The following is a 132459-nucleotide window of genomic DNA, read 5'->3' on the forward strand; positions in this document are numbered from 1 at the left end:
CACACATGTTCTCTCTCACGGCTGTGAAGCCTGGAGGTGCCATGCCCTTGCTTCCCCCGGGGTGAGTGTGTCCAGCTATCAAGGACATTGCCTCAGCCCCTAACCGACTGCTGCTGACCAGCAGGCTTGGGTACGCACCACAGCCTCGGGTGCGTTAGCAATGGGCTTCCTTCTGATTGACAACTCACCTCAGAGACGACCCCTTCTGGATTCTCAAAGTTCATTAGCAGAAGGCCCATGAGGCAGGACCCCAGGCCGGGTGTGGTGGCATGGGCTTGTCCTCCCAGCACTGAGGGGCTAGAGCAGGGGCTGCTCTACTCAAGTCTGAGGTCAGCCTGGTTTGCATAGGGAGTCCTGGGATGTGAGGGTTACACAGTGAGCCTCTCAAGAGAACAAAAGACAAAATTAAACCAGGACCAAACAAAAGCAGAGCAAAGCAAAACAAGGCAAGCTTTGGTGTGAGCAGACACACTCAGACACGCACACGTCAGGATGCAGACCTGCAGAGTAAACAGTGACATGCCCATGGCTGGCACTGTTAGTACACACACACACACACACACACACACACACACACACACACCTGAGAGGCTCGCGTCACATTCCGATGTGATGAAACAACCTGGGACAGAGATGGAGACAGGGCCCTGCTATCTGCCCCCCTCTGCCCCACTCCTGCTCCAGCCTGAGACTGCTCTTGGCCTGAGTTTACCCTGGCTGCTAAGCAATGGATGCTGGGATGAACAACTTCATTTCCACCAAGACAGCCTCTAACCAGAAGGACCAGACCCGTGGACAGGACAGACAAACAGACCCATGCCTGGCCCTCCCCTGAGCATTGTCTAACATTGGCTGGTTCCAGAGAAAAAGTGAGTAAACGTTTTGCATTCACCTTCTACTGGGCCCAGAGAACCTGGGACACAGCCATGCTCTGGGTCACATTCTCAGTGGGGTGAGGCTCCAAGCTGGGCATCTTGTCGATCAGGACGTGTCTGGTACCAGGTGCATTCCACCTTTGACCTCGACACTGCCTATCTGCCATGGTGGAGATCCGGGCACTGATCAGGTCGCCAAGCACGGAGCTAACCAGGTTGTCGGCCCTCCCCGGATCCGGATGTGACCCAAATAGCTGGGACCAAAAAGGAAAGAATTCATCTGCTGGCAGCTTCAGAGGGCCCAGCCCACGGTCCTTGGATCTGGTGACCCTGGGATCGTGACAGCAGGACCGTGTGGTGGGGGCTGCTTACCTCATGGCACACAGGAGGCAGAGAGAGAACAAGACGCAGTCTCCAAAAATACCCCCCCCCCGTGACCTACTTCCTTGGAGCAAGTTTACAAGGTAAAAACAAACAAAAAAACCAATTGGAATAATAATAATAATAATAATATTTTCAAGACGCTCTGTCAATAACTTTCAGTGATTTCTTTGTATTTTGACAAATCTTTCTTTTCTTTTTTCTAAACAAATACAAAATAATTTAAAAGGTGGAAAACTATGGATTATTTACACATCTGAGCCAGGTGCTGTGAGAACTGGTGTGTGGGAAGGGGCTCTGGCCCTGGCCTGCCCCTGCCCCCCAGGCTTGGGATGCAGTTCAGTTGACAGAGCATTTACCTCACACACAGGAAGCTTTGGGGCAATCCCCAGCATTTCACAAACTGGACAAGGTACATACCTGTAATCTCAGCACTAGAGAGAGAGGTGGATGCAGGAAGATCAGAAACTCAGGGTCACCCTCAGCTGCACAAGGAATTTAAGGCCAGCCTGAGCTACATGAAATGCTATCTTAAAGAAAGAGGGGGGGAGGGAGGGAGGGACGGAGGAAATAAGCAAGCAAAGAGAGGCCCACCTCTGACGCCCTGATCACATACATGCAGCCTTTTGTTTCCTGGTGACAAGGACGTGCGATGCCATGCTGCAGGTGGCTAATGTGGACACTTACGCTCCGCCTTGAAGTTCAGTTCCTTTCCCCAAAAGAAGGGGCAAAGGTTAAGCTCTCCTCCCCTTGTTATGCCGTCCCTTGAGAAACACAGCCCCCTGCCCAGCTTCTGCTTTTAATCAAAACTACACTCAGGACCGAGCCACACCCATCCTACAGGCGCACACCAGTCCCCCACCCCAGGCTTGACAAGAGGTGACACCCACAGCCAAGCAGACACCGAAAGTGGTTTGGGCAGATTTGGAGTTTATTTGCTGCAGTTCCTTGGAGCTAGTTTACAAGGCAAAAACAAACAAAAAAACAATTGGAATAATAATAACAATGGTATTTTTAAAAAACCCTGTCAACTTTCAGTCATTTCTTTGTATTTTGACAAATCTTTTTTTTTAAACAAATACAAAATAATCTAAAAGGAGAAAACTGTGTGTGGATTATTTACACCTCTGATAAATAGACCGATTCTGAGCCAGACGCTGCTCTGCCCAGGACACACCTGTGAGACCTGGTGTTGGGGGACGCCGACGACCTGGGCCAGCACTGCCTGGCTCTCTACCAGGAGGCTCAGGGTTCCAGCCTGGACCCTGTTTGTCACTGTCACCTCCGCACACTCCAGCATCAAGCACCTGAAGCCACTTGAGGCCGGATCCACAGGACGGGGCCAGAGTGCTGCCCCCGCACTCACCCTTCTCTGCAAAGCTATTTCCAGAGGTGCTGAGCTCCTTCTGAGATCGGAGGGGCCCAGCCCATGCAGCCCTGCCCAGCCCAGCCCAGCCCAGCGGGCTCACGCAGCCCAGCGGGAGCCCATGGCTCCTCCACCTGCCTGGAGGCAGCACTCTGCCACCCAGGCCTTGGCCGCATGGAGGAGTGTGCCAAGACAGCACCTGCCACCTGCTCTGCGGCCCTGGCCAAGGAGCAGGAGCTGCCCTTGAGAGTCCCTGAGAGAACGGCAGGGGATGCTGCGCTTCATGGCTCCCTTCACGCCGAGTTAGGAGACCAGGGCCAACTCACCTGTGCCGTGGCGTGCCGTGCCAGAGGGCAAGGGGACATAGAGGCCGCCTCACCCTGGCTTGACCGCACTGCACCCTGCTGAGCGAGGCCCCTGCCCCTGGAGGCTACCACAGAGTGCACCAGGAGAGTCCAGTTGGGGATACTTTTGAGGCAGAAAAGGCTGAAGTCCCAAGGGGATCAGGTAAAACCTACTCCTTCCTCTAGAACGAGGAGTGGCGGTCTTGGGGAGGAGAAAGACAATCCAGCTATGAAACAGTCAGCCACCCTGCACCATGGGGTGACCTCCTCACAGTTTTGGTTATTGGGAAAATGCAGACTTCCCACTTTAAAGCGCAGTAGGCCTGGGTCCTGAGGGTCAGGCGAGGAGCTGGCCAACCTCACCCCATCCCACAGGCACTGGGCGGGACCTGCCCACACGGCCCCTGCTTGCTGCCCTGCTGGGCCCTGGAGGCCCCCCTGTGTGTGCTGGGCTCTGCCAGCAGCCCTGCTTTTGCCCCTCACCCCACACAGGTCAGGAGGCACAGCTCCTGGGATGCCCGCAGCCCCAGAGCCCCTTCCCAGGGGAAGCTTCCCGAGCAGGGCACAGCAGGGTAGGGTACAGTGCTACGTTTACTTTTGCTTTACAAAAACAAAAATAAATCTTTATAGTGCGTGGCTTCTTTCCTTCCCTCCCTTCTCCTTAGTACATAAGAGTACATCCTCACAGGCATCTGTGGGGCAGAGCTGAAGGCCCTGGGCCAGGAGTACTGTGAGGTAAAGAGAGCTCTCTGCGAGCCGTGGGCCCGGCCCTGCCGAGCTGAGGCATCTCAAAGCAGCACCGCTCTGCCACCAGCAGCGGCTCCAGAGCAGCCCCCAGCCCCGGCCCTCACGTCCACCCTTCTCCCACTCAGAAATTGCAAAAGCTGAAGCTAGTCTCTAGGAGCGGGCGGGAACTGGCAGAAGAGCCGTCTGCTCTCCTCTGCTTGGCTCCTCGGCGGGCGCCCCTCAAGGGGAGGCGGGAGAAAGGGCCCCAGCTTCAAGGGCTGCCGTGCCCGGGTGCGCCCTCAGTGCCGCTTTGTGGAGGACACCTTCTTCTTCCGTGCTGCAAGCATCTCGTAGAAAGGGTCTCTGCTGATGGCCGCTCTGGGGGGGGACAGAAAGGGAGGGAGAGGCATGAGGGCAGACCCAGGTGGTAGCTTAAGGTGACACCCTACAGAGACATGTAACACAGTTACCCTGGAGGTTTCTGCATATTTTAAACCAACATCAGTTACTGTTTGAGAGTAGACTCCTTATACATTCCTTAGCTGAGCTCCAAGCCTGGGGATGGTTTTCTCAACCAAGTGAGTGTCCTCTGTAGCCCCGAGTGCTGTGTTGTAATAAGTGGCGTGCTGTAAGTTACTCTACTCACGGCACCCAAGAGGCTGGCATGGACCGCAGGGGACTTTCGGTGGGGGTGGGGGGTCTCTGCGCATCAGCTGCGCGTCCATGAGAGCTGCTGGGGGTGGCAGGGCAAAGGGGACCAGCCATGCTGCCTGTCCAGCGCAGTGAGGGAAGGTGCTAGGAGCAGAGTCTGTGTGATGCTGACTCCTAGCGGCCACCAGTGCCCTGTGCCCATGGCACACACATCCCAGGGATCTCCCTGCCACAGCACTGGTGAGCTAGCTAGGCCTCACCATCACAAGGACTCAGCACCCAAAGGGCTATGGATAACCAGGGGGCCTATCATTTTCAGGGTGTAGGTGATTCGGCTTTGGCTTTTGGGGGTGACTAACCCTTCTGGCAGGCTGCTCGCCCTTGTAAGGCAGTGCCCGTGACTCCCAGATCAAAGTATGCTGGGAAACGATGCCGAGAACTGGGCTGGCATCAGATGCGCCTCAGTTATGGGCTATGTTTAACTCCCTCTTCGTCCCTGGAACCGACAGTGCTCGGCGCTGGAAATCACACCTTTCCGCATCTGTTAGGCACATGGCGGACGGTGGGCATCTCTGGACTACTGAGTGTCTGCTTACAGCCTGGACTCTGTTGAACCCAGTATTGAGATGCACACATGCAATGCACCAGGAGTGTGTTTAGGCTGCTGGGAACCCTAGGGAAGGCAGTGTCGTGACCTTTTACAACCCCGTGAAGCATACCCACCCCCGCCCCGTGCTCTCTCATCCAACCCTTCATACAGGTTCTGAGCTGTGGCGTGGCTTAGTTCCTCATCTGTGGAATGGTGCTGACCATCTGCTGGCCTTCCCCATGGGGATGGGGTGCACAGACCACGTCACCTGGCCCCTATCTGTGGGCCATAGTTGACACAATGGCTGCTACTTGAGTACAATGCCTGCGTAAGGCAGCATGTCCTCAGCCCCAGCCCTGTACATCAGTCACAGAGAAGACACAGGTAACGCTCCCCAAAAGACATCCAGGACTGTACAGGTGACCTGCATCCAAGCCCCAGCCGTCGGCTTCCTTTCTCAGGGAATTTTGAGTGCCACCTTTCCAGAGTGAAGTACCCCTTAGCGCCAGCACACTGCCACAGTCTCCTGTCACTTGTTTACCAAACACTGCTCGGGCTGGAGTAAAGTCCCCCACACTAACTTAGGCCAGGCAGCAATCGGGTCCCAAGGAAGGGCTGTACCTGGGGAGAAGGCATGCTGTGTCTGAGGACAGAGGCAGCCTGTGGCCTGATAGCACACTCCCCAGGTCATCAGGGCCCACATAAGAGGGAAGCACCCACAGAACCCTAATGGCCAGAGTCCCCAGGACTGTGAGTAAGGAAGAGACTGGAGGAAAAGCTTGTCGAGAGCGTAGGGAAGCAGGCTCTCAATGGCTATCTTCCTGGGTGAGGAGAAAGACGCCATGTGAGTTCCAGGGAGCAGCGCTGACCAAGGGCCATCTTCGGTCACGTACTTATTCCCCTCACCAGCACACTGTCCAGAGGGCTTTGCACAGCCTGTCCCCAGTCACACGCCACGCTAGAAGTCCTGTGCCTACAGTAACTCTCACACTGTGGGGCTGTAATAGTGGAGGGACTTGGAGAAGCTCCCTCCACTCAAGGCGCGGGGTGAAGAAGGGCTGGGCTCCGCTTCATGAGCTTGCATCACAACACTCAGAAGCTACTGTGGGCCCTGTTTCCCATGTCTCTAACTGGGAGGACGGTCTCCCTGGACGAAAAAGTATAATAAAGTCAAGTGCTGTCCACTGAGGACACACACACACACTCACACACACACTCATACACACTCACACACACACTCATACATACTCACACACACACATACGCACGCACACACTCACACACACACGCACACACACTCACACACACACAAACACACCATGGAGGTAGGTGGCCCTTGTCCCCCCTCTGGGTCTGAATTCTCTTGGTGCCTAGGCTGGAGACACGGCCTTCCTAACACTCTAACAGGCAGGGGTCCCACGGGCTGCTGGGCAGCCTCCCTGGACACTTTGGGCCTTGTGACCACATCCGCCATGCCTGCGAGCCACCTACTTGATGCACTTGATCCATTCCTCCTTCTCCTCGGGGGTGGGGGCGGAGATGCGGTACACGGTGTGGTTGCCTTCCACCACTCGCCCGTCGGCCTCGGTCTTACAGGCCTTAATCACCTGGTCTTTGTTGTCGGGGATGTAAAGCTCGAAGCAGTTCTGGAAGACCATGAGAAAGCAACGGCTGACTTTAGGACAGAGCTGACCAAGGAAAATGTTACTTATAACCCAAAGGTTCTTTATCGGTTCTCTTAAGAAACACCCCCAGAACACGCGGCCAGGGGACATATGTCAGTTGACAGAGTGCTTGCCACAGAAGCATGAGGACCTAAGTTTGATCCTGCATTTGAAAAGCCAATCGTGGGCCAGTGTGGTGGTCACACCTTAAATCCTTGCACTTGGGAGGCAGAGGCAGGTGGATTTCTGAGTTCAAGGCAGCCTGGTCTACAAAGCAAGCTGTAGGACAGGTAGGGCTATGTGCAGTCTTGAAAAACCAAAATTAAATAAGTAGTAAATAAATAGATAAATTTGTGGGGGGGGTGAGGAGAGGTTGTGCGTATGCATGGGGGGAGGGGAGGAGAGGTTGTGGGTATGTGGGGGGGGAGAGGTTGTGGGTAAGTGTGTGTGGGGGGGGGAGGAGAGGTTGTGGGTATGTGGGGGGGAGGGGGAGGAGAGGTTGTGTGCGTGTGTGTGGGAGGGAGAGGTTGTGGGTAAGTGTGTGTGTGTGTGTGTGTGTGTGTGTGTGTGTGTGTAGGAGTGCGCATGTGCACTTGTAAGCGTGAACGCAGGCGCCTGTGTGGGTGTGGGACTCCGAGAAACCCTCGAGTGTCAATCCTCGTCTCTACCTTGTCTGAGACAGGTCTCAGTGTTGCTCTCCCACTGCATACAAAGGTTAGCAAGCCCAGGAGCGTCTGGAAATTCTCCTTTCTCCACCCCGCCCTCACTGTGGGAACGCTGCCACACGCTGCCACACCCCGGTTCCGAGGCACTAACTCAGGCTCTTGGGCTTGCCAGCACTGGCTCACGCTTTCCCCAACAGCCCATCCCCAGCCTGAGAAAACAAGGTGGACAGTCCCTGAGGAGTGACCCTTGAGATTGACCTCATTCCACACACATGTGCACCTACATAAGCACACAAATGTTTTTCCTATGAAAAAAGAGGCTCAGACAAGGGCATGGCAGGGTGTCAGCTGTGTCAGGCTGAGATGCTGGTCTGACACCTGCTGGCTCCACTGCGGACTGACACGAAGGAGCATGCGCAGAGCTGCGGGTGAGCTGTCCCCACACCACACAGAGCATCACTTATAATTATAAAGTCAGCACCGAGCTATGGGGGCGTTAGCAGCTGACCTGTCAGGAGGGATGGTTCAGTCAGGAGGTGACATTGAGGCAGACAGACAGACAGAGGAAGATAAGTGTTCACTTGAACACTAAGGATAATCAAAGCAGGTGGCGGTAAAGGCATGGCTAGGTTTTTCAGGTTCTCGGGTTTGTCTTAAAACGCCTTTACACGCCACTTTTTCAGAGCAAGGTGATGACTTGCGGCCCTGGGCACCATCGCAGGGATACGCACCGGCTTTTTGGAGTCTTCCACCTCTCGGATACTCAGATTTTCTAAGGGGATGATCCCACGGGGCTCTTTATCCTGGAACAGGAGCAGAAAGACTTCACTGGCAGCTGGGATACCTGGTTCTCTGCCCTCAGCCTGTCCTGACTCCTCCCTCTCGGGTTTGACGCTCCCAGTTGGCTTCGGCCACCCTTGGGTTCTACAACAGGACCAGCGTCAGGAGTGTGTGGCATGATGGGAAAAACCCAAAGCCTCTGCAGATAACAAGGCCAGGGATGCCATCAACGTGTACCTGGCAATGACCCATGGGGCCCTCAAGCGGGGACCATGCCAGCTACTTTCCCCGAGGAAGGGCTTTTCCCGGCTCCATTGTTTATCTGGGTTCCTTTTCCTAGCTGTGGTGCTGTGCCGATAACTCCTGGAAGCCATTTCAGGGTTAGGTCTAGGTACTCCTGCCCATGTCTGATGCAGGGCTCCAGCTGAGTTTCAAATTGTCTCTTGTTCATTGCCCATCACCTGAATTTGTGACCCTTAGGTAGCGCTGTCTTGAACAGCTGCTCCAAGATCCATAGAGGTACTGAGTTCACGTCCACACAGACCCTCACCCCCTCCTTCCCCACAACTGGCCCTCTGAGGTCCTGCCCATTGCATCAGCCAAGGCCCCCACCATGGACATCCTTCCAACCCCACTAGCCAGTTAGACTTGGCCAAGGCCTACTGCTGATCAGAGTTACACATGCACAATATGTCAACAACAAACAAGCCAACCCACCAATTAACCAACCAACCAAATCTAGTTCTATGACTGTATAAAAACAAACAAGCAAACAAACATGCCTTTCCGCCATTCCCCCGGGCCCTGTAGAAAGTTACCCTCTCCCCGACAATCCTGAGGACACTCGATCGGAGCTGCTTCTATGAATTCCCAGGACCACCCACTGAGAAAGACGCAGCTCTTCCTGTCTCATCCCTCAGTGACCAAACTAGAGCATGCTGGGTGTGCTCGCTGGCTATGCCGTGCAGGAGCTGACCTGTGCCAGGTGCCCTACTCTGACTTTGCTCATCACCTTCTACCTGGGTGGACGTGCACTCATCCATTACTCACTTTCCTAACCAGCAGCACCCAAATCAATTGCATGAGCTTTGTCTTGTTATCTCCTTCCCGAGCGTAATCCATACTAAGCATCCTCTTAATCTTAACGTGGTGGCCAGGTCCCTCCCAGGGCCAGCTGGCCTCAAGCCTGGGGACCTATCACCCCCAAGTTTGCAGCTGTCCACTATGTCACTGCCTCAGGCCCGGTTCTCACATTAACCTTTCCCCCGTTTTACTGGGCACCGTCATTTTGGCGGGGTACTTCTTCCACCAGCAGTGAGGGAGGGTCCGGAGGGCAGGGAACCTGTTCCAGGCTCCCGTGGTTGGAAAGGGTTCCACGTCACTGAGCTCGGCTGCATCTAACGGTGTGGGTGTGGGTGGAGAGTGCATCCTCCAGACTGACAGGCGCGTGGCACGCTTCAGCTCTCAGGCTGGTTTGTGTAGGTTTTTCTGTGACTGGGACTGTTTGTGCTCTGGTACTGAGACTCTAGGAATGCGGACTTGGAAGGGTTTGTTTCCAGCCATGATACAGAGTGAGCCTGGAGGCACACTTTCCATTTGGGGACGGTCTAAAATGGCTGTTAGTCTCTCTCTGACGTCAGGAAGCCATCTTCTGAGGGCCACATGGGATGTCCTGGGCTAGCTCCCATCCATCTCCTGTCTCCTTTTCTCTGTGTCCTTGTGCTCCTTCTGGAAACCATGGTTCCTTCCAGCCCCTCTACTGCCTTTATGACTGCCGTGTTTTATTTCCAAGAGCACGTCTGTCTGTCTGTCTGCTCCTGGGCTCGCTGCATCCTGTCTCCGGCTCCCCGCTGCAACAGGCCGTCTCTCTGAGATAGTATCAGGCTCTTCACAGTCCTCTCCTCCCTCCTCAACTACACACCTGGACTTGCCGGTGTGTCATCTGGAGAGTGGTGGTCTAGGCTGAGTAGCTCGTGGGCTCGGTCTCTGCTCACCAGGCCCCTCTCAGAGGCCTGGGCATTGGTCACGTACACGGTAGTTACAGGAGGAGAGATAATGCATGCTCCTGAGCTCCCTGCCCCTATGTGCTACAATGCCCACCCTTAGCAGTGCTTCGAGGGTTCCTTGGTGCAGACACCCACGGCTTTCCCCTCTGCGGAGGAGCCCGGGAAGGGTGCTGCAGGAAGGGTGGCCACTGGCTTCTTCAATTCCAATTCCCTTCCTTTTTCTTCCCCTCCACTGTCATTTCCAGGCCACCTGGTGCCCGGACACCCTGAGGGTCTGGGTGCTGAAGTGGGTTGTCAAGTCATCCTAACGCTGGCCCTTGTGAGGCCACGGCTCCTTTACTCTCCTTGATGGCAGCGGACCGAGGCAACGAGCTACACGTGCACAGTACACGGTCTGTGTTCTGATGTGCAGCCGTAGACCAAAAGGAGTGAGGGCCAGCTCTGGCGTCCACTCGGGCTCTCGGCACAGGTCGGGTGGACCCTGCATCTCCACACTGCTTCCGTGATTGGGATGCTGTAGCAGCTATAGCTAAGTGTCCCCGGGTCCCACCTGAGTGCCACCCAGGCCCAGCTCTGTGTAAGCATCGGTTTACACTGGAGCATCTTCTGTAATGGTTACATTTAAGGAGAGGTCAGCACTGGTTCTGCTTTTCAGTGTGGCTGGCAGCAACCCCCAGCTGGAGGTTCCCATGTCGGCAGTCTGGTTTTGGCTGCACAGCTCGGTGCATGGGGCTGTCAATTCTGCCCACTGAGGATTCAGCACTGGCCCCTTATGTCTGTATACTTGGCCCGCTGAGCTCAGCATGTCTGTTGCAGACCTAAGTGAAAGAGGTGAGCATCCATCCCCACCCACGCTAACCCTGCCCCACTGCACTCCTGCATCCCGGGAACAACCCCACCAGTGGGGAACTGATTTTGCTGGCATCAACTTCCTGGCACTGAAATGCTGACCTGCCCGGCACCTGTCAGCTCACTGCTGATTTGTCGCCTTCCCTACAGGAAGTGAGGGCATCATTAGTTAGTGTGTCCCACTTCTTAAAGTTTACTCAGTCTCCACAACCCTACAGTGATTCAGAGATGAACAGCTTTGGCTCTCAAGAGCTGAAGTCCTGTTCTGCCTTCTACATCATTCTGGTCACTATTGAAGTGACTCTAGATGATTCTCCTGGAATGTCTGGGGGCCAGCTGTTTGCCATTCTACACGTTCTACAGTGTCCTAAGAACTGGAGGAGGCTGCTGGTGTGGAGTGAGTCCAGGGAAGAGCTGGCTCCATCTGTTGACTTACAGAAGCCCAAAGGCAGCTTCCCGGGTGAACACACCCTCCCATCAAAGGAGAAGTCCGCTGGCCACACTTCCCCAGCCCCCTCTACCCACAGCGGCACCCCTCCCCCACCCTGCTCACTCCTTCCAGCCCTGTCTGCTCCAGGCCCGCGGGTGGAGCGGATCGGGGCTGACGGCACACCCAGGCCTCAGCAGAGCCACTGGCACAGAGCAGGATGACCCAGCAGCTGTGCCCTCCCTTCCTGGACTGGCACTCAGCTTCTCTAGGCCACTCTGTCAGTGTTTTGTAGGCCTTGCTGGGAAACTTTCCTTGCTGCCTAGGCCCCTATAAAGTCAAAGGAAGGAAGTGTTTGGGAGGGTGGGGGACCCAGAAGCAGCCAGGGGGCTATGAGTCTTTGTCCAAAGCACCCTAGGGTGGAACAAGGAGACTCTTTCTTACCATTTTTATACACTTAACACATTGTTCTAATGTTTGAAAAGACTTTAAGTTGCAGAACTTGGGTGGCTCGAATGGGACCCTGGTGAGAAGGACCTGGAAACAATGTCCTGTCGGGCCCACAGCTCATCCCCACCATGACTGAACTGAACCTGTTAACTCTATGCAGCTAGCCTGGAACTCACTACGTAGCCCAGGCTAGCCTCAAGCTTGCAGTGATCTTAAACACCATTTTGCTCCATCTTCACCACAAACAAGGCTTCAGGCCTGTTTCCTCAGTGGAGTCAATGACTTTTACTCAGTGAAGCTCCAGCCCAGTTAGCTCCGGCCCAGTTAGCTCCGGCCCAGTTAGCTACCCTGACCTCGTTCAAGACCCAAGTCCAATATGCATGCAAGAAAAGCCACCTCTGTGCCTACAGGTGCCCAGGAGGAGGGCAGGGACACAGGTGCCACATCACCAGTGTGGGGAGGCACGGTCTGAGCACCGGCAACCTATGGCTTTCTGGGTGCTCTGCCCACAGGACGCCCGGAGGAGTTTACTGGATACTGTTTATCTGTAGGCTACAAGAGGCACCTGGGGTGACACACTCCTGCAGTGACGTCTTATCCCACTGGACACAGCAGCAGAACCTCCATGGTGACAGCAAACGGCAGCTCCCCAAAGCTGCGGCCTCCCATCCCATCTTTCCCCTTCCCGCTACTGTGCCTCTTTCCACTGAGACTGCTGCTTCTACTGGAACGCTTCAGCGTCCCGACACTACAAAAGTCGGAATTCTCCAGGTCACGGCCACTGCCCCTTTCACTACCTTCACAAGGCTTCCTTCTTTCCAGCCTCACTGCAAACGGTCCCCAACACGTGTCCACCGAGCCTCCTCCTCACTCACTGCAAACGGTCCCCAACACGTGTCCACCGAGCCTCCTCCTCACGCACTGCAAACGGTCCCCAACACGTGTCCACCGAGCCTCCTCAGTGCGAGCTGGGCCGCAGCCTCCTAGCCGGCCCCTCCACACCCTTGTTAAGGTTCTATTCTGAGATTTACCTTACTCCTTCCCTGGCCCACGGCAAGCAGAGGGACAGCTCTGACCGGCTCCCAGGCCCTCCTCTAGCTGTGTTTGGTTGGAGTGGTTTGGAAGCAGAGGACGGGCCCACCCTGTCACAGGTGCACCAAGACACTCACCGTGGTGTACTCAAAGTAGTAAAGGCAGTTGTCAGTCAGGATGAACCATCGTCGTTTCCACGTCTTCACCCTGCCACCTGAGAGCAAACATCGGTGCTCTTGACAAGGGACACCAGGGCACGCGCGCTGCACACACACACACACAAGGCTCTCTTCCCAAGGAGGGTATGGGGTTGGGCAGGGTGTCAGGAGAACATTTAGATCATGGCAAAGTCTACATCAGTGACGAAACACAGCCAAGACAGAAGCATCTTTCACAGAGTGAAAGTCTACGGTACGAGCAGAGCAAGCATGTCTGGTGACGCCCTGAGATGTCCCGGACAGCAGGATGAGAGCCTAGGCTAGGAAGGGAAGCCCAGGGCGGTGACGGTGCTATGCAAGTGTACCTCAGGCTGGAGGAGCCAGCCATACCCTGTGTGATAGAGACAGGCAAGAAAGGGAGGGGGCAGGGGGCCAGCACCCTGGGGCGGGGGCGGGGGCGGGGGCGGGGGTTCCACAGGAGGACAGATGCAGACAGCGAGGTTCTGTGAGCCCTTACACCCAAGCCGTGGCCTCCCTCGTGCACCCGCTGCAGTGACATCCTACACTGGCCTCAGCCGCCCTGGTTAGTGTCCCGCGGGTCATGTCCTCAGAGTTCTGGGTGTGAACTGAAGCCTGGCTCCTTCACCAGGAAAGGACTAACTTACCCAAGAGGTGGGCTCAGGAGCCTCCTCCCACTGTGGACCCCTGTGACTCTTTAAAACTATGTAACCACAAGAGGCAGCCCCAACAGCTAGGAGGTGGCGGCTAGCAGCTACTCAGGCCTTCCTGGGTCCTCTTCAACGCTAGCTAGTGACATTTACGTAGCTCTGCGAAATTATTCTGCCTTGGGTGTGGGGGAGGGTGTGCTGAACTGTGGCCACTTGGAAGGAAGCTACATCCCCCCTGCACCGTGCTCAGGACCCCCTCCCCCCGCCCACTTGCCTCTGGTCAAGGGAAGACTGTCCTGACTCCAAGCATTGAGAATTACCCAGGGCCTTCCCTTGCTGATACACACACGGTACTGCATAAACACACTTCGTCCCTGACCCTTAGCGGTTGCCCTTTGCTAGGGCCCAATTGTGGAGCACATCACTTTATAGTCTCCATGGAGGGCAGGGGAGTAGGACACCTGCCATGCCCATTTCCTCTGACCTGTTGCTAACACCCATGCAGAGAAGGGCAAGTTTACAAAGACTATTTCCAAATGCCAGCATCTACCTGCAGGCTCATCCCTGAATCTTAGAGAAGAGGTCCAGCAGAACAGATGAGGACCTAGACCTTTCTGGGCTATTTCACGGCTCGACCTGGGTGCCTGAGCTGGAGGGGTGGGGAAGGAGATGTAAGCAGGCGCAATGTAAATGGTCGAGACCTAGGTTTCCAGATGGAGTATGCCACACGCAATCCTGTGTGGTGTACAGTGAGGCACTCCCTTCATGGTGATCTGGAAGCTTCATGGAAGCACCCCACGGTTAAGTGCATGAATGAGAAAAGACGTAAGAGCAACGTGACATGCATGATGGCAACAGGGAGGGCTGGGCAGGATTAGAACAGATGAGAAGGAAGACAAAGAATGTGCTCGAAACTGAACGCAGTTGGTCTTAAAGCAGATCCCTTCCCATTGCTGAGTCTGAGAGTTTCTGTCTTCCAGCCTCTTGGGGAGACCATTTCCTGTACAAGGTTTGGTACACAAGGATGGTCAAGCCATGCTGACCTCCCATGCTCTCTGTCACAGGACACTACCCCAGGTGACAATGGGACTGGAGAAATGATAGGGAAAATGAGTTAGATACCAAAGGACGACAGACGGCAGGAGCCCACGGAGGAAGAGCAAAGCTGGGAAGCCTGCTGGGTGTACAAGCTTCCTTACGTCCCCCGGACAGTTTGTGGCACCACAGAGCCAGCCCTCGACCACAAAGCATCGCTGCGGGCCCTCGGGGGACGCTTCCACGTGGGAAGAAAAGCAGGCATGGGACAAGCAGACAGATGGACGTGCGCCTAGGACAGTCCCTGTGGAACTCACAGGGCCCTTCCCACACAGGGCAGGCGTAGCAGGCCCTTCCCTTACACAGACAGACGGCTGATCCCATCCTCACTGCCATGCATGCCTGGCCCAGCGCTGCAAGGAATGCCTGTGATTGTTCTCTTAGGGAGGCCCCGCTCTAGGCATGCTTAGGCACAGACCCAAGGAGCATTCGGGTTCCTCCAAATGTTTCCCCATGTTGGCAACCAGAGAACTGGGAGGCCAGTCTGGGTTTTGGGGATGACCCTTTGAAGCAGAGGAAAATCCGGGCTGTGCGGACCCCCTGATACTCAAGAAACGGAATCAGGGACTACAGGTGGGGTCGCTGGCTTGCGGGTTTGAAAATTTCCACTTGTGGGCTTGGAAGACACCATTTCTCTTTTTCATGGAAATGCAGATGCCCCAAGTGCCATCTTGTCTAATCTCTCCTTAACTTCTTTGTCCACCACGTGCCAGAAGTCCACGGCTTTGGGGAGTTGTGAGGCAGCCCCTTTTCTTTGGTCCCCGGGTCAGAAATTACTTTTGGTCAGGTTGACGCACCGGTGTCAATTCGAACTCAGAGAGCCCAGGCGCAGGAAGCCAGTGTTTCTCTGCCCTGCTCAGCTCGCCCTGGGCTAGGACTGCACGGCTGCCTGCAGCTGGGGGCCTGTGGCCTGGTGGCTGTTGTGTACCACTCTGTCCTCTACCAAGAGGACATGTGAGCACTGCCCCAATCCCCGGATCCTGGCCAGTTCCCTAGGGACTGTGCAGTAAGTTAGAAGCAGCATTAACACTACTACCAGCGATTAAAAAACAGAAAAACCAAAAAGAAAAAAAAAAAATAACGAAATAAAAGGCTGCAGCAAAGACAGTGGCCTGGGCAGAGTGAGCGAGCGAGCAGGGTTACATACCTCCTGGAGTTTGGGGCAAGGAAAAGGAGAGCCAAAATCATGGAAACATATAAATGAGGGAGAAAAGAAAATTAAAACAAAGAAATCAAACCCGATTCCTCAATCTTAAAGTGCAGTGCACCAGTGACATTTATGTATGCCTGGAGAGGGAGGGACACTTGAAGACACTGATGGGCGGGCCACCACCACGCTGTGCAGCAAGGCTGGAGGCCTTACCCACACCTGGCCTCACAGTGCCACAAATCCATTGTTGTAAGGCCAGCTTTTGCCAAACCCCTCGTGATCTAGAGTATGAGGGGGGATATGCACTTCCAAGAAAGTCAGTATCTTCCTAAATGCGTGTACGATGCACACATGTACACTCATGGATATACATGTACATATGTGTGTACATGAGAACATGATGCTTATGGCTCTCTGCATACAGGGACATAAACAGACAACCACAGTTGGCACAAAGTCAGACACACAGGACTGAGTCTCAGTGTGCCGCAGTGAGACACCCTATCGGGAGTCTCGGAGGCCAGAACACATGAAGCGATGGCCCCACGAATGAGTCCCATATCGGTAGGTTTTTATTTCTTGGGATGAGGCTCTATCACCAAGCTGGCTTGATCTCATGGCTCCAGGGACTCTCCTGCTCTGACTCTAAGGTTCTGGGACCACAGGTGTGCACCACTGCACTCAGCTTAAGGTTTTGATTTTTTTAAAAATATGCAATGCCTCATGAATTTGCATGTCATCCTGGCACAAGAGCCAAGGTAATCTCTGTCCTAATTTTAGTGTCTCAGCTGTCAAAGCCAACACTTAGCATTCGCACGGAAACAAATTTCCTTGGAGGGGGAAGTAAATCTAAACTTGGACACACTTTTGAAATTCCCAGCACATTTCCTCTTCACTCCATGGATCGGGCAAGAGGAATGTGGAGAAGTCACCTGTGGGCTGAACGTTTCGTTCGGAGCCTTCTCTTCAGACCCTCTGCTTAGAGATCCCTGACCGCTCCACGTGCAGACACTGCACGGCTCTAATTGGTGAAGCAGCACAGAAAGGATTTCATGGATCATCATGTGTACACACAGACTTTGGGCCCTGGGCTATCTGGATGCATCTGCAGCAGAGGGCATGTGTCTGTCATTAATGGCCAAGAGTGAGTGCTGCTTATGGGGCAAGTAACCGAGGTTGACGAGGAGCGAGACTAATGAATATGCCCTGCTGATATGGGATTCAGCTCATCAAAGGCCAAGGCAGGAGGAAACTGGAATGTGCTCTCTAGTGGGAAAAAAACAAAAACAAAACCTTCAACAGTATCATGTCCAGATTGTTCAGAGACCTCTCTCGTGTCTGATAATTAATAAAGCTATCAGAGGTGGACACGAATGTGCACGAGAACCCAGTAACTTTCTTCCGTCTGGTTACTGTCACCTTCCTGGCAAGGCATGACCATAAATCTTAACAACACAGGTGCACGTGTGGCAGAGGGAGGAGAGATGCACCTGCAGCTTTGGGGATGACACAATCATTAACGTGGCTGACTGGGGCTGGGAGGGGCCGCGGCCGGAGCATGAGGAAGAGCGCAGTGGTTTGTGTCGCAGCCAAGGGCTGTAGGTTTGCCATGCACACTGCCTGTGGGAGCCGGATGCAGAGGGAAGTGGTGATGTACTGGGTGAGGCAGGGTTGCCAGGGATCAATCTGGGATGGGAAATGGAGAGATGGATATGGCTGGTCACCCTCCCAGGGTGAGGGGCAGGAAGTGGGGACAGATCAGGTTCCTAGAAAGTGCCTGAAGAACATGGCCATCTATTGAGGAGTGAACACACAGGGCCCAGATACCCCGGGGCAATGTCTGTGAGGGCAGAGTCTGTGTCCAGGGGTCACCGCTGTGTGGTGGGTGGCTGTCAGCAGCCTCCTCTCCGGAGGTGGGCTCTGGTAAGAACACACCTCAGGGCAGTCTCTGTGGGATGCCCGCCCCTCCCCCACACCCCAAGCCTCTGTGCGTGTAGCCTTTCTTCCTGAGCTCTGTACATACAGGAGCCCCAAGCTGGGGGAGGTGACCTACCGAGTTTCAGCAGCCAGCCTTCTCGGTCGGGATTGAAGAAAGTGTGCGTGAGGTCGTTCCCATCATCCTCTGGGATTTTAAAGGGCTCGTTTTTTATGCTCTCATAGAGATTCTGGGATAGAAGACACGCATGTCTCATTCTACACGTATTGGGCTCTCCCTCCCTGCTCTCTACCCCTTCCACAGGCAACCACTGTGAGCCTGTAGTAAGGACTAGAGAGGGACACAACCATTCTTTGGCTCTACAGCAGCTCAGGGGAACAAAAATAAGATGCCTGCCTGGCGGGTAATTAAGGAAGAAAAAAAATAGCAGCTTGGAATCTACTCAAGGCTTTAGTTTCAGATTTAGAAGCCTCTTCCCCTTCCTGTTTCTCAGCTGGCCTTTGTGAAATCCACATGTTTAAATGAATTACCCTTGTCTCCTCTGCTACAAAGACAACCCTTTGCTAGCTGAAACAAGGCCTCTCTGGCCCTGCTCACCCGGAGCAGCTCCTCGGGCAGGTCTCCTCCGTCGTTGATGCCTCGGTTCATGGCGATGAACCTCTCCACCGTAGGCTTGTCCTTGACATTGGGGTTGTGCAGGCTGGTGTTCAGCATTATGATGGCAAAGGAGAGGACGTAGCAAGTGTCTAGGGAAGAGGAGAACACGATGTGAGAGGAAAGGAAATGCCCACCCAGAACGGGAGACACCAAGCCAAGGTCAGGGTTACAAAACCAAGGGCAGGAAGGGTGGGTGAACCAAGCGCACACATGTCCCCAGGTTTACGCCCCCGAAAGAGGCCAGGCACACGAGTACACTAAACACACATTCTTTTCAGACAGAAAAGAACAGGAGTACAATAAAACGGCCGTCTGGGCATGGTGGAGTATGCCATTACTACCGGCACTCAGGAGGCAGAGCTCTTGTGAGTTCCAGTACAGCCTGGTCTCTAAAGGGAGCTCTAGGCCATCTAGGGACACACAACAAAACCCCAAACCAACACAATGTAAAAAAAATAAAAACTACCTACAATGGTCTGCTTTATTTCTTCTATATAAGTGTGACTATGTAATAAAATCACTTTAGAGACACTATAACACACCATCCCTCCAACACATACAAATGGAATAGATATTACATAGGGGATAGGTACATATACATACATACATACACAGGTGATAGATATACACACACATACAAATACATACACACACATATAAGCACACCACGTCTATATACACATATACATACATACACACACATAAACACACATATACATATACACATGCATTCACACATATACATACATACATATATCCATGCATATACACATATATGCACATATACATACACACACACACATATATATATATATACACATATATGCTTTTTAGTCAATCTTATTTTCCCATGTGAATATCTTTATAAAAACATGATTTTCCTTTCGTTTTTTTTCTTTTTAAGACAAGGTTGTGCTCAAGTAGCCTAGCTAACTTGATTCTGCTTCTGCCTCCTGAGTAGCTAAGATGACACACAAAGGCTGCAGCTTCTAAAGACTTCTGTGACGGTTATGTTTGGTCATTCTGAATCCAGGGCCCATGCTCACGAGGCAAGTACTCTGTCTACCACTACGCCACACACAGGACTTTACTACATCTCAGGCTGGGCTTCTGGATGCTTCCAATCTTTTACTGTTATACATCCCATTAAGAAACTAACAGCCCTTGCAAAGGGGTCAGGGCCACGATGGGGAAACCCACAGAAACAGCTGACTTGAGCAAGTGGGAGCTCACTGACTCCAGACTGGCAGCTGGGGAGCCTGCATAAGAATGAACTAGGCCTCCTGAATGTGGGTGACAGCTGGGTGGCTTGGGCAGCTTGTGAAGCCACTAGCAGCGGAACCAGTATTTATCCCTAGTACATGAACTGGCTTTTTGGAACCCATACCCTACGGAGACATGCCTTGCTCAGCCTAGATACAGTAGGGAGGGCTTTGGTCCGGCCTCAAGTGACATTGTTGACTCCCCATAGGAGGACTCACCCTCTGAGGAGTGAGGTGGGGTGGGGAGGAGGTAGGAGGACTAGAGGGACAGGGAACTGGGATTGTTTTTAGGAAGGAAGTGATCTTTGCATGGACTCAGGCTATGTCTTAGAAACCCTCCACTGCTGAGAAGAGAACCTTGTAGAAAAAGCTCCCCCCACACACACACACAGAGGGCTCCTCACTCACCTGTGGACTGGAACACCCCGTTATTGCACTGACAATACCGCTGGGCAAAGGCCTCCATCATCCGGTCAATCTTCTGGGCCTCTCCAGGCAGCCGGAAGCTCCATAGGAACTGCCTAACGGTGGAGACAGGAGCTTTGCTATGACCTGTCCTGCTGCTGCCAGTGGCTTTACCAGCAGAGGGCAAAGGACAGGAGGGGATTCAGTCACGTGATGAATCACGTGGGCACAGGGCCACAGGTTTATTTCTGTAGTTACTGCATGTATTAAAATCATAGCCCAAAAATAAGCTCAGGATTTATACCTACAGCAGGGAAAATTTTAAAGAGGCACAGAATAATCTTGGTTAAAAAAAATTAAAGTTGCTAGGCGGTGGTGATGCACGCCTTTAATCCCAGCACTCTGGAGGCAAAGGCAGGTGGATCTCTGTGAGTTCAAAGCCAGCCAGGGGTGCAGCCAGGGCCTTGAAAAACAATAACAACAACAAAGTTGATTTTTTTTTTCATTTCAAAATGAAATGAAATACACAGCCACCTAGTTTAGGGTAAGAAATTAAAGGTTTTCTATTCTGAAAAGTAGAAACAATTTCAAACACTCCTTCTACCTCAAGACCAAGACACGGTCCTAGCAAATGGTTTCCCTCTTATGGGCATGTACGCATACGGCCTGCCTTGGAATACTTCAAGGTAGTCACAACAACCCCAATGACAGGACTGTAGTCAGGCAGCATACAGAATGGACACTCCATCCACGGTGCCTGCTGACAACACCCACCTCAAGGCCTGGACGAGGTTCAGGTCGGTGAACTCATGCAGCTCTACAAATGCATGCAGGACCTGGATGCTGAACTCATCTCTGCGAGGAAACACATGACAGACGGGGATACAGCACAAGTAAGGGCCGGGACACTGAGGCCAGGACCCACCCTGATCCCAGGCAGGTGGCATCCCGAGTCACAGGCCAAGAGGCCTCTCAGGCCTGGCCATCCAGTCAGGAGGACGCTGGGCCGGCTCCATTTACTCACTCAACAAGCGAGTAAGTTAGTGTCCTCAGGACACCTCCACCCAACACCACATGGCCACTGCTGCGCTAGCAACACAGTCAACCCATGAGCGTGGGCACCCGGGCTTGCTTCTTCCCACGGTTCTGAGCACCGTCTCTGAAGGCCTCACCTCTCCCCCAGGTAGTCACCGATGGCTGTCTTGTTGAGCCCTTCCCCTTTGTATAAGAACTGGGCAATGTCCTCACGAGTGTCCTTCAGCAGGTCATTCTCTATTAAGAACTGGATCCCCTGCGGAAAGACCAGAAAGGGGCGGTGGCGAGGGAGGGCGAAGGCCGCCATGGGTGTGGAACCTGAAGCGGGTGTCCAGTAAACGTCCACCAGTGGACACAGGGATGGAGGCATCGCAGGTCAGGAACCAGAGCCCCAGATGCAAGGCAGTAGGGGTAGCCACCCAACAATGCCTCCAGAACAGCCGCTTAGAACAACTCCTCCGGTTTCCATCCTACCGCTAAGAAAGCTTAAGCTTCGGGCGAGGCTTTTGTCCCTTTCTTTTTCGCTTACCTTCTTAGGGTCCATGTTAAATTTCTTCCTGCCCATGGCTACCTGTTTGTTCCTCTGCATGTTTTTCCTGAAAGAGAAGTACAGCCATTAGTGCTCTGGCAGCAGGGCATTCTGGGGGCTGGAGCAGTCCTCACACGCAGACGCTGACAGAGTTCTGGAAGGTTGGTCCAGCTAAGCGTGGTCAGCTCCCACCCTGGCCCAGGCTCAGGCTCGTTTGCCTCTTTCCCTCTAGATTCATGGCTTCTCTTAGAATTTTTATCTCCTTAAACTTTGTTGTCTACATATTGTAGAATCTGCCCATTGTAGGTGTATGCCTGGATGGCTTTTAGTAAGCTAAGGTGTGAAACAATCACCATAACCAGTTTTAGAACATTTTCATCAGTCCGACAAAATCCGCCACAGCTGTTTCCAGCGCCCCACATTCCTACTTCAAGCCCGGGGCTCTCAGTCTACTTTTTCTGCATAGATCTGCCTGGTTCTGGAGTGTGCATGCACACCGAGTCATGGGGTGTCTGCATTTCTGTTCCCGGATTCTTTTGCTCAGCATGCTGTCTTCAAGGTTCGTCACAACACTCCTGCCTATTGCTGAGCAATGTTCCTCTACACGTCTACCTCCATCTGCTCGTCAGATGACAGAGAGTGGGGTCGTTACCCACAGGGCAGCTGTCAGCGCCTGCCCGCCCTTGTGTTGGACGTGTTCCCTTTCTTTTGGGCAGAAGAGTCAAGGCTGTATCTAGACGGGTCGTGTACTTTTAAATTTAGCTTTTTAAGATGCTGTGCAAACAAGCAGCGGTTTTTTTAGACTGTGCCTCAGACTAAACAAACGCAGGTTCACAGACCACGCTTCTCAGGGTGTGGCCCCCAAAGAGCTGAGGGAGTGGGTCAGGCATGCAGGATGTCACCGCTCACTCACACACATGCCCTGGGCCCTGCCACAGCAAACTCACCCAGTGGTCTGTGAAGGGTTCGGGGCTCCTGCCCATTTTATTCAGTCCCACAGACTGACTGAGTTACAGGTTCTGGGCCACTGAGGGACTCTGTTTTAGGGGTAGAGTCTAGGTGACAATTTAAAAGCCTCCTGTCTGGTGTGCCCTTGGGAACCAGGGTAATCTACAGTCTCTGAGCAAATGTGTCACTCTGAAATAAGCTCCTTATTGCCTTAAGTGGTGCATCAGCACTGGCCAAGTCCCCAAAGGCAGAAAGTCCCTCTCTTCGCTTTTTCCTGGAGTTCACTCTGTAGCTCAGGCGGGGCTGAAACTCACACACACCTCTTGCCTCTGCCTCCCGAATGCGGGGGGGTACAGGTGTGAGCCTCTGGCAAGCCCAGATTTCAGCAGTACACTCCCGGATCTACCAGCCACAACTGCTACTTCTGACCACCCTGGGTGCCACAAGGGACTTCACTGGTTCACCATGAGTCAGCTCCTACCGCTAGCCATTCGCCGTTTCAACTTATGGCTGCCTGGCACACTCACAGGATGCAGCTGGCTAAAGTTTCCAGCTCTCTGTGACTCAGCTCCTGTCCCTACCTGTCTAGCATTGCTGTTCACGACTATTGGGACAGTCACCATAGGTGGCTGGCTAATGCCACCAATGCATACAGGTCAGCTGTCCCAACTTCAGCAGTCTCCCTCGGACACCAGCTTTAACAATAGGTCAACTGTGAAAGCTTTCCATCTGTAGTATTTTACGTTGTCTCTACTTCTGACATAGCATCTGCTACAGAGTGCTGATCACTTTGATTACACGCATGACAACCCAGCGATGGAGAAGCCAGAAGGAATAACAACCCCTGGCTACACGGATGCTGGGAATCTGCAGGGCAGCTCCCCTTTCAGGGTCTGCAGTCCTGGAAAGGCAGCTTACACTCTAGTTAAACCATCCATCACTCAAGTGTGGCTCTGGGCTCACAGATGAAGACCAGTCCTTTTTCTTTATGTTATCCTTTTAAATTTTATATTTATTGTTTGCGTGCACCCACATGATGCGCACGCGTGGGTGTGGAGGTCAAAAGACAGCCCTGTGGGGTCAGTGCTCTCCTTCCCCCTTCCCACGGCTTCCGGGATGGAACTCGGGTCACGAGGCTTGTGAGGCGAGCATCGTTAGGTGCTGAGCCATCTTGTCAGCCCTATGTGTACTCTTGAGGGCATCTTTCATGTTTTAAGCTTCACCACATGGCAGTGTTGCTTGTTTCCTCAAAACCAAGGTACCCCATTGTCCACTCAGACGGAAGATCTCCAAACCAGTCATGACTGTCTAGCTCAGGACGGGCAGCTCAGGACTGCATGGAAAGAACTTAGCCCCAGTGAGCAGAGAGCTGGTTTCTTAAGTTCACCAGCTGAGTGTCCTCAGTGCCTGACTGCCGATTCGGATGGAGTCTGTGATAACCCCCAAAGCCCACGCATGCGCACTGACATCAAAAAGGCACGGAAAGGATGCATACTATGACATAGATTGTTCTCTCTGGGTTGCTGATGATGGGAAATCTGTTTTCTTCGTGCTTTTCCATCTTTTACCAGTTTACTGCAATAGACGAATATCCCTGGAGAGTGACATGACTCGGACTTGCAGCTGTGCTGATAGCCTAAATCAACCCCCTGGGCCCTCGCGGGAGGACAGAACCTAAGTGCCGCATTCACAGTTGTGACAGGTGTGCGTGCCCTGGCAACTGCCCCAGATAAGGCCTGCTCCCGTCTTCCCGAGAGATTCTGGTCAGGTCTCCCCTGACACCTGCCAGCATCCGCTGCCATTCCTGATGATGTCTCCTGGTTTTCTGTCCCACCTTTGACAGAAGTATGTACTATGTGCACGTGGTACCATGTGCACACGTATGGATGGCTTCTCTGTTCTGTGTTTGTGGGGCTTGCACATGCTACCACGCTGATTCAGTATGCACCCTACCGTATATTGGTCCATTGCCACAGCCGACTTGTGCATTCACCGATAGGTGGACAGTTGGGTAATTTCTAGCTTGGTCGATTTTAATCATAATGCTGTACGTATCCTTGGTAAAGGATTTGTGGACATACTTTCATTCTCTTGAGTAAACACCTGTATTGCTGGGTATCAGAGCTGGACATGCATTTAATATCTCCTGATTCTAGCCAGGGTACGTGAGGCTGAGCTTCATGGCAGTTTCCATTGCCCACCCTCGTGATACTTAGCTAATGAGAACAAGCATCTTCCACGCAGACATCTCCTGTTTGCTCACTCTTACATGGTGAACAGCTCAGGATTTGCATCCATCTCTAGAGCTGTCTGCATGTCACTGCACCGCGTGAGTGTCCTTCTGACAAGGCCTTTCTCAGAGACACATGCTGCAGTTTCTCTCTCTTACGTGGTGACTTGCCCACTTGTTTAGCAGTTACCTGCTTGCTGTGGTGGGAGATCTGCCAATGGTGACGCTGAATCTAGGGCCTCACACAGCCCGGCAAGTATTCTGCCACTGAACCACAACCCTAGCCTCTTGGTTGGTTTGGTTTGGTTTTGGGGTTTTGAGATGCGGGTCCTCCTATGTAGCTCTGGCTGTCCTGGAAATCACTATGTAGACCAGGATGACCTCAAACTCAATGAGATCTGTAGTAAGATAGTCCTTCTGTGGCACTGACCACGCCCATTGGGGGTGGAGCCATGGGCGGAAGTGACCTGTGGAAGGAAGTCGGAGGGAGAGCCGGGAGAAGCTCTCTTGCTGGCGTGACTCGGACAGGAGAGGATCGGGTTGAATTTCCTGGTGTTCATCTGTCTAGGTTGTAAGTTATTTCTCCCTGAATAAACATCTATTCGGCCTATTTGTTTATCCCGATCCTTATTTAACCGCGATAGAGATCCACCTGCCTCTGCCTTCTAAATTCTGGGGTTACAGGTGTGGGACACCAGTCCTGGCCCGTTATCTTTCCTAAGAGCAGAAACTTTAAATCTAGAAGAACTCTTGGGTAGCCCTGGCTGTCGTGGAACTCACTCTGTAGACCAGGATGGTCTTGCACTCACTGAGATCCACCTGCCTCTGCCTCCAGAGTTCTGGGATTAAACGTGTGCCGAAGCTGCCACCACCACCTGGCTCTCTAGATGGACTCTTAATCTACCCATTTCTAGGTTTTTGTTTTTGCTGTTGTTTTGTTTGATTTTAAACAGAGAGTAAGGGGCTGCAGAGAGGGCTCGGCAGTTAAGAGCACATGTTCCTCTTGCAGGGACCAGGGATCACTTCCCAGTTCCCACATGGTGGCTCACAACCATCCATAGCTTTACTCCCAGGGCTCTGAAGCTGTCTTTTGACTTCATGGGCTCCAGGCACACATGCAGTGCACAGACATACCTGCAGACAAAACACTCACATGCATACAGCTTTAACAGAAAGAAAGCAAGCTGTCACCCTAAAGACGACACAGAGGCTGGCAGTGTCTGGCTGGCTGCTGTCTGTGGAGGATGTAGCCCCTTCATCCCTAAGGGTACTGCCCCACACATTTAAAATAACAAATCAAAGGGCCTGATGAAGCCAGACAGGGAGGCTTAGACTTAGAAAAACAGAGACACAGAGGGAAAGGGTCATTTATCGAGCGAGGCAGTTGGAAGTGGCCTGGGAATTCCATTCAAAGGCACTGGCATCTTGTCGTTTTATACACTGATCGATTTACACTGTGACCATTCCCACATTTTCCCTTACGCACAGGAGCAAGTGAACTGGACATGACACCAGACACAGACAGGCACACCAGCCTGCAGAGATCATATTAGCAGCACTCTCCAAGCTTTTCCGTTAAACAAAAGCAAAGTAGAAAATTTAAGAACGTATAGTGTGGACAATAGAAGGGGAAATAATTTATGGGCACTCAGAGCAGTGTTCCTCAACCTTCCTAATCCTGTGACTCATGGTGTAGTGTCCCCACCCATAAAATTATTTTGTTGCTACTTCATAACTGTATTTTTGCTACTGTTATGAATTGTAATGTAAGTATCCGATATGTAGGATATCTGATATGTGATCCCCTGTGAAAGGACTTTTCTCCAAAGGGGTCACAACCCACAGGCCGAGACCAGTCGACTTACTTAAGGTTTTTGGGTGCCTTTGAATTTTCTAGCTCAGTTTTGTGCATGTAAAAGGTGTCCTGTGACCAGGTGTGGGGACGCACACCTCTGACCTAGCACTTGGGAGGCAGAGGCAGGTGGATATCAGCCTGGTCTACAGAGCAAGTTTCAGGACAGCCTGGGCTAAATAGGGAGATTGTGTCTCCAAAGAAATGTTTCCTATACTCAGATCCTTGCAGTGAGGACTCAGAGGAAGGTCGTGGAGGCTTCTGTGTGCCTGCTAGGCAGAAAACCTACTTTCTCCTTGACTGTGCCAGGACATGGGGGACGGATGGGGATGCTGGCAGCTAGACGCAGCAGCAAGGCAGACTCACCTTTCCTCTGTGGATCCCAGGCTTTCAATTTCATTAGCGACTTCTGCTATCTCGTCCTTCAGCCTCTGTAAACAGGAGTTTCCAGGGTAAGGGCTGCAGGCCAGGATACGGGACTGCCTCCATCCCAACACCTTAGCATCAGAGCAGCCGTAGCAGCAAGGGCACAGCAGGACGCTAAGAGGTCAGCCAGGAGGATGTATCTACTCAACAAATATCTACTGGGCTCCCACCAGGCAGTAAGCATGTCAGGACTGCAAAGGTGGGAAGGTAAGCTACTTGGCAGGTCCCTGGTCTAGGGAAGAGGATTTTCAGGCACATGCACTTTGCTGGAAGGGTACACTCTCTGAAGAGCAGCCACTTTGGCACCATCTTTCAGAACAGTCTGCAGCTCCCAGACACGGGTACGGTGGGGCGCACAGCTCACAGGCACCCACACACATGGTTGGCTGGCCCAGCCAAGGCTACTCTATACCTACATTGCTGCCTCATGCTGCTGCAGCTGGACTGGAATGTCCACTCAGTCTGCTGACCATTCACCCCAAACTCACTGGCAGAGGGTAGGGGGGAAGTCTCTCCATGTTCCTAGCAGTTACCAGAGAATCAGGAAAAACCATCCCAACAGTCCCAAATCACTATTCTCTTGCTGCCAGTGAGGTTCCAGGACCTGCTTTTCTGACCCTGGAAATGTTACAAAGGGTTTCAGAAGAGCAGCGTCCAGCTCCTCAGAGAGAAAATCACCCCCCACCTGGCTCTGGGACCTTCCTTCCAACACAGCCTTGAGTTATGAAAAGGAACTTGGAAAAACAATAACCCTTGTAGTGAGATAGTCCTTCTGTAACATTGACCACACCCATTGGGGGGTGGGGCCATGGGCGGAAGTGACCTGTCTATAATCACCAGCCATCTCCAGGGATTGTCCCCAGAGACACCAGTGCATTGTGCCCTCACAGGAAGCTAGAAAGGTGCTGTTGTTCTCATCCTGTGACCAGGAAAGAACAGAAGATAGCTCAGACCCTGAGCTGGTGAGCAGAAGTTGTCAGCAAACCTGAGGCCTGCGCTCTGTGATGTGTACGTGGGAAACCTTAGCACAGAGTCCCTCTAGCTCTGACGAATAGGGCAAGCCTTCTGAGACTCTGCCTTCTGGTAAATCAAAGGTGACCACTAATACCTATACTTTTGTCAGAGCTGTGGCAAGCACACAGCCCTCAAGGCCAACTTTTGACACATATAGCCACAAACCAAGTGTTTCCACACCGGCCAGCCCCCCAGCACCCTCCAACCTGAATGTCTGCCAGCAGCTCCTGCTTCCTCCGCCGGATGCTCTCAAGTTCTTGACGCTCTTCTGCAGTCAGGTCACTGGGAACTGCAGAGAGAGAGGTGTCACCAAAAAAAAAAAAAAAAAAGGCATCTTCCCATAAAAATATGACAAAAAACACCAAAGACTCGCAGGTAAAACATGGCCAAGAAAGTAGCCAGAAGCCAACTTCAGATATGACAGCCACTGGGAATCACTCTGGCAGGGCTATGAAACGAGGAGGAGCCTTCAGCTCTTGGTCCAGCTGAGCAAGGACATCCCAAAGGAAGAACAGGAAGATGCTTTGAGAAGTCTCAATCATCTGCCCAGATACGCTCCTGCCTTCCAGCTGGAGAGCACAGGCCTCAGTTCTCTGATGGTCAAAAGTGGAACTACATCTCCCAGGAACAGTCACTGCCACCTAAAGTGAACAGGGTGTGAGGGCTAAGAAAGCCACAGGAGACATGAGCGAGTGCTCCATGACATTCTGGAGGAATGGCTCTTTGCAAACAGAGACACAGCAAAATGGAAATAGCATTTACTCTGGGAGCTGGGATCATGAGAATCTCCAACCTGGCATGACTGTTCATTGTGTGCTCTAACCATCAAAGCACACTCATCATGAACACGCATCTCATCAAAACACACTCACCATGAACACTCATCAAAACACACTCACCGTGAACACTCATCAAAGCACACTCACCGTGAACACTCATCCAAGCACACTCACCGTGAACACACGTCTCATCAAAGCACACTCACCGTGAACACACGTCTCATCAAAGCACACTCACCGTGAACACTCATCAAAGCACACTCACCGTGAACACTCATCAAAGCACACTCACCGTGAACACTCATCAAAGCACACTCACCGTGAACACTCATCAAAGCACACTCACCGTGAACACTCATCAAAGCACACTCACCGTGAGCACTGCTCCGGGCACAAGGACTGCCTCCTCATCCCAGCACTCCTCTGTCAGAAGTGGTGGCCACATCAACGACAAGCATTAGAACCAGCAAAGTGTTCCCATATCTGCAGTCCCCACGCCCCCCCAGACAGACATGCTGTGCCACTTCATGGGTGATCTGAGGAAGAAGTGGGATAGTGATGCCCTCCTCACCCTCAGAGGACATCCAAGGACCCCAGCGGGCTTCTGGACCCACAGACAGACTGAGGTTGTCTACATGTACACCCACCATTGGATGCTTTTTCTGTCCGACCCAGGCACCACCCCACACTGTGGCCAAACCTTTGGCAGCCTGAGGTACAGCAGCAAAGTGAGTTAACAGTCTCCCGCTATTACAGAGGGTCACAGAGAGTGGTGGGCAGAGCAGGAGAGTGCAAAGCTCATCTTGCTGCTCACAATGCAAGTGCAGGCTTATGAGCTGTTTGTTTCTAGACTTTTCCATTTAATACTTCGGGCTGCAGAAGACAACGGGTAACAGTTTTAACTAAGGTTCCTCAAGCCCTGCCCGGTGTTATCGGGCCAAGTGTTGGCGCCTGTTCCTGCATAGTATGGTGCAAGGCACCCACACCCTCAGGATGGGCAGATAGATTCCTCTCTGCTTCAGCCAACGTGCACCTTGAGCTATGATGCAGACTGTAAAAGTACAGCGCAGCTCTTCAGTAGTAACACTCACACCTGTGACACACTGGTGTGATGGAGTGATAGCTCACACCCACCTGTGACACACTGGTGTGATGGAGTGACAGCTCACACCCACCTGTGACACACTGGTGTGATGGAGTGACAGTTCACACCCACCTGTGACACACTGGTGTGATGGAGTGACAGTTCACACCCACCTGTGACACACTGGTGTGATGGAGTGACAGCTCACACCTGTGACACACTGGTGTGATGGAGTGACAGTTCACACCCACCTGTGACACACTGGTGTGATGGAGTGACAGCTCACACCTGTGACACACTGGTGTGATGGAGTGACAGCTCACACCTGTGGCACACTGGTGTGATGGAGGAAGGTGTTTAGCTGACCCCTCAGAGGTGGAATGGCACCTCCGAGTACAGCACAGATGGACACACGTTCCTCCTGACATGGCATGGCTTTGGAGGCAGAAGTTCACTTTAAACATTCTATTCCATGAGGATGCCAATACCTGGGGTCTGATTGATGCTTACAGAGCTGGTTAATCAGATCATCAATGAGCCGCCATTTGAGCAGGAGCAGGACTGATAAATGCTGGATCTTACTGCAAAGCTGATGAAAAACAGTCCTTATCTCCAGAGTGCTGACCTATCATCACTTGAGTCAGGTACTCTGGCTGGAGAACCTTTGTTCACATGTGACTGTCAAGACCCATGATCTGCATTTCATTTTCAAGTTGTGCTTCTCACTGTCTGCCTTTCAAGATGCTACTTTAAAAATGAGGAAAACAGTCTAAAAAGGCAACAAGCCACAGCCCGTAGGGCGTCAGTAAATGGATTTCAGTGAGTCTCCCTGCCAGAGGGAGAGGGACTCACAGGGTAACAGCAGGGGACAGAGACCTTCTTGGGATGCTTGGATGCCATTGTGTCTCTGGGATCTAGCCACAGGGCTCCGTGTGCCAGAGAACTGGAATGTATGCTTGTCCCCAAGCAAACAACTAGGATGAACCAACTAGCTGCTGGGAGCAAGCTATGCAGTGTGTAGTTAACCCGGATGGGATGGGAACCCTTGGTGCAGATAACTGCAGACCCGACAGTGTCCTGTGGCAGAGCCTAGGTCCCAACCCCCCGCAGCCTTCGTCTGCCCCCAAACTCCCTTTTAGTGTTACAGCTACAGTGGGAAAGACCATAAGCAAGCAAGCAAACACAAACAAACCCTGTAGCAAACAGAAAACCCCACTCTTTAAAAATCCAGACCCTTGAAAAAGGGCAATTAAAGGAAAAGAAAAACACACTCTTATAAATTAACCCTTCTCCCCCCTTTCAATCCTCCTATCTAAAAAAAAAAAAAAAATGCCAAGAGAGTCTGAGTCTGCAAGAAAAGACCCTGAAAGTGAGCGGCCAATCATGTCCCCGCACAGTAAAAGCTAAAGTCCTACAGAGAAACAAACCCCAAGACCTCCACGGGGCAGGGAGTGGGGTTCATCAGCTGAGAGATCCACACAGTCACGTGAAGGCCGTGAAGGCCTCCAAAATTCTAAATGAAAATTGCTGGTCCCCAATCCTCAGCCAAGAGGAGGGCAAGTCAGAGTCATCAGATGCTCATGCAACAGAGCGCCACTCTCCTGACCAAGTTCTAAAGTGACTTCAAGATGAGCGCAATATAGGGCGAGGGACAGGGCCAACTCAGGAGCCCAGGAGGGCAGAGGAGTGGGGGTGGGGCCAAAAGCACGTAGACAGGTCGGCACGCGAGCCGTGGACTGTAGGAACGTTTCCACAAAGAGCAAACCAGACTGCAAATAAAAGAACGGTGTGTAACACGTGTCTATAAGCCCAGCACTCTGAGGCTGAGGCAGGGGCAGGGGCCCGAATTTGAAGCTAGCAAGGGCTGCATAGCAAGACTCTTGAGAACACTGGAAATACTTTTGTGAAGTGAGCAGGCCCCACTTCACCTTCTGCAAATAGGAAACAAACAAAGCCACATCTAAAAGGGACGCTGGGAGGAAGTGAGGGGGAAGCCTGCTTGAGCGGCTGGCTCAGCGGTAGAGCAGCCTGGCTCACTCAGCCTCCACTCAAGAACCATTCGCTGCCTGTCGGCTTTCAGGAGCAGTCTGTTTGCAAAGCTAGAAATGCTCACCAAGGAAGAACAGCTCTTATCATGGGAGGGAGGCGATGGTGCTGTGAAGGGTGAGACAGCATGGGGCCACCTGGGACAGCGGCAGGGTCCCCACCGCAGAGGAGGAGGACAAGGAAGCCAGAGGCAGAGGGAAGACCGGGGATGACGTGCACAGTACAGACACACGCATGGGCTCGCAAAGTAAAAGAGAAGATCTACTCAAAAGAGGGGAGGCCCGTGGTCCGCCACAGGGCAGCAGGGAGTTCACCCCTGGCTCGGACAGTACTGAGCCACCCAAGTCCCAGGCACACTAACAGCAAGGAAGCAAGGAGCTCGTGGCTGTGGCTGCCCTGGGGAGCGGGTCCTGGAATGGAGTGACGGGGCTACCCTGAATATTCACATGTCACACGTGTGACTCACTAACCCAGGGTCTCGGGGGGGGGGGGGGGAAGGCTCTGTGTCCTTGCAGCCAGACACAAATGGCTTCTAGCCAGTTTGCAGCTAAGGAAACTAAAAATTAAATGAAAAAGCCATGGCATGTGCTGTCATTCGCTTTGACCCAGTCTCTTGACACCAACCCTGTGGTCGCTAAGTTACTGCTGTGAAACTTAGCCACCTGAAGTCAATGCTGCTTCCATTTTGGTTCAAAGAAGAACTAAGAATTTAGGAGAAAAAATTAAAAAAACAAGTAACAATAACAAAAAACAACAATCTAGATCTCACTTTATCCTCCTGGAATTTTGCTCTAAGATGACAGAAATATAAGATTTTAAAAAGCAGTTCCGTCTGCAGAAACTCAACCAGCACAACACCAAACCTTACCAATGTAAACCAGACCTTAACAATGTAGACAGACCTTACCAATGCAACACCAAACCTTACCAATGCAGCACCAAACCACACACCAAACCTTACCAATGCAGCACCAAACCTTACCAAAGTAACACCAAACCTTACCAATGCAGCACCAAACCTTATCAATGCAACACCAAACCTTACCAATGAAGCACCAAACCTTACCAAAGTAACACCAAACCTTACCAATGCAGCACCAAACCTTACCAATGCAGCACCAAACCTTACCAAGGTAACACCAATCTTAACCAATGCTAACCTTTAGTTCAAGCCTGTGTTAGGTGATTGCTTCACCTAACACAAAGGATCTAAACAATTGCTGGGTGCCACCCAGGAACCTGGGCTGGTAGGACAGATGCTATCTATCAGCAGCGGAACCGGAACCGTGCTGGGAAGGAGGGAGACAAGGACAACGGGCACTGGGTGACCCGGGCTACTTGGCCTGGGGAAAGCTATCTAACCCCACGGACTGCCAGGGTTAAACTGCACAACAGCTTTCCACAGGCCAGATGGCAGAACAACAAACAACCTCCCCTCCCCCACTGCCGCGTGCTACAGCCAGGCTTCTGTGCCAGGAGGTGCTGAACCCTTTTCGCTAAGAGATCGGCCACTGGGCAGGGCAGCAGGCTGTCCTTGCCACGGTCTGAGCACACTGGAGACGGCAGAGGGGCCCCTGCTACACCATCACTCACCCTTGCTTGTGCCCGAGGGCAGGCCGGGAGCCCGTGCTGTCAGGCTAATGTGTCAGGCGCCCAGCGGGCAGGCAGAGGGGACAGCCCAGCACCGGCTCCTCACCAGGCCTTTCCCAGGTTCCAGTTTAACGAAGGGAATCAGAGAGGCCGAGCAACAAGGAGCCATTGTGCCCAGTTGTGAAGCTTTCCTTTACTTGTTTAAATGCTCCTTTGCGGAATTTCACTGTAGGCAGAGACCCAGAGCAGCAACATGGTCCAGCCAGTACACACAAAGGAAAGCTGTCTTAAAGGGACGCTGCCGTCTTTCCAAGCCAAGGACAGAAAATGTGCACAGGATGGCAGGCACCGGTCTGAAGCCCTGCAGTCCCTGCTCTGGCCCATGACGGCACAGCTGCCCAGTGTGGTGTGCCATGAGGTCCCATTGCAGATGTAAGTCCTGTGACATCAGGCTCTATTCAGGAGCCACTGCAGCCACCGCTGATCAATGCATGGCACTCACCCAGCCCTGTGTGGGCTGTGAAGTCAGAAGGGTCCAGGCGTGCTGTGGAATCAGATTTCCTTCTTCCTGCTTTTTGAGGTCATCTTGTTCCCCTCAGATCCCCCTGCCTGGCTTGAAAACACAGTATCTGCCTTGTTATTAATTATTATCAAAATTATTATTAACCATATGTATTAACCACCATAATTATCAACCACCATCCAGAGCTCTGGCCTCTCAGTGGATAAAGAGGGTCTACATTTACTATAGTACTGCAGGGAGACATTTACGTGTGAGCAAGAAATGGGTCTTCTTGGAGGGCTCACCTCCTTCCGGGAAAGAAGGTAAACACAGAAAGCATGGTTACCATGGTAACAGCCCCAAACCCAGGCCCCAGGGCTCCCCCATACAGCCCTCCTGTTAACCCACCTGTCCTCTTCTGGGCCCGGATTGAACATGCGGGGTGTTTCCCTTCTCCCCTTCTCCCGACCCCCTCACTCCCTCAGGCACACCTCAGGCACACACTGCAGAGGTGGTAAAATGAAGCCCAACTTTCCCCGCACCCACAGCCGCACCACTCTGAGAGGATGGTGACTCTCCTAGTTCCAAAAGCACAGACACATACGGGAAGCTGCTGTTGGAACTTCCCTTGAGACCCATAGGGCCCACAATGTGAGGGGCCCAGGAGGGCAGCGGTACCAGCCGCAGAAACGCACCAATCCATCAACTCTGCCCCTGAGTGGACCTGGCCAGTGTGACCTTGGCAACAAGGCCAGGGTCTGTCCCTTCCAGGGGCCTACATCATTTTGTCACCCAGGAAATCCCAGTATAAAGAACTCGGGTGCTGTGGCCACACCAATGTCGCGCCTCTCTGTGAGATGGAGCTACCTCATGCACTGCGGTAACCGTCCAGCGGGCTCAGTGGGCACCCTGACCTGAGCCGGGTCCCTTCACCTGCAGATCCAGCCCACTCTCTCCTCTCCTGCCTACACCATGGATGCTCTCCTCTGGGAGCAGCTCCCAGAGGACTACAGGCCATGGACAGTTCAGGAGAGCATGCTAATGAGGACCGTGCCCACTGGGCACTGTGCCCACCTGTGGCGCTAACCAGGGTTATAGCACCTGTGGTCTATCCTCACCAGCCGCGCGGCCGGGGACAAGCATCTCATCGGTGTGTGTCCCTCAGCAAACGCGAAGCTGACAGGCTGCATCCCGAGTGCAGCATGGCTCATACATCACAGGGGGAAGTGACAATCCTAACCCCTGCAGCTTGTGAAGAGTCAGAGACTGCAGGGAGCCAGGGCAAGGCAGAGGGGGCTGGCACAGAAGCCAGCAGCTGCACATTCAGTGGCGCCACCAAAGTTCCTTATTGGTCACTGCTCCACTGGCTTGGAGAGTCTGTTCTCCCTCACTTAGAACTCTCCATTCGCAAGGGATGAGGCTGAGCCATTCAGAAGGACTAAGAAAGCAACCTGCTTTTCAAGACAAAAAACCCAAAGCTTGGTACTCCCTCCAGGCCACACAGCGAGCCAGAGTTGTTTCTAGTCCTCCTCAGAACAGTGATCAGTGTCCAACAATGAAGGGACAGGGGCGCAGGAAAGGTGTGTGACCACAGTCAGAGACCTAGTAGCTGCCAGCAGTGTGCTAGCTCCCGCCACACTTCTAAAGTCTTGTCAACTTTAGAGACTTTCCTTCCTGCGGAGTCAAGACCTTTGCTACTTTCCTAAAATTTAATTCACTATTAGAGGTTTGAAAGGAAGGAAATTTTGATAGCACTATAGCCTAGATGAACCTGAAGACAGTAAAATGGCCAGTCACAAGATGGGTGGACTCTGTGAGACTTCCCTACGGAAGGGTCTGTGAGGCACACTCAGAGGGAGCAGTGATGGTTTGGGGAGGTGGTGGTGAGTTGAGAAGATCAATAGAGGCAGAGTGGCAGCCTTTTATGGTTGAACATTTCTGGGGATGGATATGCCACTACTGTTCAGTACCATTAACTGTACACCTCAAATGACTAAAATGGAAAGTTTTATGTTATATGGATTTTGCCATAATTAAAAATAAACAGAAATTTTAGTGGCAATATTCTCACCTCTTGATTCCAGTTCAGATCCTTTTCATTTACTTTCACTTGGCCCTTGAAAGACCACCTTGACTTGCTACCCTCCTACAGAATATGAGTTTTAAAGAAATGCGCAAATGCCAGGCAGTGGTGGCGCACACCTTTAATCCCAGCACTCGGGAGGCAGAGGCAGGAGGATCTCTGTGAGTTCAAGGCCAGCCTGGTCTACAGAGCGAGTTCCAGGAGAGAGAAACCCTGTCTCAAAAAAAAAATAAAAATAAAAATAAAAAAAGAAAGAAATGAAAGGAAGAAAGGAAGGGAGGGAGGGAGAGAGGGAGGGAGGGAGGGAGAGAGGGAGGGAGGGAGAGCAGACAGATGGATGGACCAAAGCTTGTTCAATTCGCATGCAGCAAGCAGGAAGGACCCTCGAGACAGATGTGACGGGCAAACTGCCAATATGGACATTTATACACTCTCGTTTACATTCTTTCCAGGCAAACCCACCCAGGCCTCCGCTTAGAAGTCAGAGCATTAAAGATTTCATTGCCACAGTTTGCATTTTGAGGGAAGACTTTGGCCCTGTTCCCAAGGCTCAGGGACAGCTCCTCTGATGACTCCATCAACAACAAACAGCCTCTGCCTAGCCTGTTGAATTGGGGTGGGGGGGCATGAGGGAGGGAGAAGGCCCAGGGCCTTCCAGGACTTCCCTGACTTCCCTGTGACCTTGGTTAAAGCATGACCTCTCCTCTCCCCAGTTTCCTCAAGTATAGACATGGAATAGGAATGTGTATTTTTAAAGCTCCAATATCATTCTTATAAAAGGAAGATATTTTGCTATCATTTAGAGAAGAGAATCAGCACAATTTATCCAGTAAATCCTAGAACTCAAGGCTGAGTTTGCATGCCTTAATTTAAGCAGCTCACAAAGGGAAATGAGGTCAAGTTTCAAGGCAATAACAAGAACTAAGTCACCAAATTTTATCCTAAAAATAGGGTTTTATTATAACAAACAAGTGACTGTGCTCACAGCCGAGACCCTTGTCCTTCCGCACCTGGCAGGCACTGACAGACTTGCACTCAGGGTGGCTTCCCTTCAGCACCAGGCTCCTAGCTTTCTCTGTGCAGGACAAAGCTGGGCCCGCCGTCAGGAAGAGCCTTCTGGGGGTGGGGTCAGGGGACACGGTGCCACCCTGGTGTCTGCCAGCTGCAGTCACCATCACTGCACAGCTGGGCCACCACACCTCCTGTGCACCCCAAACAGAAGCAGATGGGGGGTCAGAAGTCACTTTTCTGTCACTCTCTGTCCCTACAGATTGTTGGCATACCAGTCCTTTATACAACCTTGCGTTTTCCTGCATACTCTTGTAGCAGCTGGAAAGGACTCAGAATGCTCTGCTAGAATCCAGCTGCCCCAACCAGGAAGGTTCAAAGACCCCGAAGCAGCAGAAACCCAAGTGGTGGGCAGGTCAAGGCAGGAGAGTCTGGCTGGGAATTTGCCCCTTGGCTTTCTGCTACCCTATTTTTAACCTCATCAAAGCCAGGATTGGGAATTGGTTACTGGCTTGCTCTTAAGTCTCAGGCCAAGAAGAAACAACAACAAATGACGGGTACCTACCCAGAGGCACCGTGGAAAATCCCTGAGACAGCTGAGAATGGATCCAAGGACAGACAAGCAGAGTCGGCGGCGGCGTATGCACGCCAGCTCCTGCTGCCTGCTGCAGGGTATGGGGTGCAGGGTGGGGGAGGCTGCATCTAGGCAAAGCAGGGGGGAGTTGCAGACCTGCTCCATGCACCGTCCGCCAGGGTCTTACCGGCAGCGCGTCCCCTCTTCTGTGGCCCCAGTGTCCTGTCAAGCCCTGGGCAGCAATGTCAAAGCCTCAGCTGGTTGGCAGTTCTCCATGTCAGAGGCCATGGTGGGTCTGTACAGCAAGTCCACAGGCCCAGGCTTCCCGGAGCCCTCCCAGCTCTGGGTACAGGGAGAGCTGGAGCAAGGACAGCATTTGTGTGCCAGCACACAAGGGCAGGGGAGGAGGCGTCCAGAGGAGACAAAAGCCGAATGGCCAAACAGCGGGCGGGCGGGCGGGAGTGAGCAGATCCTGGTGGGGAAGGCTGGCGCAGCCCCGGGGATGGGGGCCGTTGCACGGAGCTGCAGCAGCAGCTGACACTGTGCAGCTCCTCTCCTAGCAGGCTCATTTCCATGAATGCAATCACACCGCCCCTCCTACTACCCTCTTCCTGGCCTCCTGGGGGAGGGGAGGCACTGCTAGCCGCTGCTCATAGGCTACGCCTGCCTTCTTCTCCCCCCTTAGAAGCAAAGCTTGATGGTTGCTCTCTCCAGGAAGAGGCTAACCCTTACTTATGATGCCTCCTCAAACAAGAGACTGGATCTGGGTGTCAAACATCTGTCACCGCGTGGCATGACCCCAGTCCTGTGTGCCAGTTACATCAGACCAGCCTGCTCTCCCTACACACCATCTGGGAGGGTCCTGAGAGGCAGCATCTACAGGACCCACCCTTGGAGGACCTCCTCCCTCCACGTGGGATGCCACAGCCTTTTCATCTTCCGTGTTCATGTAAGCTGGCACCCATGTGTTCTTCCCCAGAGGTGAACCGCATGTGCTCAGGGCCCTGGGTGGCAGGGCTAGGCAGGCTAACTCTGGGGATGGCTGGAGACAAGAAACACAGCAATGTCCTAGGCACAAGCAATGTCTCTGAGTCTTCAGCGAGTGCGAGGGTCACGAGAGCCCCTGTTAGGCGGGACAAGTGGGACCCAGGGCCCAGGACAAGCTCTGCACAGGTTCAGGCTAACGGTGAAGGGACACGCCAAGAAGCACTTCCTGGGACTCTGAGCAGAAGTGTAGCAATTCAAACACAGCGGGGGCCACTTAGAGCAGTGTGTTTCTGGGATGGGTTGAGGCAACCAGAGGAGACAAAAGCTGAGAAGCCAAAAGGATCAAGAGCACCCATGGCCTCGTCCCTCTAGGTGCCACAGTGACCCTCGCTCAGCCAGGTGTGACCACCAAAATGTTTCCAGACATCGCTAGGAGTCCTTGGACAACTCTGGTTAAGAACCAAGAGTCCAGATACATAAGGAAAGGGAATCCTACCCCGGGCTCTCTTCCTTTTAGTCTCCTTCAGTAGGAGACCACTGCCTAAGGTTACCCCCCCCTCCACAGGTACCCTCCCTGGCCCGTCTGGACAGAGTGTAGACAGACAGACATCCTCATGGTCATGGCAGTGTCTCCAGACCACAGTCTCCATCCCAACCTATGTCTTCTAAAGAACAGCCACAACAACATGACTAGTTAGTGCCAAACTGCTAGTATTAGAAAAGAACCCTAAAATCACATATGCAACGTCTGCCTCAAGCTGCAAAAGCCTACAGTTTTCAATGAAATGTGTGCAGAGAGCCCTGCCGGACACAGTCACAGGCTCCTGTCTCTCGGCCTCTCGTGTCTGGAGACTCCCGCCTCGCTGCTCTGCCACGTCTGATGAGTCCAGTCTTCCTCTTGTTTGCAGGCTGGCCCCACGCTTCATGGGCCCCTTCTTCCAGGGAGAGTTCCTGATTACCTCCACCTCCTTCCTCCTTGCTTAGCCTGTGGTGCCAGACATCACCTGACAACATCGAGCTCAGTATTTGCAGGTGCCGCCCTGGCATGCTCACCTCCAGGTGGCAGCTGACACTGAACACATCTGCAGCTCTTCTCACAGTCCCAAGGGTTACAACCTTCTTGCTGAGGCGACAGTACTGACTCTTGTGTAAGGATGCACACACTCCAGGGACGCAAAGGCCTCAGCACATGAACCCTGACCTATCCGCTGCCCTGGCGTTCTCCAGCTCACATACTACATGGATCTTCTGCCGGTTTACGCACAGCACATGAACTGGTCACCTTCTGGAACCCGTCCTAAATGAATCTGATAGCAAAAGCCTGTGCGAACAAAGCCTGTACAAGCACAACTCTAGGCACAAACTATAAGGTACAGGGAGCCAGCAGACCAGAAGTTGGTGGGGAAGGCTGGCTGCAACCTGAGCCCCTCCCACACTTAAAGAAAGGAGATGAAAAATAAACCAAGGGACAATCGAATTTATGAAAGCACAGTGCTCGGAAAAGAAAAATCAGGGGGGAAACCTGCTTGCAAACAGGAACCCCGACAAAGAAAAACAGAAGTGTTTAAGAAATCACTTTCTTGGAGGGAGCGGGAGGAGAGGCGGAAGGGGGAGCTGGGATTGGAATGTAAAAACTAAAAAATGTTAGAAAGACATGACTTTCTCGGACTGATAATTCAACACGCCACTCTGGGGCCTATGCGTGACTGTGGGAGATACAGGGTTGATCAGATAGAGCTCTACCCCAGACAGCTCGCATGTCACTACCCTCTCTTACACTATGAGTGCCACAGGCTGGACGTCAGAACAGCGACTCTAGACAAGAGCTAAGGGCGTCCAGCCACAGAGTTCACCAGGGAGGAGAGAGCGAGCAGGAGGCTCAGGGGTGAGGTGGGGGTGGAACAGAGGCGAAGGGAGGCCCAAGTGGGAAATGTCTGGAAGGCAGCAGGAATCGGGCTGGTCCCACTGTGGCTGAGCTGAGCTGAAGAGCAAAAGCGGCAAGCAGGCGCCAGGGAGAAAAGGGCCTGGAGGCTTTCCAGTTCCGGAGGAGAGAACGGGCGCTCGGCTAAACCGCCAAATGTCACGGAGAGAAAGTGCTTCCTCGCCTGCTGGTGCCGGAGGCTTCAACTGCCACCCTTACCTGACCCTAACCCTGCAGAGCTGCAGACACACCCACTAGCGGCCTCAGCTCACCGACTGATCCCAGGCAGGCCCAGCCTCCCGACCCCGGAGGCTCTGAAGTTCTTCATACACGGGCATGCTTTGTGACCGTCTAGTAAGAACAGAAACTGAGACCTCGCTTTCTCAGAGAGGCCACCAACTGCCATCGACTTCTGCTCAACAGGGGCCGGGAAGTTGAGAGGCGTCTCGACCCTTACCGCACACCTCTTAAGTCAGGTTTCTACTGCTGTGATAAACACCATGGCAAAAACAACCTGGGAAGAAAAGGGTTCATTTCCTCTTCCAGCTCGTACTCCACCACCAAGGGAAGCCAGGCAGGGACCCAAGGCGAGAAGTGACCCAGAGGCCGTGGAGGAAAGGTGCTCACTGGCTTCTCCCATGGGCTGCTGAGTTTACTTTCCCATATACCCCAGGGCCACCCGTGCAGGGCTGGCACAGCCCACAGTGGGTCCTCTCGCCGTTAATCAAGAACATGTCTCATATTTGAGGTTTGCTCTTCCCAGACAGCCTAACCTGTGTTGGGGTAACGAAAACCTAACTAGCATATCCCAGTAGACTTCCAGGCTTTGGAGTTGTCCTTCATCCCAGTGGTAACGGTGAGGTTGGAAAGGAGCTCAGGGACAACTGATGACATTGGGTGGGGCCCCAGCTTCCTGAGGCCAGAGCCAAGCCCAACTGCTGCCCCACTTAAGTCACTGCTGCTTAGGAGGAGGCCGAGGCTGCAGAGCAGCCACAGAGCCCAGGCCTCTGGCGTCTGCTGCAGGTGCCAGGTTACATCTCTGCTCTGCCCACAGGGTTCTCAGGGGCTGCTCTTAGATGGACCCTACCTCCTGCCCTGTGCAGAGGAAGCAGCCGGGCAGGATGCAGCAAGGGGCGCCCAAGAGAGCCAGGGAGGAGGGACAGGAGGAAGCAAGACCCGGGTCTCTGAGCTCCAAGGATGTAAAGGCAGATTCAAGAAGAAACACAGGAACCACAACATGAAAAGATGCTCAAGCTCATCCACCCCAGGGAGTGCAAACAAGAGCAGCAACCAACTGCGAGACAGCAGTGCAGAAGAGGAGGCCGGTGCAGCTCTCTACCCCAGCTTAAACACATCGGCCTGCCCATCTGAAAAGCTGACTCTGCTTCTCAAACTGCATTTGGGTTTTGTTGAGTTGTTTTGTTTGTTCGTTTGCTTTTGTTTTGTTTTGTTTTTTAAGATTTATGTATGCAGTGTTGTGTCTGCATGTCTGCCTGCATGTGTCAGAATAGAGCCCCAGATCTCACTGCAGATGGCTGTGAGCCACCATGTGGTTGCTGGGAACTGAACTCAGGACCTCTGGAAGAGCAGCCAGTGCTCTTAACCCCTGACCCATCTCTCCAATCCCCCTAAATTTAGACTCTTAATTTGTGCATAAGCATTTTCCCGATGGCTACGGCATCAAATTTGAAAAAACTGAAAACTTTTCAGTACTGTCCATGCAAAGAGTAGGGCGTCCTGAAGACGCCAGATGTGACACGTGGTGGCCCCAGCCAGCACTGTGCCAGGTTCCACCTTATTCATGACGTGTGCCTGGTGGACACACGTGAGCCCCACGCCATCCGCCCATAAACGAGGCCCACGGAGAAGGGCATGCTCCAGCCCTTCCTTTGCTGCTGTCCTGTACAGTGGGCCCACGGCAAACACAATCTCAGCCATTGAGACTTCCGCAGAGAAAAGACAGAAAAGCCACTGGCCCCTTTGCCCAGACAGAGCCTGAGCCCTTCTTCTGTTAGGAGTATCGCTGCGCTCTGGCACACTAGCTGCGAGGTGCCTGCTTAGCACCCTGACTCGAGGTCTTTCTTTGAAAGGGGTCCTTTGCACCTGGGCTGACCAGGGTACTGCCTGAGTGCATTCTGCTAGGTGACAGGGGCAGGCCAGCATAATGCCTGAATCCTTACACTGAGAAGGGCTCAGAGCAGCCACTCACTCTGGAAAGAGACTCAGGTCTCTCTGGGGTCATAAATTGAGCTTCCATGAGTCAGTCCTCTGTAGAGTATGAAAAACACAGGGCTAAGGCAAATATGACTTCCTTATTTTCTCAAGGAAGGAAGGAAGGGGCTTGCTGGGTGGGTCCTTCCACAGCAGCCCATCTGCAGGGAGGAGGACTCGACCTCCTGCCCCCAGAGCTCCCTGCCACACCACAGCAGAAGAAACAAAATGGCAGCTGATGACCTCCACAGACGAGAGGGGCAGCATTAGCAGGACTGGGCCAGCTTCTTCCCGGCAGCCGGAGGCCTGCTCGCCTGGGAGCCTGGGCAATGGCTTTTACTGGAGGCCTGCTCGCCTGGGAGCCTGGGCAATGGCTGTCACTTTGGGGCTGAGCAGGGACTGCCTGGGTCACTGCAAAGGGACTTCCGGCTCTGGAAGTCACTGCACAGCTGAAGACCCCGGAAAGGGGGCAGGAGAAGCCACACTCCCCGGTGTTCTTCCTCAGAGGAACGTGCAGCCGAGCAGGAGACAGACGGATGCACAGACAGCAGAACACTGTGTTCAGCGAAGCTGCTTTCGGAAGGCTCTCAAGGTCCAAAGGAAAAATGAGAGGTGTGAACTCCTAGATATTTCCAGAAGAACTAACTCTCCATCTATATGCAACCTCCACCCCGATTCCAGAAGTTTTTGTGGGCCCCGGATGACTGGCACACTGCCTCCAGGCAGCTAGACATCCTCCCTCTGCAGCGCCTGCCCGGCTTCGGCTCACTGACCACTCTGCAAGCCAACAGGGCTCCCGGGGCCCGGGGCTGCTTCCCTTCCCACCTTCTGCCTCCCCAAACCTCCCTCCTAACCGGTCCTGGGCCTCTGCAGCTAGCCCGGCTTTCACACTCCACACAGGAGCCTGGGCAGGAGGCCACAGGCGGTGCGAGGGCCGAGCACTTGCTGCGTCTGTCCACTCCCTCGGTGAGGAGAAAGGGTGCCCACCACAGGGAAGCCCTCCAATGCTGTCACAGCAGACGGTGACACAGGCTTCTTGCCGTGATGTGTGCTTTGTGCAACATCAAACACGCTCCTGCTTAAACGTACCGTGAAAGCGGGTGTCACCCTGCGAAGCACGGGGTCTCATCCGCAGCTCCTTGGCTCTTCTAACACCTACCACGCATCTTGTCCCAAACCAGGACACAGGGCACCCAGGACGCTGCTGCCAGCCAAGTTAACAACAAGGTGAACCGAAAACCTAGTGTTCTACCCAAGAGGTCCTCTACACAACTCTATTTGGTGCGTTTTCCTATAAATAATTCTACTTTATACCCGTGTAGTACCCCATAGCTTCAGACGTGTCTGAGTCTTTTTGGCTCAGGTCTGAGCTGTTCCCTGAGGTGACCTGCCCCTGCCAGTCCCTCAATGAGGCACAGATCCAACACCTGCAGCCGGCTTCGTGCTCCTGATCCCTGGCTGGTCCTTAGCAATTATTCTCCCACTGAAACCTACAGAGTCACTTAGCTAGCATTTGCTGAGCATCTGCCATAGGCGCGGCCTGTGCTCGGAGCTGGGACTTAAATAGCTGCAGACCCAGCCTTGCCAGTGGGGAGAGGCGGGCAAGGCTGTTTCAGCAGCAACCAGGCACGGCATCTGTGCATGCTAAGGACATGCCGGGATGCTGCGGAGGGGCCAGCTGGGTCCAGGACTTAGAGATCGGTGACTGCCAAGTGGAGAAGCTATGGCAATGGTGGATCCCACGTGATATAGGAAACCCTAAGGATGGTGGGCACACCACAAGCCAGGGCCTGGGGAACACTGGGACCACACGGCCCAGAAGAGCACTTAGTGCCTGCTGTGGAGGGCCATGGGTACACTTTAAGGAGTCCCATTCTGCCCTAGAGAGTGGGAAACCAAGGGGGTACACATAAGCAGATAGCTGATGTACTGGAAACAACCCTACAGCACTTAGAGAAACAGGGCCCAGTTAACGATATTGGTAACTCTTACTTAGCAAATAAACACAAGATGCTGGAGAACAACCGATTGTTTACGTTCAGAGAAGAAAGGAGGTAACGGGCTGGAGAGTTCAGCAATTTACAGCACTTGCTGCCCTTCCGGAGGACCCAGGTTTGAACCCCCCCAGCACCTGTATGGTGGCTCACAGCCATCTATAACCCCAGTTCCAGGGCATCCAATGCCCTCTTCTGACACCCTGCACATAAGTAACACATATAATTTGGGGAGAGGGGGTTCCAAGACAGGGTTTCTCTGTGTAGCTTTGGAGCCTGTCCTGGAATTAGCTCTGTAGACCAGGCTGATCTCGAACTCACAGACATTCAACTGCCTCTGCCTCCTGAGTGCTGGGACTAAAGGCCTGTGCCAGCAACACTCGGCTATGTGTGATTTTTTTACAAAGAAGGGTGTGAAAGTCCCACAGCTGATGTGTGGAGGGGAAGAACCTTTCGAGCGTCTGTCCCAAGCCCTCTCCACTGAGCAGGCACGCACTCAGGACAGCAAATCGGGGCGGGGGGCAGGGGGTCTTCGTGGGAGGCACCACTGTCCTCCTCGGGGACCTTAGGGACTTGCCACAGGAAGCTCCATTTGTCCTCTCCCTTTTACACCCACTAAATGCCGTCCTGTTTGTGTGGCTATGCTCGGGAATTACTCCAGCAGTGGTTAAAAGGGCAATGCTCTTCCCTTTTGTACCTAACAGCAGACTTCAGCAGGGGTGGGGATGGGGCAGTGGTTTTTCAGGGTTGTTCAGTAAAAGTCGAGCTGATCGGATTCCTCAAGCCTACCCCGAAAGCTCTGCCCTAAGGCATGCCCCAGGCTCATCACCCCAGCCTGGATTTAGGCCTGCACCCACATGCAGGGCGTCCGATGATACACGTTAAAGCTTACAGGACAATGGGGAACCCAACACAGGTGACTGCTCTGGCCCAGAGTGACAATTCCACACTTCCTAGCTGGGCGCGAAGCTGGGCGAGGGATCACGGCTGGCGGCTGGCCTGGTTAGGCGGTTTCACTGATTCTTCTAGCATTTTATTCTGGGTCCTCCTCTTCTCTCAAAACCCTTTCCCTTGGAGCTCAATACAGGGCCAATGTGGACTTACCTCTCCCAGTGGGCAGCCTGGCCTGGCCTGGCCTGGGCCCCGACGGCCATCCCTCTTTTTGCAAGCAGGGACGGCAATAGGGTTGCCATACGGCTCTCACTCAGAAGCTGTGCCCACAAGAGAGTTTTCCATGAAGCCTCATGAGACTGCCCAGGGAGAGCTGTCCTCAGAGGTGAGACTGAGACTCACGTGTGTGCTCAGCAAACCCGGACAGGGAAGGGAAAGACAGTTTTCCTGGAACCCTTGAAGCACGGCCTCGTCTCCACGTTCGGCTTATCCCAAAGCCGTCACTAGCTGCAGCTGGCCACACTGGCCTTCTTTTGCCCCGGGGCTGAAGCTGTGGTTGAGCCAGGGCGGCACGGCAGGGAGACTGTGCAGTCTCAGCTCCTGACTCACAGCTCCACCGTTTCCAGCCTGGGTTGGGGGCTGAGGGAAGTGTGACAGACGCCATGAGACTTTAAACCGCCTTCACCCAGCAGAGAGAGAGAGAGAGAGAGAGAGAGAGAGAGAGAGAGAGAGAGAGAGAGAGGAAGCCTCTCCTCTCCTTCATTTAGGAAAAGCAAGAGCCCAGTGATGCCTTTACTTCCCAGCCCAGCTTCATGGAGGCTCACAGTTCCCAGAGCTGTGGCCCAACTGCTCCTCAGATACAGTAAATGGTCAACAAGCAGGAGCTGCGCCTCCCGGAACATTACTGTCTTGCACAAAGCTCAAGGTAAAGCAGAGGCTGTAGAAGCCTGGAGGACTCTTGCCACCTCATGTAGAATCTCATATTTATCCACTCTGCCTTTGACTGAGAGACACAGACACACAGACATACACACTCACACAGACACACACAGACATATACACTCACACATACACAGACACACACAGACACACACAGACATATACACTCACACATACACAGACACACACACTCACACAGACACACACAGACATATACACTCACACATACACAGACACACACACTCACACAGACACACACAGACATATACACTCACACATACACAGACACAGACACACACACACACACACACACACACAGACACATAGACACAGACACACACAGACATATACACTCACACATACACAGACACAGACACACACACACACACACACACACAGACACATAGACACAGACACACACAGACATATACACTCACACAGACACAGACATACAGACACAGACACACACACACAGACACACACACATACACACAGACACACACACAGACATACACACACACACACACACACACACACACACACACACACCTCAGTCTCACTCAGCACACTGCAGCTCTTCTGAAAGGAACAGGATAAAAACTAAACTCTAAAAGCACTCTGCCACAAAGGCCCAGTAAAGCTGTCCTCACAGGAGCTCACAGTTGAGTCCAAGACCCCCACACGCCCACCTGCCCCCCCCCAGGCTGGGACTCACCATCTTTCCCTTCTCCTCCTTTAAGAACCATTGTTGGGCTTCTCAGGGCAGGACAGGTGGGCTCTGCTGCTAACTCACTCAGCAAAGTACTCTGAACAGTTTCCTGGACCGTGGGTTGGGTGGGGCTAGGAACACCTACAGGGAGCTGTCCAGCCACTGGGACAGCTCAGAGCTGCTTCTGGACTGCCAGAGGGACAGCTAGTGGCATGGGGACCAATGAGCTGGCACCTTCTGCAGGCGTCACTGCAGTCTCTGTCCCCACCCAGTTCCTGAAGTCAAGCTCAAGCGTCTTCCAGCATGTTAAACAGCTCTGAGTCATCACAGCAGCGGGCCCACCCCGTCCTCACTCACCCAAGCAAGGACACAGCAGCTGCTACCTCCCGCTTCACCTCCTCAGTCTTCCCAGGAATCACCTCAAACCGTCATCTCCCAGTGAGAAAGCAGCACGTCACCATCCACAAGACAACCACAAGCCCGACAATCACCACAGCTCGCTACCGTGTCCCAGCTGAAAGCAGGAGGCCCGGCCTCAGGACCGGAGAAGCAAGGGCCACACTCCTCATCAATGTGAGGCCATTTCAACTCCACTCTGAGTTCTGCAGTTGTAACCCACATTTATGGGATTCAGACCCATAATTCCATACACACAATGTTTAGCTCCGAAATTAGAGTGAGTAATGTATCTCTTTGTCCTTAAATGTCATTTCTTGTATCGGGGACTTCCAACTCTTATTATGAATGTAGGCTGACAAGATAGTCCAATGGGTAAAGAGCTTGACACACCCCACAGCCTGACAGTCGAGCTGGACCCCAAAATGCACATAAAGGTGGGAAGAGACAGCTAACTTCCATAAGTTGTCTTCTGATCTCCACATTCTCATGATGACATGCACAAAGCCCCCACTCCAACACAATAATAAATGTAAATAATAGTAATAATAATAATAATAATAATAATAAAACCAGGGAGCCAGGTGTGGTGGCACACACCTTTAGTCCTAGCATTATGGAGGCAGAGGCAGAGGCAGGCAGACACCTGAGTTAGAGGCTAGCCTTCTACCGAGCAAGATCCAGGACAGCTAGGGCCACAGAGAAACCCCGTCTCAAAAACCAAAGTACGTAAATCCGTAAAACAACAGTGAGCCAGAGGAGCCGCATGGCTGGCGCCTGAGGTGCACTGCTGCTGGGTTCTCAGGGACCTGCACAGTATTTGCTGCACCATGTGCTAATCACCTCTGCGGCCTAGCCAGCAGCTGTTGCTTTTTGCTGACATCATCCCTGATGAGCAAGTGATATGGAACATTTAGAATATTTTGGCCATTTTTGTTGCTGGGTTTTGGGGGTTTTGTTCACCTGCTTGAGATAGACCTTCATCATATAACCCAGACTAGCCTTGAATTCCCTCCCTTTCCCACCACACATACCCCGAAGCCTGTGGAGTGTTAGAATTACACGCAGGCCTATTTCACCATGCCTGGCTCATCTGTGGCCATTTGCATGGCTTCTTTCAAGAAAGGCCGCCAGGCAGTGCTGGTGCACACCTTTAATCCCAACCCTTAGGAAGGAGGGGCAGGCAGATCTCCACTGAGTTCGAGGACAGCCTGGTCTGCAGATCGAGTTCCAGGACAGCCAGGGCTGTTACACACCAAAACTTAAAAGGGGTTCTATTTCTATCTCCTGCTTTGTTTTCCTGCATCTTTCTGCTGCTTTAAACAGCATGAGCTGGCCGCAAACTCCCTACGTAGCTGACAGTGACCTCAACTTTGACCTTCCTGCTCCACTGCCCAAGTGCTAAGATGCAGGCATGTGCCACCATGCCCGGCTGCTCGGCTTCTTTTTAATTAGGTTGCTTCTTCTATTTGGTGCCTTGTATATTTGGGATATTATATTCTACAGTTTAGAAATAGTTTTTTTCAAAAGCTTTTAGTTTGACAAAATCTCTCTGGTCTGTTTTTGCCTTTGTTCGGGGATCTTGTCCATAGTGTCACAATGTCTGTAACATCCTACAACGCTGCCCTGCTTTTTCTAGTGGCTCGGTAGTTTCTAATTTAATGGTCTTTGGTCATCTGGGGTTGGTTTTTGCGATGGTGGGACAGGGTCAGGTTTCATTCTTCTATGTGTGGGTACCCAGTTTTGCTGGCACGAGTATTTGTGCCTCTGTGAACGTCACTTGGCTGTGGATATATGACTTCTGGGGCCCCCATGTCTGCTTCGCCGTCTGTGACGAAATCCTGCTGTTTGGGCTGCTCTGCTTTGCAGTGTGTTTGAAATCAGGTGTTAGGATGCTCTGGGCTGTGTTCATTTTGCTCAGAATTACAACAGTCCTTAGGGACTGTTTGTGAACCTGACTGTTGTTTGTCCTATCTGTGAAGAAGGGCACCTCTGTTTAATCCACTTATTCCAAAGCATGCATTCTGACAAGAATTAACCAGAATTACAGTATCACCTCCTAGGGGACACAAGCTCAATGTGTCTTCTTGCCTGAGTGTGCAGACTGGGGCTCTGGGGCTGTTCTGACGGTGACCACGGGGAAGCCGCACACTGCACCGTGTTACTCCTCTCCTAATACATCATCACACCAGGCTGTTTTCTCTGCATGTTTTCCACGCTGTTCATGAAACAATGAAACGCAGGAAACAGCAGCAGCCAGTGGGAATCACAGGTGACACTAGGGTTTGGCCCAGCTCCTTTTGCAATAGACTTTATGTTCTATAGAGCAAGTTCTCATGTCACACACATGTAGTGGGATAGTCACTTTGTCCGCACCTGTGGCACAGGCCACGCCCATTGGGGGTGGAGACAGGGGCGGATGCTACCTGGGGGAACTAAGGCTGAGGAGGGGGCTCTGAGAGTTCTCTCTTGCTTGCAGCACGGGGACAGGAGAGCATCCGGAAGGATCCTTGGGACCAGGAACCTGCTGGTGTTCCTCTGTCTATGTTGTAAGTCATTTCTCCCTGAATAAACATCTATTCGGCCTATTTGTTTCTCCTGATACTTATTAAACTTCAATACATACTTACATGTATACACACACCAGAAAGTTAGCAACTATTTTTGCATGCTGTTTATAAACATCTCATTTTTACTGTGTGTGGTGTGTATGTGTGTGTGTGTGTGTGGTGTGTGTATGTGTGTGTGTGTGTGTGTGGTGTGTGTATGTGTGTGTGTGTGTGTGTGGTGTGTGTATGTGTGTGTGTGTAGTGTGTGTATGTGCATATGTGTGTGTGTGTGGTGTGTGTATGTGTGTGTGTGTGTGTGGTGTGTGTATGTGTGTGTGTGGTGTGTATGTGTATGTGTGTATGTGTGTGTGTGGTGTGTGTATGTGTGTGTGTGTGTGTGTGTGTGTGGTGTGTACATCAATTATAATAGGCATTTCCTCAGTTGCTTTTCACTTTTTTGGGGGGGACAGGGTCTCTCTTATGTATCCCCAGCTGGAACACACTATGTAGACCAGGCCTGCCTCTGCCTCTGCCTCCGAGAGCTGGGGCTAAAGGTGTGCGCCCCCACACCCAGCTCTTCACCCTATTTCTGGGACTGTGTCTCTCACTGAACCTTCTTTGAAGCTCACTGATTCAGTCAGACTGACTGGCCAGAATCCCCTGGGGTCCCCAGCTCCTATTCCCAGCAATGGAACTGCATACACGCACTGTCACACCTGACTTTTACAGGGTGTTGGGGTGGACTTCAGGCTCTCAAGTTTATCATCTACACCATCTCCCTTGCGCCATTCCCTTCCACGATTATAATGAAGTAGGGTCCAACCTCAGTGCCCTATGCACATGTTCTGGACACATCTCTAGTTTTCTCCAGGAGTGTGTCTTAGAAGTAGAGTTCCTTGGTCCAAAGCTCCCCTATGTTCCTGGGGTTGACTGTGAGCCTCCTTACCCAGCTACCCGTAATAGCATCAACTTAAAGGGAGCAGCCACAGAGCACCGCCATGACATCACTGGGTGGTGTTCTAGTTTCACTTCTATTAATGCGACAAATACCCTGATTAAAGCAACTCTAGGGACAAAGGGTTTGACTTAACAATACCAGGACACAGTCCATCGATTTAGGGAAGCTGAGGCAGGAGCTCAAACAGCTACTCACATCACATACACAGCCTAGAACAGAGAGCCATGAATGTACCGGGCTGTCTGCTTGCTTGTCTTTCTGCTAGCTTTGGGGCCCAGTCCATGACATGGTGTCACTCACTCTGGGCTGGGAACTCTTCTATCAATGAACAAACAATCAAGACATCCCCACAGACATGCCCAGAGGCCAGCCTGATGTAGGCAAGCCCCCAATTCCCAGCTCACTCCGTTCTCTGATGAGTCCAGGTGTGTGAAGTAGTGGCAACTATCACCGAGTCTTTGCTTTAGGCCTCACTGAGATGGCCTGTCTGGTCTGACCCCGAACCCTCCTGCCTTGATGAGCTCTGTTATCTATCACTGCGCTCCGCACTGCTTACACCTGTGTGATGGCTCCTGGCCCACATCTCTACCTTCTGGCGTTAGATCTGACTCCCAGATGACCCTGACTTGGGAGGGACAGGCCACTTCTGTTTCCTGGGCAATGAGACAGCGCCTGTCTGGCCTGTGCAGACAGACCCACGCTGAACTTGAACTGCACTAGACGGGGGGCGGGGAGGGGGCGGGGGGGGGGCGCATTCCCAGTGCTGACCTCGGAACTGGCCTCACTGCCATCGAGGCTCTCTTCCCTAAGTGTGGTAACGTGCGCTGATGTCACGCCTTCCGTTCTTTTCTCTAAGTGCCATCCTTCCTACTGGTGTGTGGGACCAGATAGAATATTCACAACACACAAAGCAGTCTGCACTGGTTCATAACCCAGCTCTGTCTTCAGTTTACACACATTGTCTTTAATCAATCAAATCTATACTCTTTCTTCTGTTTCACCGGGGGGGGGGGGGGTTCCTGAGCACAGAGGGTGTGGGCTGTGGAGACATCAGGACTAAATGGACATAGTATTTCCACCGCAGAGTGGTCAGCACTCCTGGGCACGTGCTCTGGGGCTCTGGAGAGTGGGGAGCAGGAAGGGGCTGCAGGAGGTAAGGTCAGCGTGCAGAGGCTTTGCAGAGCTGCAGGGAGCCTTGGGCTGTTCAAAGGACCACAGGTTCTGTTCTGGCTGAGGTGAGTGACTGTGTTGTAGGCAGAGCAAAGGCATCTGACTTCCTCTGTGACAAGGCCACCCTGGTGCTGGTAAGAACAGACTGCAGGCAGCCGGACTGTGGCCTGGGAAGCTGCTGTGGGAGATGAGCAGCCAAGCGATAACCGGGTCGGATCCCCATTCTGTTTATGTCTGAGGTGCCAGGGCCTATGCACGGACTCCATCTGGGACATGGAGGCATGCCGAGTCAAGGCTGGAGCAAGCAGGCCACAGGCGGGTCTGTGCCGCTCCTGCCTCCCAGTCCTCTCCCTCAGCCCAGGAACCCTTACTCTGGCAGCCTCGTCCCTTCTGTCCCTGGGACTCCATGGCCTCTGAAAATCTGGACCTCACATCCCTGCCCCTGCCCCACAGCTCCTCACAGCCCGTCCCTCAGCCCCTGGTTGGGGACTTCATGATTTTACCTCTATTAGCCAATGACCCATCTTAGTATAGTTTCCAAAAAGTGACTCAGAGTAGCTCACATGACAGCTACCATTCCTACTAGGCCATCAGGAAACTCCCTGCCAGTCCTGATGGGGGACAGTCCCAGCCTCTGTGAGCCTGACAAACTGGAGTACAACAGAAGCCCGACCACGCCACAATGACCTCGGCTTGACTTCTGTTTTGCTAAAGCTAGTGCAGCGTTAACTCTTATAACTAAAAAAGGAAATGAAGAACCCCTTCTCAAACCCTTAAAACAGACATTAACTACCAAATGCCCGTGTCTGACTCGGAGGAAAGTGACTACATAATTTATCATCTTGCTGGGCGAGGCATGTGGTGTGCTCTGTAAGCCCAGCACTCGGGAGCCTGAGACAGGGGCATCATGAGCTACACATACACAGCAAGATCATCTGTCTCAAAGTCTAAGCAAACAGTAACATCCACAGTCCTGGCGGCACAGGCCCGTAATCTTAACTACTGAAAAGGCCGAGGCAAGAGGACCACAAGCCCAAGCCTAACGCCCACGCTGCAAAGTACAGCACAGCTGAACTGAGCAACTCATGGAGACTGCACAGACAGGAGGCAGATCAGTGAAAGAGCGTCCGTCCAGCTTACACCAGGTCTCACCCCTAGCGATGCCCAGACAAACAGTCCATGCTTTATCTTCCAAAATGGGACTGCGACCTTGGAAACTGGCAATATTAAGAGTTACAGCACCTACCCATGGGGCTGGAGAGATGACTCAGTGTTTAAGAGCACTGCTGCTCTTCCACAGGACCTGGGTTCAATTCCCAGCACCCACATGGCAGCTCACAACTGTTTGTAGCTCCAGCTCCAGGGGATCCGACACCCTCTCACAGATGTACATGCACATAAAATAAAAAATAATCAGTTAATTTAAAAAATAGTTACAGCGCCCTACCTAGGCCAGGTGGCACACATCTTCAATCCCAGCGTGTAGAAGGCAGAGTCAAGTGGATTTCTATGAATTCAAGGCCAGCCCAGTCTATACAGTGAGTTCCAGACAGTCAAGGATGCATATAGAGACACTGTCTCAAAAGCAAAACAAAACTAGTTCCAGTACAAGCAGGAATGGGCTGGAGAAATGTCTCAGTGGTTGAGAGCACAGGCTGCTTCTCCAGAGGTCCTGAGTTTAAGCCCCAGCAACCACATGGTGGCTCACAACCATCTATAGTGGGATCTGATGCCCTCTTCTGGCATAAAGGGATACACGGAGATAGAACACTCATACACAAAATAAATCTTAAAAAAAAAAAAAAATACAGACAGGAACTGTCCATAATGCTGGAATATATAATCATGTCACATACACTAGGCATATGTGCAGCCAATGCCAAATGGAGCCTTGCAGAAAGGTCACTGTGTACTCACGTGGACGGGAATGGTTAGAAAAGCCCCATGTACATTTTGAAATAACTGGGCACATTATGAAAGCAGATCAAGCCATGGAAGCCTCAGAACAGCATTTCAGAAGATGTGGACACACAGGGCTGGGGCAAACCCTACAGCGAGTGTGAAACTGGCCACGCGGAGGAGGACATTTGAAAACTACTCATGCTCAGATCGTGTGTCGGGGCACTCCTACGCAAGTCTGCCTTTAAGGTAAGTTTGACTTCGCATATTTAAGGCATACAACATGATGTTCTGGGAGACATGTAGATGGCGGTGGGGCCTGCATATGTACGCTTCCGTCCCCACGGCGGGAGCAACAAGGCGTCATTCATCCTCCATGCACCCCAGTACAGCGCCCTGGTCAACAGCGCCCTGCTCGACAGCGCCCTGCTCGACAGTGCCCTGCTCAGCTGTGTCTCATGGTGAGCTGCTGCTCTCCTGACCTCTATCTCAGACACTAACGCAGGCCTCTAGACTCAAGATACTCGTGTTCCCAAGCAATTAGACATTTAGTCCTTTACCCCACCCACCCGGAACAGATAAGGTGAGAATATACAAACATGGGCCAATTTGCCGTGACACAGAAGTCATGAATATTTCTATGATATTCTATTTTTTTAAGGGTTTCTCTGTGTAGGCCTAGCTGTCTTGGAACTCGCTCTGTAGACCAGGCTGGTCTCAAACCCAGAAATCTGCCTGCCTCACCTCCCGAGTGCCAGGATTAAGGTGTGCGCCACTGCCGCCCGCCTCTGTCACTCTCAATTCTCTGACTCTAGAAGACGCTGTGCCTGGCTCAGAGGTTGTGGATTAGCTTTTACACACGCCTACTCCCCAAGTTTAATCACAGATATACATTTTCGGTGAAAACACTACTTAGCATCTATAAATAAATAGAAATTGCTTACAAAATACACTACGGATGGAATCACCACTTTCCTGTCCTATATCCGTCACTGACTAACTGTCACACTGTACCACAGCCTGACGGTGTCAACAGGGTCAAGCTTACCAAGCACTGTGTTCAAAGCACTGTGCCTTTCAGAGAGGACGTCCCCATAAAGGGGCACACTTTCCTGAGACCCCAAAGCTTGCCCCCATTCCTTAACAAGCTGCTCTGGCACCTGGCAACCCACAGGGCTCTCATGGTTGGTCAGAACAGCCTTTATGAGGCAGAGCTGTAGCAAAGTTAACAGGTGTCAAAACAAACGTCACTCATGCCCTCGTCTATGTTCATGCTGCCTGCCCCTCCCCTTCTCCAGACTCTCTACACTGGCTTTGAACTTGCAGCCCAGGAAACTCAACTTCCTAAGTGCTAGGGTTACAAGGGTGTGCCACCATGAACACCACTTGTTTATTTTTTTTTCTAAGAAGGGCAACTGACATTTGTAAGAAGAAAATAAGATACAGAAAAGCGTGGTGGAAAGTAACAAAGACTGATCTTATTTATTCTGAAGAAATAAGTTACGAAGAAAATCCATTATCTGTGCCATAAAGTGTCGCAGAATGAGCTCGGGTTCCCTATGAGAGCGTCCTCCTGGGCTGTGAGTCCTCCTGGGCTGTGAGTCCTCCTGGGCTGTGAGTCCTCCTGGGCTGTGAGTCCTCCTGGGCTGTGAGTCCTCCTGGGCTGTGAGTCCTCCTGGGCTGTGAGTCCTCCTGGGCTGTGAGTCCTCCTGGGCTGTGAGTCCTCCTGGGCTGTGAGTCCTCCTGGGCTGTGAGTCCTCCTGGGCTGTGAGTCCTCCTGGGCTGTGAGTCCTCCTGGGCTGTGAGCCCTCCTGGGCTGTGAGTCCTCCTGGGCTGTGAGTCCTCCTGGGCTGTGAGTCCTCCTGGGCTGTGAGTCCTCCTGGGCTGTGAGCCCTCCTGGACTGCAGTCATGTCCAGACCATCAGGGAGACTCATAGTTATGGTGATTCTCTGGGACAATGAAATAAGGCCCTTCACTGACACTCGGCAGACAACTCACCAACTGACCACGGTCCAGAGATGCTGGAAGATGCATCCAGGAGACTTCATTCACATGTTCCTAATTTGAGGGAGACACTTTCCTCCATGACTGAGAATACGCAGTATGACCCACAGGGGGAATGATAGATCTAAGGCGGAAATAATCTTCATACTACACTTCAACATGTTGCCATGGTGCCTTTAAATATCGTTTAAGTAAACAAACAAATTAATTAAAAAATAAAAGTTTAAAAAAGAAAAAAGAAAACCCACTCTATCTGGAGACTCGATCTATGCTGCCCCCTGCAGGCTAAATGAACAGACTGTTACTAGACTAGACACTTGAGCTACCTCTGAATATGTTCAGTGCAACCGTAATGTACACTTTGTAACTATGTGGCCACTTCCAGCTTCGCCCCTCCTTAGGGCTTTCCTTCCCCTTGATGCTTTGAGACAGGGTCTCACTGTGTGGACCAGGCCAGCCTTGAAGTGACTGCTGTCTCTGCCTTCCAGCCCTGGCACAGCCTTACACCACCATTCCAGCCTTCCCTGGGTCCCACAGCTGTCCCCTTCCCCGGGATGACCTGAGTCGTGTGTACACTGAATGCTCTCGGCACGGATACAACAAACACTGCTGGGCCATCAAGTGTCATTGTGTCTGGCACTTTGTCCCCAGGTGCTTAAGTGTGGGGTTTCCCAAAGGGCACCGGTGAGCAGTGAGACAGGTGGCCACAGAGGGCTGGGGTCTGAGGCCTGGGGAGCTCCAAGCTCAGAGGAAGAATACAGAGAAGCCTCCCGGTGGCAAGGGTGGAGCAATTGGGTGAGGGAGACAAAAACAGCATCTTAGCAGAAGACCAGGAGCTCGGAGGCATCATCTGGCGTTTCCTTTGGAGGTGATCTAGAGACAACAGAGGCTGCTCAGAGGTCAGTATCACAGAGGATCTCTATCCCCTTTGGGGTGAGAAGACCTCTCACCAGCATGCCTGGCTCCCAGCCCTCCACCCTACTCCCTGAGACAACTGCCTGTCCAGTCAGAAGCGACCTCAGTCTCTTCTCATGCAAGGAGCAGGCTCCCAGAAGAGGGCTACAGAAAACAGGGATAGAGAAAAGCAGACTCGGACAGGATGGGGCCAGGAAACGGGGCTACCACACTGCCAGGTGGGCTGGCAAGATGTGCTGCACAAGCTAAAAGGCCAGAGGCTGCAGCCTGAGGATCCACTGGGTAAGTTTGTTTTTGTTTCTCAAGACATGGTTTCTCTGTGTAGCCCTGGCTGTCCTGGCACTCCATTTGTAGACCAGGCTGGCCTTGAACTCACAGAGAGCCACATGGCTGCGCTGGGATTAAAGGCCATCACCACCTGGCCATTGCGTACATTTTAAATGGATCTATCAGTTTGCAAAGAAATACAGAGCTACAGGTCTACACGCTCTCTCTGAGCAACGTGACTATAACAGAGCAGGCACTTTCCAGTCTCCTCATCCTCCGTATCACCGTTATCTCTGCCTCGGAAGTATGGAAGTATGCTTGGAGTGGAGGGAGGTGACAGGAACCCGTTCTGGCCCAACCTAGGGCGCCCTCCCACCTCACCCCTCCCACCTCACCCTCCCCTGCACCTCACCCTCCCCTGCACCTCACCCTCCCCTGCACCTCACCCTCCCTGCACCTCACCCTCCCACCTCACCCTCCCTGCACCTCACCCTCCCACCTCACCCTCCCCTGCACCTCACCCTCCCCTGCACCTCACCCTCCCCTGCACCTCACCCTCCCTGCACCTCACCCCGTGGCACCACAGAGGCAAGGTTTCCTAAACTCTAAAACTCCCAAATGGCAGCTCCTGTCTATCAAAACTTCACAGACAGCAAGGAAGTTTCCAGAGAGGCTAAATGCCAACTTTTTTGTTTTTATTTTTTAATCAAAATAAACTGCTTGTTAAATAAAGCACAGACTGTGAGTTTGAGACCAGCCTGGTCTACAGAGCTAGTTCCAGGACAGGGTCCAAAGCCACAGAGAAACCCTTTCTCCAAAAAAGAAAAAACCTAAATAAATAAATAAAGCATAGACATCAAACGAGCAGCCTACACTGTTTTATAAAACAGATTTTTTTAAAAAATATTCCATCGAAGGCATCCTTTTCCACATTTCCTTCCTCCTATGTTAAAACCGCATAAGGAATGCACAGTGACCGTACTGCAATGGTACCAGAGCATGCAGCGTCGTAAAACCCTAAGCACACTCACAGCCCAGCAGGAAGCCTGTCCATCCCTTGAGAATGGTCTCCAGACCATGTTTTCTGAAACTCAACATTTACAGGGCTGCACCATGTGTGTGTACGTGCGTGTGAATGTGTGTGGGGTGTGCATGTGTGTGTGTGTGTGTGTGTGTCCGTCCATGTGGCTTCCCTTCAGGTTGTGTGCAGGGATGCACTCCACAGGAAAGTCCCTCTGACTGTCTCCCCAGCCACACAGCTTTCTCCCAAAGCCAGCTGCCTGCACGGTGGGAACTCCGAGGCAGAGATCCTGAGAGCTGAGCCAGCTCTGCACCCTGTCATCTGGAAACCTTGGATGGGCAGAAGAGAAATGATGTTTCCATGACCCACCTTCCCCTGAGCTGACTGATGCCAGGGGCTGTGACTCCAATGAGCTCGCTCGCACCTTACTACCTTCCACATAAAGCCCTTCTCAAACCCACAGCGCCCCCTAGTTTCAAGTTTTAACGTTTAAATATTTGTCTCAGGTGGTGGTGGTACACGCCTTTAAATCCCAGCACTCTGGAGGCAGAGGCTGGCAAATCTCTGTGAGATTGAGGCCAGCCTTGTCTCAGAGTGAGTTCCAGGACAGGCTCCAAAGCTACACAGAGAAACCCTGTCTCGAGAAACAAAACAAATATGATCATTTGTCTTGTTTTGTTAAGACAGGGTCTCGTGTAACACACGCCTGCCTCAACTCACTGTGTAACTGAGATGGCCTTGAACTCGTCCACCCCCAAGCATACCCCACCACAGGAGGCTTCCATCACATTTAATCGTCAAGTGTCTCCAGTCACTTTCAACCCACGACAGCGCCTCAATCCTCCACGTTTCAGGGCTTGCCACATGAGCAACCTAATCAGTTCTTCGGCCTTGGATCTGTCAGCTGCTTTCTTTGGATCACACTGAGGTCACACAACTCAGACAGGGACAACACTAAGAATGACGTTGCACCTGGGTCAGGGGTGTGTGCTGCCAATCAATCTTCCAGTCAGCGTCGGTGACCTTCAACACTGGGGCAAGGTGAGCGTGCCGGGCTTGTGTGAGGTCACCCATCCCCTCCCCTGTCCCCAGACTAGTCTGTCCCTGGGAAGAGCCTTGCTCCTCAGTGTCTTCTCCCCCCTGGTAGATTCACTGCCAGTGAACTCAACTGTTTTGCTGCCATCACAAGATCTGCCAGGCCAGCTCATTTCGTCGTTTTTGTCCCAAGCCATGGCATGCACGGACTGTGAGTCTCTCAATGGAGCTGGTATCTGGAGACCATTGAGTGAACCAGTATGACTGTAAAATGCTGCTCCAAACCTTCTAGGAGGCCCAGCCGCTCTCCCCCCTCCCCACTGTGATCGGAGCCCTGCTGGGGGCTGACGGCCAGGCCCCATGCTCTATTGGCTGAGATCTTGCTGTGGTTGTGGGTGTTCTGCGTGCAGCTTGGATAACGACCCTCTGTGTCGATGTGCTGGACAATTTCCAGCTCCACCACCTCTCTTAGCTTTCTTGGGAAGGACTTTTGCTTTGCAAATGTTTCCTTATCTATGGTCCAGTCTGTCAAGCTATTCTTTATGACATCTGGGTTTGGAGGACAGTAACTCAGGGGATGGTGCTCCCAATAAAACTAAAATCCCAAAATTTACACCTGTATACATATTTGACCTAAACTCAACTGCATTTTACTAAGGTACAAAGTGACAAATTAATTAAGTTTCTTTCTGACTAGATAAGTTAGCTGCCATTATCATCTGTGGAAATGTCACTGGGATCTGAAAAGCCCAGGAACCAACTGCTTGGGCTGGGGTCTTGAGCCTCTGCATATTCTCCTTGTACAGAAGTCACCACTGTCTTCATACATGAGGGTTTTCTCCTCTAAGAAATAAATATATTCTTTACACTTCAGAGCCAGGTGTGTGGCCCATGCCTGTAATTCCAGCAAAGGCAGAAGGATCCTGAATCTGAAGTCAGACTGGGCTAAAAAGAGAGGGTTTGTAAATCTAGGAGAGAGGTGGAGAGGGACAGAAGAAGAGAAAGCAGATAATGGCTTAAATTAATATTAAAACTATATTTTATTTAACCAAACTATGGTAGTTTGAATGTAATTGGCCCCCATAACCTCATAGGGAGTGGCACTATTAGGAGGTGTGGCTTTGTTGGAGGAAGTGTGTCACTGTGGGGGTGGGCTTTGAGGTCCCATATATGCTCAAGATACCATCCAGTACTTCAGACTACTTCCTGTTGCCCGCAAGATCTAGGACTCCCAGCTACTTCTCTAGCACCATGTCTGCATGCACTCTGCCATAACCCCACCATGATAATAATGGACTGAACCTCTGAAGCTGTAAGTGAGCCGCCCCAATTAAATGTTGTCTTTATAAGAGTTGCCATGTGTAGGGTAAAAGTGCCAGCCAAAGAAATCCATGCTGGCCTTGAAACCAGTGCCAAAGAAACACTTTATCCCTAGAGCCAGAGCCAGTGAAAGACATATAAGCCCTGGCCCTGAAATAAGAGCCAAAAGGCTAAAAAGCACCCGTGAAAGAAACACACTTTGGCCCTGAAACCAGAGCCAAATCTGACCCTGAACCTAAGCAGAACACCAACCAATCCCTGAGCACAAGGCCTAGCCAATCTGAGCTCAAGGGACTGAAATCTGACCAATCTCTGCCGTGAAAATCTGGAAAAACTGTGCCTCTAAGAAGGTGTATATAAGCCCTGAGCCTGTTCAGTTTGCTGCTGTCTTCTTCCACCCTGGCAGAGGCAGCCACTCTCCTGGACTCTTCCTCCTAATAAATGTCTTGAATGAGGTTGGATGAGACATTCCTTTGCTGGAGCAGAGAGAGAGAGAGAGAGACTGGGCAGAGCCGAGCGTGCAGCGCTGCTGTAACACCTTCGCCTGGGAAACCTTCCTCTAGCTGAGTGGAGTTGTTACACTTCAGGGGACAGGAGCCGAACTGTAGCGACTTTGCTGGGGAAGCCCTCCCCTGCTGGAGCAGGGCTGTGAGCTGCTAAGCTTGCTGTGACTGTGGTGTCCCTTGGCTCAAGAGTGCCACCCAAGCTGTAACACTTACACCAGGGTCGTGGTGACCCCTAACAGCAATAAAACCCCTAGGACACTGAACATAGCTGAAACAATGTTTCAACATGTAACAATATAAAAATCACCAAGGGGTGCGTGTGCATGTGTGTGCTGTACACTTCAAGTGCTTAACAATACCTGTTACCCAAGAAAGGCACACCACACTACCTCATTGTCATAGAATAATCTTTTTGCACACTGTGAATATGTGTCACTCAGACTGTGTTAATAAAAAGCTGAATGGCCAATGGCTAGGCAGGATTTTGGGGGCAGAGAGAATGCCGAGAGGGAAGGCAGAGTCGCAAAGAGACGCCATGCACACAGAGGGAGCAGCACACGCAGGGGGAGAGGGAACAAGTCGTGAGCCACATGGCACCATGTAGATGAAAAGAAACGGGCTGGTTTAGAGCTGGCTAGAAACACGCCTAAGCTATCAGCTGAGCTTTCATAATTAATAAGATCTGTCCATGTGGTTATTTTGGAGCTGGCAGGCCGAACAGAAATATCTGCCTACACCTCACTGACTTAATTGTGGGTTTCCCCCCTTTGGAAATATAATACAGGTAGAAAAATATTTTAAAAACCGAAAGTTTGTGAATGAGAAAAATCTCTTAGAAAGCCAAAACAAGAATTTCTTAGAATAATAAAGTTATCTATTATGATATATATTATTTTATATGATACACACACACACATATATATATATACAGAATATACACGTATCTATATACACAAACATGTATACATAGATACGTGTATATTCTGTAGGACATTGGTACACGCTTTCCCTATAAGCTGGAGAAAATAAAGGCTACCCACCCTTGATGACTTAATTGTATCTCCTAATTTCCCTCTAGCAGCAATCCCTGAAGAATTGAGCTCTCATGAAGCAGCCGATTGATTACACAGGGCAGGGACACCAGCAGAAGGACTGGGCAGGGGAAATGAAAGTACTGTCATTGGTTGTTTAGACTGTCCACACACCGGGGAAAGAACCTAGCCGGGAAAGAACCTAGCCGTTAGAGCTTAGCAAGGCTTCTGAGTACAGATCCACACATCAGCAGCACAAGTGCACAGTCAGGAATTTATCACAGTGTTCAAAACTTTACAAGAAAACAATCTAGGATTTTATAGAGACTTTCTGAAGGAGCGGAGAGGAGCCATGCTCACACACAGAAGGCTTCAGCACACTAACGGTGTTCCTCAGTTGTTTTAGGGATTTGGGGTGTCATGGTGCTGGCACAGGACACAGAGCTCAGAAATCTCTCTTCAGAGAAAAACTCCCAGCAGATGATGGGGCTGGCAAATGACCAGAGGTAAAAGATCTGTTTCTGTACAGATGCTGCAGGGGTGTAGCCCCCCCCCATACTCACACTACTAACGGGAGTGCAAATGTTCATGCAGTGTTCACAGCAACAATGGAAACCACCTGAAAGGCCATCGAAAGCATCGCCAATGTCGGGCCATGGGGCTCTGTCCCCTCCTATTGTGTCTGGGGAGGGCAATAGTGAAGTAAGGATTGTGGGTTGTGCTATGTGAAGATTTATCAATATTTTCAAAGTCACTTTACCCTAAGAATTGTGTCAGTGTTGGACATTCTTACAGCGATGTCTAAAACTGAGGGACTGGGGATGGTTCCCCTTAGTGTTCCAGCTGCGCTGCCAGAGGACCCGCACCAAATTCCCCTAAAAGAAAGCCCCAGGCACACCCCTGCCTCCCCCAGCTCAGGAAACTACCAACTGGCCTTTCGGTCTGCTCAGGCCTGCTGTGTACCTTAGTGCCTGGTTCAGTCACTAATCTGTCTTCAAGGTTCAGCTACTCTACAGCTTTAACCCCTTTATAACCCTCACTAGATAGTGCGCGGCCCTGTGTTTCCCGCTGACTGCTGATGGGCATCTAGGCTATTTGTACTTCCTGGTTCTTCTGACTGGTGCTGCTGTGTGTACTCTTCAATGCCTCTATATGGCTCATGGACTTAAACTTCTGAGTGTGCCACTTTGATCAGCAGTTTCTGCTTTTCTGGATCCTAATATCCTTCACCGTCCACCCCCAGGGTCTCTCTTTCAGCTGCCTGTCAACTGAGACCACAAAAGGAAACAGACTGCTGGCCCAGATTTCTGAGCCTCACCTCTAAACATTTACATGTTATGACCTACAAGCCCTGCTCTCCACGGAACATGTCTGTTGCACAGCGTCTGTGTCTTAGCAGGCAGTCATGCCAAGTGTCCCATCAGCTCCGAGTAAGTACTGACCATCCCACCAGGAATGAACAGGCGATTTCAATAAGGCAGTTGCTATAGGGACACTTCTGGTCAGGACACAGAGAAATCTGTTCTGTAGCTGATTAAGGTACAAGCACTTGCAGTGTCTTTTAAAAGCACAGTCCCTAGTTCCTAGAATGATCTTTCCAGTACTTTTAGTAGCTGGAGAATATGGGACATAAAAAGGGAAGGAGGGAGATTATTAAATTGCTTCATATTTTTCTCTGTATGTTTAAACAAAATTCAATTAGGAGTTTTAAGACACAATTTTTAGCCTTCATCCAAAAAAAAAAAAAATGATCATGGTACAAAATTTAAGTTCACTTATGGAGGCAGCTTGCAGTCAGCTCGGAGCAGGATGGGTGGGTGGGTGGGGTCTCAGTTGCTGTGGCCTCCATTAGAGTAGCACATGCCCTTCTTGTTCTCTATCTTCAGTCTGATTTCACAGCCCCTTCTTTGTAAAACCACAAGACCAATGTTACGAAAGGGTGCACTCCACCCATCCTTCTAGCCAGCCGACAAGCCACACCAGAGCTGTGCCTGCCACAGGGACCCAGGAGCCCCAGTCAATTCCACTGAGGTCAACTAGCCAACAGCTCCTTGACACTGGTCACAGATGCTGAACAAAGACGAGAGCTCTGCTTGGTCTAATCTTTGCTTTAGAAGACTGTTAAATGACTATGCATAAAATTCTCCATTTTACTTAGGCCATTGTTTAAATGCTTGTTTAACACAAGCAATAGGGACAGGAACAAAAATCTGGGTCCAAAAATATCCCACCAGGCTTAGAAGCGAATCGGAGATGCCACAGTTAGCCAGAGAAGCAAGCACTGTCTAGTGTCCTGTCCCAGCAGCACCATAGCCCAGTATGTAGCTGGATAGCAATTTGGCACTTGTTGGCAAGCCATTGAAAATCAACAAAAATGCCCAAAAAAAAAAAAAGTGACTCTATCAGACCACATAAAGGCATCTGTGAATGGTGACGAGATGAAATTAACCACCTGGTTTCACAGTGGCTCCAAATGGGCTTCCTGGGCAACCTGAACATTGACAGCTCTGTGTCCATCCAGAAAAGCCGCAAGAGCACTACCTTCCCTGATATCAAGACTCTGGGGGACACAGGGCTCAGGAAGCACTTGTGGCTATCAGTTATTTCATTCTGTTTTTACATTAAAAAATTTAGAATGTGTTTGTGTGTGTGTGTGTGTCCATGTGTGTGCATAAATGTGTGTGTATACAACAGTGTGATTAAGTGTGTGTGTGTGTACAGGTGTGATTAAGTGTGTGAGTGTGTATATGTGTGTATGTGTGTACAGGTGTGATTAAGTGTTTGTGTGTGTGTGTGTGTGTGTGTGTGTGTATACAGGTGTGATTAAGCACACACCATGGTGCCCATGTGGAGGTCAGAAGACAACTTGAGAGAAGTTATCTTCTCATTCCACCAGTTGTGTGCGAGCACCTTTACCTACTACGCCTTCTTACCAGACCATTAGTTATTTAATTCTAAAGGGTTGGTTCTGTGAAAGAAATGGAGAAATTTACAAATTTGTAGCTTATTTCCCTGATGCCTAGGTGAAATGCCTTTCCCTTCTTCACTAGTCAGAAGGCTGATGATTCGATTGTGGCTGATTCCTTGTTCTGAGTTTCTAGTAAATTCAGAACTTGGGAGGGAAGGAAAGAAACCATTGTTTTCTCTTGCCATCACAGAAAGTACTTCAGCGTTGTAGTGCTGCTGAGAACCTAGACAAGTGTAGACACACTCCAGGCCTCCTCTGTTTGAAACTGGGTCTTATTATTCGGCTCAGGCTGGCCTCCACCTCAAGACCCTCCTGCCTTGACCCCTCTAGCGCTTGGAGTAGAAGTACTGCTTCCCAGAGCCTTAAAGAATATGCTTGAAGTAGAGGACACTGAGAGCCACCGCGAACATGGGAACAAAGCTGACAGACTCAAGATGGGGTCCGATGACTACTAGCACCTGCCTAACCACGGGGCTCACAAACTGACCCTGGGGATCTGGCAGATCTCAACATTGATTAAGCAGTAATAACAATTAGGACAGAAGACAGTACATAATGATGCTCTCCCATACTGCAGTCATGAAAGAGCCAATTTCTCCAAAATTTAAATTAGTATAATTACTTAAATATAATTATTGCCACCCAATCATCAGGGACACACATCACTAACTCTCAGAATAACCTGTAATTAAAAACTTAGTTCCAAAGCAGAAGATCATCCATGTACCTGGCAGTTCAAACAATAAATAATCCCCCTAAACAACAGAGTTGTTCTCAAATGAGTTTTAGAAAGAATCCCTCTAGGGCTGGGGCAGAGCTATGTTACAGCAATTGCCTAGCATGTTTGAGACCCAAGGTTCTAACCCCAGAACCATAAAAACACATGAGCATGTGTGCAGGTGTACACACTTTTTAAAAAGATTTATTTAAGTATGTAAGTGCTCTGTTGAGTTTATGCCAGAAGAGGGCTCAAATCCCACTACAGATGGCTGTGAGCCACCACATGGTTGCTGGGAATTGAACTCAGGACCTCTGGAAGAACAGCCAGTGCTCTTAACCTCTGAGCCACCTCTCCAGTCACCACTCCCTTTTAAAGATCAATAATTGAGTAGTGATTGAGTGTGATCCGTAGGTCGCCAAGGCCTCCTGATGACTGGAGGAGATCCTATTTCCTAAGGTATGAGTGAAGGGCCAAATGACCATCAGAAACTATGCTGTGTTGTGTCACAAGTGTCATGGACACATAACTACCAAGGTGTCCTTTATTTTCATGGGACTGAGGATGACACGCAGGTCTCCAGGTTTGCAGGGCCCCAGCTATCTGAGTTTCCCTCTCTGGCTGTCCCTGACCAGGCAATGTTTTCCCTACTCAACAGAGGACAGTGACCTTAGTGGGCCCCTTTGTAAAGTCTCTAACACACTTCGAGAGGACACGGGGCTCTCTAAAAGATGCTGTGTCAGTCACAGAGGGCGCAAGAATGCTGAGAAGGCAGGAAAGTTCAACCACGGGCCTGCGTTCAACAAATCCAGCAAAACTACGTGAGGGTTAGTCATGGGGGAGAGAAGCAGACATCACGTCATCACGGTTTCAACTACTAAGAAACCCTCATCTGAGCTTCACAACTCCGTATGCGGCTGGCAGAACATTCTCCCCTCTATGGAAATCAGCAAGTCTCCTTGGAACACAGGAAGCCCTGAGTGGGTGAAGTCCTGAGTGGGTGTGTGACATGAGTTACCCATATGAAGGACCACGGCACAGAGCCACGGGAAATGGCAACGCCTTCCCTCCCACCCCCGCCGGGTGGTCCCAGCCTGACCTGTCCCCCTCCCCTCCAGAGACTGCTCCTGCCTGGCCATCGGGTGGTCCCAGCCTGACCTGCCCCCTCCCCTCCAGAGACTGCTCCTGCCTGGCCATCGGGTGGTCCCAGCCTGACCTGCCCCCTCCCCTCCAGAGACTGCTCCTGCCTGGCCATCGGGTGGTCCCAGCCTGACCTGTCCCCTCCCCTCCAGAGACTGCTCCTGCCTGGCCATGCTGACTCCCTGTTCAGCTGTATGCGACAGCCCCGCCTCCTTGCTCACCCGTACAGACAGACGAGCTGAGCCTCCCAGGGCCCGCCCAGCCAACCCCGCTTCTCGCTTCTCGGTGTGCCTGTGTATTCCTCGTCTTCTCTTCATTCCCTTGCCACCGCAGTTACACAAGTCTCTGAGGCCGCGGAAGGACTCAGGGCGGTTCTTTTCCCAGCTAGGACGCAGCCACTGTGGAGACTGTCCAGTCAGTGTGAGGCCCCTGCAGCTCACCCGTCACAGCAGGCTGTGCAGCACTGACTGTGCACAGCAGCTGTCATCTCCATCACAGCAACTGTGACTCCTTGCAAGAGACCAAGACTGGACTGCTGACCACAGAGTTCCCTCGCCGAGGGAAGGATAGGAAAGGCCACTAGAGCCTCACCTCAGACTCTGGCTGCTCACCATGCATGTCCTGGAGATCGTATGTAACTCGACTCTATCTACTAACACGGCCTCGCAGCCTTGCTAAGTGCTAAAGTAATCAGAACGTGGGAGATTAACCGAGGGCGCCATGGGGAAGTTGTCCGTGTCGGATAAGACATTCTGCATCGTGTGGCCACTTTGGGGTCCCGGATGCTCCTGTGACCCCTCACCCACTCTAAGTAAGCCTGATAAAGTCACAGGTTGACTCCGGGTACTTCTGTGTTTTGGTTTATCATCTGTGCTCTGTAAGGAGGGGGCAGACCTCTGCTTACGTCACCCCGGGGAAAAGGTCCCATACCCAGGCGTCTAAGAGATACCTGTTGAGTAAGTGAACCGAAAAATGACGTAGTGGGGATAGGGAGATGGCTCAGTCAGGAAACTGAGACCCTGAGTTAGGACCCTGTCAGCCCCCATAACAGCATGAGTCTGCTGACCTCACCCTGGAGAGCTGGAGAGGCCAGATTCCTGGGGTTCATTGTTTGGGCTGGGCTGGCTGGCCAATGAGCTCCAAGTTCAGTGAGAGACCCTGTCTCAAAAGGTGGCACACACCTTTAACTTCAGCATTTGGGAGCCAGGGGCAGATGGGGCTCTTTGATGCCAACCTGACTTACATAACAAGTTCCAAGGCCAGCCAGGGTCACATAGTGTCTCAAAACACAACAACAAATGAAGGAGAGAAAAACAGGGAAAGACACCCCACATCAACCTTTGTCTCCCCACACTCATCTATCCACAGATGCATCACACACACAACTTAAGAAAGAAACAGCCATAATTTTAGCCAATAGAGACACAAAGTAAGATTCATAGAACAAAGTTCATTCCCACCATTTAATATTTCAAAAAAGTATGTTTAGGAACTACATCAAGGTAGTTCTCACAATAACTAAGTATATGTTAAAAGGGGCTCAGAGGTTAAGAGTACTGTTCTTCCAGAGGGCCCAAGCTCAGTACACATACACACCCGTCGCTAATGAGACAGATGCCAGTCATACACTCCTGTCTTTATGCTTGAACATTACCATTACAAGTTTTTAAAATATGCACAAGCGCTAAAGTACAGTGAGAAGAAAAGCACGCTGCCTGCCTGACCCTACGGAAGGACAAACTGCTACTCAGAAGGGTGTTGGCGCAAACAGTTTGGCCTTGATGGGGAAGGTCTCCTGTGCCTGGCACCCTTCTCTCCCTGAAGCGGGGAGGCCGAGGGGTCCTGTGGGACACTTCTTCTCTGCTGTACAGACCAGAGCCTTGCCTAGCACGGCTGGCACCAGTCCAGGGGCTGCCTAGCAATAGCAGTCGCATGTAGGGAGGGCATCTCTTCAAAGAAACAAAACAGAAAACCACACAAAGGCACTCAGGAAGCTACAGTAGGTGCGGAGCTAAACTTGGTAATTATGATAGAGGAGCACACGGCAGCGGGCGCGGGTATTTTTTGTTTCTTTGATTTGCTCAATCTCTTCTTAAGAACCTCTGGAAACGGAAAGCTCTCTAAGGGGAATTCTGAATGGCCCAGAGCAAAACCACAGAAATCACACTACAGAGTCACAGCTGGAGAGGTGCAGCCCGCCCAGCCTCCGGGTGCAACAGTGATGGGCACAAAAGCCTCCCGCCCTCATCCAACACAATCTATATGGGGAACCAGGGCAACCACTCTGCTGGCCAGCCCACGCTGCCACCAGCCTGTGCAGCTGCCACGGGACCTTGCAGAGAATACTCTGAGGTTCCTAGGGTTGGATGGCCCCAAAATTTCAAGCCTCAAAAACATGTAACTTTGTCTGTGTGTTTATATTCATGTATGTGTGCGTGTTCAGTCATTCTTAGATCCCAACCCGAAGTGACTTGAAGGTTCACTAGTGCGGGTAGACTGGAAAGCCACAATAAATTGCTTTAAAAATTGTGTATGTTGAATTATGTGCTTATGAGGGTACTTGGTACGGTTATAAGGATGTGAGCATAGATGCCCAAGGAGGCCAGAAGAGGATGTAAGAGTCCCTCGAGCTGCAGGACAGGCTGTTGTCACCTGCCAGATGTGGGTGTGGGTGCTGGGAACCAAACTTGGGTCCTCTGCAGAAGCAGCATGTGCCCTTACGCGCTGAGCTGTCTCTCCAGAACCTACCTTGCTTATCCCACTTCCCACTTGGTTGTTTTTGGTTTTTGTTTGTTTGTTTTTGGGTTTTTTTTTTTTGTTTTGTTTTTGTTTTTTGAGACAGGTCTCTCTGTATAGCCCTGGTTGTCCTGGAGCTTGCTATTTATACCAGACTGCCCTGTAACTCAGAGAGATCCACCTGCCCCTGCCTCCCAAATGCTAGGATTAACGGTGTGTGCCACCATGCCTGGCTTTTTCTTTCTTTCTTTTTTAGAGAAATGTTTTGGTGCAGACACAAGCATGGTGGAAATGGTCATTTTTTTTTTCTCAATGGGTGAGGCTTTATGGATTGCTTCCCACTCAGCAACACATGCTCAGCACAGGCAGGCTCACGAACACTCACCACATGAACCTGGGCTAACACCTTGGACCACTACCCCAGGTTCACAAACCAGCATGACTGAGCACCTCTCACCTTGAAATCCAAACTACTGAGGTCCTTGGTTTCTCAAGACAGACAAGTCCTCCTAGGGCTGCTCCTTTCCCATCTGCCCTTCGTAGCAGCCTCCCAAATCACGACACGGAGACTTACTATTAGTTATTAATGGTCAGCCTTACCTTATGCTGTTACCCTGTTTCTCTTCATCTATGTTTGCCTCATTCGGTATGTCTACTTTCCCTGCTTCTCCATGTGTGGCTGGCTGGTGCCACCTGACTGGCTGGCCTGGGCATGACCCTCTGCTCCCTGTTTCTCCCTCATTCTCTTCCCTAGAGCCTGGATCCCTCCTCCTCCCTGCCCGCCAGCCCCACCTACCCCTCCTCTGCCTAACTACTGGCCATTCTGGTTTTTATTAGACCAATCAGGTGCCTTAGGCAAGCAAAACAACACATCTTTACATAACTAAACAAATGCAGCATAAACCAATGCAAACCATCTTTACATAGTTAAAGTAATATTCCACAAGAGTTCTTAGCTGCAATGAGGTGAAGTTTGACGTGTTTTGGTGTGGAAATAAGCTGACCTAGGGATATGATAACATAAGAAACTAAAATCACCGTGACTCCCTCAAGCCACATGTGCTGTAGCCGCATTTTTCTGTTGATTTCTGAGGACATGTCACAAACTTTTTAAAGGCACACGTTTAAATTCCCCCCATTACAATGCTGTGCACACAAGTTTCTGTGTTTAAGAAAATGGAAGTTAACACAATGGACACTAGTATTTGGCCAGAAACTGGGCTTCAGATCTATTCAGAGTAGAAATTGACCCAGCACTCCCCGGCATGCTCCAGTGTGTCCTCACAATGTAGGAAAAGCATGGACATCTGAGGGCACTATCACCAAACAATGTCCTCCCAGGGCAAGGGACTCCTCTTCCTATGCAGCCCACTGTTCAGACATGTTCCCACTCCTGAAAACAGAAGAGAGCCAGCTCTGCTGTGGAGGAGAGCACAGAAACATCTGAAGGCCTGCGCAGCAACAGCACAGCCTTCTGACTCAGAACTGGTGAGCCAGAGTGCGGGCTAGAAGGACCATGGCAGCCTTCCCCTTGAATTGGGAGCACACCTCCTTCCTTCCTTCCTTCCTTCCTTCCTTCCGCCCTTCCTTCCTTCTTCCTTTTTTCTTTCTTTTGTTTTTTTGTTTTTCCAGACAGGGTTTCTCTGTGTAGCCCCAGCTGCCCTGGAACTTCCAAGTACTGGGATTAAAGGCATGCACTACCATGACCCAGATAGGTACACTCATCTTTCAAGTATAGAATAATCATATTTTTCAAAAAAAATGTTCATTTTTTAAAAGTTGTACTGAAATCTCAAAGGTACAAAGTGATCTAGAGACATACACCTTTAATCTCAGTCCTCGAGAGGCAGAAGCAAGTGAATCTCTGTGAGTTCGAGAACATCCCGGTCTACAGCACAACTTCCAGGCCAGCCAGGGGCCTCATTGTTAGAGCCTGTCTAAAACAAACAGTGGATCTCAGCTGCCATGAGTGATCCAATGGCTTTGGCTCCTGTGTTCAAACAGATCAGGGCAGAGGTTTTAGGATTCAGTCAACAAACTTAGAGCCAGCGTGCCAAGCCCTGCCAAGCTCATAGGCTGGGTCAGATGATAGGAGAGGAAGTCCTGTCTACTGAGTGAGACAAGCAGGGTCAGAGGTCACTGCAGCAGGAAGCCCTGGGCCTCTGAGACATCCCAGACACCGAGGAGCCTTCCTGCTACCCTGTGGTACACTCCCAAGTGCTGTTTCCTCTGGAGGCGGAGTAGGCTGGGAGGTCAGAGGCCGTTAACCGTGTGAGACAAGCTTCCAAGTCTAACCCTGGCAATCCCTGAAGAGTCTCCCCTCCATGCCTTCTCTCGCTGCATTCTCAACAGAGAGAGCCTGTAAGATACCTCAGTGGTGGTTACAGAACAAGTCAAGAAGAAATCGATCCTTAACTTTCCAGTCAAAATCGGAATAGCAGGAGGCGGCTGTCAGAGGACCAGCATTCTCCTCCAAAGCTCCGGCCACTCAGTGCAGTAACAACAGAGTAATTCTCACAAGAGAGACAGCCCAAGAGGCATCAGAAGAAGATGCCATCGGGGTTATCCGGGCAGCGGGATGTGCTCCTGAGACCCACTGTCCGCAGCTGCGCCTACCGCGCCAGGTGTCCCTGGAAGACTCTTACTAACAGCTCTGGACTTAAGTCCCAGAGCTCAGTCTTCACCTGCAGTGCATGAGCTCTCTGGCCTATCGATGACCCGGACTGAACCCTGCTTCTCTTCCGGAAGCTGTGCAATCAAAGCTCAGCTACACAGAACAGACTCTGAGCTGTACCTACCCGGTGCTGCTCGGTCCTGCACTGAATGTGTGCTCCCACAGACAGCCTCTGTCTCCCTCCACACAAGGCTCCAGGTGCCCGCCAGGCAGTCGGCTCAGACTCAGACTTGTAACGAAGGTCTGGCTGCCCAGCAGCCAACCAGGAGTGTTCGGGCTCCAGGGACTCAACGCCAGTCCGCATGACCATAAAGCTGCCACACCACCTTGCTTGCCAGAGGCTCTAAGGTTATATGGACTCACCCAAACTACCAGAAGGCTCACCAGACAAAACTACCTTTATCTGTGACCCCACAAACACTTCAACCCCAATAGTCGCAACAATCCTTTCAATATAATTGATTCAGTAGCCTGCAATACAGGCCATGCTGAGACACAGAACTATTTATGCCCAGTTATTACCCACAAAACGCGGGTAAATATACAGCACAGAATAAATTAAAGTGTAAGAACAGGTGTGGGTAACAAGAATGAGCCAGGGAGAGTGCAAGTTACTGGAAGAAAACAGCTTTGGGTTTGAGGAAGAGGTCCTGGGGATGTCAGGAGGTGTGGTAGGAGAGGGGGGGAGAGCAAGGGCAGGAGGAGGAGCATGGGGAGGAGGAGGAGCATGGGCAGGAGGAGGAGCATGGGGAGGAGGAGGAGCATGGGGAGGAGGAGGAGCATGGGGAGGAGGAGGAGCATGGGGAGGAGGAGGAGCATGGGGAGGAGGAGGAGCATGGGGAGGAGGAGGAGCATGGGGAGGAGGAGGAGCATGGGGAGGAGGAGGAGCATGGGGAGGAGGAGCATGGGGGGGATTAATAGCAAGTGCCCAGTGCCACCCGCTTACCATGGTAGAAGCAGCTCAGAGGGGATCCCCAATCCATCATGAGTGCTCCCCTTAATCACAGAGCATGATGGAAGCTAGGTGCCTATAGACCTAACAGCCTTGTCCCTGTCACCATCACAGCCCTCCTGCATTCTTGAAAGCATTCAGCTCACCATGAGCCCTGTGCTGTGAGCTCTTTGAAGCAGGGCCTGTATTTTTTTTAAGTTCTCAAAGCAAGTACCCTAGCAGAGAAGACACGTTTGTCTGTTCTTCTAAGTTAACTAGACGGACAAATGGGTGAACAGAGAGAAAAGAGCTTAGACCACAAAGAATGAGTCAGATAGAAAAGAGGGTTGAGGAGACAGCTCTGTTGGTAAGTCTTGTCTTGAAGCTTGAGAGCCTGACTTTGACTCCAGAACCCACAAGTGCTGGAGATAGTGGTCTGTGCTTGTCATCTCGGGGTTGGGAAGCACAGGCAGGGGACTCCCTGGGGCCCACTGGTCAGCCAGCCTAGTGAGCTTGATGAGCTCCAGGCCAGTGAGAGACCCTATGTCAAAGAAGGTGAACGGTGGGCACGCCTGAGGATGACAGGGATGGCGGGGTTTACGATTTTAAGCCTGGATAACTGGGATGAGAAGTGAACGTGACAGGGTAAAGTTGTTAATGGGTGTGGAGGGGACTCCAGAATGAAGAGGGCATGAGCTGCCACTATTTCACAAAACAGGGAAGTCTGGTCAGTGCAGACACCACCAGAATTCCCCAAAACTCAGCATGTGCTCCTGCCTTCCGTCATTATGGTTCTGGGGATTATGTTTCAGGGACTGGGAGTTCAGGAGAAAGTTACATGCTGAAGAGATTCCAAGCACACATGCACTCTGCAGCTGTCACACATGGGACACAGGAGGGGGACGAAATCTGAGCCCACTCCTACTCATCAGTGCCCAGCACAAAGGAGCGCTGTCTAACTCAACACTGGCCCAGAACGACTACTGAGGTGGGTATTCTAAGTTCTATTACGGGCAGGGGCTGTGGCGTAGGTGGCAGAGGACTTGTCTAGCGTGCACAAACGCCTACGTTTCATCCCAGCACCACACAAACCAGGTATGGGGTACACACCTGTCACCCTAGCACTCAGGAGGCAGACGCTGAAGCTCAAGGTCACCCTTGGCTACACAGGGGGTTGGTTCAATGCCAACTGGACTACAAATTAAAAGCAAAAAGTGTTCTCCATTCTGGATCTCCTCCAGCTACTGAGCACGCTCCTGCAGTGCCTTCTCCTACCCTCCTACCCTGTCCATTTACAACTGAGTTGCTTGAAGCAGGCTGTGCCCGTACCTTGGGTCTCCTCTCTCCAGCCCATCAGCGGGACTGTGCCGAGGAGCCATTATTGACATCTTCTCGGTCAGCCCTGGGCATCGCCTCCCACTCGTGTACTCAGTCTGTTTTCACTGCAATGCAGCCGTCTAGAGTTCCAAGGCCCCTGCAGGGGTCCACTGCTGCAGCGCTTACAATCAGTTAGACTACAATCAGTCAGAGACCAGAGCGCCTTAGTCCCTTCCTTCAGTGCTGGGTCCTCCCAAATCTACTACCAAATTTCGTCCACTTCCTGCCCCTGCCCGTCACCGTAGCCATACTCTCCTCTGCTCCCACTGTCCCAGGACTCACAGGTCTTCTAAACACACACATTCACACACACTCTCACACCCACACACCCACACGACGTGCCCACTCACACACACTCTCACTCACACCCACACGACGTGCCCACTCACACACACTCTCACACCCACACACCCACACGACGTGCCCACTCACACACACTCTCACACCCACACGACGTGCCCACTCACACACACTCTCACACCCACACACCCACACGACGTGCCCACTCACACACACTCTCACACCTGACATTTCCGAGCACCCCCAGTCCCTCCACGACAGTTCCCATGCCCGACGCAGGGCCTGCCACATCCACTCTGACGTGTCCCTTCATGGATTGCCTTCGTGCCCATGTCCTTCTCTGTCGGGGGCCCAAAGCCCTCCTGACACTAGGGAGTGTGGAGCAGGGCAGTGATGCCACCAGGAAAGGTTCTCACCAACACGAAGGGCAACAGGGGACCTTAAAGACCACCCCTAAGCAAAAGGGTGCACAACCACCCCAGGAATGCTGGCATCTCCCTCCCTGTACAGTATCCTGGTAAGATTCCTCCTACCCCCCACCCCACCCCACTCCCCGTCTGCTGGGGCAAAGAGAAACAGAACACCATTACCAGCAGTTTGAAAGGGTGTGGGGTTCGCTTCCTGAGCATTTCTAAATGCTTCTCCACCTCCTCCAGGCCTCTATTATTGCGACTGAAACTAAGCAACAATAATTAGACAGGCAACAGAGCTGTGGCTGGGGAAGAAGTGTGGACAGGTTCAGGCAAGAGCTTTCCTTTGGAAGCCCACTCCACAGGACTTTCATCTTGGGGCCTGGGTGTAGTCAGAGGCATGAAGTAGAGCTCTATCAGCAAGAAGCTTCAGCTAAACTTCTCCAACCTCTGAAGCTTATAGGTCAGAGCTGCCCTGTCCTTAAGTGACCTTTAATCTGGTTCCACAACTTGGGGAGAAAAAAAAAAAAAGGCCATCACCTGATTTGTACTGGAGAGTAACAGCCTGCTACTCGTCTGTGCTCCAGACAGAAACGCTACCTGACAAAAGGGTCTCCTTTGACACGTGGAACATTCAGGAAGGATCGAGAGCACAGTGCCCACAAACCCACGCACAGAGCTGTCTGTCAGCAAAAACCAGACTAGCCATCCATTTAACTTGCAATGTTTCTTCTAGAGCAGTGGTCCTCAACCTTCCTACCGCTGTAGCCCTTTATTTAATACAGTTCCCCATGCTGTGGTGATCCCCAGCCATAAAGTTATTTTCACTGCTACTTCCTAACTGTAATTTTTCTACTGTTAGGAACCATAATATAAATATATGTGTTTTCCAGTAAACAGCATGGCCCTGTGAAAGGGTCATTCAACCCCCAAAGGGGTCTCAACCCAGAGGTGGAGAACCACTGCTCTAAAGGACAGATGCTGAACTTTACCAGAGATATAACACTGTGAGACAGAAAAATCTTCATTTTAGCAACAAATTTGGTGACAGGTTCAAAGCAACTAAAATTGACCAAAATCTGACTCAAGCTCCCATCAGAGCTGACATCTCCTTTCCCCATGTTTAAATGATCAGGGTGAGCAAAGTATGTAAACCAGCTAACTTGACAGAGGCCATTAAAAGAGTTCATCTAAAGTTCTAAAGAAAAAAGAGTTCATCTTGGTTAAGGCTCCACCGTCCTATGGCCAGCTCATGCTACCAAGGATGCAAAACTAATACTTCCAACCTAGCTAGGAAACAGCAGATCTAATGGTGTCGTTTGATGACCACTACATCTGTTCTAACTCAAGTGCTCTTAGATGCTAACCCTACTGCGGCTCATTCGCACTGATGTGCACAAGTACCCACGTGGCCAGGAATGCAGCACGTCGGTACATTCCCTTTTGAAAAGTAAATTGGCAGCATGCATCAAGAACTCTAAATACACTTATGCCCCCTGACATGTTAGCATCAACCCAGGCATGTGTACCGATGGTAGTCTTATGTTCTAAGAAAGCCTTCAATTCATGTGACTGTGTTCTTTTCAAGCCCAATCATTAAGTGTGTAGCCAAATTTGAAAACAATGAAAGTCATTCAGATCACAGAAGAGCGAGGAAAAAGTGGCTCTATACGGCGACATACACCCAGAAGAGCCAGTGTTCCTGTTCAGGACAGAGAATGAAAGCAAACTGCAAACTCTGCACATTAAGGCCAGAGGGGACTTGGTTCAACTTCTTACTCCTCCGTGGTTGCTAGGATGCCTATACAGGACCTTAGGCCCCACAGCCTGTTCTAGAGGTGCATGTGTACACGCATGTGCGCTTGCACGTGCGCGCGCGCACACACACACACACACACACACACACACACACACACACACACGGCACCTCTCTTCCAAATGCCATATGCTCTGGGTCCTGATCAGAACACTGTGCACCTCACGGTGTGCAGGGAGCGAGGGTGAGCCAAGTCACTCCCAGCTGACTTACTAAGGTGGGGACAAAGAAAAGTCCACCAGGAGCTGCTCCAAGTGGGAACGCCATGCTCTGCCTAAAGACCAGCCACGGGAATGTGGTCATCCTGCAAGGGCTCTGATGTAAAACCCTCACTACCAGGAAGTCACCCTGGACACTACACGGAAGCCTGTCTCAAGAGAAGCGTGGGTGATGAGATTCCACGTCTCTCAAGATCCAGAGTTAGTTCAGATCCTGGCAAAATACACATTCAGAGGCTGTTGCACACGGTCTCTGAGAGTTCCCAGAGGCCTGGCAGGAGACCAACCCCTGTGAACACCCCTGGACACAGGAAGTCAGGTTACAAGGCTTGAGGTCAGAGGCCAGGAAGAAGGCACAAAATCCCCAAGTCAACCTTTTCTTGAGTAGGGTACCCTACAACGGTTAAAAAAACAAGTCTTGCTTTCAACCCTGAGAACTGGGGAGTCAGGAAGTGGCGGGGCCCATACGAGAAAAAAGAGCCAATGGTCTGAGTGTTCAGGGAGACTAGGAGATCAACCGATGGTGAGAAAAATAAATAGCTTTCTTACCACGTCAGCATTTTAGAAACTGGGTAAGAACACTACCTGCTCTTCCAGAGAATCTGGGTTCAGTTCTCAGCAGGGACATGTTGGCTCACAGCCATCACTAACTCTAGTTACCGGCACTGGTCATGCACACGGTACACAGACATGCAGGCAAAACACCCATACACAATAAATAAATAAATAAATAAATAAATAAATAAATAAATAAATAAGCACAGGATGGTGGTGGTGCACACTTTTAGTCCCGGCACTCAGGAGGTAGAAGTAGGTAGATCTCTGTGAGTTCAAAGCCAGCCTGGTCTACAAGGCTAGTTCTAGGACAGCCAAGAAACCTTGTCTTGAAAACAAAAGAAAAGAAAACGAAGGAAGGAAGGAAGAGAAAGAAAGAAAGAAAGAAAGAAAGAAAGAAAGAAAGGAAAATTACTAATCCTATTTTTTTTTTCTTTAAAGAAAAATTAGCTTTAAAAATATTCTTGGGACTGGAGAGATGGCTCAGTGATTTAGAGCACTTGTTACTTCTTGCAGAAGATCTGGGTTTGATTCCCAGCACCCACAGAGTGGCTCACAACCCTCTGTAACTCCATGGATCCCCACGGCTCACTGCACAACACGGTCAGCTCTTCTCCTACCTGGATATAAGCTCTCCCTCCAGCTGTAGAACAACATGAATTTCTTGTTGTGGATAGTGACTACTTCTACTCGACAACCCTTCCCCCTGAAGTACCTGCCAGAACCCTGAGCGCATAAAATTAGGTCACAGCTGCCCAGGGGCCCTTCTCCCACCAGCAGGGTTACTATGCCTACAGCCCTCCACACCTGCCCTCCACACCATGCTTCTCCTGTGACGAGGCTCCCACAGTAACCACAGTTCAGGGCAGCTCTGTGTCCATGAGCCACAGGGTTCTTCTACTGGGGTGCCCTGTGCTTCAGACACCACACCTAACCACACACAGACACCAGGTCAGATCCTGGCAGGCCCCAGTGATCATGGCGACGGGCGGGAGACAGACGGAAAAAAGGGGTAAATGAGAGGTGACCTGAAAGCTCTGCTGTTGTGTTCTGAGTATGCTGGGCTCAGTTCCCTCATGAGCCAAAGCTAGAGACACCAAGCATGCAGCTGCACCTTCACTAAGCTCCACAGGCTATGCAAATCGACTATTTTCCTGTGCGTCCTACCTCACTGCTCACCCTCTACCAAGAAACTGAAACCTAGATTTTTCTCAACTCTTCTTGAATGCTGATAACCTAAAAGTTGATTGTCCTCTGCTTGCACTGGATCCAGCACCACGTCAGGAGCTGGATGGGTGCAGGCTATCTGGCAGACCTCTTCTGTAGGAGATAACCTTCCAGTTCACCAGCAAGCTTTCCTAAGCATAAAGGTCAATTACCTGTTCACAGCTTGCCGAGGGACTCCAATCTGAAAGGGGCAGAAACGAAGCTTTCAACGTGCGTGTGTCTGCTACGATAAAGGGCAGATTCCAAGGGCTCTGCTTTTAAATCTCTATAATGGGGAAGATAGGCATGGTGGTGCACCTTCAATCCCAGTGTTAAAGAGGCAGAGACAGGTAGATGTCTATAAATTCAAGGCCAGCCTGCTTTACATAAGTTCTAGGCTAGCCAGGGCTACACATGAGACCCTGTCTCAATAAATAGATAAATCATAGGGCCACTGGAGTTGTCTCTGCAATTAAGAGCGCTGGCTGCTCTTGCAGAGAACCCAGCTTTGACTCCCAGCCCCCACATGGTGCCTCACAACCCTCTATAACTCCAGTTCCAGGGGATGTGACCCCCCCCCCTCAGACCTTCAAGAGTACCATGCACACACACAGTGCACATGTAACATGGCAGACAAAAGACTCATACACATAAAACAAAAGCAGTTAAGCGCAATTGGACATGTCTAGAAAGGAGGTAAAACCGGGAACGGTGCACACTAACGCAGCACTTAGGAGGTGGAGGGCAGGCGCGGAATACAGCGTGACACTTTACTCCCCTGAACACGAGAAGTTGAACGCATAAGCCAACAGTACTGCCAGGCGGGGCTCCACGGTGCCATCAGAGCTCTTCCGAGAGCCAGGAAAGGTCAAACGATCCCTGCTGTTTTCAAAGCCCCTTTAACCAGACAGCGAACCTCTAAGACATGTGCTCTGTCTTCAGCACACGGTACACTCGCTGCGCTCTAAAGGGTTTACTTCCAATACCAAACTGATAGCTCTTCGATCCCAATGTATTTTCCCACAGAACGGTGGGAAAAGTCCAAGGCCTGCACAGAGACAGACAGGAGCAAACACAGGGCAAACCTGGATAAAACATTTGTTTGTAAAAATGTCAACGCTACATGACACAGTTTCTTTTTATTTTTTTTTTTAAAGAAAAAATAAAACCTAAGTATTACGCTTAAGAAGCTCATGGGAAGAAAACGATGGAGGTTCTGAGCATGAATCTCCAGCACACATTTCCTCGTCCCGTGTGGAATCCGGTCCAGGTAAATTCTCTACCAACCTCTAAGGGGAAAAGCTAGTTCCGATACTAAAGCAGACCAAGCTGGCAGGCTCAGCTAGTCACAAACGCACCAGCTACTCAGAAGGCTGAGGCAGGAGGATCGCTTAAACCTAGGAGTTTGAGGCCAGCTCTGGCATCATATAGGGAGGTGCTCTTCCAACTCAAAAGGGAAAGAGAGATGATAGAAAAGAGGCGGAGGGAAGGATGGAGGAGGGGTGGGAAAGGGTGGTAGAGGGGGGAGGGGAGGAGGGGAGGGAAGACAGTCTCAGCCTTCCCACGATCATTTTATACTATATGATACTTGAGTTTTCCGTGCTTAGTCCCTCTAGTTCCTCCGCAAAGAAGGTGTAAAGGTGAACAAATGGGTGATGAGCGCTCTTTTTCACCACCCTGCACAGCTCTACTGATAATGGCTTGCGAGCATGCCCACATGTGGGGTGGTGAGATGGCCCAGTGGGCTGAGGCCCTTGGTGACAAGCCTGACAACCCAAGTGTGATTCTGGGGCAGGCAGAGCAGAAGCAGAGAATCAACCCTGGACCTCCTGACCTCCACATGCATTAAATAAATAAGTGTAATAAAAACATTTAAAGATGTGAATGTCCTAATCCTCAAATCTTTTAAAAGGAAAAAGTGTTCCCCCACGTGGCAAAAAAAAGGTTGAAGTTGTGGGTGGCTACAATGCTTAGCCTGGGTTATCCTGGTGGCCGTAACACAAAACTGTCCTTGTGAAGGGGCAGCTGGTAAACTAAGTGGAGAGAGGCTACCCCCTGGCTTTAAAGACTGTCGGGAGGCACACACCAAGGGACGCAAACATGCCCCAGGGGGAGAAGGACAAGGAAGCCGACCTTCCCCTCCAGTCTCTGGAAGGAATACTGCCCTAATGAAATCTTGGTACCAGCCCAGTGTGACCTAATTTGGGCTTCTGACCTCCAGAACTATATAGTAAATTTGGGTTACTGTTCATGGTAGTAACAAGAACCATTTTTCCCCTTCCAAGTAGAAGCCTTGCCTGAGTCAAAGCAGTTACTATTAAAACCAACCAGAACAGCAGCCAATTGCCTCAGCCAGCAGGAAAACACCAGGGGAGGGCTAGAGCAAAGCATGGCAGAACCCTGGGGCCCAGGGGCAACAAATGACCAGAGTTAGTGAGCTTGTGAAGGTTTCCAGCAGAAGAAACTACAGAGGGCCCAAAGGGGCCTGGCAGCAGATGACTGACTACCTGCTTTTCAGTCACAAAGGAAGGCACGCAGTGCCTTTACCTGGAAGGCAGCAAAGGCTAGCTAGCCTGTGTTCCATTCAACAGGCACACACCTCTAACACTCAGGGGAACAGTGTTCACACAACCAAAGCTCAGGGCTGAGCTGTTACCCGTACACCCTCCCTCCTGGCTTAACGAGGTCAGAGTTCTCTATGTGTGACCTGCACAGACCTAACATGCTCACCGTCTGGCATTTGAATACCCCATGGCAGAGTGTAAGGAAGCCAGGCTTGCTGCCTGTGAGGCAATAAACCAGAGCTTGGCGGCGGTGAGCGTGTTAAGTTCCCGATCAGTACTTCCCTGCCAAACCAGAAAAGTTCGCCACTTGCTCTACCTGCCATTCTTTCCTTCATTCCTCAGGGACACAATGCTAACACCACGTCGGGTGTTTCCAAATAAACCTCCTGAGGCTGCAGACACTTTGAGGGACCAGAGCCCTGGCTGACCACCAGCAAGGTTAGCAGGGAGGATCTGCTTCGCGTCTGTCTTGATGGAAGGAGGGTGTAGACTGGTATCTACCTGCAGGCAGCAGCTCAGACTTGATCTCCCTGCCAAGTGTGGTCAGGCCCTGAGTGACAGACCAGACCGGGGACCAGGAGCTAAATCACAATGCGACAGTAGCACGAACCTGGCCTTGGCCAGGGCACCCGTGTTCATGTGGGAACAAAGAGCTGGATGGGGCACATAACTTCTAACACCCGGGAGAGCCGGAAACTATTAGGGATCGCAGGCCGGGCCGGGCGTGTGGCTCCCGCAGCCGCTCGTGGCGCCGCCAGCCAAGCGGGTGACAGGCAGCAGGCGACCCGCCGCGGAGGCTCCGAGCCCAGACACCTGAGCCTGGCGACCCTCGACGCCTCGAGGCTCCAAGGCGGCACCTGATGACCCACCCTGGCGACCCTTGGTGCCCCGGTTGCCCCCGCCGCGGGAGACCCTCTAACCCCGGTGACCCCACTCCCCTCCTGGCGCCCCGAAGACTCGGAAACCTTCAGCCCCAGCGACCCTCGGGCCCGAGCAACCCGGGCACCGGAGACCGTCAGCCGGGGTTTAACCCCACCCTCTCCGGGCGCCCTCAGCCTCGGGCGACCCCTGCCCCGGGCTCCCCGGGCCTGGGGGACCCCCAGCCCCGGGTGACACTCAATTCCCGGCGGCCCTCAGGCCCGGGTGACACAGTTCCTGGCGACTGTAAGGTGCAGGTGGCCCTCAGCCCCGGCGACCCTCAGCCCCGCGACCCCCGGGCCCTCGCATGACGGCGCCCCGGAGCTCCGCGCCCCGTCCCAGGGACACCGGGCGCCGGCGGAAGCGCGCACGGAGGAGCGGCGCACCGGCCGAACCCCACTCACCGTAGTTGTCGTCGTCCTCCATGGCGCCGGCGACCGGCCCCGGCCACTGATCGCCCGCAGCCCAAGCCCTGCCAGACACCAGCTCGCCTCGGGCCAGCCAGCTCCGAGCCCCGGAGCCCCGCCCCCCGCGCCGCGCCGCGCCGCGCCCGCACTGCCCAGCACGCGCCTGCGCACGCGCCGCCCGAGGCCCCGCCCCCGGCAGACGCCCCGCCCCCGTCGGAAGCGCGCGTGCGTTAGCGCGCCCCCACGAACCCCCCCAACCCCACACCGACTCTTTGGCTTGCGTTTACGCACGCGCCGTACCATATAAACGGCCCCGCCCCCAAACCACGCCTTCGCTTTTTTTTTAATAAGCACCGCCCCTTGCGCTCCGCGGGGCGGGGCGGGGCGGGGCGGGGCGGAGCAGAGTTTCGGGTTTCGGGTTTCACAAGCGTGCGTAGGACGCGGGCGTGGCTTGCTGGCCAGGCGGGCGCTCCAGCCACCAGGCTGATTGCGGAGACCCAAGGTCGTGGGTGCCCGCGAAGGGAAGCTGGCCCAAGCTGAATCCGCCTTGCACTCCAGCTTGCCGAGGAGGAAGTTAGCCAAATTCACTGAGTTCGGTACTGGCGTTTCCTACCTGTCCAGTCAACTGCAGGTGTCAGCGTGGCCTTGGTAGCCTCAGCTCCCGGCTCTGCTGCTTTCTCTGGCTTGTACTGGGAGGACCAGTTGATACTCCTTTGTAGTGCTGGCCAGGGCCTGTCCTCCCTGCATTTATTCTCCAGGAGGTCTCTGCAGAATTAATCAGTAGAAGCAACAATTAATGATCTGGAAAGTCCCTTAGGGAACACCCTGTCCTGTGTGTGAACTCTAGACAAGTGACACTTAGGGCAGGAGCTGCAGCTCTGTGACAGAGCAGTTGCCTGGCACGTGGGAAGCCCGAGGTTGCATCCCAGAGACCAGAGAAGAGAGAACACTGATTCCCAAAGAGTCAAAGGTCACACGTAGCTGGGGCATCACCAGGCGAAGGGTCCCTGTCCAGGCTGTCCTCCAACACGATACCACACAAACACTTCCTACTCCATTGAGGTCCTACGTGGCCCTTTAAAATAATTCCAGAAAGGCCTAGGGTAGTTAGTGGTGCCTGCCTCCTGCATGCCTGTTAGTCAGTCCAGCCTCCCTGGAAGCTGAAGTAGGAGGACGCCATAATGAAACTCCATCTCAAAAAACAAAACAACTCAAAATGCAGCACAAGAAGTACAAAGGGACCGAAGGGGACACTGGGCAGAGGCTGGAAGGCCAGAGCCGCCTAAGGGCAGCCCCAGACCCAGCCTTCTCCCTTCATAGCTCCCCTTTCTCTGTAAATCACTGCCTGGACAGCTTCGTGGGAATCTCCCGGCTTCCCGGGGAAAGGAGAGTCAGGTCCTTCTCTCCCCAGTGCATGACCTTTGCTGCACACTGTGTGCTGCGTGGTCCTGGTGGGTGGCCTGTAGCAATCCTTCCTGCTCTAGGGGTGACAGCCTAGAATGTAACTGCTCAGGATCTGTGGTAGGCGGGCTGCAGGAAAGACATGCACGTTTCCTAGAAGGACATATGGGAAAATTCACCAGAAATAAAAGGTAAAAGGGGACGTGGAGAAACCAGGACTTATTTATTTATTTATTTATTCATTAAAGATGTATTTGTTGTGTATACAATGTTCGGCCTTCCAGCCAGAAGAGGGCACCAGATCTCATTGCTGGGAATTGAACTCAGGACCATCTGGAAGAGCAGCCAGTGCTCTTAACTGCCAAGCCATCTCCAGCCCCTTTAGAGACTTTTTAAAAAGTTTTTATGTATGTGTCTGTGTTAGTGTGTGTGTGAATATGTGTGTATGAAGGTATCTATGCAGGCCTTGGAGCTGGAGGTACAGGTGGTTGATTGTGAGCCACCGGAAATGGGTGTGTTTGCATACACAAATATCAACAACAAAAAGGTGGAGTTGGAAAGATGGCTCAGCAGTCAGGATCACGCGCTGCTCTTGCAGAGGACCAGATTCAGTGCCCAGCACCCACCAGGCACACGTGTGATGCACATACATACATACATACATACATACATACAAACACACATAAAACGAAAATAGACACATCTTTTCCTCCTCCTCCTTATTTCAAGAACTTTAAAATAGGTTTGGTGAGGCTGGAGAGATGGCGGCCTCATTGAAAGCACATGTTCTTGTAGAGGACCCAGGTTCAATTCCCATCACTCATATAGTGGCTCACAACTATTTATAACTCCAGTTCCAGAAGATCCGACACTCTTCCGACCACCAGGGCAGTGGATGCGTGTGGTAGACAGATAGCCATGCATCACACTAACATCCACGTACTAATAAAATTAAATTTAAAATAAAAAAATAGGTTTAGCTTCCTCGGGCCTTTCGCTATGGTGTTCTCTTTGTTAGTTGATCCAATTGACAACTCTTATTTAATGCGTCTGTCTGTCTATATGTCTGTCTGTGGAATGCTCAGCACCTTCCACACTTTGCCATGTGATTATACAACATGCTGTAGTTCGCCAGTTTTCATTCTAACTCCCACGCCTGCCTCACTCTTTCCCCAGGTTCAAGTCCTGGTCCCTGCCTGGGCCCCTTCTTTTGAACCCTCTGCAACCTTCTCAGCCGTTGTACTCTGCCTCCGTGGCATGTGAGCCACGCCTTTGCCCCCTGCTCGTCTTATTCTGCCAACAAGGGTACCCACTGTGTTGCCTCTGAGGAGTTTGTTGCCTGCTTATCCCAGGAACATTAGGAAAAACAAAAGCCAACGACATTTTATTGAGAAGTTTACGCAGCCAGGCAGTGGTGCGTAAACCCCAACATGTGCAGAGGCAGGTGGATCTCTGTGAGTTCAAGGCCAGCCTGGTCTACAGAGGGAGTTCCAGGACAGCCAGGGCTATGAAGAAAGACCTTGTAGAACGGGAAAACTCTGCATTTTGGCTACTTGTGGGTTTCTATAGGGGTCTCCATCTGTTGCAAAAAACATTTCTCTGATTAGGAGTGAGAATTACACTTATCTCCGGGTATAAGGACAAATACTTAGAATACAGTGAGGGATCATGCTGGTTTAGTGCTGTGGTGGTTATACGTTCTCCTTTAATGTGTGACTTCACAGCATTGAGTAATCGGCTTGGTTTCTAGTATTGGGCGTGATTCCCCTCTTGTTCCAGGGTTTCAGATCTAATTAGAGAGCTGTTGGTCACCACCAATGCATGTGCGCCACTACTGCACCCTTAGTTTGTCTGCCACGCTGGCATCGTTGTGCTCCATAGGCGGCGTCACAGGTAGGGAGGACTGTGGGCTGTTCCCCTCCTTTGGAAGCTTGCATGGTACCTTCTGGTGCCATGAAGCTAGTCCTCAAGGAGGCTTTGAGGTCCGTTCCAGCATGGTCTCTTCAGCAACAGGGACTTACAATCTTGTGGGACAGGGGTGTCACTAAGGGCAACAGCCTACAATGTTTTGGAAATTTCTTGGACAACCTTGAGGAACAACTCAAAAGACAGCTTCTGGTGCCTGGTGTTGGGTTTTTGTTAGTCTAAGGCTCTCGGTGGGAGAACTGTTGGCCCAGATGGGAAACTCCATTTAATCTATTTATACACTGACTTATTTGTACTGTTTTTAGCTAGATGGTTCATAGCAGTAGTAGTCTTTATGACTTTTGCAGACACCCTTACTGCTATTTTACCCCCCCCCCGTTTGTTTCTTCTGTAATTATTTCCCTCCCCAGCCCTAATTAGAACCTCGTTGTCCCTGTTCCTCCCTCGGGTCCCGTGTACCCTGCTATTCCTCCTTTCCCACCCGCCCTACAATCGCCCACTTTCCTTTCCTGGTTTCTGCAGTCACTCCAGGTTATACACTCACACCCGAAGACTTGAAGCTACCAACTGATAATCTTTAAGAGGGTCTCTCCTACCATCCACCTCAGCCTTCCATTATAACTTCAAAAATTAGAATATGTATATGTATGTATTAGCAACAATAACCCAAGATGTCCTTGTGGTAAAGCATCCTCAGAGACTATTGGCAGGAGACAGACTGGGTATGTTGTTCTTGCCTTGTATAAGAGCGTTGGGATAGTTGAGAAATACCGAGGCAGAGCCAGGGAGATGGCCCGGTGGGTAAAGGAGTCTGCTGCCAATTCTGCTCACTTGAATTCCATCCCAGGGGACCCCTCTGACCGCCACATGGACACTGGCAACCACCCTGAGATGAGTGAAAGTTTTAGCATTTGTTTGTTTGGCAGAGAGGAGAGCTGGAGAAACGGCTTAGCTGCCAAGAGCACTTGCTGCTCTTGCAGAGGACCCCGGTCAGTTCCGGAACCTACACCGGGCAGTCCACACTCTGGAGTCAGGGTCGGACACCATCTCCAGGCCTCCTCTGACACCTGTACGCTCATGCGCACAGACATACACTCTCACACAGTCACATGGAACAAATGAACTTTCTTTAAAGCGTAAGAGCGTTAAGTGGCTTTACCATGTTTACATTTTTTGAGAAAAAGATTGAGACAGATTTCTGTGTTTACTGATACAAGATGATTTCTAAACGTAAGGAAGTGGGAAAAAGTAAAAACAATAGCACACACACATTTGTCATACAAAAAAAAAATAAAAAATAAAAAACCCCACACATACAAGCAACACACGTTTGTCCTTCTACATCCAGTCCTTCCATATGGGTCCTTTCTAGGCTCACGATGGGGACATGAGCGGGCTCTGGTAAGCCCTGCCCTGTGAGTTCCCTAACAGAACCTTTCTGCATGGTCATGGCTTGACTTGTACACCACAAAAGATGTGTTGAAGCTCCAGTCCCCATTGCCTGCAAACACACCATATTTAGAAACTACGTCCTTGGAGAGTGATCAGAGGTCACTAGCGGGGACCCTAGCCCTGTGGGACACAGGCAGCCAGTGGATCCTAGCCCTGTGGGGCACAGGCAGCCAATGGACCCTAGCCCTGTGGGGCACAGGCAGCCAGTGGATCCTAGCCCTGTGGGGCACAGGCAGCAGAGGGGACCCTAGCCCTGTGGGACTGTGTCCTTCTAAGAGGGCGATTTGGACACAGGCAGCCAAGGGGAGCTCTGTGAAGAGAGGCACAGAGGCTGGAGCCATGCCAGCCCCAGATCACCTGGGACAACTGGAAGAGGCAGGAGAGATGCTCGCCCAGTACCTCGGGAGGGAGCACACAGCCCTGCAGGCCCACACCTGCCCTCCAGAACCTGAGAACACATTCCTATTGTTTTGAGCCATCCAGTTTTGGGCATGCTCCCCGTATATTTCTGTGGCTTTAAGATATATTTGGGGGCTGGAAAGATGGGTCAGTGGTTAAGAGCATTTGCTGCTCTTCCATCCAGAGGAGCCGAGTTCAGTTGCCAGCTCCCACATCGGGCTGCTCATGATGCCTGTGACTCTAACCCCAGGAAATCTGGCACCGGCTCCTGCGCACATGGTACACACAAACTGAAGCAGACATACGTGCACACACACATATATTTTTAAGTCTTTATTTCTATTTTTAGTTATTATGTGCTTGTGTGTGTGGCGATATGCTTACCAGCGCGGTGCCAGCGGAGACCAGACAAGGGAGCCAGATGGCTACGCTCACACGAGTGTGACCAACCATTGCCTGCTGGGCAGCAGCCCAAGATGGTCTGACAGAGTTTTGGGAGGAGGATGACAAGGCCTGAGAAATGTACCAAGATACCTCCTTCATGATCAAATGAACAAGCGCTATGCCTGACCCTGTCCGGAGTCCTCCATGCTCCCTGAAGAAGTAAGCAAAGGACCGGAGGTGGAACCAGCTCTTCCAGAGGCCCGGCCTTTGGCCTCTCCCAGGCGGGTGGAATGTGTGGTCAGGCCTTTGACTCTCTGGAGGCCGCAGGGCTTAGGCAGGAGCCAGGGTGCCTGCACTTGCGAGCTCTGGGCTTTGGGGAGCCTGGGGGCCCCGAAGAAGAAGCTGCTTGTGCATGAAAAGGCTGTCCTGCTCAGATGGGGCATTCGCTGTCTTGCTTTGAAAACCCCCAGATTTTATTTTGCTAAAGCGTGCAGTTTCTTCTGTGTGTGAATGGCACTTAAAATGTGTTTGGAATGGAACTTGATTGTGTCCAGCTGTCACCAACTGTTCCTGTGCCACCCAGAAGGCAGCTGGCCACGCGCCACACTGGGGCGTTCACTTCAAATGGAGGAATTACTGCTCTGGCTCCAGCTTGACTTCACTGAAGTGTTTTCAAGTAAGAAAAAGACAAAGCGGGGTGGGGGCGGGGCCCTCGGAAGGCACAGGAAAGCCAAGTGGGTGAAGGAGGGTTTTGAGGCCTGGCTTGTGTGTGTTGGTGCTGGGGGAGGTGCTGCCTGCTTCCTGCGCAGTCTAAATCATGGTCACGGTCACGCTTCGCTTTTCCAGTTCATCCTTTCAACAAATATTACCCGCTGGGCCCTGGCTGAAGGCTGCGACCCTGGCCCCTGAGCACAGGAAGTATTTAAGTGTAACAGCGCGGCAGGAATGTCAGAACAATACGTCGAGATGAGGGGGAATACACTTAAAGCGGTGCCTTCTAATATCACAAGAACAGAAGGGTCGCATGCAGGGGCGAGGTGGTCCTGAGCTCCATCCCTGCGACCCGCGATGTAGAAGGAGAGAACGGACTTCCACATGCTGTCCTCTAATCTTTATGTGTACACCATCACATGTACCCACACACCACAAAATAAATACATATAACCCAGAAATAAGAAACCAAATCATGTAAGGTATATTTCAAGAACGTCCACTCTTAGCCCGGGGTGATGACGGCTTAGATTCACAACACAGGCAGCAGAGGCTGGAGAGACAGCTTAGCAGAGAAGAACATGGCTACTCTCCCAGAGGACCTGGGTTTAATTCCCGGCACCCATACGGAGGCTTACAACTGCCTGTAACTTCAGTTCCAGGAGATCTGATACCCTCTTCTGGCCTCTGAGTTCCAAGCTACCCAGGGCTACACAGTAAGACCCTGTCTCAAATAAATAAACAAAACGAAAAGTACGGCTAAGAGTGGAGGTCCCGCACACTGCGGAGCAAGTATTTGCTATGTACCTAGACGCTGTTAGAGGGCACCAACCAAGCCCTCCGACCCCTAGAGCCTGGCTGTGCTCCTCACGCACGCACACACGCACGTTTCTACTGGCAGCAGGGACCACCTTCCTACACCACGGAGAAAAGCGCCGGAAACAAGCAGACGAGGGCCAGTGTGACAATGATACCCCAGGCACAATGGTGTGTTTCCACCCAAGCGCTTCAGAGGAGTAGAACACACTAGCAATGCGGACTCATGGAAGACCCTGCCACAGCCGATCTAGATTCCTAGCCTTCAGATAGCAAGTCCTGACTGACAAGCTCAGTCCAGCCGGGGAGTGACCGACCGCACCCGCCTCTAATCCCAGCTCTTGGCAGGAAGAAGCAGGAGGAGGAGGAGGACCTCTGAGTCCCAAGCTACCCTGGCCAAAGAGTGAGCTCCAGGGCTGTATAGGGAAACCCTGTCTTGAGAAACCAAAAGGAAAAGAAAGAAAATCTCAGTCCGACCTTGACAGAGCTGGAACCAGGCGAAAGCAGCTGTCCTCTAGGAAGCATTGGGCCTAAGCAACCGCTTCCAGCTGGTCAACTGGGAAGGAGCCAGCTCCTGACCCAAGGCACCTGGCCACTGGGATGTCACCTGACTGTATTCTCTCACAGGCAGCTTGTCTGACCCACTGTCCAGTCGTGGCTTCCTGTTTTAGGAGACGCTGACATTGGAGAAAGATGGGAGACTAAGTCCAGGAGAATGGCAGCGCCCCAGGCTTAGCTGGGGGGGTGGGGTGGGGAAGGAAGGCATTTCCAGACGGTGGGCAGTTAGATCAGCTGTTCGAGACAGATGTGTACGAGCATACAGGAACGTACAGGGGAGGGGCCACACTAGTGAGCACGAGTGAGGGGCAGACCAGGAGCCTGCCGGCAGGACGGTCCCCAAGAGCCGCTGAGCCACGTGAAAGCCATACCTGAGTGCACCCTGGCTCAGCCTGGGACGGGGGGCAGGCATGTGTGGAGTGATGAGGGCACCGGAAAGGGAAAGCAGGGAAGAAATTGAAGCATACTGGAGAGGGCCATGGGAACTGTGTGGAGGGAAAGTATGACGTCGCAAGACGGTGGGGGGGGGGCTTCTGGGCATAGCAGAGGGGGGAGACTCGGGAGGCAGGACATGAAGGCGGCAAGGCCCAGCCTGGATGGAAAAACAAGGTGGGGGCCCAGCTCACCCCGGAGAGGACAAGGGTGCCCATAGCTGTCTCATGCATGCAAGGGTTAGCGTTGCCAGCCTGACAGGCTCTAACATCACCTAGGAGTGATGAAGTCCCTAGACTGGGTTTACTGAGGTGGGGAGGTCCAGTCTAACGGGGGGGGGGTTGGCACCATTCTGCAGGCCGCATGAAAGGGAGTTGAGCACCAGCATTGGCCCCTGCCTGCTTCCTGAGAGCAGATCCAATGCGGCCAGCTGCTGGCACGCTGTCCCATGGGGAGGGCTGTAAACCCAGTGACCCAGAACAAACCCTTCCCTCTTAAGTCGCTTCGGTCACTATTTTGTCACAAGAGCAGGAGCGAACAAAACGCGTGGGCCTCTGCGCTTGGCTCTGGGCTGGGAGCCTTCTTGGCCTCCCACAGGGCTGGTCATCCTTACTGAGGCCTCCCTACTCCACCCCTCTCCAGGTGCAGGAGCTGACAGCTTAGGCGTCTGTGAGGCTGGTCAGACCAGTTAGCCGGTATCACCTGCCCAGGTCAACTCTGTCACTGCCCGGAGTTATCCTGGGAGCCCAGGCTGACCCCAGGCCAACACTCCTGCACTGCCCCTCCCCCACGCACTTCCCGTAGGTGTGGCCACCCCTCCCTCCCATCCTTGTGGCCCCTGTCCCCAGAGTATTCGCCCTACACTGGAACTGCCCGTCCTGCCTGTGGGCTACCCTGCTGCCAGCAAGTCATCTGACTGGCTTCATATTCACACCGGAGCCAGCCGGGGTTTGGAAAAGTGGCAACAACAAGGTGGTCTTAGCCCCCTTATCACCACTGCGCCCAGAAGTGTGTCAGCCCGGCTGCGCTAAGCCACCCAGTGCTCCTCTGGTTTGTGGCCAGCGCTGACCCAGGCTTGCTTTTCTGCCCTCATGTTGACCTGTCTGGATAAACAGCCCAGAACACCAAGTCAGAGACCAAACCCCCCATGTCTGCTAGACCAGAAGCTTCCAGAAGCTCCTAAAGGAGACACAGAGGTGCCGAGTCAACATGGAATGGCTGACTGGCACTTGGAAGGAGCCACTAAATTGGAAGCCGCTTCTCTGCAACTGTCCAGACCTGAGCTGTGTTCGGGAGGTTGGCTCTCCTAACTGGAACTCTCCGGCTCACAGGCACCCTTGGAGGGACCTGTCTGATCCCAACCCTCAGGACAGGTGCTCTGTGGGGAAAACACGGAGGCTGGGGTGGACACCTAGCAAAGCCCTGTGCCAATGGGAGAGAGCCCAGGCGACACAAAACCAAGTGCCTTCTCACCGTGCCTCTAGCCTGTGGCTGGGGAAGCTGCTGGTGCTGAGCCACCACGAGGTCAGAAGGCAGGTGCTGCGCTGATGTGAGCATGATGAGACCGTACAGCACTATCCTTGGGACGTAACAGCCTCTGTGAAAGCTTGGGCAACTTGCACAAGACCCTCATGGGGGCGTCCATCTGTCTATATATTCCTCTCATTGGTTGGTGAATAAAACACTGTTTGGCCAATAGAGGCAGGAAGATAGATGGGACTAGGAGACTGGGAAAGATAGGCAGAGTCACCACGTGAGCCGCCAAAGGAGAAACAGGTCCGGACATTCTCCAGTAAGCCAAGACCACGTGGAAATACATAGAGTTATAAAATGGGTTAATTATTAAGACAGAGATAGCCAATAAGAAGCCCTAGCCATCGGCCAACGTTTTTATAATTAATATAACGTCCATGTGTTCATTTGGGGTTGAGGGCAGGGGACCTGGCAGGACAAGAACTTCCAGCTACAAAATGGCGTTCACGCATGGAGTGAGATTTTCCACAGAAAGCCTGACAAAAACGTGCCCGCCCCTGTTGCCCATGCCCATTAGGGCGTGGGCACAGGTGCAGACACGGCCAATCCTGTGACTCTTGTGCTGTGCACCAGTTATCTCCTTCATTTGGGGCCCAACGTGGGGCTCGAACCCACAACCCTGAGATTAAGAGTCTCATGCTCTACCGACTGAGCTGGGGTCTGGGGCCCCAGACCTAGCCTCCCATAGGTCACATCCCCACTGTGCCCAGTGCAACAGGGGCGGGCAGGGTGGATATCTCACTACAATTCCCCTTTTAGTCTAAAGATTTAAGCTTGACACACTATATACAAAGGTAGTAAATATCAAGTATGCTTTAGGGAAAGGAAACGTAGGAGCATACACACTTAAACCCTACTGCAGTGAAGTAACAAGAGCAAGATGGGAAGAGATCCTATCCAGTCCTCGGGCGAAGGCACAACAGGGATCTCTATAGAGTGTCCTATTCTGGAAGGTTACGTCTCATACCTAACATTTCTATCTAGGAAGAGAGAACAATAATCGTGACAATCTAATCTTCACCGTCATCAAAGACCTGAGAAGGGAGATAACAATACTAGGGTGGGCAGGAAGTGCAGGCGAGCAGCTTCCAAAAGGTGCGGTGAAGACAGAAACGGCAGGCTACCCGGACAGTCACACAAAGTCTCACAGCAGCGTAGGGCAGCCATCTTTGGCTGAGGCCTAGAGTGACTGACTGACCAGCACAGAAGCAGGGGGGAAGAAAGGCTGTCTAACCCGACTTGGCAAGGTTCAGCAGTCGTCTATGTTTGTCTCCTGCAAGCATAGTAGGACAGCATGTCCAAAGTCAGCGGTCGAGGTGAGGGCAGTTCTTTGCCTAAGAGGCCACAGCCCAGGAGAGGATGGATTCCAGGAGTGACATCAGTGCCCAACATTTTCTCGGGAACAGCTTGCTGCTCTCAGGAGCAAATGTGTCTCATGTCAGTGGGGTACTAGTATTGAAATATTTAAATGCCAAATTCTGCAGGTCTATGAAGTGTTTGAAGATCAAAATCTATGTTTGACGAATCCCATGCATAAGAAATATGGGTGAAAATATCTCTAATTTTCAGGGACCTAGTTGTACAATGGTTGAAGCTTCCAAACTAATCTAGCAAGGACAAAGACTTCAAAAAATGTAACTATATACATATATATCTTTCTCACTAACAGAGATAGACCTGAAATGTCCTAACTAGAGGTAGAACTGTGAGTGCAGAATGATAAAATATCCTACGTTGTATCAATGTACAAAATGTAGAAACATCCAGATGGTTTTACATTTGTGTGTGAAACATCTTAAGCAGAAAGATGACCCTAAACAGTCAACATACAATTTATCAAGGATTTAGCAATTTAAGTTCTCTATAGCTAACAGCTGCTAAAGTTAGTGCTCTAGAAATTATCTACCTGTATCCCATCCTAACCACACCCTTCCCAACCATACCCTAAACGTATCTAAAAGAGATACCCGAGTCTGAAATCACCTTTCATACCCAGCCCTAAGCAACTAAAAACCAACCCTATGCAGGTGTGTATCATCCCTTACTACCAACAGTAGGGACAGGGGATGTTGTTTCCTTAGGATTACTTCCTGCTGAAATGAGACTACAATGACTCCATGGGATTCTGTAGGGAAAAAAATTAAGGCAACAAAATTTCTGGAGGGGACTAGCTGCAACATTTGTAGCTAGTCTCCCAGCATTGTAAGAGAAGATAGCTATCCAGAAAGAACCATGAAACAAAGAAGAATCTGACATATGGCACCAATATCTAATTCTGGCAAACTATTTCTATACAAAAATGTATTTCCTTTGACTTCCTAGTACTCTGTTAGTTCCAATTCATGTAATCCAATGCTGGCTTTGGAGCTGGATCTGGCTTTTCTCCTCTAAAGTCAAGCATGTTGTTAAAATAAAATTCAGAGCTTCTGTCTTCTATCAAGAAGCCAATTGGTGTAAGACAGAAGAAAGCAAAATTTAGGGACTGTCATTTGTCTAAACTCGGTTTTCTCTCTGAAATCCTATTTCCCCTCATACTTATTTTCATCCTTACGGTTGCCTTTCCCAGTATGCATACCCATAAAAGTTGAAATTTGTGTTGATATTAATGTCTAAGTTTCCCAGGAGGAACAATAACAATGTCCCTACTAGATGTGGAACTGTGAACTGCAAAATGATAAAATATCCTAAGTTGCATCAATATATACAAAACGTACATACATCCAGGCAGTTTTGTATTTGTGTGACCTGTGGGAAGCTAGGTCCAGGGTGCTGGACTCCGGTTCGTTCTCTTCCTCCTGAGATTGGGTCACCTAGAGCAGCCGGTGTGGATCCTCGGAGCAGGGAGTTGTGGTGGCCATCTGCTTCGAGTGTAAGTGACTTCTCCCCGAATAAAATTGTATTGCTCTATATTTGAGCCAGTCCCGTGAATCTTGTGCCATGCACCAGTTATCCACTGCAGATATCCCTGCTTAAGGATGGGCTGAGCATCACCAGGCTCTCATCTCCATCATCGCCCCTGGTCCTCCCAGACAACTGTATGTAATTTTTGCCATAACTGTACATGGACTTGTGGTCCCAGGACTTGCTAGAGTGTACACACTACAGAGGGCTGGCAGAAAGGAGGGAAGTCATCGTCTATGTCCGTGGTGTGGCTGTCATCTTCTGTAGGTAAATCCAATGAACTTCCTGGTCCCCACAGTTGGACTTCGGTGTTTCTCTACGGTTTTCACCAGTGCCCTATTTGTGTACGTCGCCCCAGAAAGTGTCCCCCACAACAGATGGTGACAACATTCTCCACCTGCATGTAGGTCAACTCAGACCAAGCCTCATCCATTCTCGCCATCTGTGAGGCAATCTCAGCAGAAGGGTGCTGCTTTGAGTTTCCTTTCTACGGTGTTCACTTAAAATCACCCCCAATGTTTAGAGAACCAGAAGCCGTCTTTTTTTCCACAGGCAGGGTTCTGCGTAACAGCTCCGGCTGTCCTGGAACTCACTTTGAAGACCAGGATGGCCTTGAACTCACAGATCCACCTGCCTCTGCTCCGCAGTGCTAGGGTTACAGGTGTCCGCCACCACTGCCTGTCCATCTTCATTCTTAAATTTAAACAAATGCAACTATGAGATAAATTTAAATACAGTTCTTTAAGTATTTTTATTTTTTTCTGAAATATATGCCCAAGATGGCAGTAACTCCTAGGGTCAAACTATGATGCTCTCCAACCGCAGCCATGAATGACCACTCAGGGGTGCAGCGTGGAGACATCCACCTGGCCTGGGGAGGCAGCCTGCCATTGCTGGGATGCACTTTCTTTTAAAAATGAAAGGAAAAGGCAGACACAAAGAAATCACAAAAATGCATTACTTTATTGCACCAAGATCTTGGCAACTTGGGGACTCCTGAAGAGGAGGTGCAGAGAGAGTGTGGGGTTCCCTGCACACACACAGATGCAGCCACACAAGGGTGTAGGATGAGAACAGCCCCTAACAACAGGCGGTGAGCGAGAACAGAAACACCAGGGAGGTGGCCCTCTGTACACGGGCCCAAATCACATCTACCGGCAAGCACAAGGTTCAAAACGATGTGATTTGATCCAACCAAACAGCCACTTTCCGAAAAGCTTCAGTTACTTATGTCAGTACGTGTCACCTAGACCTGTGATGATTTTCCCGGGTCCCTTTCTAACCCTAGCCTCTTTGTACTGACTTCTGAGGAAGGAAAGGACTTGCCTTCACTGACAGCAGTACATGCTGCCGGAAGTCAGCTGTCAGCTGGGGGAACGATGACGACGACCCAATCGGCAGTGGAAGAGGTTTTGCAGCGTGTACTCTAGTAGACAAAGGGGGGGGGGGGGCAATGCAGGAGACGCGAGGACAGTTCTGTGCTGGCAGCTTCTACACAACTAGAGAATGTCACAGGAAATGACAAGCGTGGCCAGGAAGCAACGGATACAGGAGCAAACGGCAATACCTCAAGTCAAAGGACAATCCCTGCCCATGAAGGTGCCTGCCTCCCTCCAAGACACGGAGCCCACACCACCCCTGGACACCACAGGCAGAACCCGGCCCACACAGAACGGACCGCATTCGGCCGGAAGACTCAGCCAGCGGGCCCGTCACGGAGCTGCTGCCCCCTCCCTGGAGAAACAAAGGGACGGATACAAACACCCGCGTGGAGACATGACCCTACCTCCCGACATGGAGAACCAAACTCTTCTTTCCCACATCTGACCTGGGCATCAGAGAAAATGCTACACGTGATTGACAAGGCAGCCAGCCCCTCCCCTCCCGAGAGGCCCAGACTGAGGCGGCCAGCCCCGAGCAGCCGAGGACTCTGGGAGAGAAAAGAGATGTGCCTCACGAGGAGGAGACTTCTGGTACCTTCCATCTCTTGGGCGCTGTCTTCCCTTGCTAAGGAGTCTTGTGTGTTAAATCCTAAATCCAAAGGGACGGCTTGAGCAAGACGAGAAAGGAATCTTCTTGAGTCGTACAATCATCTCAATTTCAAATCACTCACAAAATTGAGCAAATAAAGCCATTATTTGCATATCAGGGAACATATTGCTACTGGAAGCCACAGGCCTGGTCAAAAATAAATGCTTTATCATAAGTAATAAAATAACGGAGAGTTCATCTCCAAAGACCACCCCCTTGACAGAGACCCTCAGGTTAGTGCGGACGCAGGAGAAGCTCATCAAAGCCACCTGGGCAGGGACAGCAGCCTGAGAAGCAGAGGCACAAATTTCAAGGCTCTGCCACGTCTGGAGCTGCTGGTTTCTAGAAGGAGTGAGTCCTTCAAGGAGATGCACTTGGCGGTGGGGGGCAACGCAGTCACCAGGGTTTCTCCTCTGCAGCTGACAGTCAGTCATACAGGGGCCCTCTGAGGAGAGGGCCACAGACAGCTCCAGCAGGAGAGCAATGGAGGGCTCACCGGAAGAGGCACTGACATGCCCCCATCCTGAGCGAAGGACATGCTGGGAGACGCTGGCCCCCGTCGCTTGTCTCTGACAGCCCCAGACCAGGAACAGAGGGGTTTTCCTACTCAGACCCCAGGGACTATGAGGACGTCTCCTAGGTTACTGTCAGCATGACACCACAGACCAGGCTTCCTCTTGTGAGGTTCATTATGAATGCCACCAGAGGCCCTGAGCTGAAGCCCCGAGACTTCTACATTGGATCATCTGTGAACGGTGGCACCAGGAGCCTCCACCACGGCAAGTTCACGGTGCAGTGGGGTCTGCACAAGGCCGCTCCTCAGATCCAAGTGGACAGTTCCCAGGATGTGACGGGACAGTTCTGGGGTGCAGTGGCACACTGGTCTTCCTGGTGAGAAGAGAGATCAAGACAATCCTATGACATCCCTGGGTCCTTCAATGACACAATCAGTCACACCTACAGACAGACAGACACAAGACACACACATCACAAACTCATGCACCACACAATGCAAGACAGTTACAAAAAACACAGCACACATAAACACCACATGCATCACAGGCACACACACACACCAGACAGAACACACAGACCAAATGGTCAAGGACACCACACATGCAACAGGCTTCACATGCCACATTCATACCATAGACACCGCAGACACATAGGACATACACCACAGACCGCACATGCTACACACACACCAGCCACCAGGGACAGATATACATGACAGGCGCACCAACACACACACCAAACATACAGGCATACGCACCACAGACAGACACACCCCAAGCTGACCTCTAACGAGCACAGCAGGCTCAGCGGCGATAGCCGAGGCTGGCAACCTTAGCAGGATGAGTCACAGACCAGAAGTTTCGTCTACTCTGGAGCTTCTGGAAGGCATTGAAGTTTCTCTTCTTTTCTCTCTTGAGCTTTTTGATTTTCTTTTCCTGCATTAAGAATCAGGGTGTCATGGCTCCCAGAGAGGGCTCCTCCAAGCCTGGCAGGCTTTTTGCATCACACATGGCCTCCCAGACACGCGTGCAGTTATCGTGCATGGACAGCGCCCTCTGAGGGACGTTCCTGCCACCCTCACTTTCCTGAGGGAGAGACCCACACCTGCCCAGGGAACCCAGGAGGCTGACTCCAGCCTGGCCTCAAGTGCTCTGTGTACAGCTACACCACAAAATGCTTTCGAGTTGAGCCATGCCCACCTGCTGCCCACGCCTATGGTCACAGCCGCCCACCATACCTTCCCTCGATCAAACTCCTCATCCCAGTCGTCAAGCACAGTCTGGGTCCGGGCCAAACGGCTGTCTTTGATGGCATCCTGACTGACCGCTGAAGGCTCACCATCCCAGGTCAAAACTGTACAAGACACGTTCTGTCAGCACCCATGGGTCCCAGCCACCCTGCAGACTCCCCTCAGGGTTCCTTTACCACCAAGGGCCATCTACTCTAACCCGTGGAGGGTTCTGACTGCCCCTTAACAGGACAAACACAAGGGCGGAGACACACAGCTCATGGGTGTGACCAATGTGAGCTCCAATTCCAGCTGCAAACTCTCTCTCACTTCTTCACGCTCCAAGTCTGCCTTGTAAAACGCGGCCCCAGCCTGGACTGCCAGCACTACAGCTGTAGGCTGTCACGCCTAGCCCTTCTGCACTGGCCCAGGGTTCCCACTCCCTACTCTGTCCTGCTCTTGGGCCCCATCTTCTGCTTCCACGGACAGAATTTGCCTTTCTGCCGCTGCAGGGGTCCCGTTAAAGCACACCCAACAGCTGTTTAAGCTTATGAACCTGAGCAGCGTGGTCTCCACATCTCAGAGCACACCAGAGCCTCACCCCACCCCGCACAGCCCAGACGAGCCAGTCCCTAGGAAGCGAAAGCCCTGCTGGGGGACCCATACCTTTTTTCCCGTAAGCCTTATCACTCGAGTCCTGGAGCAGCTCCTTGACCACATCCGGCTCTTTATCTCTGTTCCAGGCCACGAGAGGTGCTTGTCCCAGCCCTGTAGTCAGAGGACACACTAAAACCAAATCACTGAAGAAAGAATCCCACATCCTTGTCATGGCCCAGCAGAATATGCTGTCAGTAGACACTTCCTAGTGGCAATCCTACCCCACTGCCAAGCCCACTCGTGAGAAAACAACAGAGCCAGACTGAGACCCCGCCCTCAGTGTGACAGAAGAGGTGGCTGGCTCTAAGTGGAACCTACCTAGCCAGCCACGAAGGGGCTGCTGCAGCTGAGACCTTCACTAAGCGCTTGGCTCCCTGGGAAGAGCAGGACTCTTTCCTGTCACCCCCCCCACTCCCCCACCCCCGCTTCCTGAGCATACGTGAGCAGTTCTGTTCCGCCATGAGCCACTGATGAGCTGCACTACAGGCCCAAGAGAGCAAGGCACACCGAGCCTGGACTGCAGCCCTGCCTGTCCGCCTGCTGGCCTGTCTGTCTGTCTGTCCACCTGCCAGCCTGCCTCCCGATGTTACTCGGTCCAGCCACGCCTCTTTTCTAAGATGACTGTCTTAGGTGTTATCTAGTGACAGAAAGCTGAGCTGACATGTGCCTGCCAATGAGGAACAGTAAGCTGCCACCCTGTGGCTATCAGCAGGTGTCCTCACCCAGGCGGTCACTGGCAAGATGGCCATTCATTCTCAACTCAGGGGCGGGGGTGACACTGGGCCTCGGGCTCCTCTGGCCTTCTGGGAGCTTGTTTTCTTCTTCCTCCTGCTGTGACTCATGTTTTCTTTTTCTCCTCCTCTTCTTCCTCTGCAAGTCTGTCCTGACCTCAGGCTCACAGTGGTCCGCAGGGGAGCAGCTGTGGGGAGGCAGAGTGGCACCCATCAGGCTGTGAGACAGCTCAGATGTTAATGGCACTTGGCACCAGGCCTGCGGCCCCGAGTCTGATCCCTCAAGTTGACCACTACGCATGTGCCCATCAGGGTGTACAAGCATGCTCACATGTACACACACATATAAACAAATAATGTCCTTAAAATGCGTTGAGACTGCTCAATGGGTAAACATGCTTGCCACCAAGGATGACAACTTGAGTTTGATCCCCAGAACCTACACGGTGTAAGGAAATAACACCTGCAAGTTGTCTTCTGATCTCCACATGTGTGCGCATGTGCACACACGCACACACACACACACACACTAAAAGGGGAGAAAAAGGACTCAGAAAGCAAAGCAAGGCTATAGATGGCTCAGTGTTTAAGAACACTGCTTGCCATTCCCAGCACAGTCATGGCGGATCACCTGTAACTCAGGGAATGTCACGGTCACATACACAAAGCTCCACCCCACATTCCTGAGATTCGCTCCACACTGAGCTGAGGACACAGGGGGCCTGCTGTGAGGCTGTGAGTGACACAGTCAGCATGATTAGGACTAGAGATACCACACGGTCCCTCTTGTACCCAGAGCACGCACACTGCGCCCACAGGATGTTGCTGCAACCTCACCTAAACATACAGGCTGGCCTGGGGCCACCTGACCCTGTTCTTGGCCTTTCCTATGCACAGTGACAGCCGTGACCTACATGTGGCTGTCCTCCTCCACTCTGGGGAACTGGCATGAACTAACACAGTACACACGCCACCCCACGACAAGGCCAGCACTACGCTGTTAGCCCACCCACCTGGGAAGGCTATGGGCACACGACAGCCATGTTCTTACCCATGCTGTAGAAGATTCTGGGACAGGGTGGCTTCCTGGCTAAGTCCCTCTGATCTCTTCCTCTTCCTCCTTTTCCTGCTGCTCACATGGTGACTGTCCAGGATGTGACTCACTTGATGGTCGCTTGCCTGGGGATTTGTACCCTCTGCCTTCCGGCCCCTGGGACTCCAAGGCTGGTCCTGAGGCTGGCCTTTCTGCTGGGGAGCCCTGGGAGCCACACCCTCCAGGCCCCTCTTCTTCTTCTTCCTCTTCCTGCGTGCTCCTGCAGGTGCTCCCCCGAGGCACTGTGGGAGGTGTGTATCTATGGCCAGTCTCTGGGGATCTGCATTAGGGGTCTTCTTCCTCTTTCTGGAGGGGCCGTGCGGGGCCTCGATGGCCTCTGGCAGCTGGTGTAGGTGGGACAAGTGCCCATTGACCTGAGGCAGGGGCGTCCAGGCAGAGGAGCAGCAGCTCTGTGGCTCTGATGTCCCTAAGGGCTTGGCGCTACTACTGGACAGTGATGCAGAGTGGGGGTGGACGGAATGCTTCGGGAGGGTAGACGGTCGGGGAGCAGGTGTAACAGCCCTGTAGACAGTGGGTACAGGAAAGTCACTGAAGAAGATATGTACAAGTCGTCTTTTCTGATAACCCTCACCCCAAACCCCTTTACACCTTAGAGTTTGGGGGACGAGGTGGGGGGGGGGTGAGGCAGGTCTCTCTATCAAGCTGGCCTCAAAATCAGAGATCTACTTGTCCCTGCCTCCTGAGTGCCCGAGTTAAAGGTGAGCACCGCCACGCCCGGCTCACCCTAGAACTTTACTTCTAAGATTGTTTTAGTCATTAGTGCTCTATTTGCATGTATGCCTGTGCAACAGGAGAGGACATCGGACAGAACACGGTATCGGATCCCACTATAGATGGCTGTGAGCCACCATGTGGCTGCTAGAATTGAATCCAGGACCTCTGGAAAAGCAGCCGGGGCTCTTAACTGCTAAACTGTCTCTCCAGCACTCACGCTAGAATTTTAAAATGTTATTTTGTCTCTGTAATTCTTAGACACAAACAAATTCCGCAGGCTCCAAATAATAAAAGCAATACATATCTCAGTTTCTTGTTACTTTCTTGTTTTTTTGTAGTGCTGAAAACTGAACAGGAACGCTGGGCATGCCAGGCAAGCATTGTACCACTGGGCTACACTCCCAGAACAGATCCGAATACTACGAATTCTATTTTTTTAATTTAGGCATGGTGATACATATCTGCAATCATAGCACTTAGGAGGTAGAGGCAGGAAGGTCAGGCAGTCAAGGCCAGCCCTTACCAGTTAGTGAGTTGAAGAGCAGCCTGTGACACTTGACAGCCTGTCTTCAGACTGACAAGTAATAAAAAAAAAGTGTCAACACTTGCATGTGATCCCAGAACTTAAGAAATAGAGGCTGGAGGGTCGGAAGTTCAAGGTCATCCTCCAACACACATCAAATCTGAGTCCTGCGAGGGCTACAACGAAACAAACAAGACCAGTTGGGTATCCCAACCCAGGCCTCAGCCACAGCACTTGGGAGGCAGAGACAGGTGAGTTCCTGACCAGCCAGGGCTATGTAAGTGAGGACCTGTCTCAAGACCACCCCCAAACCCTCCCTTCAAACAACAAAAACTAAAAGCAAAGCAAAGGAACCAAATGTTTCAAAATTTCAACTCAAATGTGTTAAGAGGTGAAACAAAACATCTGTCCAGATCGATCCTCCAATCTCCAGAGGCCACATGGGTTCCCCTTGGGGACCGAGCATTGCAATAGTAGCAAAACAAGCCTGGCACCGTCCACAGTGATGGAGCTTGGGAACCCAAGCTCACAGAGGCAACTGGAGCGAGGCGCGGCTGAGCACACGAGGCATGCCTGTGCAGTCACTGCAGAGGGTAGTGGGTTCGTGGAGACCACACTTGTCATCGATCGTCCAAACTGTCACAGACTAGCTGAGCCACTCATACCGGTGTCACTGCAAGGGCTGGCTAGAGCTTCAAACAACATTCACTCTGGGGCTGAGAGCTGGCTCAGCAGTTAAGAGCACTGGCTGCTCTCACGGTCGGTTTCCAGCACCCATATGGTAGCTCACACTCACCCGAACTCCAGCTCACCTCTTCTGACCTGCGGGCACCAGGCACACACACACACGGTCACAGACATAAATCTAAAAACAATTACAACCGACTGCATATGGCAAGTGTGGTGGTGCACAGCGTTAACCCCGGCACTCAGGAGGCAGATGGGGGAGGATCCCCGAGTCTCAGGCCGACCCGATCTATACAGAAAAACCGTCTCGAGCAAAAACACGACAAGGAATGAACAACTCCCGCCAATGTCTCAACATTTAAGAACACACCAAAAATGTCATGCTAGGGACAGGACGTTTGCACATCCATGCTGGAGGTGGAGGCGGCAGCAGAGAAGTCACGCTCGGGCAGCCTGGGATGCAGGTGCCCAGCAGAGCCCCGGCCTTACTCCTGCCGCTCTTCCTTCTGGCCCAGGGGCCATGGCCTCTGGGTCCCTGCGAACCCAGCTAACGTGTATCTTATGCTGCCACTCAGCAGCTCTCCAGGGGACACAAGCACCGTGTGTTTCAGCACCTCACTGGGTCAGGGAGGTCAACCCTGACCAACTGAGGCTCCTTCACCAGACAAGGATGGACCGGGGGTGGGGGGTGGGGTGGCGCCTCTGTCCTCAATGACCATGGCTCTTCACCAGCCAAGTGCAATACCACAGCAGGAGAGCGGTCGGCATCCAGGGGCCTACGCCAAAGCTCACCTGGCTTTACTGACAGGCCCAGTGGAGGCAACGACGGGGTGGGTGGCTTTCATGGGGTAGGTGAGGTCGGAGAATGCTGAGGGGGGAGGTGAACCGATGTCATTGCCGGTCGCCCTCCGCAGGGTGCTGGCCTGCAGTTATTGACATAAATAAAAACTTGGTGGTCTAAAAAAGGTTTCCGTGAGGGAAGAGGGAAAATAAAAATAAAATAAAAAATAAATAAAAACAAAACAAAAGACCCAGAAAGATGAATAAAGGGACAGAAGGGGGAAAAAAAATAAAAAGGGGAGGAGGAGGTAGGTGGAGAGAGGGGCGGTAGAAGAAGAACCAGAGAGTGTTGTTGGTTAGAAATAAAAAGGAGAAAGGAAGGACATTTCAACAATCTCCCAGCACCACCCCACCTCACTGCCCACAGCAGCCGGCCCTGCTATGTCCCCGCCCTGCCCCCGGCTCAGCTGTCCTTCCCACTCTGGGCAGCCTGGCAGCCCACAGCACACTGCATTTATAGGAAACGGGTTAGTACTCGGCCTGGATCCACCTGCAGCCTGAGATGCTGAACTGGTGCCCCCTGCGCCCCGGATCCACCACCTCCACCCACACAGCCCTTTCTCAACAGGCAAATTGTGGGGACCGCCAGCAGGCACTCTGGCCCTCTGGACTAACGGAGTGGAGGAGGCCATGGCCCTCCGTGATTCCCTATCTTCCTATCCTCACATCGAGTCCCAAGGCAGTTCCAGAGAGGAGACCCCCACAGACCCACCTTCTTGGCCGACAGAGCCAGTTTTTTGGCTGGTGGAGGGGACATGAGGCTCGTGGGTTCGGTAGCGGTGCTGCTCAGGGCAGGGGACTTGAGCTTCACTGTCTTGGGATCGACTCCATTTAGCAGCGCTTTGGAATGGCCAGCGGGACAGTCTGTTCCCTGAGAATCACAGTAATGCGCAGCTCTGCCCTCGGGGGTCTGCGGGGCCTTGGCAGGGTCACTGCTGGCAGAGTGCTCAGGGCTTGAGTTGCTCGAAGCCCCCTTCTCCAGGTCCACACCATTGCCTTCCCCCTTCAGCCTGTGGCCATTAGCAAAGGCCTTGGCCAGGAGCTTTGGTGAGGTAGAGAAGATGGTGTCCCTGCTTGCCCAGGAGCCAGGCCGCTGGTTCCTGGCTTCACTGGTCCCAGGAGAGCCCTGAGAGGTGCTGGGGGGTGAGGTGAGGGACTGCGGGGGAGCTGACTTCTTCACCTTCTTTCCAGGCTCCTCCAGAAGGGTGGGCATGTGTGTGGGTGTCGGGGTGAGTCTTGGGGACGGGGACGCGCACTTCGGGCCTGGAACGGAGCCATTCCTGGACACGGGCACACCAACCTCCTCAGGGCACTGCAGCTCTTTCATCATCACCGAGTCTGGTCGCTGAAAAGCGAGAAAGGAAGTCACCAGAACCCAAGGGAGCACCGACCAGGGAATACCGCCAGCCCAAGCAGGCATCCCAGTCACGGCAGCCTCTGGGAGCAGACCCGGCTCTGGCTAACTGAAGACTTCCGGTGCCTCGGGGCATGTATAAAGACGAAGCAGGCCGCACTTTAAGACAGCACAGGGCTGCACTGAGATTTGGGAGAATGTGCCAAAGCCCCATCATGTGACACTGTGCTCCCTGGGTCTCCTTGCGCCCATTTGATCATCATGCCAAGCTAAACCGTCCTCACGGGTACGTCTGTCTCCAGTGTCTCACTGGGACCTATGCATCTCTTGACGGCTTACACAGGCTTGCATCATTTCCTAAGCCATGACAAACAAACAAACAAACAAACAAACAAACAAACAAAACATCTGGCAGTTTAGAAGTCATTTTTAAAAGTTCAAGAGGTCAATCTGAACCTCCTGGAAGTCAAAGGAACAAGGTTTGCGGGCTGGAGAGATGGCTCAGTGGTTAGAGCACTAGCTGCTCTTTTACAAGACCTGGATTCAATTCCCAGCAAGCACAGGTGGCTAACTATCTGTAACTCCAGCTCCAAGTAATGCAACGCCTTCGTCTGGCCTCTGTGGGCAATGCATGTACATGGTGCACAGACATGTATGCAGGCAAAACACCCATGCACAGAAAATAAAAACATACCTTTTAAAAGAGGAGGCATTTTCTTCTGCCACCTGAGTCCGCCCATCTCAAAGAACTGAGGCCCACAATGCCGCACGGCCAGCCTCCAGAGGGGTCTCTTTCACTGACCCCCCCTTACACACCCAGACAGAGCGGCCCCACCTCCTCCCCCTCCCCACTTCCCCTGCAGCCATGTACATCACTGGAAGCCGGCCTGTGCTCTGCCACAGTCTCGAGTCAAAATCTGGTTTCTGATACGCATTACTCAACGAAATAGAAAATCCCTGCCACATCCTAAGACCAAGGCCACATGAAAACAATCCCGTTCATAAACCTTTCATGGTGGCCACTTCCTGCTTGGGCACATATCTACCTGCATCTCTCCTCTCTGTCACCACAGTCCTTGCAGCTCATGCAAGACCTCACACATAGTCAGCACATCAAAAATAAACAAATATTAAAAACCAAAAAGATTGTAGCCCTTTCTGTACTCAACAGCAATGCTAATAATTTACCAGAAATGGGATTCCTGGGCCTTAGATTACCTTGTGAACTTCAACATATGTGGTCAAACTGCATTATTTCCTCTTTACTGGGAAGGTACACACATTTCTGCACACGGACATGGCAGTCCTTGGCGCCTCTCACTCTATCATCCCTACCCTCCACAGCAATCACTACCAACACGAGCTTCCTGGCGTCTGCTACCGTTCTTTGAGTGTGTGTGTGTCACAGGGGGAGGGGGGCACACTGGTGGGGGGAATTCTGGTGTTAGAACCCAGGGCCTCACACAGCTAAGTATACACTGACCACCAAGCAGTATCTGCAAAAGCCCCTGATTGGAAACATTTTAAAAATTTTACTGTTTTTTGTTATTTGTTTTAGTTTTTCAAGGCAGGGTTTCTCTGTGTAGTCCTGGCGGTCCTAAAACTCACTCTGTAGACCAGGCTGGCCTCAAATTCAGATCCTGCTTCCTCTGTCCCGAGTGCTGGGACTAAGGCCTGCACCACCACCACCTGACAATTTTTATCTTGTTTTGTATTTATTTCATTTTTACCTACAAAACTTTACATTTTACTTTAGCCAATTGCTACTTTTCCTACCAATTCAAAAGTTACAAAGCCTTCTTTCAAAGGTTTGATTACTTCTGTATTTATAATATCTTACTTTTACAAAGACTGTTTCCTGACAGGAACGCATCTCTGGTGAAATGATGCTGGGTGTGATGGCTTGAATCTACGATCGCTATAATACCAGCAGCCAGCAGACAGAGGCAGAAGGAACACTTCAAATTCAAGGCCAGCCCGGGCTACAGAGCGAGACCTGGTCCCTTCCCACCAAAGGCTGCTTTACAAAGTGCAGTATGGAGAGATGTGTGCTGTACCGGGTCACGCGAGTAAACCAGCCGTGCACCCGTGGTGGTACCCGCCATCGCTTCTGTGTGCCCACGCTTGCCTGCAAGTGAAGCTGCCCACAGAGCTGCAATGACCTCCACCTCTGCAGTGAAACCCCGTGGGTTAAAATGCACACGTCCACAGACGAGTGAGTTTCAGTGCTGTGTATATGTGAGCATGTCTGTGTGTGTATAAACACGCCTATGTTTCCACTCTGAACCATTTGAATAAACTGCAGACTTCGCATCCCTTTATCCATAGGCTTGTCTGTGTCTAACAACAGCAGGACATGGGCATTAACGGAAAGCACAGTGGGCGTTTGCCTGGGAGCCTGTCCTGCACTCCTGGGCAGCAGCTGAGCCCTGTAGCCCCATCTTTCCCCAGCCAAGGCAGTTGATAAGCACCGCCTACAAGTCCCCCCACCATGGCAGGGTCTCCAGAGGAGACCCCGAGCCTCTGAAGGACTCCAAGCAGAGCCTCCTCCACTTACACTGTACCTTTGGCATCAGCGGGGAGGAAATGAGCCCCCTGGCAGGGCTCTTCTTGGGGTGATCTGGGATGACACTGGGCCGACTAGGAAGAGTGGAGCCCACCCTGCACACAGGACCCTCAGGACTTTTCTTAGAGCCTGGAATTCTGCAGAGGAAAAAACGGGGTTGGGATTTCCTCATCATGCCAAGAATGCTAAACAAGGAAGTGCACCGGTGCCCAGCAGGCTTCCGGGACCGCCTTGCCCCTCTGCATCCCAGGCTGGACAGAGCCCCAGACATCCATCTGCCTGTGAGGACACACAGCCCTTCTAGAGCAGATCCTCAAGGAGCCAGGAAAACCAAAGAGCCCCAAATCTGTCACCCACGCTCAGCAGGTGGCACCAAGTGACAGGAAAGCTTCAGAATGGCAGCCTCTGCCAGGGGCTTCTTCCTAAGGTCTGCTGCATGCCAACCCCCAGTGTGACATGGGCCACTTCGCCAGAGGAAGTTGCCCAGGCTGTTGCCACACCAGGGCATAAGTAACAATTAGCTGCCCACTGCTGCAGGCAGTCAGAGTCCCCCACTGTCTCCCAGCTTTCACACCCACCAGGACCGCTTGGCTGAAGGGTCCTTCCCAGGGCACAGCCTGGGAATGGACTGCCCAAGCATTTCCTTTCCAGCAAATTCCCAGGAGCTTAAAGACAGGAAGGGGCCGCAGAAAACCCATGGCTCAGGCAGAACATGCTCTAGGGCACAGACAATTCTGGGGGGGGGGGGGGTTGGGAGGTGGGGTGGGGGGTCCAGGCCCTCACCGCAGGTAGAAGAGCACGTAGGCCTGCTGGTTCAGAACCACCTTGACGTTGCTGGAATGGACCAAGGAGTCATTCATCTGGTACCACTGTCCATTGCTAGCCTGAGCAGCAAGGGGAGAGGGATGGTTACAGAAAACAGCATCAACAGATGGGCCACCAGCTCAAACTCTCAGCCCCCAGAAAACCGGAATTACAAAGGCATGGTTTACCATAACCACTAGTAGACCTTAAACGACTCCTAAAGATCACATTTATACACTCATTTGTTGGGGGGAGGGGATGCGCATGTGCCCCAGCACAGGTGTGGAGGTCAGAGGACACATTAAAGGGTTAGATCTGCTCTCTCCCACTTTGTGGGTGTCTGGGACGGCACTCAGGGGGTGAGGCTTGGCAGTGGGCATTTTCGCCTGCTGAGCCATTCTGCTGGCCCCGTGACAATGGTGGAAGACACATCTTTTCTGGACGTTGGGGGGAAGGAGGGACAAAACACAAAGCTAAGCACTGCTGTTTCCCAGAAAACAAAACAAAACAAAACAACCAGGAAAGTGCAACAAACTCAGTTAGATTCTGTGGGCACTGGCCGATTCACCTGACACAGCACAAGCTCAGTCAGCCACGCCCAGCAGTCAGCCCGCCCAGCAGTCAGCCCGCCCAGCAGTCAGCCCGCCCAGCAGTCAGCCACGCCCAGCAGTCAGCCACGCCCAGCAGTCAGCCCGCCCAGCAGTCAGCCACGCCCAGCAGTCAGCCAGCCCAGCAGTCAGCCCGCCCAGCAGTCAGCCCGCCCAGCAGTCAGCCCGCCCAGCAGTCAGCCCGCCCAGCAGTCAGCCACGCCCAGCAGTCAGCCACGCCCAGCAGTCAGCCCGCCCAGCAGTCAGCCCGCCCAGCAGTCAGCCCGCCCAGCAGTCAGCCACGCCCAGCAGTCAGCCCGCCCAGCAGTCAGCCCGCCCAGCAGTCAGCCACGCCCAGCAGTCAGCCCGCCCAGCAGTCAGCCCGCCCAGCAGTCAGCCCGCCCAGCAGTCAGCCACGCCCAGCAGTCAGCCACGCCCAGCAGTCAGCCACGCCCAGCAGTCAGCCCGCCCAGCAGTCAGCCCGCCCAGCAGTCAGCCACGCCCAGCAGTCAGCCCGCCCAGCAGTCAGCCCGCCCAGCAGTCAGCCACGCCCAGCAGTCAGCCCGCCCAGCAGTCAGCCACGCCCAGCAGTCAGGTCAGCACTCACCTTCACATAGCAGTAGTAGTGCCCAGCATGGCAGCTGTACCCTGAGTGCACCAGCACAGCATAGAGCCCATACATGACAGGGTCGCCACTGCTCTGGGACATGTACGGGCGGATGTTCAGGAACTCAGGATAGCCAACGTCCTATTTAAAAAAGGAAAGCTACCAAGCATGCTCTCGGGAGAACAAGCGCCATATACGTCCATAACCTCAGAAATGTTTGCTTTGACCAATCGTCACTATGTGCCCCAGGGCAGACTCCAAGTCACTATGTCAGCCTGGCAACTTGTAACCCTTCCCATCTCCACCTCCCAGGTGCCGGGATTACAGGCATGTGTCCCAGACCCAGGCTCTTCTGTTTATATGGAAAAAAAAAAAAATCTCATAAACTGATGTTTATCTTATAAACTGTATGTATGTCTCTCTTATTGGTTGATGAATAAAACACTCGTTGACCAATAGCCAGGCAGGGAGCACAGGCAGGGTGACCACTGACCAGTGACCAGTGAGGGCTGGGGAGAGGAGGCAGAGAGGAGCCACAGAGAGGTGCCATGCTGCCGAACAAGTATCGTGCTGGATTACGGGTAAGCCACAGCTTCATGGCAATACATAGATCAATAGAAATGGGTTAACAATTAAGACAGAGCTAGGCAGTAAGAAGCCTGAGCCATCAGCCAAACATTTATACTTTTTTTTTAATTTTTTTTTTTTAACAAACATTTATACTTAATATAAGTCTTTGTGTGTTTATTTGGGGCAAAGTGGCTATGGGACCAGAAACCTCCATCTTCAACAAACCAATTTGTATACAATAGACTCATAGCCCTGATCCAACTTTGTTACAATACAGACTCTTCAAATTCTTTTTTTTTTCAAGACAGTGTTTCTCTGTGTAGCTTTGGAGTCTGTCCTGGCACTCTGTAGACCAGGCTGGCCTTGAACTCACAGAGATCCGCCTGCCTCTGCCTCCCGAGTGCTGGGATTAAAGGCGTGTGCCACCACCTCCCGTGACTCTTCAGATTCTACCAGACCAATGGTTCACACAGTGGAGTTGTCTGAACTAATGCCCAGGACTCACAGGAGCCCGGAGTCCTCAGGAAACCCCACAGCTCTTTTCCACCAGCCGTGTGTGCATGTGCAGCTCAGGGGGCTTCTCCTGGCTATGAGCATGGCCCGGCACTCCTGTGGAGGCCGGAGGACAAGTTTCAGAAGTCAGGTCATCTGGCTTGGTGGTAGGTGCCTTTACACACGGAACCATCTCACTACCCTACGCAACTATAATAAATCCTCCAAGAGAGTAAAGACTCCATAGAGCGGGGCTGGAGAGATGGCTCAGAGGTTAAAAGCACTGTCTGCTCTTCCTGAGTTCAATTCCCAGGCCCCCATGGTGGCTCGCAACCATCCATAGTGGGATCTGATGCCCTCTTCTGGCGTGCAGGCATACATGTACACATAATTAAACAAACAAATCTTAAACAAACAAAAAAAAAAGACTCCATAGAGCTTCTACAGCCAGGAGGTGGTGGTGGTGGAACCTTTAATTCAACACCCGGGAGGCAGAGGGCAGGAGGGTCTCTGTGAGTCTGAGGACAGCCAGGGGAGAGATGGCTCAGGACTCAAGAGCACTGGCTGCGCTTGCAGAGGACCCAGGCTCACGACTCTCGGCACCCACACAACCATCTGTAACTCCAGTTCCAGAGAAATCTAACACTGCTTCTGGCCTCTGAGGACACCAGGCTTACAAGTGATGCACAGATAAAACATAGACACAAAACCACAATTTTAAAGAAAGAAATGCAGACTTCCAGGCTCTCCCCCCCTTGCAGAACAGCCTGGACGTCAGCAGGGGGCGCACTCACCTTGGTGATCTTGCCCCCGCTGAAGTTGGCAAAGCGCTTGAGTGACAGAGTTAGGACATTGGATGTTCTGTGGATGGTGAAGCGCTTGCTGGCCGGAACCTTCTTCTTACACCTACAAAAGCGAACGGAAAAGCTGTCGGTGTGCTCGGCAGCTGTAACAGCAAGGCCTGTGCCTACCGCATCTAGAACCAAAACCCACACGCTCTAGGCTGGACAGTCACAAGTCCCAGAGCAAGAAGACCCGCTCGACAGGAGCCTGAGTGACAGGTGCAGAAGACTCTGTGAAAGACAAGAGCCCGCAGCGGCAACGTGGCCACGCCCACACAGGAGCGGAAGCACAGCAGAGCTGAACCAGAAATGGGCAGGGACTACGACGAAGGACAGTCTCATCCCGAGCCAGGGCAAGCAAATTTAGAGGGAAAAAAACCAAAAAGCGCAAGGTAGCCAGGCATGGTGGCGCACGCCTTTAATCCCCGCACTCGGGAGGCAGAGGCAGGCGGATCTCCATGCATGAGGCCAGCCTGGTCCACAGAGCCAGTTCCAGCACAGCAGAGCTACATGGTGAATCTTGGTGTCAAAGCAAATGCCCAACGTGGCGTTGCTGGCCCTTCGCCCCAGTTCTCGGGAGGCACAGCAGGTGGATCTGTGAGTGTGAAGCCACTCAGCGATACACAGTGAGATCCTGCCTCAAATCAAAAATTAGAGAACGGTGCAGTGACGGGGACCCTGAGAAGCAGTGCAGGAACTTCTGCTGGCTGCAGCTTTAAAATGACCCCCATGCCAGCACCCCAGGGTGTGCCTCATGAGGACAACTGTTTGCACCGAGACACAAAGATGACCTGACCCCTAAACGCAGGAGCTGCACACAGGCCTCATGGGGTGGAAGGGTGGAAGGCCTCCGTTGTGTCATCTGAGGGGCACCAGCGATCAGACCCTGTGCCCTTCTATGACAGCTTCCTCCATAGACACTCTTCTTAAACACGCTAATACACGCGGAGCCTCTGTTCCACAGGTGCTGGGCGAGCAGCAGCCATGGGCAGGTGCTATGGGCCTGCTGGTGGGCCGGTGCCGAAAGCCAGATGAGGACACTTAGGAGTGTGAGCTGCGATCCTCCCTGAGGGGTCAGGCGACTGTTTATGCTGCCCCGAACAGTCACTTTCTTGCAAGCAAATGACACTTACTTAGCACACATATAGGCGTTCTCTCCGCTCAGGACATCTGGTTTCACAAAAAGTTCCAGCGCGCGCACGATATTTGCAGCTTGCTGAGGAGGACGGAAATGGAACAGGATGAGCAGCAAAAGAAAAAAACCTGACTCCAGAAGTCCCAGATTTAAGGTCTTCTCAGGCTGAGGCAGCAAGTGATAAAACCTGACTTGCATAAAAACTGGCCTTGCTAACCCACCCCACCCCCACCAGAGGAGCAAGAAGCAGACAGTGCCCTCTCTAGAGGTGACAGGTGATAGCCATGTGAGATCTTTCACTGTGACTGCAGCTGAGGTGACTCAGAAACTCAAGGTCCCAGCAAAGGCAAGCATAGGCTGACAACAAAGGGGAATAACGGGTGTCCCCTCCAGAGGCTGTCCCCAGCGTGTCCCCAGCTGTGAGGCACTGTCCCGCCACCGCTGATGCCCCGGAACACAAAACTCAGTTTTCCTTTTCACTCTCTGACTGGAAGGAATTCACATAGGCAAAAGGCTAGACGCCACAAACGTTGGCTTCTCCGTGCCAGGTGCAGCAGAGGCCGCAGGAGAGCCCAGTGCCCGGATCCACGTCTGCTCTGACCCACACCCTTCTTGCTCGTCCCCCTTGCTGGCCTCCCTCTCGTCACCCCCAGGCCCACAGGTCACTGCCCAAGCGTACCCGAATCTCCAGGGCTATGTCCAAGTAGGGGTCGTATGTGTCTGAGACGCTCTTGCACAGAGAGCACTTCACTGTAACAGAACAGAGGCAGTGGGCAGCGGACCCAGGAGAGCACCACCCACCGGGTCTGCACACCTACAACATTCAGCGCAGCTCTCACAAAAGGTGACTGCACAAAAGGTGACTGTCCCATTAACTGGAGACACACTGATGGGTCATGCCAGGCTCTCTCATCAGGCCTGGCCTGCCTGTCTGCCAGGCCACTGCGCAAGCCTTCTGCAGCAGAGCACAGGCCTCCCCGCAAGGACAGAGGAGAGCTCACATCACCTCACACACTTCTCCCATCCCTCAGCGGGCAGGGGTAGCCAGGCAGAAAGACCAGGCCTGGGACCTCCAGCCCCTACCATGTGCTCATGTTCTCACAGCTAGGGGCACGCCTGATCTACCTGGGATGCTGAGGACTTCCTGGCTCAATGTGCAGACCTGCTTAGCCAGGGAGGGGAATACATCTGCTCACCTCGGGACCTGAGATAGCCTCCAAAGATCTGATGCACCAGAGTAGTAGCCTGTGTCTGCCGATCCAACCTAAAAGGAAGCCACAGCCGTGAAGAGGACAGTACAGTACAGCACAGCGAGGCGCGCTATTCAGCCAGCACCCCCACCCCTCCAGGGGCAGGGTAAAAAGGGAACATTCGGGATATCCACCCCCAAGCCCCAAACTATGAGCAGTGAGGTCTATGCCACGCCAGAAAAAGCAGTCAAAGCAAGACAGCATGGTTCGCGCTGCCCGGTGCTAGCAAAGGAGTAAAGACTCAGGCAGCTTCGATGTATGCACGGGTGTTCTGCACTGAAAATGGCTACAGACGGAAAGGGAAACCCTGTCAGTGAAAAGCAGCCCCAGGGGCAGGGAAAGAGTGGCAACCAGGTCTAAACTGAACTAAACAGCCAAGGCACAACATCCCGAGCAGAAAACTTCAGATAAACAAACACACGCTAAAGACAAAATACGATAAAACATGGAACTACTTTTGGGTTGGCGAGAAGGCTCAGCGGTTAAGAGAGACTGGCTGCTTTTGCAGGGGACCCTGGTTCTGTCCCCAGCACCCATGTCATGTGGCGGCTCACAACTGCCTGTAACTCCAGTCCCAGGGACCTGACAGACTCCTCTGGACTCCATGGGAACCCTCACACAAGATATTCACTCACAGAAACGCACAAAAATAAATCTGAAATAAAGACACACCAAGGCATGATGGCGAACATCATAATCCCAAAAGGATCAAGAGATCAGGGCCACTTAACACCCTGTCTCAAAGAGAAAAAAGGACCAGCACCCCGGAGGCTGACAGGTAGAGATCCAGATCCCTGACTACCAGGCCAACCTGATCTACACCAAAAAAAAAAAAAAAACAAGAGCCTGTCCGGGTGAGACCGGACCTGGGCCTACAGACAGGAAAGCCATCAGACACCATGGCTGTGCTAAAATGTCACACAACTAACGAGACACCCTGCAAAGCAGAGCCAGCAACACAGACAGCAGCCGGATCACAGCAGACAGCCTCACAGGGTGAGCGCCACTTCTGTTAGTCACATCACCTCCCACAGACGCCCCGGGAGCACGCGGCCACAAGGCTGGTCCTGAGGCAGTGCACCTCCCGCCAGTGAGCAACAGCCCCGTCCATGGAGAGCCTGCTGCACAGAGTATCCACAGCCCCACATGGGGCTAAACAGTGCAAGTGAGCTGCCATGCTGCTGGACTCCTGCCCTGGGAAATGAGGCAGCAGATCCAAGAGCCCGAGGCCAGGACACAGACCCTGACTAAAACACCAGAAACAAAACAAACCCACTCAGCACCAGACAGCGTAAGATCAGTAAGAACGGTAAGTTTTCACGTGCTCTTTTCCTCCATGCTTTCATTTTCAGAAAGTGTGAGCTCCTACCTCCCTTCTCCAAGTGTGAACCCCTCCTTATCCAAGTGTGAATCCCCTTCCTTCTCCAAGTGTGAACCCCTCATTCCCTAAGTGTGAACCCCCTCTTTCCCTAAGTGTGAACCCCCTTCCTTCTCTAAGTGTGAACCCCTCATTCCCTAAGTGTGAACCCCTCATTCCCTAAGTGTGAACCCCCTTCCTTCCCTAAGTGTGAACCCCCTCTTTCCCTAAGTGTGAACCCCCTTCCTTCTCTAAGTGTGAACCCCCTCTTTCCCTAAGTGTGAACCCCCTTCCTTCTCTAAGTGTGAACCCCCTTCCTTCTCTAAGTGTGAACCCCCTTCCTTCCCTAAGTGTGAACCCCCTTCCTTCCCTAAGTGTGAACCTCCACAACCTTCTCTAAATGTGAGTCCCCATCCTTCTCTGCTTCAAAGTAACGACGTGGTTTTGGAGAGACTGGACGAGTTCACAGCTCCAGGTGAACTTCTGAAGACATTTCTAGAGTCCTTCCCCTCAGCAGAGCTTAACAGTCCAGGTTATAGAGCACCGGGTAGTCAGATGCTCGGGCGCCAACACGAACACCTTCTCAGAAGATGGCCCAGAGGGGAGGCTGGCCATGTCCACAAGCATGCTGTGCTGCCCCAACATAAAGGTGTCCTCAGACAGGCAGGCCGCGTGGGGGTGGGGCTCATACTTAGCATAGCCGTTCAGGCAGGCCTTCTGCATGGCATCGATGGTATACCGCAGGAACTCGTGCGCATCCTCTTGGTTCCCGAAGCGGAAGTGCCGGGCGATCTCTGGGGGAAGAAGGAGGGAAGGATGCACGCTAGGTCAACTGCTGGAGAGGGACACTTTCCCAAGTGTCATTGTGTCACAGTGCGACAACCTTTCCGCCACGTGACTAGAAGGCAGGGTCCCAACGGCACACAGCAGCTGGCTCCTCTGATGCCATCAGCACATCCACACCCCCCACCCTCACCCCACCCTGCTTTCAATGCTCACCTGCTCTCCACCTGGCTCAAACCTAACTACTCTTCCAAGCAGTGCCTAGCAGAGAGCCTTCCTTCGGTGAAACACGGCCCACGTGTCTGCACCAGCTACCACGGAAGGGTCGGCAGCACTGCATGGGACACTCCACACACAGGGATTCCTGACACTTCATTCATGGGTTTTCTCCTCCTTCCTCCAAGCACAGAGCTAGCACTTGGCAGACACTCAACCACAAACCCATCCTTACTTTTCAGGTCTCTGATGAAGGAAACAGGCTTGATGGCATTGCCGCTGTTGGCAAAGGCCTGGACCATGTGGTTCTGCATGACACACAGCATGCAAAAGCTTCCTTGGTGACCTACAGTGGGCAAGAGGCAACTTTAGACAGTTCATAGTAACACCACCCCACCACGTGCAGAGGGAAAGTAACCCGGACGGTGGGTGACAGCAGACAGGTTCAACGGAAGCTTACTTATGGACTCCCAAGCCACGGACCGGATGGCCTGCCTCCTGCTCTATGTGAACACGCTGGTTTCTCATTAAGACACTACACTGGAACAGGACACATTCCTGCTTTGAAACTGACTTTTTAAATAGAGATTTGGAAAGAATATGACCTCACCCTGCTTCAACTCTAGCTTTGGGAGTCTGTTAAGTGAAACACTGATTATCACAGTACAACTCCTCAGTCCTCACCCATGGGAACCTTGACCTTGGATTAGGCATGACCGATCCAATCTGTGTGCTTACTGTAACACAGAAACAGTATCATCACAGCCGAAGGTTAACAGGCTCACAAGGCATGCGGCTACACCACACACTTGCAGTTTGCTTCCCTAACGTCCACACCGCTCACCCAACTCCTTTCCCCAGCCACATAGCTGGAACATTCCACAACTGACAGACAGATCTGCTCGTGGTACCCACCCCTAGCATTTTCATTCCCCCCACCAGAGTCTCTGGATCAAAAGAACCGGCCAGCTTTGTGAGGACTCACGTTACAACTCTGAATCTTGGTCACCTGGTACAGGTTAGCTGACATCAGCCCTGGCAGGCACACCTCCAATTCTGTGACAGCCCCTGAACATGCTGTTTCAAGCCCAACTTGTCACACAAAATCCAACCCAAACCAGTTTGTCCCTCTCTCTCAGGAGCTGAGACCAGCGTACTAAGCCTTCCCCAGAGCGCTGGCCGTCGCTGGGTGGGTAGGTGCTGTTCACGAGGCAGGTGGCCCACAAAGATGACACTGTCTACAGCTACGGAACGCCATGCCTGCCAACACCATAGCTCAGTAAGCTGTGCCAGGTAACCGGGATGCAGTAACTACGCCAGCCCACAAAGTTGACAAATGGCTGGGAAAGACCCCCGTGGAGCAGTGAGAAATGGAGGAAGACTCTACAGGGAAAGAATGGATGAGGAGCGAACAGAAAAAAGCACTTATGTAAGGCTTGGGTGGGAAGATCTTGCCACCAAGACCATGAGGCCAAGACGACAGTCTGAAAACAATCACAGCCCCTCCACACCCTCCCGCCTGAGTTATTCTTAGCAGCGCTACAGACTGAACCACAGACCCTGTAACGATGGACAAGGGCACACTCACTCCTTTAAGTAACAGGATGTCCTTGAACTCATCCTGCAACCCAACGTGATGTTAACGCCATGCCTAGTCCCCATCCACTTGCCTCTGGATCCGGCCTGACCTGATCCTAACTGTCTAACCACCACCCTCCACCCGTGACTGTCTTCCTTCCTTCCTCTCTTCTTTTTAATCCTGACACATGATTTCTGTGTAGCTCTGGCTGCCCTGGAACTCGCTCTGTAGACCAGGCTGGCCTCGAATTCACAGAGCTCTGCCTGTGTCTGCCATGGGTCACCACCTGGCCATTCTTTTCTTTCTTTCAACTTTCATTACCTACGGCCTTGGGACACGCCTAGCAGGTGAGTGTGCTTGCTGTGAAAGCAAGGGACCCTGATTTCACAGCTGCAGCCCTCATGCTGGCCATAGCCACCTATGCCCCAAATACCAGCCTTGCGGGCACCAAGACAGGCAGACCGATCCCGGGAGCTTGCCCACCTAGCGAGAGCCTGGTTCAGTGAGCAATCCTGCCTCAAAAAACAAGGTACAGAGTGAGAGACATTCAATATACCCTGGTCCTCTGCACATGCTTGCTCATCTGCTTGTGCATGTGAACACACACACACACACACACGCGCGCGCCCGTGTGTTTTCTCTGCAGCTTTCTTGTCCACTGAACATTATGTTACTAAGGTTCACTGAGAAGTTGAAATATACTTATACGCACTGCTATTGTTGTTGTTAAGGTTATTTATTTTTATTTTATGAGTAATGGGTATTTGGTCTACATATGTCTTTCTGTATCATGTGTACTCTGGCTGCCCTTAGACGTCAAAAAGGAGTGTCAGATCCCCTGGAACTGCAGTTACAGATGGCTGTGAGCCACCATGTACTTGCTGGGAATTGAACTCAGGTCCTCTGCAAGAGCAGTCCAGGCTCTAACCACTTAGCCACTTTATATGTGAGACGAATTCAGCTTCTTAGGGTTGCTTTTTAATACAAAAGAATTTCTCAAAAAAAAAAAAAAAAAAAAAAAAAAAACCTTATGTACATGTATGTGGGTTTGGTGACTTTTACAGGAATACTGTTTTCTTTCTGTTTTTGCTTGTTTGTATTTCAAGATAGAATTTTACCATGTAGTCCTGGCTGGCTTGGCACACACTATGTAGACCAGGCTGACCTTGAACTGCCAGATCTGCCTCTGCCTACCAAGAGCTGGGATTGAAGGCGTGAGCAGCCATGCCTGGCTGGAACACTGTTTTGAGAGCACCCCCCTCTCCTAACAGTCGTAGACAGAGGTGGTCATGTGTCCACCCACGCTCCACTGTCCATGACTGCATATTCGTACAAGGTCACCATCTACAATGACACGCACTGCTTTCTGCGCACGATCAGAAGGGAAAGGCCCTTCTGCTACCCTAAGGTTTCGCTGTCATCACCTTCCAGTTCAGGTGAGCACCCTCCTTCACCCCTCCACTGTAGTGGCTTCTTGACCACCCAGACAGGAAAACTCACAGCAGCCTGTGCCCAGTGACGTCACACCAAGCCTTTGACAGAATTCATCTCACCCTTATAATTCTGTGTGGAAGTCAGTATTATTCTGTAAAGCAGGGAAAGGAGGCAGAAGAAAGGCGTAGAGCATTCTAGAGACACAGCTGTTTCGCAGCAAAACTGGGGCACAGGCGGGCGGAGGCTCTCAGCTTGCCAAGCCCACAGCACCTGTGGGAGGCTTTCCTACACTGTGCCTGTGCTCTCAGGGGGAATCCAAGTTTCTCCAGATGACTTCCACAGCTGCCCAAGATGCTTTCGTTTTAGCTAACAAGTCCAGAGCAGCTCCTTAGCAAGGCAGGGCGGTGACAAGCTAGTGAGTGTCGTTCTGTTCACTAGAAGAGCTACTGAAGGGATAACGAGAACTAGCTCTGCTAAGCCCCAGCTCCAGCTACTTCACCCCATTTTAACTTCTACTTGGGGCACGGTTTGCGGTGCATATGAAACACACTGGCTCAGTACACACATAAAATAGTTGGAACAGACACTGTGTGGAGGCGTCTTTGAAAAACCCCTCTCATTAGAGAGCAAGACCCTGCCTCAGTGAGACCCACACAAGGCCCATCCTAGAGCAGGCGAAATTTCGCCGTGTTCTACAGCTTCTCTCCAACCCTCAGACACGTGGCGTGACGGTCCCTCATGCTCAGGGTTCACCTAGCTGCTGCTAGTGAGGAGACCGCCTGTGTCAGCTGACTCCCAGCAAAGCCCCCCGGGAAGCCCCACTCACAGCTCCGAGCGTGATCCTTGGAGAGCAGATAGTTGGCCAGAGGCGGCGTGTAGGTCAAGCACTGAATGGTGGAGTTCAGGAAGCACGTGTTACCCAGGTTGTGCAGCCCTGCACCGACGCGGAAAACGCGCTCCCACCTTAGCGACAGTCTCTCCGTAGGGAAGAGCACTTTCTGTGGGGCAGGGACTCCGTCACCTCCGCTTCCAGACACACGCTCGGTGCCTAGAAGAGAAAGATGAGACCAGATCATCCCCAGGGACCTTCCACGCTCAGTCCAGAGCTCAAGCCCCGTGGTCCCAGCTCTGTGACACACTGCACACACCAAGGAACGCACCCCACTTCCGGACTTCACACCCACTTATCCCCCCCCCCCCACTGTGTGTAGGTGTACACGACAGTAAAATGACGCGTGTTGTGTCGGGGTCACAGGACAATTTTGGGAGTCGGTTCTTCACTGTGCACGGTGCTGAGGTGGAGCGTGCCCTGCTGCAGGCTATCTGTGCCTGAGCCCCCCGCTCCCCTCCTGTCTCCTCGCCGTCTCACCGCAGCACCCAAGCCTGGCTAACTGTGCGGGTCCAGTGGCATGCTCACGGAGCTAATGCTTCCACTGGCTGAGCCCTTTCCTTAGACCCGGGACCTGCTTTCTGGTGCACAGATGTTTTCCTGCTCACCCTGTGTCATGACATCCATACCATAGCCCACTGACTCCCGAAAGCCCAAAACCATTGCGGCTGCCAGCTCAGAGCTATCGGCTGGAGTCCAAACGCAGCCTCAGCACCTGGTTTCCTGGCCTGCAGCTCATCTCTGCTCTTGTGGTGACTGGCTCCCTCCGCCCTGGAGTTCAACAGCACATATTTGCTCTTCAAGGACTCCAGCTGGTAGGAGAAGCTTTTGCTGGCAGGTTCAAACTCAATCCTCTGCAGAAGGACCTTCTTGGCAGACGCAGCCAGCAGCTTGCCCAGGTCCCCATCTTCCGCTGAGTCCTTGCGGCCAGGCTTGAGGGCCTCCTTCAGCTTATCGACTATCGGCATGGTGCATTCCTGTGGGGGTGGAAAGAACCCCATCCCCATAAACAGCTACATCCCAGGACGAGCACATGACTTCTGCTCGCTCACTACACACAGCAGCCATCAGGACAGGGGCAGCCAAGGCAGAACAAGCAACACTGTCTGTGGCAATTGTCATAATTACCTGAGACTATTTATAAAATAGCGGACGGCTAACTCTCACACACTCTGCTTACAGGCAACAGATGTGAAAAGTGAGCTTGGGGGGGGGCTTAGAGAGACGGCCCTGTCACGTACTGCAAAGGGCCCAGTGCAGTTGTCAGCACGCATGCCCAGCAGCTCACACCGCTTATAGTCAGATCCAGGGGATCCAATACCCTCTTCTAGAATTCACAGGCACTTACACTCACGTGTACATAAGCACCCCTATGTATAATTAAAAATAAACATAAAAAAGGGAATCTTGGCTGGAGTAGCCTACACACCAGCACTTGGGAGTCAAATCCATGTGGACCTCAGGGAGTTGGAGATGAGCCTGCTTTACAGAGCTCCAAGCCAGCCAGCCAGGGATACATAGTGAATCTCTCTCACAAGACTTATTTATTTTTCTTTACGTGTATGGGTATTTTGCCTGCATGCATGCCTGGTACAACAGATCCCCTGGAACTGGAGTTACAGACAGTCGTGAGCTGCCATGTGGGTGCTGGGAACTGAACTCAGGTTCTCTAGAAGAGCAGCCAGTGCTCTTAACCAAAGAGGCAACTCTCCAGCCCCAGAGAGACCAGCTCTTAAACAAAACAAAAACCAACCATGTACACAAGTGCATGCACTCATACACACACACACACACACACCAGCATATGAGTCAGATGACCAGGGATGTGTGCACAGGCCTCTCTCTATGCTCATCTGCAGAGGCCAGGGGCTGAGAACTACAAAGATTACCATCAGATTTCCACGGCCTACTTTGAGAAAACAATGCAAGGTATCCCCGTCTTTCACCTGGCACGTGTTGAAATGACAAAAGCTTACATAGATTGGTTCAGATAAAATATATGGTAAAAATCAACTTTACTTTTTAATTTTTCTAATGTAGCTGCTGTGAACTTTGACCTTGCATTCGGCCATTCTGTTTCTACTAGGCAGAGCACGTACAGAGTCTCTCTTAGCTGGGCATAGCTGCTCTATGTTGGCTTACTCCCAGCACTTGGGAGGTTGAGGCCTTTTGAGAATTCCAGGCCAGCTTGGGCTACAGAGTACGACCATGTCTCAGTCAGACACTCAGACACACACATACACACAATCTATCTCTGAGTGACAGCAGGGACCCAGGCTCCACGCTTGGATTCTGACTGGGAAGGTGGCTGCAGAGGTTAGGCAGGACGCCTGCTGCGCAGCAGTCCCAACAGAGCACAGACTGCCAGGACAGCAGCAGACACTGTAAGGAGGATGAGCCCCCAACATCCAACCGCCACACCCGTACCCCTCCTGCCTCTCCACCCACTTGGCCACCATTACCTGTTGGAGTCACATTTTACAAAGATCCATCTCTGAAACTGCTCACTCACATGGGACATATGGTACCCGCTACCCTGACTATCTGAGAACCAGCTACACAGACCTGGGGTGCACGGGTACCCCAAAACAAATAAAATTAACACCAAAACCCAAACGAGCAAGGGCCAGCCCTCTAACACAAGAGCCACAAACCCTTCTGTGGCGGGGACTCACCAGACTTTACCCACAGGACGGCCCCTGCCAGGCTCCGGTCGCGGGAGGAAACAGACACAAGGAAAGCTCCGGGGCTTACCTGGGGTGTCGGAGCCTGGCTGCTGCTTCGCTCTGCCGCAGGGAATCAGATTCTCAGGGGAGGGACGGCGCTGACCCGGCAGGTGCTGCCCGGGACTCCAGCCTGCCTGGTCACCAACACGGCCAAGTGCAGAGTCCAGAAGAGGCACCAGCACCTGGAGGATGAACAGTGACCCGCGGCTGGCTTCTCCTGCTGCCTCCGAAGTTGCTCTCTTGTGTGAACTGTGGCCTTGTACCAGCAAAGCGGCATCACTAAGGCACAAGGAAGCCAGGCGCAGAGATGCATGCCTGTAATCCCAGTTCAAGAAGTGGAGGCAGGAGGATGGAGCATTCAAGGCCAGCCTGGGCTATGTGGTAAAACTTAAGAAAGAACAAAAAGCAGACTCTGCGCTGAATTCAGTGATCCAGAGGGCAACTGTGCTAACAGATCACTAAATTCACGACAGGAGCACGCTGCCCTCTACTCTACGTCATAATCTCCTCACGCTTTTCACTCCCATGGGGCAACTCCTGTCTGAGTATCACGTCCAAAGATTATGGAGGCAACATCTCAAACTTTTCTGATATCACTAGGCAGTTTTTTTTTTTTCTCTTTAAGAAAACGATGAGATGTTTACTTTCCTAACTATAAACCCTGTCTTCGATTCCCATCTACAGTCAACCTGACCACATAAAGGCATTTTCCAGCTTCTCAAGCACACACAAATAAGGACGGCACAGTCAGCACAATGTACCATTCATTGATGGGCTTAACGACCGACCGGCTGCCGAATCTTGCCTGGTTCACCTCCCCATGCCCAGGTTCGGTTCCAGAGTGCCTAGGAACATCGGTCATCCGCTCCATCTAACCAAGGCCCCTACCCCGACAGAGTTATTCTCAAGCGGCAAAGGGGAGAGAGACAGCCTGCCTTCTGAAACTCCATCAACGTCACTTCCAAAATCACTCATACGAAGCTTCCCACGGGGAGGTGAGAACTTTGTCTTGGCCTAACATGGCCCAAGGATGACCAAATGGGAACGTAAACCCAGTCATGTGGCATAAGCACCTTACCCTTAAGTCAGGTTCACTCAGTCAGCATGATTTCTGAAGTAATGGCAGGAAACTCTATACGACTACCAGGAGCCAAGAAAAATGCTGTTCTTGTGATTCCCATCTGATGTGTTCGCCTATCCAGGGCCTTTAAGGTCTAGGATACTGTGTGCCCTCAATTTACACATCTAATTCTGAACTCGAGACTGACTCCTCCATTCAGACAGACACCACTTACACAAGGCATTTCCCTCTTCTTTTCAAAGTGTTTCCCGAGAAAACCTCACTGAAGACTTACGGGGTCAATTATATGCCGGAGGGGGACGGGCAGGGCTGGGGCCTCCGAGGCTCCCCCCTCCCCCTCAGCAGAGCGTTTCGAGCCAGGCACAGTAGAACTACATACTCGTCTCCTTGGCGCCCATTGCTAAGCCAGGCTATGAAGATGCCGGCGTACATGCCTCCCCATTTTAGGACACTAATCTAACCATCTCCATCCCTAAGGATACCGCACGGACACGGACGCAGGCAGGCAGGCAGGCGCGCGCGCTCACACGCACACCAAAGGCAATGGGCACCTTGGTTAGAATTCTGTCCTGCTAGTACAATCCGATACGGATGCGCGGTAAGGATCTGTCACCGTCCCGGACTTCAGCTCTGCCTGGCCACCCTGGGCTCTGCAAGCCCGGGGTCACCCAGACCCCTGCGGTCGCCAGTTCCGGAAGAGCCCCGGGATGCAGAGCGACTGATGCAATTCCCGGGCCACGCTAGGGCTCGCGGGCTCCGCTCGCACCCCCTGTCCCTCCCCCGGTGTCCACGTCCCCCGCACCGCAAGCGTCCGCAGAGTTTCCCTACGCCGCGCGCATCCCGTCCTCCCCGCGGAGCGGGGCGCCCGCGCCGGCCACGCACCTGTCAGCCTCCGCCCGAGCCCCCAAACCCCACGGGTGGGAGCGCGCACCCCCGCCCGCCCTCGGTCGTCCCAAGCCCCGCGGAAGCACCTGCGCTCGCCGTCCACCCCGCAGGCCTCTCAGGCCCGCGCAGCAGCAGCGTCCGCTCCGGCCCCGGCCCGCACGCGCACCATCCGGGCCTCCGGAGCCTCAAACACGTGTCACCGCGGCCTTTAAAGGAGCCGCACTGCGGGCTGCGTCCCGGGGCCGCGTGCAGAGGGCCCGGCACCTTTAAGGGGCGGGGCTAAGCCCGAATCCTTCCCCCTGGGCCCGCCCCCCTCCGCTCCTCGTGACGCGCACGTCACCCCTACCGCCCGGCCGCCCGGCCAGTCTACGCGATGACGCAAGCGCGCAGAGCTACAAGCTCCGGAAGCACCCGGCGGCGCAGAGACCCTGCCGCGGCCTGGCGCGGATCCCGCGGAGGAGGTAGGGTGACGTCACTTCCGCCCGCGCGCCCGATGCCGCGAGTGCGCAAGCCCAGTGAGCTGGACGGTGGGAGGGCGGAAGCTGGGTGCCGGCTGCGCCCGGGGCTGGTGGCTCTCTGCAGGGTGAGGCTGCTGCGGGCCTCGCGGCAGAGGGGAGCAGCGCCGCGGTGGCCGCAGGCTCGGTGCGAGCCTGGCCATGCTGAGTCTTTTGGGATCTCACCATTTCTTAACTTCTTGGCTGCTGGTGTCCTTCTGCAAAAAAACTAGCAAGCGATGAGGCCCGGGGTTCCGTCCATCACTTGATGCAATTCTGAGGGGTGGAGGCGGGGATGATCAGAATTCAAAGGTCGTCCTTGGGATACACGGTATTCTGTCTGTAGATAAATAAATGAAGCAAAAGTTAATCCGTCCTCTTTAGTGGCTGAGATTGTTTGATCATGCCGAATGTGTTATCCTGAACCACATAGGGGAATCTTGTCTTAAAATATAAAATCCTGTTAGCCTATGCCCATGTCTAGCCATAAAAATGCCACCTTTAGAGCTAGAGAGATGGCTTCGAGGGTGTGTTCTTGCCCAGGACTTCACAGCGCCCACATAGTGGTTCACAATCTCCTGTAAAGCCGACCAGCAGGATCTTTTGACCTCTAAGGGACACCTGCAAAATATGTCATACACACACATAAAAAGTAAAGAAAAAAATGTTCTCTTAATTTTGTTTTTTGAGACAGGATTTTCTCTGCGAAGTCCTGGCTGTCCTATAAGTCTCATCTGTAGACCAGGCTGTCCTCGAACTCACAGAGATCCACCTGCCTCTTCCTCCCGAGTGCTGGTATTAAAGGGGTTCACAACCCCTGGCCTTTTCTTGATTTTTACAAAAGATATAACTTTATTGTTCTAAATTATGTCTGTGTTTCTATGTGAGTGTAGATGCTAATGGAGACCAGAGAGGTCCCAACCCCTCTCAGCACTGGAATTACAGGCAGCTCTAAATTGTGAGCTGTCCAATGTAAGGGCTGGAACCAAGGCCTGGTACTCTGTAAGAGAAGTATGAGCTATCAACTGTTGAGCCATCTCTCCAGTCCCAGAATGATTTCTTCTGTCCTCTGATCACTCCCTGTCCCCTGGCTGGAGCTGACGCTAAGCCTGGAGACGATGAATTGCTGCTTTTGCTGTCTGGAGCTTGCTGCAAGCCCAGACACTGTTTCCCCCTGTTTTCTGGGTGCTGGTGGGCACCTGGCATGAGATCTAGGTTTTTATCCAGACTTTGCCCTAATAAGCCTATTGCTTGGGATATTTCTCTTACCCAGGGCTTGCATTTTCCTCTCTCTCTCTCTCTCTCTCTCTCTCTCTCTCTCTGTGTGTGTGTGTGTGTGTGTGTGTGTGTGTGTGTGTGTCAGGATGGGAGGGTGCTTCACCTAGAGCCGTAGTTCTTAATCTTCCTAACGCAATGACCCTTTAATATACTCCTCATGTGGTGACCTCCAACCATAGAATTATTTTTGTTGCTGTTTCACCCAGAGGGACAAGTTTGTTGTAAAGCTTTGGGGAAAAGATGTGTTGACAGAGTAGTAATGTTATTGCTCAAAAGTTGCTTGGTGAGCAATCTGCCTTGGAGGTCAGGGCAAACAGGATTCACTTCCTCCCCGACTTCATACCCATGGTTGCTGGGAGAGGTCTCTGAACATCAAAACAGGAATTGGGGAAATGGTTCAGTGAGTGGGTAGAGTGCCTGCTGAGAATTTGATTGCAGCTCTCCAAGCACCCACGTAAAAGCCAGACGAGGTAGTGTGTTGCTGGAGTTTCTTGCTGCTTCAGCCCCCAAATGAACACATGGAGATGCCATATTAATTATAAAAGTGTTGGCCGATGGCTAGGGCTTCATAATTATTAACCCATAACTACTAATCTGTGTATTTCTACATGGCCTTATCTTACCAAAACACCCAGTGTGTCCTATCCTCCCGGTCTCTCTCTGCCTACCTTTCCCAGAATTCTTGTCTCCTAGTCCCGCCTATCTTCCTACCTCTATTGGCCAGTGTTTTATTAATCATCCAATAAGAGAAACATGCATACAGAAGGACATACCCTGTCAGTGATGTATATCTATACCCCAGCATGGGGTTGGGGGGGGTGGCTCCCAGGGGCTCCCTGCTGTCATCCAGTGTAACTGAAATCCAACCCCAGGCTCAGAGAGCACCCTGGTCTCAAATATAAGGCAGACAAGCAACTGAGGAAGACGCCCTGATGTCAGCCTCTGACTTCACAGGTGAGTGCTCGCCCATGCCTTTTGCAATGAGGTCCCTCTGCCTCCTGCTTATGTACCAGATGCAAGCACTCAGCTTGACTGCTGCCATGCACAGTAATGGACTCTAACCCTCTGGAACCACGAGTTCCCAAATTAAACTCTTTTCCAAGTTGCCTTGATTGTGATGTCTCTTCATGGCAGTAGAAAAGTAACTAGGACCCAACACACACACACACACACACACACACACACACACACACACACACACTCACACCATCCTGATCACTGCTGGTGCCTCTGTGTGTTAGACAGCCATTCCAAATTGCATTAAGCCTGCTACCTCAGTTACAGGCCCCCTGCAGCTCCAGGAAACTAAGGGGGCACCTTGTCCCTGAGTTGCCATAGCAACAGACTTTTCCAGCAAGCAGAAGCATCATTTGACCTTCCATTGCCCTGAGGTTGTCATTCAGGGACAGAGTGACCCAGGCACAGGCTGCTCTATGCTGAGGGTGGAAGTCACCTCTTCTGAGCTTGCCATCCATCCCTGAGTGCCGCTCAAGCCCCACGCCCATCCAGAGGGCATTGTCAGCCCAGACCCTGTTCCCTACAGCACCCTGGTGTGACACGTACTGACAGCCTTGGCCACTGGCCTCTGACATAGAGTCCTCACTTTGTTTGCACAGTCCTCAGAGCCCAGGTCCTTAGGGACAACAGTGGTACATGCCATCCTCCCTAGCCATGCAGACGGGCGGGACCAGGGATCGCGGTGGCTGCTGCCTATGGTGTTCCAGAACCCTGACAAGACTGATGGGCCCAGTCACTCGGGGAAAGCATTTCTTATGCTTGTCACTGATTGGTATCTGAAGTGAATACCTCACACATTCAGGAGTCTTGTCACAACAACAACAACAAATGCAGGAAACTGACTTTCCCACATGAAGGCATTCCTCAGAAAGGCAGGTAGAGGCCATGAAAGCGTCCCTGAGGACACCAGCAAGCTCAGGCACTGCTGTGGGACTCTCCCACACAGCCAGGACAAAGTTGTTGATAGTTTTACATTGCGCTTTGTGCTAGCTGTGGGTATTTGTTTAGCGCCCTTCCCGCAGTATGGTTAGGGTTCCCAGCTTCAGTGGTTTGGTGTCCATTTCTCTTTGGGATCCATCCCGAGGATTATTGAGACTCTGGATTGACAGTTTTTGAAACAGGAGACTCCTGGGCTCCTAGGCCCTTACATCTGTTCCTTGGGACTGCCCTGGGGGGCCTGGCCAGATTGTGCCCAGGCAGGCAGGGTCCTTCCCCCCGAATGAAGCTGGCAGAATCCACTCTCTTCTTAAGTATTGGTACCAGGGATTGCACTGCTGGGATCTACACATGCACAGTCCCTGTCATACTTCTGTAATACATACCACACATACACACAGACACACACACACACTCAAGCACACAGAGACACAGCACAGACACACACACACACTCAAACATACACAGAGAGACACACACACCACACACAGACACACACAGACACACACACACAGAGACACACACACACAGAGACACACACATCACACATACAGACACACACATACCACACACACAGACACATACATCACACACAGACACACACAGACACACACACACAGAGACACACACATCACACACACAGACACACACATACCACACACACAGACACATACATCACACACAGACACACACACAGACACACACATACCACACACACAGACACACACACACATATCACACACACAGACACACACATCACACACACACAGACACAGACACACACATCACACACAGACACACACATACCACACACATACCACACACACATACCACACACACAGACACACACACAGACACACACATCACAGACACACAGACACACACATCACACACAGATACATACACAGACACACACATACCACACACACAGACACACACACACACAGAGCTTTTACAGCCACGTGTTCCGTGCTCATTTCTTCCCGCGGTGAGCACACACAGTCATGTGAGCATCTTTCCCACACTCTTGCCCACTTATAACCTCACACACTCAACGGCCCTCATCGCTGATGCCCACCTCCCATGTGGCTGCCGCCCTCACACACTCAACGGCCCTCATCGCTGATGCCCACCTCCCATGTGGCTGCCGCCCTCACACACTCAACGGCCCTCATCGCTGATGCCCACCTCCCATGTGGCTGCCGCCCTCACACACTCAACGGCCCTCATCGCTGATGCCCACCTCCCATGTGGCTGCCGCCCTCACACACTCAACGGCCCTCATCGCTGATGCCCACCTCCCATGTGGCTGCCGCCCTCACACACTCAACGGCCCTCATCGCTGATGCCCACCTCCCATGTGGCTGCCGCCTTGGCAGCAATCTTGCCTTTTTTGCTTTACTCTTTGAGACAGGGTCTTGCTAAGTTGCTCAGGCCAGTTGTAACTTGTGTACCCTCCTGTGTTAGCCACCCAAGTAACGAGGGTTACGGTTCTGTGCCAAGCCCGACGCTCCTTTGCCCTTTGATTCCTCTTCCCTGCACCCCAGTATTTATCCTCAGCAGAAAGTACAGGTGTTATGGGACCCCAACCCTGAACTCAGGAGCCAATTCCCTGCCACAGAAGGTCACCCCGCCTTTGACCCACAGCCACTGTCATGAGGTCACACCCCTTCCCAATGGCCCCACCCACGGCACAAAGCCACGCCCTCTCGATGGCCCCACCCACAACACAAAGCCACCCCCTCCCCAATGGCTCCACCCACAGCACCAAGCCACACCCCCTTCCCAATGGCCCTCACCCATGGCACTAGAAAGCACAACCTTTCTAGTTTTTCACTTTCCATGACTGGCCACTCCTACATCCTCCCCTGAGGACCGAACTGCTTTCCAGTAACATGGAATGACCCAGCGTTTATAATGAGGCTTACAGGCGACATCCACACATCAGCCTGACCTTCTTCCAGTGTGACACCGTGAGAACCTGAGCCAAGATTGAGACAAGTTAAGCTAGGGCCAGGAGTGAGGATGGGAAGAAAATTCCAGAGGGAGGGTCACACAGAGGCACAGGAGGCGTGAGCACTTTCCAGAACAGTAGGTAAAGCAGGTGTGTCCCCACAGTTTGCTTGAGGTTCTCCTGAATCCTTCACACATACATACACACCTTAAAGGTTTAAAGGTGGCGCACACCTTTAATCCCAGCACTTAGGGAGGCAGAGGCAGGAGGATCTCCTTTAGTTTGAGTTCAACCTGGTCTACAAAAATAGTTCCAAGACAGCCAGGACTACACAGAGAAACCCTGTATCTAACCAGCAAATAAATGTTTCTGGGCATTGGTGACACACAACTTTAATCCCAGAATTTGGGAGGCAGAGGCCTGTGGCTCTCTGTGAGTTCGAGGCCAGCCTGGTCTACAGAGCTAGTTCCAGGACAGCCTCCAAAACAGAGAATCCCTGTCTCAAAAAACCAAAAAAAAAAAAAAAAAAAAAAAAAAAAAAAAAAAAAGGTGTATGCTGGATCATGATTCA

The 132459-nt window shown here is 52.1% G+C and overlaps 2 protein-coding genes and 1 non-coding gene across 3 annotated transcripts; all 3 read right to left on the reverse strand.

Moving 5' to 3' along the window:
* Positions 1-2166: 2166 nt before the first annotated feature.
* On the reverse strand, positions 2167-83578 carry Cyth1 (cytohesin 1). Its single transcript, XM_051181528.1, has 13 exons — positions 83496-83578; positions 28377-28459; positions 27097-27161; positions 21701-21767; positions 21309-21427; positions 20911-20991; positions 20140-20252; positions 18410-18558; positions 17930-18041; positions 12943-13019; positions 7993-8064; positions 6424-6578; positions 2167-4070 (listed from the first exon to the last, which is right to left on the reverse strand). The coding sequence occupies exons 1-13, from the start codon at positions 83515-83517 to the stop codon at positions 3992-3994; spliced, it is 1194 nt and encodes a 397-aa protein (XP_051037485.1). The 5' UTR covers positions 83518-83578; the 3' UTR covers positions 2167-3991.
* Positions 23889-24013, reverse strand: LOC127222004 (small Cajal body-specific RNA 23). Its single transcript, XR_007834520.1, has one exon. It is a non-coding gene; the product is annotated as a small Cajal body-specific RNA 23 (non-coding RNA).
* Positions 83579-98188: 14610 nt separating the features above from the next.
* Usp36 (ubiquitin specific peptidase 36) lies at positions 98189-124372 on the reverse strand. The gene is made up of 20 exons (XM_051181371.1): positions 124272-124372; positions 122233-122494; positions 121455-121676; positions 117851-117961; positions 117308-117410; positions 115206-115273; positions 114689-114759; positions 114008-114090; positions 112827-112938; positions 110971-111111; positions 109756-109856; positions 108971-109109; positions 105765-106397; positions 105005-105135; positions 102226-102789; positions 101166-101362; positions 100453-100554; positions 99796-99911; positions 99342-99493; positions 98189-98930 (listed from the first exon to the last, which is right to left on the reverse strand). Exons 2-19 carry the CDS (start codon positions 122483-122485, stop codon positions 99362-99364), a joined length of 3279 nt encoding a protein of 1092 aa, XP_051037328.1. The 5' UTR covers positions 122486-122494; positions 124272-124372; the 3' UTR covers positions 98189-98930; positions 99342-99361.
* Positions 124373-132459: the final 8087 nt, after the last annotated feature.

The sequence above is a fragment of the Phodopus roborovskii genome, unplaced genomic scaffold, assembly GCF_943737965.1.
Source record: "Phodopus roborovskii unplaced genomic scaffold, PHOROB, whole genome shotgun sequence".
NCBI lineage: Eukaryota > Metazoa > Chordata > Mammalia > Rodentia > Cricetidae > Phodopus > Phodopus roborovskii.

Excerpts from the sequence above, each read along its gene's own strand:
- Cyth1 (XM_051181528.1), bottom strand. The coding sequence starts at position 83,517 with ATGGAGGACGACGACAACTACG. Across the intron at positions 21,428-21,700 it reads TTAACATGGACCCTAAGAAG|GGGATCCAGTTCTTAATAGA; the intron begins GTAAGCGAAAAA and ends GTCTTTCCGCAG. Across the intron at positions 18,559-20,139 it reads CGGGGTGTTCCAGTCCACAG|ACACTTGCTACGTCCTCTCC; the intron begins GTGAGTGAGGAG and ends CCTCTTCCCTAG.
- Usp36 (XM_051181371.1), bottom strand. The coding sequence starts at position 122,485 with ATGCCGATAGTCGATAAGCTGAAGGAGGCCCTCAAGCCTGGCCGCAAG. Across the intron at positions 117,411-117,850 it reads CTTCATCAGAGACCTGAAAA|AGATCGCCCGGCACTTCCGC; the intron begins GTAAGGATGGGT and ends TTCTTCCCCCAG. Across the intron at positions 105,136-105,764 it reads TGGCTCTGTCGGCCAAGAAG|GCCAGCACCCTGCGGAGGGC; the intron begins GTGGGTCTGTGG and ends CAATAACTGCAG.